Source organism: Neofelis nebulosa, chromosome 10 (assembly GCF_028018385.1).
Source record: "Neofelis nebulosa isolate mNeoNeb1 chromosome 10, mNeoNeb1.pri, whole genome shotgun sequence".
Lineage (NCBI taxonomy): Eukaryota > Metazoa > Chordata > Mammalia > Carnivora > Felidae > Neofelis > Neofelis nebulosa.
The window spans coordinates 61281424-61425602 of NC_080791.1; the positions used below are offsets into that span (position 1 = coordinate 61281424).

A 144179-nucleotide genomic window follows, 5' to 3' on the forward strand; every position below is an offset into this window, starting at 1 on the left:
GCATCAATCTAAATGATGTAAACATATACTTATTTGTCCACACTAGGTATGCTGGCATCACAGTTGTGAACAAAATAGAAAGAGGAGATACAGAATCCACAGAGTATCAGGAGAAGTGCTTAAAGGAGAAAGCTGGGGTACTTGGGACTATACAACTTAACATGTGCTTCATAAATTACCTTTAAATATCAGTATATGTAGGTGTTGAGTGTTTTAGAAATCATTTCCATCTATTGCCTTCCATTTCTAATCCCAACCCTCCATGAGCACTTACCCATTAAGTTTTCATTAAATATATTAAAACCAGGGGTGCCTGTGTGGCTCAGTCGGTTAAGCTTCTAACTGTTGTTTTAGGCTCAGGTCATGATCTTCAGTTTGTGAGATTGAGCCCCATGTTGCGCTCTGCGCTGGCAGCATGGAGCCTTCTATGTTTTCTCTCTCTCTCCCTCTATCTCTGCTCCTCCTCTGCTCTCTCTCCCTTTCTCTCACAGAAAATAAATGAATAAATAAATAAATAAATAAAACTCATGTTTCTTTGCTTCTTGATACTCTGTAGTTGTTTGGAAATCTTATATTGCCCTTCTTGTTATAACAATGTGTTTGTATATCTGCTATTCTTTCCTTCTTCAAGATGGAAAACATTTTATCTTGATATAAGAGCATATTAGGGTTCAAAGCAGAATTTATCAATCCTTATTGTGAATCAGCATCATATTTTAAAGTTTATACACATGTCTGCCCTACTAAGAAATTTAGTTTGCTCAGGAATAGAAAAGGCCAACTGCATATTTTTTTATTCTCTTAATTTTTAGAAATAATTTTAATGTTATAAAAATTTGAGACTCAGTAATTTTTGAAATACCTCAGCTACTGTGATATGATGTCAATGATTATAATCCATTGAGTAAAATGTATCTTAATAATAATTTAGGACATACTATTTCTTTAAGTGTAAAAATGTACTGGGGTGCCTGGGTGGCTCAGTCGGTTGAGTGTCTGACTTCAGCTCAGGTCATGATCTCAAGGTCTGTGGGTTCAAGCCCCATATCCAGCTCTGTGCTGACAGAGCCTGCTTCAAATTTTGTGTCTTTCTCTCTGCCCCTCCCCTGCTCACTCTCTCTCTCTCTTTCTCTCTCAAAAATAATGAATAAACATTAAATTTTTTTTTAAATAAATGTAAAAAAGTACTATCCTTGGTATTCCTGGCTACGAGGTATTTCACTTATGTAACAATATAACTCACTAGGTGTAGCTACTTATAAATTTGTGGTAGCAGGAAACAGCTACAGATTCAGGTCTCTTAATTTTATCTAGAACTCCTTTCAATATACAAAACTATCTTTCCTTATAATTCTGAAATTAGCTAACAAATGGCTGTGCATAGGGCTGTATAGAAAACTTGCAAAATTAATTGAATTTTCTAGTTTGTCTGGCTATACTTGTGGAAAGGCAAAAAGTAAGCAAAGGGTACAAATAAGATTTTAAAAAATGTGTTATAGTTCCCAGTATTCGTGTATTTGTGGAAGTCTTAATAATAATCTATTTTTACCTATCTTGTTCTACCTAGTATAGGAACTGTGCTTTGAAGAGTTTGTTACTTGTAAAAATGAATATATGCTTGGTATAAAAGTGACACCAAGTCTTTATTGAATGTAAATGATTAAATAAATGAATCAATCACTGAATAAAGGATACTTTGGATATTAAAGAAAATCGAGGAAAAGATTTGACATGTCATGAACCCCCATGTCATCTAATAAAAGAGATCTTACTAACTTAAAATTAGTGTTTCAAATTTCAGTCATATGGAGCACATCTACAATTTATTTCTGCTCCCTGGTTTTCACTCAACTATGTCTGTTTGCCCTTTTATCCTGTTTCTTGATTCTAATTGCCAACTGCCCCTGTCCTTTTAGCATATTCACCTTGAATAAAAAATGTCAACTAAAAATAAAGCTATGTAAACATCAAAATTAGATAATATTTGTTGTAATAAATAATTAAATCAAATTGATAGGAAAAATTAAAATTTTGAGAATGAGCATTACTATCAGCCACACATTGTATATGTAACATTTAACTTTTGCTAATCATCTTTAAAATTAGAACTTCAAATTCAAAATATATTTTGAGCTTTCCTAGTCTTTGTGCTCTAAAAAACGAAGTCTTACTAGTTTTTATTTGCTAACGGAAATATGTTTAAACTATTGCATACTAGATTTTGCATTTTACATGCCAATAAAATGTAAATATTTTATTTACATGCCATTATTTTAAATGAACACCTACATAGATAATCTAAATTTTGAGTTTACAAATTATTATTTACTATACTCACTTCTTAAATTTATTATTAGTATTACATTATATTCATAAAATATATTTTACTCTAAACATTTAGAAACCAGATATATTCAAAATTAAAATATTTATTCTCAGTAAAATACAGTTGGTAGGGAGATAAGTGAATATAACAATGAATGAATGAGTGAACAAGGTTGTATTAGGAGTTGAGAACAGAAGCATTATCCTATTTTGGAACCTTAATGAAGGCAGGAATTTAGTCTTCTGGCAAGCATTTGGTGCTACAAAAACAAGAAGTTCTTTTGTTCCTGCCTAGAATTGCAACAATACGACTAAAGCATCTTTCTCACTTGTACGTGGATTTATAAATTAGGATACACTATTACTCATATTATCTTGTTTGACAAAGTCTTGAGTGGTTATTTGCCTTTTGAAAGCATTCTCTGCCTTCTTGCAGAATCTGTAAGATAACCAGAAGCCAAAATAAAAATTCATTTGTGTATTTGAATCCCCTATCATCAGGCAAATATGCAATGCAATTATTTTCGTAATGTCAAATGTTATCTTATAAGTTATACATTAATCATCTTGATGCTGTAGAAGGCTCTTGGTGGCAAAACACAATGGCAAGAAAAAAATAGTAGAGAAGATCACTATCCCTTTTGTCATCTAAGTATCTGGCATTTTCTTCTATACAAAGCATTGCACTGCAAAATACTTCATTATCCCACTTAGCCATTCAGTTATTCAATCTGATATCTTAAATAATAAGAGCATAATTTCCTTAGAAAACGTATATTATCATAATTACCTGGTTACACATAGAATCTAGAAACAGCCATATACATTTGTAAAGAGAATGATAACAATATAAATATTTTCAAGACACTCCATTCAATTAATGCAACCACTAGACCATTTATTATGCTCATGATGCAATTTTTTATTCTCTTATGCCAGGGGTAGATTTTAGGTCTTTTATTAATTCACAGGTGAATATTCTCTAGAGGAGAAAAGGGATTACACGCAGGAATTATGACAGATAGATTTATAGATGATAGTTTGTCCCAGCTACTATAGAATGAAATTAGTAGGAATGTTCGGTGTGCAAAAACCAATAAACTAGAAAAATTGCAGGTGCTTATATAAAAGAGCCAAATGAATCCAGTGAACATAATCTTGACCATTTGCCACGATTTATCTTTTTTGAGAATTTCCCTGACACAATTTCAACCCTGTTAATCAGAATATTAAGTGCTGTAACAGATTGATGCAGTTTTAACAATATGACCCAATATGGGGCAATTAGCCTGGCTGTGTCCTTCCTGAGTCACAGATGTTTAAATTGCTTGAATGTATGCCATGCCTCATACTGTTTTTCTGTTTACTTAATCTAACCAAAGTAACTTTCATTTGTGTGTAACCAAAATAATCTTTATTACCAAGGTATTAAAGGAGATAGCAACATTTTCTGAAAGATAAGGGAAAGTTTTTTAAGAGGAAAGGAAAGAAGTATTTAAAGTATAGGTCTTATTTAATACATAAGGACATAGTAGGGAGTTTGTTACATAAAATTATTAGCATTTGGCTTTTGACTAGGTAATGCATTTACCTATTTAACAATATTTATTAAATTTTTTTATATTCTAGGTTCTGTGGATGTAATGATGAAGCTGGAATCTGAACTAAGCCATGACTCACAGAGTTTACATTTTGTCCTGTCCATAGCAAATTGACATAAAGGAGGAATTGTGTATTTAAAAAGGATATTTAAGTCCCCTGTGCTTACAGTGACATTCCACTGATTTTTACCTCATTATGTTGAGATATTCCTTGATGGTACTGAATCAGTTCCCTATTAGCTTCCTGTTTACCCTACGTGGGGAAGACAGCATTTAGAAATGTGACTATTTTAAGCTCTATTCAGAGGTTAAGTGTTTTGGGAATGGATCTGCCCAGTTTGATTCAGACTTGACATTTAAGCCTGATCCCCATCCTGGACTTACCTATTCCTTGTTGCTTCATAACCTTTGAGTCATTTTGGTTTGTTACAGAGCCCTAGTACATGCATCCTTATCTCCTTTGTCTTTACTCCATAAACAATGGGGTTCATAGTAGGTGGCACCAGTAAGTAGAGGTTTGCCAGGAGGATAAGGACATGCTTGGGTACATGATCTCCAAAGCGATGGGTAAAGAAGGAAAAGAAGGCCAGAGTATAAAATATCAAGATGACACATATATGAGCTCCACATGTTGCAAAGGCTTTTGTCCGGGCTTCCCTAGAAGGTAGTTGGAAGACTGTTCTCAGGATTAGCCAGTAGGACAGGGAGATGAGGACAAAGTCTAGCCCTGTGGTGAGGAGAGCAGCAGTGAGCCCATAAATGCTATTGAGGGCAATGCTATTACAGGCCAACTTGGCAATGCCCATGTTCTCACAGTAGGTATGGTGGATGATGTTTTCCCGGCAAAAGCGTAGCCGGAGAATGAGGAGGACACCAGGAGTGACCACAGCCACACTCCGAGTCACCAGAGCCAGACCCACCTTGCTAATGAGAGAACCTGTAAGAAAGGTTGCATAATGGAGTGGTGTACAGATAGCCACGTAACGATCAAAAGCCATGGCCAAGAGAACAGCAGATTCAGAGAGGAACAGAGCATGAACAAAAAACATCTGTGTGAGACATGCAGGGAATGTTAATGGGGAAGGACCCTGCCAGAAGATAAGAAGCATTTGGGGCACTGTCACAGTACAAAGGAGAACATCATTGAGTGCCAGCATGGCCAGGAAGAGATACATGGGTTCATGGAGGTTCCTGTCCCCAACCACCACTGCCATAACCAGGCCATTGCCTATCACAGCCAAAAGGTACATGAAGCTGAAGGGGATGGAGATCCAGATTTGAAAGTCTTCTAATCCTGGGACTCCAGTCAGCAGAAAGGCAGTGAGGTGAGTGGATGTAGAATTGGATATTCTTGTAGACAGGTGGCCCAAGTCTGTTACATGAAAATTAGAGAGAAAATAGCTGGAGTAAATATTAATAGAAAACACATTCCTTCATCCTAGTTAAGATCTAACCATTAATTCTGGGATAAGGAAGTAGAAACAGAATAAAATCATCTGAAAAAAATCATTAAAAATCTGAATGAGGGTGCCTGGCTGGCTCAGGCAGTAGAGCATGTGACTTTTGATCTTGAGGTCTTGAGCCTGAGTTCAAGTCCCACTTTGGGCTTACATCTTACTAAACACACACAAACACAACAAACAAACAAAAAACACATCCCCCCCAAACCTGAATGATTATGGGCAAGCCACTTCCCTTTTATGGGGCATCTTGTTCTCTCTGAAAAAAAAATATGAATCAGAACAATAAGTGGTAAACCTTTATTTTTGTAAACTTAATTGTTACAAACACATGATTTATGTATATGTCTTTTGAACTTTCAACTGTGCTATATATATAGTTTTTGCCTTTCTAACTTGATAATAATTTATTAAATACCAAAAAGTAATTTGTATTTATTTTTTCTATGTAACACTGAATAGAAGACTGGAGAGAGTTAATATTCCATCGTTTGACAAAGTTAACGGGAGGACGTGGATTGGATGGTCAACTGATACATAATGAGTCAGCATGAAGATTCCAATTCTTATTTTCCATCCTGATGGTGTGAGTGATGTTTCCTTGGCTTACTTTTTCTACAATAAAGAAAATGTTTTATTCTGCCTCTCATTTCAACTCTTGAAGACAACAGCTTAATTACCATGAAATTTAAACTGCTTTGCTAAAGTTGTAGTGTTATTCAGACCCTAACAAGCACAAACATTCAAGGATCATGAAATGGAGTCAAGGAAGACGAAGACAAATGAAACTCCAGAGTACAGAATGTTCTCATTCAGAACAAGACAGTCACTGAAGATGTCAAGGCCCATGATTATTCAATTCCTATTATTGAAAGACCCAACCGCAGAGTAGAGTGACTAAAATGTTCACATTCACAAACAAAAGAATAAGATCACATTTTAGCAACTTTAAAAAAAATTTAATGTTTACTTGTTTTTGAGACAGAGAGAGACAGAGCAAGCGAGAATGAGGGAGGGGCAGAGAGAGAGAGAGGGAAGCACAGAATCCAAGGCAGGCTCCAGGCTCTGAGCTGTCAGCACAGAGCCTGACGCAGGGGTTGAATCCACAGGAGATCACGACCTGAGCCGAAGTCAGATATTCAACTGACTGAGCCACTCAGGCGCCCCCACATTTTAGCAACTTTTTAAAGTAGCAGCAGTTCTTACTTTTCACATATCAAAAAAATTTTGAATAAAAATAGCTTTTGTAAAAAAAAAAAAAAAAAAAAAACCTCAAATATCTTTTCCCAGGGCTTATAAAACACAAATTCAATTAGTCAAGTTTGTAATCAAATGCAATACTTTTGGTAAAGGCACCAAGTATGTTTATAAACACTTTTTGACTGCAAATCATGAGAGGTTTCAAAAAGATGGATAATAAATGCTGTTTTCACTAAAAAGAACCACCAAAAACTAGAATCTGCAAAGGATCCACTTTTCATGTTACACCGCCACGAGGATGGAAAACTACACTGTAGTGCAAGATGTCTGTCATCCCTTTAATTGTTAATTGAAACCCTTTTCAGATTATCCCAACCCTTAACAAAGAAGTAGGACACATTATCACATGAATTAATACATATTTATCCTATTGTCCTTCACACTGTCCTCACTCTCTCTCTCTCTCTTCCTCTCTCTCTCTCTCTATTGAGATGATGAAGAAAAGACAAAATTTTTCATCAAAAGGCAAACACATAGAAGAGATGAAATGGTTTTTAATGCAAGTCCAAGAGAGAATTTTTGAATGGTTGTTTTGGAGGTATAACCACAATTTTAATTAGCCTGGTAAGATTGAGGCTTTGCTTCTTTTATCTGGTTGTTTCCCAGCAGTGCCTGGCTTTGCCATGTAGCAGTCACACAGAAAATGTCAGCATATTTAAATAGAAGACATATCACATTTCAGCACGGGGATGGGCAATATGGCAGTAATGGTAAAAATAATAATTATATAGATGTATTAATGCTTACCATGTGCTAAGCATTTTCTTAAAACTCATTCTAATCACTTTACATAGATTATCCATTTTTTAAAAAAAATTTTTTAACGTTTTATTTATTTTTGAGACAGGGAGAGACAGAGCATGAACAGGGGAGGGTCAGAGAGAGGGAGACACAGAATCTGAAACAGGCTCCAGGCTCTGAGCTGTCAGCACAGAGCCCAACGCGGGGCTCGAACTCACGGACCGCGAGATCGTGACCTGAGCCGAGGTCGGACGCTTAACCGACTGAGCCACCCAGGCGCCCCTAGATTATCCATTTTAATGGTAACAACTACTATATGAATAACTATTGTTAGTATCTAATTTTACACAGAAGGGAACTCAGGTACTCAAGGACTTTCCCAAGGTCACATCACTAAGGAGTATGTAAATCCTGTTTCAAAATCAGGGATCTAATTGCAGCACCCACAGTATTAACCACTAAACTATGCTAACTTACCTTTTAGATGCATGAGTTTTCTAAATCATTGGGAACATAAAAATGCTGATCTTGAATTTCCTCTTAGCACTGTCCACAGTGGTATTCTTAGGTCTTAAGTAAAAAAGTCATGTCTAGCTTATAGAGATTCAGAGAACATGTGTATACATATATATACCACCTGCATTTTACATACATATCTATAACAACAATTGAAATCACCTCGGGGCCAAGAAGTCTTTTGGGTATTTTACCTGATGCGTGATTGTTTTTGCACCTGAGACCCATAGTTTGTATATGGATTAGCTGATTAAACAAACCTTTCACACTTGTGAAGTTATATTTCCCAATTTTGAAATGCATTGTGTAATTTTCCATCTCAAACCAAGTACCTGAGCAACATCTCTGCACTTTTTTGCTAGTTCAGTATGTAGTCCTTGAGGGATACTATTGCCTGACTATTCTGGAACAAGGAAATCTTTTTTGGTAAAGACCAACTATTGAGGCTATTTTAATACATGTCCCTACATGGCTCGGTCTCCTTTAGTGAGATATTTTGAGGTTATTCCAAAGGAAAAGCACGTCAGAATATTTGAATGTTTGAAATATTCAAAATAATTGAAATATTTTAAACATTGAAGATTTAAATATATATATAATTACATATATATATATATATATATTACTTATAAAGCAGTTTTAAGTTTATAGAAAAATTAATCAGAAAGTACAGAGTCCACACATAATCCTTTCACTACAAACCACCCGGTTTCTCCCGTTATTAACACATCACAAAGGTGTGATCCAACAGTTATAACTTATTAGCCAATATTGCCACATTGTTGTTAAAAACAATAGTTACATGAGACCTCACTCCTTAAGGTGTACATTTTATGGTTTTGACCTTGTCAAATGATGACATGTATCCCCTGTTACGGCATCATACACCACAGTTTCACTGCTCTACAAATCCCTTCTATTCTACATGTTTACCCATCCTTCCTTCCAAGCCCTTTGACAACCACTAATCTGTCTCTATAGTTTTATTTTTTTCACACTGTCATATAGTTGGAAACATGCAGTATTGGTGCCCTTTCATATTGGGTTCTTTCCCTTAGCAATAAGCATTTAATTTCCTCTGTGCCTTTTCATGGCTTAATAACTCATTTATTTTTACTGGTGAATAATATTCCATTGTATGGAAGTGCTACAGTTTATGCATTAACCTATTGAAGGACATCTTGGTTGCCTTCAAGTTTTGATCATTATAAGTAAAGCTTCTATAAATATGTTGGTACCAGTTTTTGTGTGTAAAATAAGTTTTCACCTCATCTAGGCCAATACAAAGGAGTGTCATCACTGGCGTGTATGGTAAGATTATATTTACTTTTGTAAGAGCAGCCAAATTGCCTTCCAAAGCGATTTTAGTGATACAGTAACTATCAAAACAAATATTCCTCTGCCTGCATTTTAAGGGATGGAGGGCAGTCTGACAGGAAAATACTCAAGTGAAATCCACACTATGTCAGAAATAAGAGGCTTTGGGGATCAAAATTACCATAGTTTATTTGTTCCCAAGGATACATGATCTGGGACCCATTTTCTCCATCTTCTGGCTGGCCATCAACTTTTATGTCACAAACTGGCTCCATACATTGAGGGCAGGAAAAAAAGAAAGAGGGAGCCCACTCTAGACAGGTAAGTGGCAGGTTTAATAAGCAAGGGAACTTGCTTATGAGGCTTATCTTGGGTGGCCACAAGATGAGTAACTCCCTACACCAGCCCACCAGAATCTTAAAAGTTCATATAGAGGCCCTTGTGGAATTTGGTCATGTATAGCCTCCAGGCGGTCTCAGCAACATGTGACTCTCTCAAGGCTATGTTTGGAACCGGTCCTAATCTGAAATGGTGGGGAGAATGTATATTCCAAAAACAGTGGAGTGGGTGAGAAGCCAGCAATTGCTTGGGTCTAGCTTGTGGGTTAACCAGCCCTCAAGTTCTCTTGATGACCTCCTTCAAAAATATGAACACAACATTGATAATAAAACAACTATGTGTTTCATCTTCCTTGAACTACATCTTCCAGAATTTTTCTATATCATTTCATTATGTTTCAATAAATATTACGTGTGGTTTATCTATCAAAAAAAACCTCCCCTAGATTATTTACAAACATGCCTGAATCCTACATTCTTGTCTTGTGCATTTAGGCATATTTTTATGCAGCTTCCTGAGAAAGGGAAGACTAGAGGAAGAACAAGATTGTGGAGATTGGAGTTCAAGAATTCTGATTTAGAAGTATTAAGTTGAAATTCATATTAGATACTATATGGAGATGTCAAGTTGTATGAGTAAAGAAATATAGGGCAGGGATGGTGATATGCACTTGGAAATTATCCGCACATATTGTTTGTGGTCATAGGAATAAATGTGGTCATAGAAGGAAAGACTATAAATATGTAGAAGGTAAAGGCAGAACAAGAAATAGGGGCCCTACAGATCAGGAGAAAATGGGAAGATATGTAAGGAGGTAGATGATATGAATCCACTGATTCCCTTTTTCCTACCTTCTACATTCATTTCAACAGACAGCTTTATTTATTCTACCTTTAATTGATCTCAAATTTCATTTTTAAGTTTATTTTGAGAGAGAGTGAAAGAGTGTACATATGTGTGCGTGTGTGTGTGTGTGTGTACATAAGCTGAGGGGCAGAGAGAAAGGGAGAGAGAAAATCCCAGGCAGACTACCCCCTGTCAGTGCAGAGCTAGGTGCAGGGCTCGATCTCACAACTGTAAGATCATGACCTGAGTTGAAATCCAGAGTTGGCAGATAAGTGATTAAGCCACACAGGAACCCCCTGAAATATTATTTTGAATTTGTTTATTGTTGATTTCTTCCCCTTCAACAGATGTTTCTCACATCATGGGCTTTGTCTGCTTTGTTTATTACACTGCCGTTTGTTAGAATATTCCCCTATTACCTAGTGCTAAAAAATAGTTGATTTAATGAATGAAAGAGCTGATTTAATGAGTAAATGCAGGAATGTGAAAAAAGTCCATGTGCATGGTGGTGGAATAAGAGATCTTAAAACTTCTTTGCAGGGTAGTGTTCAGAGCAGTAGATATGTGTAGTTTTGTCTTTCTTTTTTCTATATTTCTGATATATTCCTATCATATTTTCATAAAGAATTGATCTTCTTCATATCTTTTCCTAATCAGTATAACAATAAAAATAAGACACATATCTAAGAACTGGAAAATGGTTAAATGAAGTATAAAACATGAAATTAATGAACTGTTTTGCGACCCTTAATATTGTAATTCCAAAAACTGTAGCATTAAAAGCAGTCTTTACTACATAATATTTTCTCATTGGAAATCAGGAATTATGTATGTGCAACCATGTAAAAAATTATTATGTAAAGCTGATGTGATTACAAATTTGAAAGAATTTAGTGTGAGAAACAGATCTGTAAAGTATTTTTGACCAACAAATACACCCCCACTGAAAATAGTTTTATTGGGAGACAAATTCTACTAAAGAAATCATCTGTTTTCTTTCCCTTTTCATGGGCCATTAATAAAAATAGTGGGAGAATAACTCTGAGGATTTGGTGCTATCTTCTGTTCAAGAGTCTCTGCTCCAGCATAGTTGGGTTCCACAGGGAATACATGCACAGCTGGGCCACTTTCTTGGCTTCCCTGAGGCAGTTCTAGAACTATTAATATAGTTGTGGTTAGCTTAAAAGGCAGTAGATTATAATAAAGTCAGGTCAGCAGCTTCTGATGATACAGGACAAGTAAGATCAAGGATAACACAACCACTTCAGTGTCTCACTTCATCATTAAAAGTATGGAACATGAGACACCGAACACTTCATCAATGTCAGCAGGGTCAGAGAACAAAATAGCGTTGAAGATTCAAATGTTCTCTAAGGCAATAGGAGGGAGGAAATAATGGGATGCTGATTAGTATCTTCTATGAAGGAAATTCCTCATAAAATTGACAAGATGCCATAAAATTGTGGGTTTTTTTGTTTTGTTTGTTTTGTTTGTTTGTTTTGTATCTTTCTCCTTATTCTATCAATTCAGGTCCCGAGTGCCACAACACCTTACCTTTCTTTAGAATTCTCCTTTTCTCCAGCAGCTTTACACTATTCCCATCTGATCTTGTCTCTAGGAAAGGCAGGCAACCCACCTGAGGTTTTCTGAGGGTAAATAATGGCAGTGAAAACAAAAGACATAAAAGTAGCAGCCCCTTGACCTCCTATTTAGTCAAATCCTAGGGCAAAGCACAGACATCAACATTGTTATGTACAACAGAATCAAGGATAACCCAAGTTATTTAAATATTTTTTAATCAAAGATCTGATAATGAAGAATTCTAGGCTGTGATACAGAAATACCTGGAAAGAGAGGGGTTGTATCAGTTTACTCTCTTTATCCAATTCTGTATCCTCAGGAAGGCTACCTGCATATGTCATATCTGCAGTGCATAATTATTGTTGAAGTGAGAAGCAGGGACTTTGTGATCTACTGAAAAAAAGTCAGTTCCTATAGTGCCACAGTGACACAGAGAAAACAATTCCAAGCAAGTATTGTACCATGTGGCTTCTGGGGAAATGGACTAGATGACAATGTCCCAAATAGAATCCAGGCTGCCTGCCTCCTTCATGTTCTTACACCTTACTACAAAAAACTCTAAGGGCATCTGAATTGCTCATTCAGGCCCTCATCACTAAGTCTCCAGAAGAAAAAGAAGACCAAAAAATGGTGAGACCAAGGGTTGATGAGAAAGGAAAGATAATCTACACAAAAGAATTACCTCTTGGTAGCAGAGCTAATGGGCCAAATAATTCTCTAATGCGAAATGTTATGTGGAATTTCATGCTAAATATTTTAATTGCTACTTTGCATTTGTAAATTTGCTTAATTATCCATTTAGTTTTTCTTAACTTTGATAGAATCTTATCAGATTTTGCCCTGTTTTAAATAGTATGCTCTTATTTTTTTTAACTGTCCTGCCAGATTCCACTTTTTAAAAACTTTCATTATTTTCTTATTCCTATTTTTCTAGAGATTATTGTTGGTGTTATTTTGAAATTCTCAATTTAATACTTCTTTATTTATTTCTCTTTTTTATCATTTATATAATAAAACCAAAGAAGTCTATGATTTTACTACAAACTAAGAATCAGAATTGGCCATCCAAATGACAATGTTCTCATATTTTACAATTTCATAGGACTGTATTTTGAACTTGATTTACTCTTTCATTGAAGAGCTGCTCTGAAAAGCAAATTTAATTGCACAATGATGGGTGTGCTTTACTTACCCTTTACATACTTCTGTCTCCTTTCTAAACTATTGTATTTGCTGAAGTAAAACTAATATTCAAAATACATATTGAACTGTATATATTCAGCCAATATCCAATTTCATTACCAAGTAATTTGAGATTTCCTTTTTTGTCTGTTGTCTTATGCATTCTCAGAGAGAAAGATCAGCCTATTCTCAGTAGTTGCTAACTCCAAAATTGAGTGATATGTTTATTGTCCCCCCACCCCTCTCTTTCTGCCATCCTTCAGACTACTAGGGTCTAATGACAAAACTATTTTGGACATTATTAGGAATAATATAGATCTTAGAGAAACCATAATCTTTATATTATATACCCACAGTGACTTATCCTACCTGATATTCCATACAAATGTGAATCATTGAACTTCTAAATTGTTTTTAATTCTGTGCTTTAACTTTTCAAGATCCTCATAAGTTAACACCAGGGGAACCTAATCACATGCAGGGAATTTTTTTTAAATGTCAGAATTATTTTCTGAAATTGCTACAGTCAATATCTCCATTTTACCACTAAGGAAACTGAGGCAGAGAAGCGCCATAACCTGAGGGGCAACACAGATTGTAAGTGGCTGTTTTAGGATTCAAAACTGAGCAGTACGACTTGAGAGTAGTTGTCTTAAACGGTACCATTTATTGCCTGTCTTAGAATTTTCCATATGCAAGGATATTCCATCTGCACCAAGACAGTGTGACATATAGGACAATAAAATACATTTAGACAATCGGAAATATGAGCAAACAGTTAACATGGTGCTTTCAAAGGAGAAGGTAAAAAATCACATGTCAGCCAACAAAGTGTGGTCATGTAGTTCCTGACACCTGACAACCCACTTGTTTGGAAAAAAGAAATAAAACAACCAAGGGAAAAACTCTCATGATCCTGAATAACTTCACATTGAGAGAGGTACTCTAGCTGCAGAAGAACTTGATAAAAGGCAGAGAGGGACGAAAAAGAAAAAGGACTCAGTTTTATAACAAGGCAGGTTTCCTGTAGCTGTCTTGGAAAGTAGCCCGGGGCTATAGCACAGGTTCACAATTGCTTTGTGCCATGAGTCAAACTGCAGGCCCCGTGAAGCTAGGCATTGGTGAAGTCCAAGTTGTCCTAGTGCAAGAAACACTCATGTTTAGGAGGAAAATAGTTCCTTTTATTCTTGAGCCACTCCTTTTCTGGCTCTGGCCTTGTCTGCGTTGTCACTCTCTTGTCCTTACCTGTTGCACTCACCGCACCTTTTCCTTTCACGTCTGTGCCAGCCTCCTGTCTCTCCAGAAACTCTTTCTGGCCACCATTCTTAGAGGTCTTTCTCCTGCCAGGAGCCTCCTGTTGTTCCCTTTCCCAACCTTACTTCATTGTCTATAATCCCCAGTAAAGGGAGGAGGAGTCCTGGGAGAGTTGACGGTGTTTGGACTCTCCTTTTAGTAGTGTATGAAAGGATTTCCCCCAAAGCAGTCCTTTGATGAGCTATTCCCCCCAGCTATGGCCCCTTTTATTTCCACAGGCCTTGGGCTGTTAGCTTGCTTTCCAAGACCTTCCTTACACTCTCTCAGCAAAGATACAATGTTACAGTATTTATGTTGAGGGTCAATAAGGAAACTTACTATGCTATGTTCATGCAAGGCATTGAACATCTCTAAAACAGGTGATAGAAAATGGGAGCCATGGAGGATAAGCAGTATGAGTTGCTAGTTCGCGTCCCCAAATGAGGTGTTAGTGTGCCAGCACACCCTCAGTCCTGGGCGTGGTGGGGATCTGCTCTGTGAAGCCAGCCTGAGGAGAAGTGGTTGAGCTTTGGGAGCTACATGCCTGAGGCCTGTGAACTCCCAACTCTGTTCGTGGTCTTTCCCTGTGGTTCACAGTCTAGCAAGGACCTAGCATGTGCAACAGCATTTACTGCAGGCAACATTCTCCAACCTGCAAGAGACCACCTGCCCTTCCTACTCATCCCATCCAACTGGGATCTTCCTCTAGCTTGCTGTACTTTAGATACCATTAGGATTTACCAGGTTTCAGTGAGTTCTACTACCGAGGCTGATGCATTTTTAGGAATCTTAGATGAGTTGGCAAAGGTTCATGTTTAAATATGTTAATTACTGGACAGTGTAGAGAGTGGGTTAGAAGGGTTTGTCAGATGGTCTGGGTTGCTGGGATCCTTGTTCACTTTTTCATGTATTTTTTTTTTAGTAGTAGAGAAACAAGGTTTCTAGCTTATGTTTTCCCTTACCCACTTATTGAAATATATATTTTTTATGTTTATCTCCTTTGAGAGAGGAGAGAGAGCTCACATGAGTGAGGGAGGGCCAGAGAGAGAAGAAGAGAGAGAGAATCTCAAACAGGTTCTGTACTGTCAGTGCAAAGCCCAGTGCAGGGCTGGAATCCATGAACCGTGAGATCATAACCAAGATTTCAACATTCAGCATGGCTTGACATGAACCATGAGATCATGTCAAGGTTTCAGTATTCAACCAACCGAGTCACCCAGGCACCCGTTAATGAAATAATGTACTGAATATGTTTCTTTGTCTTCCCTCCACAATAAGTCACTGAGAACCTTAAGAAGGTATTTCGCCCGTAATATCGAGGAAATTCTCTCTTCCCATGTACTTTATTTTGGAAACAGACACAATTTTCTTATTCATCTAAAGAAACTTCTGAGCTGATCTGGAAATGAATATAAATAGTAATTCTTAGGCAAATAAAAACAAACAAAATATTAACATTTTTTGTTGTTGTTATTTTACTTGACCCTGGTAGGGACAGAGATACAGAACACCAGCCCATGGAACAAAATGTGACTATTTGGCCAGACTGCCTATGATTCCCCAAATTCTGTGAGATCAAGAAAATTATGTGGTCCATCCCAGTTCATTATAAGATGGGAATCATTTACCTTGGATCAGGGACAAGTGGGACCAGAAGACACAAGCACAAGCCAGTGTTCCAGGTCGCCCTATCGACTATCACTCCTAATACCTCCACTTCTCCCTCAAGTCACATCTGTTGTCCCATAATAGTTACTTATGACCAGCTAAAGGAGAAAGAAATAAGTCTAGACTGATTGAGTAAAATAGACTGCCTCTACACTACAGTAGCACTCAGGAGTGTCCTTGGCAGATAAAAGTGAAGGGAAACGCACCTGAGATTTGGAGCTTCCAGCAAAGGCAAATGTGCCCAATAGTTACAGCTTCAGGAGGTATATCCGATCATCCTTTGGTGTTTAAAAAGAAGTGACCTGCAGTAAGAATATATGTAGACTCCCAGAAATTTATGAAAGACTAATTGGTCAGGAGGTTGGACAGAGAAGTAATGAAACACTGGACAAAAGCGTTCTGTAGAAGAGACATACAGCTGACCCAAAGCAGAGGACACCCGCGTAAAGTTGTTTGTGTTTACAGTTAATATCCACCAGAGAGCTTCAAGCATGGAAGGAGCTTGAAACAACCAGTTAGGCAGAATGGTGTGGCCAGAAGTCATCCTCTGTCATTGGTCACCCTCAGTGTTGGAACAAGTGTGAAACGTATGCAGTAGACATGAGGGTAGAGATGGAAGTTGTGCATGAATCCAACTGTGTGGGTCCCCACTGTCATCATTGCTGCTGAATGTGCAGCCTTCCAGAAACAGAGCTGATGTGGACACCAACCAGCCACTTAGTGTCAGGTTAATTACAATGGACCTCTTTTGCCCTGAAAGAATCAGCAATTCATCATGATTGGAGTTGATTGTATTCAGTCAGTTACTTTATGGAATTGCCTTCTCTGTTTTTAGGACCTCAGCAAACAAAAGTAACTGAAGGTTTACAAAGCAATTGATCCTCCCAGATAGGATCTCATCCAACTTTGTAGCCTGGAGGTGCAGCTCTGGGCTAGTGGTCATGGCACCTGTTAGTCTTCTTACATATCACATGACCCAGAAGCTGTAGGCCTACAAGCGATGGAACAGCCTTGGAAGGTGCTGCTGAATTGCTAGTTTGGAGGTGATACCAGCGGAGATTGGGTGGCTTCCTCCAGGAGACGGCAAATGCCCTAAATCAGCCGATGGAGGTCTGCAGTGCCCCCAGATCAGGTAGGATTTTTTTTTTTTTTTTTTTTTTTTTTTTGCTTTTGAATGAAACGTTCTTTTCTTGCCTCAAAATATCCTTTTCTTTGCTCTGAATATGCGGTCACATAAGAGGCAGAATCAGACACTTGTGAAGTTACATTTTATTAATTTCAAAAATGGTTTCATTCTTAGCCATATCTTTGATATGCTAAATATACTAATGATCTCAAAAGTCATACTTTTAGGTTTAATTATTAAATCCACCTTGTAAACCTTCTAAATAACTATTTCTAAAGTTATTTTTATTGTTTTGGTTTCATCTATTTTTATCAGCATTTGTTCCTTCTGTAACTTTTAACGTCTTGAAATCTGGTATTGTATTTTTATTTCTTCTTTTAAAAAAAGTTTAGGTACTTAAGACCATAATTCTGACGGGGAAAAATATATCTAATTGAAAGCCATATATATTCACATGTAAATTTCAGTTTCATGAAACACATTAATTGATCTTTGCTTTTCCAAATATATGAGGAAGCAGACTCCAAGCTCTGACCTGTCAACACAGAGCCCGATTCAGAGCTCAACCCATGAACTGGGCGATCATGACCTGAGCCAAAGTCAGATGCTTAACGGACTGAGCCACCCAGGCACCCCGGGAATTTTATTTTTTAATAGATATGTAGAAAAAAGAAAACATACCTGGTTTGGGCACTAATCTAAGAAAAATTTACTCATTAGTTTCAGCATGTTTCTGTGTAAAAATAATGAACTCTATAATGGAGAAACCGGTGTGATATTCATAACTCTTTGCTTAAGAACTAATAGTCCTTTGAGACTTAATTTCCTCTTATCTAAATTGGGAATGATAAACCATATCTATTTGGGGTCATATTTAAGCAAGATAATGAATCTAAAACACTTAGCAAAGTGAGCTACTGCATCTTAGGCACTTAGCACAATGCAACTTTGTGTTTTCTAACCCTCCCCTATATTCTAGCAAGCTGTGTTTCTTTGTCCTTGGGGCTTGGTAACCTCATAGCAGGCAGTTAAGTCAAGGCATGTGCTTCAGATTCTGTGTCTCCCCACTCTCTGTTCTTCTATTGCTTGCACTCTGTCTCTCTCTTTCAAAAAAATAAATAAAAACTTAAAAATTTCAGAAAAAAAGGGGTGCCTGGGTGGCCTGTAGGCCAAGCATCAGACTTCGGTTCAGGTCATGATCTTGCAGTTCATGAGTTCAAGTCCTGCATCGGGCTCTGTGCTGACAGCTCAGGGCCTGGAGCCTGCCTCGGATTCTGTGTGTGTGTCTCTCTCTGGCCCTCTTCTGCTCACACTTTGTCTCTCTCTCTCTCTCTCTCTCTCTCTCTCTCTCTGTCAAAAATAAATAAACATAAAAAAAAAGAAGGCAGGGCAGTAGTGGACTTTGTAAAAGGGCAAATGATGATCCTACTATGGAAAGAGATCTTTTCCAGGGTATTTGGAAGAACCTCAGATAGAAGCTTGCCTTTGCGAACTATGCACAATTTGTCCTTGACCACAAACCATCTCAGAGGCTTTTATTTGTTGGTTGAGGTGATGATCCCAGTTACTGTGTTCATTCAGAGCAGAGCAAAAGGAAAAGGTTCCTTTGCTATTACACTTAATTCCAAGGTATTTTCCAAATTCAATTTAATGTAACATTAATAATGTAGTGATTTTGCCCATTTTTGAAAAATATTGTTTAAGTTTATTTATTTATTGTTGAGGGAGATAGTGCAAGTGGGGGAGGGGCAGAGAGAGAGAGAGAGAGAGAGAGAGAGAGAGAATTCCAAGCCGGTCCTGCACTGTCAGTGTACAGCCTGATGCAGGGCTCGAACCCACAACTGTGAGATCATGACCTGAGCCAAAATCAGGAGTCCGATGCTTAACCTACTGAGACACCCAGGCGCCCCTGATTTTGCCCATTTTATTCACATTGCTCTATCCCAGTGTTTTTACTGTGTCTGGTAGTAAGAGGTGAATAAATATTGAATGAGAGTTATTAATTTGCATAGTATAAAATGAATTAGTTTCTCCTTTATTTGGAGATCTTGCAGTAAAGGTCATGTAGAACAATTTTACATCTGAAGAAAGACATAGCACAAGTTCAATTTTAATGAAATTCAGGATGAGTTCTTACCATTGCTATTGGAGAATTAATAGAATTTGTTCAGTGGTAGGTATCTTTATTTACAATCAGATTGTTAATCTTTTAGGACATTGGCTTTTTGAATTATTGATTCTATAGCACAGTATATATAGACATACTTCCTCTTCCAGATTTTCTTCTTATATTTTATTGTTTGGCCTTTTGGATTAAAATTGAAAATAAATCTGCAGTCTAATTTTTGTATATGATGTGATGTTGGCATTAAGATACACTTAGGAGTATTTTTCCTCCATACAAATATCCAGTTTACTCAACAACATACGTTAAAAATAGAGAGCATTATTCTCTATTGCACTGTGTGGCACTTTGACATATCTAGACAGTTGTCCATTCTAGATTTCGTGTTTATCACATTGACCATTTTCAGAATCTTTGCATCAATACCACTTTGACAAAATGGATACAGACTTTTGCATGAAGCACAGTGAAGCCTAGTAGGAGTACAGAGGTTGGCTTTAGTCATTTGAGGACCTGGAGGTATATTACAGAGTAAGGGAATAACTATGTACAAAACAAATGTCCTCATACTGAAAACACAGAACACTTGCTTCAGTTAAAAATCTCCTAAGGACATGACATAATTTATATTAGTGTGTCTGTTCTTCTTAGTTGCTACAACTCATCAGGGGTCTTTATTGGCATCCTCTGTGCAACCTCTGTTTGAGAAGTTCAGAGAAGATAGAATTTACACCTAGGACTAAGTGTTTCTTTATGGGGAGTCATGGAACATTCTGGCTAACATGATTGTCTTCAATTTGCTTATATTACTGTTGTAAAGTTAATTGCATTTCAAAGGGATTTTTGGAGATATGATAATGTTCTACAACCCTTTGAACACTGACCAGAGTTATAGGTTGACCTGGCAAAGTGGCTGGCTTAGAGGAAGAAATCAGATGAATAAATTTAGGGCAAGAACATTCCAGTTCTAGAAGGTTAAAGCATCATGGAACCTGCTTGGGATTCTCTATATCCCTCTCAAAAACAAATAAATAAACTTAACAAAAAACAAAACACTTTTCCATTTGGATTCATTGACATCATACTTCCTTAATCCTTTTATTGCTTCCTTTTCAGGCTATTTTTGGGGATTCAACTGCACCCTGTTTTAATGTTCAGGGTTTTTATTTAGCATACTTATATTATTTCCTTTACTTACTCAAGTTGTCTGCTCTCATAATCTCAAACACCATGTTTATGACCTTGATTTGCAAATTCAGTATCCAGCTCTACTCTTCTCATCTGATACCTGATACCTGTATCAAACCCCAGGCTGGATATCTTTCGTTAAATGTACCTTGGGCAGATCACATACGTAAAAAAGAATATTTCTAACACAAATGCCATTCTCCCACACCTTCCTTATAACAGGACATTGCTATAGGATCTCTGTAGTTTCTCATTCCAAAAACCTCAACATGATTGCCACTTCCATTTCTCTTATCCCTGACAATCACCAACCTTATGACCCCACCCATTAAACACATTATATATACACTCACTTCTTACAACTCCTGCAACTGACCCTTGCTCAGTCACTACTCTATCCTTTTATTGAGACTCTTTTATCTTGTCTTCTCCTGTCAAGTCTTGGCCTTCTCATTATTTGGTACAGGACTGATGTTCTTAACATAAATGATTAATGATTTTACCATTCTAATTGCAATACATTTGTAGTCACATGTTGCCTTAAGGATTAAAACTAAATTACAATCTCATCTTTTCTAACCTCGTATCTGTCTGCTATTCAGTTTTTACAGCTGAATCTCTTAGCCATTTATTCACCTGTTTTTCGTACAGTCCAGTGTATTCACAATTTTGTTTTTCTCTTTGTTTTGCCTGAAAATTCTTTTTCTTATATTCCTCAGGTTATTTATCATCAATCTTCAAGCCTCAATTACATATTACTTCCACAGGGGAGTCATTACTCAAGTCCTTGTATTAGATTACCATCCCCTGTCAGGCTGCCTGTGCACTCTTCATTTCTGAATAGCATTTCTCAGGATGTTAATGTCAAAGTTTGCTTAATAATTTTTGTCTGTGTCACCTGTTAAACTGAAGGCGAAGTACTGATTTTGCTCCCCACTGTTTTCCTGTACCTGAGCAGTGTCATGTCTAGCATTGTGTATGTGACATTTGGGAGTACTTACTAAACTCAGTATTTTCAATGGATATTTATCAAAGTTCCAGAGATATCTCAAATGCAGTGTGTTCAACATAGCTTCCACCATCTTCTCACATAAATAATATTCTTTCTTTGTCACCATCTCATTGAACAACACACCATTGACTTGACTTCACAAACCAGAAACTTGAGCATCAACTATGAAACCACTCTGGTCGCCAAGCCATAAACAATTAGGTATGCTCATAGATCCTAAATATTCTCATACCCCTTATCATATTTCAGTTCTCACAGGCACCATCAGTTCTTAGTTGTGCTTTTGCTATAGTTTCTAAACTGTTCTCTTACAGATTTATAAAGAATTTAAAATGCCATGAAGAAATGCTAATGATAGAATGGTACAAAACAATGTAAAATGAAAAGTTTATATGCACTAAGGTCATGTCTTCATGGCACGGACAGACTCTAAGAAATAAACATTTGGAATAGAGGGATTATATATCTTTTAATTCCAAAATTCTTTAATGGGCTTGCAGTAAGTCACTAATGGGGAAAAAATAATAAAAGTGGGGGAAGGCTCAGCATCATAGTTTTAGATATTCCTCAGGTCACCTTTAGGAATGAAGAAAGTCCAATTTCATTGTGTCCTGTAGTTTGATATAATGACCAATTGACAGAATAAACTAAACAATAGTCATGATTCCAAAATTTTAGGTAGACACGTGTCTAAATGGATGGACATGTGTCTAATGCATTAGAAAGCCTCTTGAGTTCTTTAATAATCAGGTATCATAAAAGACCATAAAGTTATGACATTATTATTCAACTTGTAAGTTGTTGCACACATGGGAAGTAGCATTACTCTTCTGATCTTAAAACATTCTTGCTGACCAAACCCAAGGGTTTTACTACATTTTCAGGGAACACCACTTCTTCATCCTGCTTCGGATCTGCTGGGTCTTTACACTGTAGATGATTGGATTCATCAGGGGTGGAAAGAGAATATAGATATTGCCCATGAGGACATGGACCGAAGGGGTGAGATGCTTTCCAAAGCGGTGCACCATGGTGAGGCCAATGATGGGGATGTAAAAGACCAGGACAGCACAGATGTGGGACACACAGGTCTGCAAGGACTTGAGCCTCTCCTCGCGGGATGCAATTGCCAGCACTGTGTGCAAGATGAAAACGTAGGAGATGAGAATAAGCACAGCGTCTAACAACAAGGTACAGATCACCAGAGCCAGGGCATAGAGGCTGTTAAAGCGGATGTCAGAGCAGGCGAGCCGGAGGAGGTCCTGGTGCAGGCAGAAAGAGTGGGAGAGGATGTGAGGGCGGCAGTAATGGAAGAACTTCAGGCGAATGATGACGGGGAGAATGGACAAAGCTGCCCTCATCAAAATGGCCACCATGAAGTGAATGACTCTACTGTTAGTCAGGAGGGATGTGTATCTCAGAGGATTGCAGATTGCAGTGAAGCGATCAAAGGCCATGGCAAGAAGGACCCCAGACTCCATGGAGGACAGACCGTGGATAAAGTAAGTTTGGGCAATGCAAGCATCTCGACTAACTTCTTGGTTGAGCCCCCACAGGACCCCCAGCACCGTGTGCACTGTGGACAGCCCCATGCACAGGTCAGTGAGGGCCAGCATGGCCAGGAAGTAGAACATGGGCTGGTGCAGGCTGGGCTCTGTCCGGATCACATGCAGCACCATGCAGTTTCCCAGGAAAACCAAGGCATAGATGGAGGAGAAGGGAATGGAAAACCAGGGATAGTACTGGTCCAGGCCAGGGAACCCCGTGAGAATGAATATTGAGGTATTGATAATGGAAGCAGAAGAAACAGGCATGATTATTTGAAGGTAATGTTCAAGATGAGATCAATATTTACTGACAGTTTTGTCAAAGTGTCTGGTGTGTGGGGGCAGTTGAGTCTAACACAGGTCCTCACACTGTAGCACAGGTCAAGCTAACGTAGACGCCAGGGAAGCCCCCTCTCCGGGAGGAGCTACAGCACAGGACGGTCTCACAGGGAAGCTCCTTGGTATCAGGTCTCAGGTTATGGGAGCAAATCAATGTCCTGACCTTTGTGGGCAAATCAGATCATGCCCTTCATTTGCTTTTAGTCCCTCTGAGCCGCTTGCAGGACACACAGCAGGTGACAGTGGCAAAGCTATTGAGAGCATAGGGCTGCTCCTGCTCTGCTGTCCCGAGGAAGCCTCTGCACGCTGTCCTGTGGCCAGTGCTTGTGGCACAAGGAGTCAGAAGGCTCCGGTTTATGAGGAAGGAATGAGAGGATTGTGTGGACCGGGTGGACCCAGGCTCCTGGGAGGCACTCTTCCCTCTTGGTGGCTGATGCAAGTGGAAGATTCCACCTGGTCACTGCAGGCTAGTGGCTCCCTGGGACTGAGAGGACTGGGTAAATGGCAGAATTTTCCAGATCTTTGTCAGGGAGAGATATTCACTGGGTCGACTGAAAATTCAGTACCTACTCTAAAGGAGATGGAACGAGGTAAACAGGGAGAAAGGGTGTATCAGTATACCAAATAATTTTGAGTCTCCATATCTATCTGAATCAATAAAAATGTTTATATAAGGCTTATTTATTTCTTCCCCAAATTTCACCTTTATTTTTCACTGAATCCTTAGTAAACATTTCTCCATTTTCTGAGCCCCTCAGAAAGGGTAACAATTGTGAAATATACCTAGAGGACTCTGTATAACATAGACCAATGATTTTGAGGAAAAAGACTGCCTCAACCTTATCCCAATTGAGGGAAAGGAATACTCTTTGGTCCAGCTGTCTCAGAATTCCTGTCTCATCTAAGGACAACAGGGACCACCATTCAAAGATTGTGCATTCTAAGCCAGAGAGGGAAAAAAACGGAGCCTGGTGGTGGTAGAGGGGGAGGAAGACCACTGTGGAAATCCTTGTGGAGGTCACTCCTCTGAGAAACAGACCCAGTAAAATCTCAGATGCACTAAGATGTAGTTAGAAGATTATTGTATGCTTGCCTTCTCCATCTAAGGTCCCTTATCAGCAACCCAACAGTGGCCCAATGAAATAACAACTGATCACAGCTAAAAGATCTGTAAAATACAGATTTTCTCTAAGGAGGAATACATTGGAAAAATTAACGTCACGAGGGGTATGAAGAATGGGGACAATAGCTTCTCTATAGCTACAATAAACACAGCTCAGCTTCTAGCTGCTACAAACCTTCAGTTTGTAAAACACACATTACCTGCAAAGTACAATCAAGAGAAGTACAATAAAAAGAGGTATGCCTGTATATTGGTCTATATTATCCTTTTCTTGTAATGTCTTTGTCTGACTTTGGTAGAAGGGTAATGCCGTTTCATAGAATGAGTAATAAAGTGTGCCCTCCTCTTCAGTGTTTGAAGAGTTTGAAAGGATTGGGCAATAGAATTTTTAAGAGTATCAAATTCAGTTTCAAACTCACTTCATTACAAATCCCAGTTGTGCCACTTTCTAACAATGTGATCAATTACTAAATATCTGTAAGCTTCAGTTTTCACCTAAGAATAAAAAGTATTAGATTTTCATCATTTGAAAAATATAAGAAATATTTATAAATTACTTAGTATATTTTTGCCATTTATTTAATTGCTCAATAATTGATTAGTTGTCAGAATTTTGTCATGCAATTCATGTGACAGGCAATTCAGAAATATACCACTCATTATTTAATTTATCACCTCAACAATTTGTTCCTAATTTTTTATATCCCAAGCACAGGGAATGGAGCAATGGCCATGTTCTTAATATATCTTCTCTAACCCTTCTGTTCCATCTAATTAAAATTAAAAAATATATATTTATGTTGAATGTTTTCTCTGTCCATTTAAGCACAATTTGGGTCATTTGTCAACTAAATATGCTTAATTAAGTTTTAAAATAATTGCTTTTTAAATAATTTTTAAAAAAATTTCCAACAAGCAAACATGTCTTCAGTCACCTTACATACTTGCTTTTCTGAGTTTAGTTATTATCCTCAGCTTTCTAATACTTTATGCCTAAGAATGCTTCATGGCTCTTACCATATGAAATTTCACACTTGTCCTGTGCCCATATGAAAGTGGAGGAAAGGAGAAGTATAAAAGTTTTGCAAAGCAACTATTATTTTTGGGGGAAGATAGCCAGTTTGTCTCAGACTAAAGAGAGATAAGTATTATCCTCTTGTCTGGTACTTCTGTAGAGCTCCTTTCTTCTCTCATTCTCTATCTGCTTTCTTACAAAGGGTGGCTCATGGCACACCTTCCTGAAGGAAAACTCAAAAAGTCTCAGCAATTTCCTCACTTGGTGAGTTTAGGTAGCTTTTATCAGTGTGCCTTGGGCTCCTTTTGGTACTTTTTTAATGTATTCAGAGACAAAGAGAATATATGCTAATTCTTAATCTACCTGGAGGGAATTATCTGAAAACTTTTTGCAATATACCTTTGAGGGAAATCTAAATATCTGCACCATATAGGTCTACTGTCCTTGTTATAGAGATTTGGGAAGGGAATTTTTATTTCCATACACTCTGACTTCAATTACAGAATGACTATTATTACACTGTGTTTTCTTATATCTGTCCATCTATCATCTATCTATCATCTATCTATCTATCTATCTATCTATCTATCAAACAGATCCTTCTGTTCCTCACATGAATCTCACTTCTCTGCCTCCCATTTTCAGTTTCAATAGTGACTAATCACCCCAGATCAGAGTCCATGACATGGAAGGGTGCTTTGCTATTGGGTGATTTCCAGTTATAATCAACTATTTGAGCCATGAATATTGTTCCAATGGTCTCCCCATTGTCCAGCTATTTGACTGTAGAAAATTAGTTTCTGAGACTTTTTCTGCATGGCTAAGCAGACACTTAGCTATTGGACCAACAATGAGGCCCTTACGGCAGCAAGGGACAATTCTATGGACAGGATTCTGTAATTCAGGGTGGTGTGCTGATAGGAACATATACCCGCATTAGCATGACTACTACTACTTTTTCATTTGAAGTACTAGGACTGAGCTTACCTTATTGAAACTATCTGTTATGAGCCTTGTGAAGGAACAATCTCTTCACTCCCTTATCCTTCTTGGAGTCCATTAAAAGCTAAATACTTTCTCATTGACTTAATCTTGATTTCTTCAGTGTTTTATTCTCTGGCCCCTGCTTATTCTTGCTTCCCTTGAAATGCTTGGGCAATAAAGTCTTTGTCATTGTTTTAGCTATCACCTGTATACTAATTATTAACACATACGTATTTGAAGTTCTGACCCTTTCCTGAGCTCTAGTTCAGAGCTATATATTTAGCTATTTTCTGTACATAATTGTTTAATTACCTGCAGAAAACTCACATTAAACAATGCAGAATAGAACTCTTCATCTTTTTTTTTTTTTAATTTATTCACTCTGTGCGTGGGGGGGAGTGCATTATTTACTTTGTGGGGAGGGGGTGAGACAGAGTACATGGGAGGGGCAGAGAGAGAGGGAGGGAGAGAATCTCAAGCAGGCTCCACTCAATACAGAGCAATGCGGGGCTAGAACTCACAAACCATGAGATCATGACCTGAATCAAAATCGAGTCCAATGCTTAACTGACTGAGCCACCCAGGTGCCCCTGAACTCTTCATCTTCTCATCCATCTTTATTTATAGTGCCAGTAAAATATGCTATCATCTATGGTGAGGAAGCATAAGGCAAGCTGACACCCTGCAATCCACTCCCCACCCCCAGGTGGGATAAGTGTGATATTCCTCAGGCACTCCTGGCTGCCCAAGAACAAAGGAAATGACAAAAACAAGTGGTTAAACTGATAAAGTCTCCATCAGTTTACAAATATTTTAGTAAATTACAAGAAAAAGGCGATCTTATCAATAGCCTAATCTCTGGAATCTCTCTACTGCTAGAGAGAAAAACAGCCTTAGCTTGACAATAGCTAGGCCTCCAGTAATCTGTGAGTCTTCTTTAATGGAAATTCCTTTAAGAAACATCCTCTTAAGGCACCTGGTGGCTCAGTCAACTAAGTGTCCCGCTTCACATCAGGTCGTGATCTCATGGCTGGGCTTGAGAGTTAGAGCCCTGCCTTGGACTCTGTGCTGACAGCTCAGAGCCTGGAGCCTACTTCAGATTCTGTTACCCCTCTCTCTATGCCCCCCTGCCCCACTCACGCACTGTCTCTCTCTCTCTCTCTCTCTCTGTCTGTGTCTCTCTCTCAAATAAAATAAACATTAAAAAAAGAAAAGAAACATCCTCTTGACTTCACTTCCTCCAACTCCAGGGCATATAAAGTCACTCTTCACAACCCCAGTGCAGCTCTTTCTGCCCAAAATTATAATTTTGTTGTTTTGTATTTTGTGTTGTAACATCCATCCACTTACTACTTCCATCCCCCACTGTATCTCTAAGTTGCCCTCTTAATCTATTGTCAGTTCAAAAGCTAAAAGGGAAGGTTTTACAAAGTATGCACAAAGAAGTAGCCACAGCATTCAGTGCACAGGCTATAGCAATGAAATTCACATGTTTTATTTTCAAATCATCCTTCATTTATAGTTACGTTCAAAACTGATGAGATTTTTAGAAAAAGCCTACAGAGAAGATAATTTTGCTTGAATTTTTTTCATTCTTGGTATTTAAAAATATGTGTTGAAAAAAATATGTGTTGGTAACTGTGACCAGTTTAAGAGTTGGATAACCTTACCATTCTTGAAATTTCTATTGAGATGAGAAAAACAGCAAAATCCTAAAATTCCCTAAAAGCAAAATTAAGAAGTCCTCATAGGTTTGATTCTCACATATCTGGCATTACATTCATTGCCTGTGAACATTTCACCCTTGCAAGTGATACAGGCTGGCTTTGTCGGAGGACTCAGAGAGTGGGTCCCACAGTACCAGCCAAAAGGGTCATTGGCTTTGCACAGGATAGAGATCAAATGTGAGCTGGTAGGAAGTGAGAGCAGTTTATTGAAGACAGAGAGAGTGCAGATACAGACAGAACTTCTGGGAGACTCAAAAAGGAAAGGAAAGTGAGTCTCGTTTTTGCTTCGGGTGTGGGTTTTTCTTGAGGGTTGTGCTTTGGTGCACGTGTCTTCTCAGGCATCTGGAGTGCTTAGGGGTTCTCCATAAATCATTTATGCCCTGGAGCCAGGCGTCTTGGTGAGTCAGTGTTCTTGGAAAATGTTCATGACAATCCACCTGGTCACCCCTTCGATGTCATCTATTGTGCTGGAAGCCTCCAAAGAAATCATTAACTCCTCCTTTACAAGGAGGATCTACATTATCTGTTTCATAAAGTGTGTGTAAAGTCGGGGTATAGGTCCTAGCAAGAACAGAAGCAGGAAAGGTAGCAAAAAAGCAATTTTTGTGGAGTCCTTTTGGTTTGCCTGTTTCATAAATGTAGCCCCCCCCCGCAATCATTCATTTATTCAGCAAATACTAACCAAGTACCTAATGTATAGGAAAGGGATACCTTCAGGAAAAGGGATGCAATCTTTAGCAAGAGAGAATGAATGCCTTTCTTCGTGGGGATTATTTTTAGTGGGGATTTTCCAGAATGCTTCTAATATAACTGAATTCCAAATATATCCATCACTCTATTTGTCAAAAATTCTTTCTCCTGAACTCTGAGGCAAAGCCCTCATGTGCATTTTTATGCATTTGTAAAGTTCCTAAGTGGTTCTTTCAAACGTTTTCTATTTAAATTGGTAGTCCCTTCGAGTCTTAGATATCATGAGGTTTTCCTCTAAAACAGTGGCTGTATCTTAAGTTTCATTTGTATTTCCAAGGTCAACAATAGTGTATTTTACAGAGTAGGTGCTCAGTGAATTTTTGTTTTATTGGAAATAAGTAAAGGAGAATGTGGTTATTTTCTTCCCATGCGTGAGAACTTCATAAAAAGACGATGCTGTCTCCTTGTTACATTCTTCTCCTCACAATGGTATTTTATATTAAATGGCTCATTACACAACAACGATGACTTTCCCTCTCTACCAAAGATTTAATGAGCCTGAGGGTGTCTGATGCCAGCCCCACCCAGCCAGAAGAGGCTTAGCATCCTCAGCCGGATCTGCTTGGTCTTAATGGTGTAAACCCCTGGATTGACACCGGAGGCGTGAGAAAATGAAGATAGGAGAGCAGCACTCGGCTGGAAGGGGAAGCCCCCTTCCCAAATCTGTGGATCACGGACAGGCCAGTCATAGGCGTGTAGAAGAGCAACACAGCACAGACGTGGGAGACACAAGCGTTGAGGGCTTTGAGGTGCTCAACATTGGAAGCAATGGATAGCATTGTTTGGAGATCAGCCCATACTAGAGCACAATGAGCATCACAAAGAGACCATAGGCACTGTTTTTTTTTTTTTCATATTTTATTAGTTTTATTGCATATATTTTTTTATTTTTTATTTATTTTTATTTTTTTTATTTTTTATTTTTTAATTTTTTTTAATTTTTTTTAATTTTTTAATATATGAAATTTACTGTCAAATTGGTTTCCATACAACACCCAGTGCTCATCCCAAAAGGTGCCCTCCTCAATACCCATCACCTACCGTACCCTCCCTCCCACCCCCATCAACCCTCAGTTTGTTCTCAGTTTTTAACAGTCTTTTATGCTTTGGCTCTCTCCCACTCTAACCTCTTTTTTTTTTTTCTTCCCCTCCCCCATGGGTTTCTGTTACGTTTCTCAGGATCCACATAAGAGTGAAACCATATGGTATCTGTCTTTCTCTGTATGGCTTATTTCACTTAGCATCACACTCTCCAGTTCCATCCACGTTGCTACAAAAGGCCATATTTCATTTTTTCTCATTGCCACGTAGTATTCCATTGTGTATATAAACCACAATTTCTTTATCCATTCATCAATTGATGGACATTTAGGCTCTTTCCATAATTTGGCTATTGTTGAGAGTGCTGCTATAAACATTGGGGTACAAGTGCCCCTATGCATCAGTACTCCTGTATCCCTTGGATAAATTCCTAGCAGTGCTATTGCTGGGTCATAGGGTAGGTCTATTTTTAATTTTCTGAGGAACCTCCACACTGCTTTCCAGAGCGGCTGCACCAATTTGCATTCCCACCAACAGTGCAAGAGGGTTCCTGTTTCTCCACATCCTCTCCAGCATCTATAGTCTCCTGATTTCTTCATTTTGGCCACTCTGACTGGCATGAGGTGGTATCTGAGTGTGGTTTTGATTTGTATTTCCCTGATAAGGAGCGACGTTCTTCACTGGGTTATTTGTTTTTCGGGTGTGGAGTTTGATGAGCTCTTTATAGATTTTGGATACTAGCCCTTTGTCTGATGTGTCATTTGCAAATATCTTTTCCCATTCCGTTGGTTGCCTTTTAGTTTTGTTGGTTGTTTCCTTTGCTGTGCAGAAGCTTTTTATCTTCATAAGGTCCCAGTAATTCACTTTTGCTTTTAATTCCCTTGCCTTTGGGGATGTGCCGAGTAAGAGATTGCTACGGCTGAGGTCAGAGAGGTCTTTTCCTGCTTTCTCCTCTAAGGTTTTGATGGTTTCCTGTCTCACATTCAGGTCCTTTATCCATTTTGAGTTTATTTTTGTGAATGGTGTGAGAAAGTGGTCTAGTTTCAACCTTCTGCATGTTGCTGTCCAGTTCTCCCAGCACCATTTGTTAAAGAGACTGTCTTTTTTCCATTGGATGTTCTTTCCTGCTTTGTCAAAGATGAGTTGGCCAGACGTTTGTGGGTCTAGTTCTGGGGTTTCTATTCTATTCCATTGGTCTATGTGTCTGTTTTTATGCCAATACCATGCTGTCTTGATGATGACAGCTTTGTAGTAGAGGCTAAAGTCTGGGATTGTGATGCCTCCTGCTTTGGTCTTCTTCTTCAAAATTACTTTGGCTATTCGGAGCCTTTTGTGGTTCCATATGAATTTTAGGATTGCTTGTTCTAGTTTCGAGAAGAATGCTGGTGCAATTTTGATTAGGATTGCATTGAATGTGTAGATAGCTTTGGGTAGTATTGACATTTTGACAATATTTATTCTTCCAATCCATGAGCAGGGAATGTCTTTCCATTTCTTTATATCTTCTTCAATTACCTGCATAAGCTTTCTATAGTTTTCAGCATACAGATCTTTTACATCTTTGGTGAGATTTATTCCTAGGTATTTTATGCTTCTTGGTGCAATTGTGAATGGGATCAGTTTCTTTATTTGTCTTTCTGTTGCTTCATTGTTAGTGTATAAGAATGCAACTGATTTCTGTACATTGATTTTGTATCCGGCAACTTTGCTGAATTCATGTATCAGTTCTAGCAGACTTTTGGTGGAGTCTATCAGATTTTCCATGTATAATATCATGTCATCTGCAAAAAGCGAAAGCTTGACTTCATCTTTGCCAATTTTGATGCCTTTGATTTCCTTTTGTTGTCTGATTGCTGATGCTAGAACTTCCAGCACTATATTAAACAACAGCGGTGAGAGTGGGCATCCCTGTCGTGTTCCTGATCTCAGGGAAAAAGCTCTCAGTTTTTCCCCATTGAGGATGATGTTAGCTGTGGGCTTTTCATAAATGGCTTTTATGACCTTTAAGTATGTTCCTTCTATCCCGACTTTCTCCAGGGTTTTTATTAAGAAAGGGTGCTGGATTTTGTCAAAGGCCTTTTCTGCATCGATTGACAGGATCATATGGTTCTTCTCTTTTTTTTTGTTAATGTGATGTATCACGTTGATCGATTTGCGAATGTTGAACCAGCCCTGCATCCCAGGAATGAATCCCACTTGATCACGGTGAATAATTCTTTTTATATGCTGTTGAATTCGATTTGCTAGTATCTTACTGAGAATTTTTGCATCCATATTCATCAGAGATATTGGCCTGTAGTTCTCTTTTTTTACTGGGTCTCTGTCTGGTTTAGGAATCAAAGTAATACTGGCTTCATAGAATGAGTCTGGAAGTTTTCCTTCCCTTTCTATTTCTTGGAATAGCTTGAGAAGGATAGGTATTATCTCTGCTTTAAACGTCTGGTAGAACTCCCCTGGGAAGCCATCTGGTCCTGGACTCTTATTTGTTGGGAGATTTTTGATAACCGGTTCAATTTCTTCGCTGGTTATGGGTCTGTTCAAGCTTTCTATTTCCTCCTGATTGAGTTTTGGAAGAGTGTGGGTGTTTAGGAATTTGTCCATTTCTTCCAGGTTGTCCAATTTGTTCGCATATAATTTTTCATAGTATTCCCTGATAATTGTTTGTATCTCTGAGGGATTGGTTGTAATAATTCCATTTTCATTCATGATTTTATCTATTTGGGTCATCTCCCTTTTCTTTTTGAGAAGCCTGGCTAGAGGTTTGTCAATTTTGTTTATTTTTTCAAAAAACCAACTCTTGGTTTCGTTGATCTGCTCTACCGTTTTTTTAGATTCTATATTGTTTATTTCTGCTCTGATCTTTATTATTTCTCTTCTTCTGCTGGGTTTAGGCTGCCTTTGCCGTTCTGCTTCTATTTCCTTTAGGTGTGCTGTTAGATTTTGTATTTGGGATTTTTCTTGTTTCTTGAGATAGGCCTGGATTGCAATGTATTTTCCTCTCAGGACTGCCTTCGCTGCGTCCCAAAGCGTTTGGATTGTTGTATTTTCATTTTCGTTTGTTTCCATATATTTTTAAATTTCTTCTCTAATTGCCTGGTGGACCCACTCATTCTTTAGTAGGGTGTTCTTTAACCTCCATGCTTTTGGAGATTTTCCAGACTTTTTCCTGTGGTTGATTTCAAGCTTCATAGCATTGTGGTCTGAAAGTATGCATGGTATAATTTCAATTCTTGTAAACTTATGAAGGGCTGTTTTGTGACCCAGTATATGATCTATCTTGGAGAATGTTCCATGTGTACTCGAGAAGAAAGTATATTCTGTTGCTTTGGGATGCAGAGTTCTAAATATATCTGTCAAGTCCATCTGATCCAATGTATCATTCAGGGCCCTTGTTTCTTTATTGACTGTGTGTCTAGCTGATCTATCCATTTCTGTAAGTGGGGTGTTAAAGTCCCCTGCAATGACCACATTCTTATCAATAAGGTTGCTTATGTTTATGAGTAATTGTTTTATATATCTGGGGGCTCCGGTATTCAGCGCATAGACATTTATAATTGTTAGCTCTTCCTGATGGATAGACCCTGTAATTATTATATAATGCCCTTCTTCATCTCTTGTTACAGCCTTTAATTTAAAGTCTAGTTTGTCTGATATAAGTATGGCTACTCCAGCTTTCTTTTGGCTTCCAGTAGCATGATAAATAGTTCTCCATCCCCTCACTCTCAATCTAAAGGTGTCCTCAGATCTAAAATGAGTCTCTTGTAGACAGCAAATAGATGGGTCTTGTTTTTTTATCCATTCTGATACCGTATGTCTTTTGGTTGGCGCATTTAATCCATTTACATTCAGTGTTATTATAGAAAGATACGGGTTTAGAGTCATTGTGATGTCTGTATGTTTTATGCTTGTAGTGATGTCTCTGGTACTTTGTCTCACACGATCCCCCTTAGGATCTCTTGTAGGGCTGGTTTAGTGGTGACAAATTCCTTCAGTTTTTGTTTGTTTGGGAAGACCTTTATCTCTCCTTCTATTCTAAATGACAGACTTGCTGGATAAAGGATTCTCGGCTGCATATTTTTTCTGTTTAGCACACTGAAGATATCGTGCCAAGCCTTTCTGGCCTGCCAAGTTTCAAAGGAGAGATCAGTCACGAGTCTTATAGGTCTCCCTTTATATGTGAGGGCACGTTTATCCCTTGCTGCTTTCAGAATTTTCTCTTTATCCTTGTATTTTGCCAGTTTCACTATGATATGTCGTGCAGAAGATCGATTCAAGTTACGTCTGAAGGGAGTTCTCTGTGCCTCTTGGATTTCAATGCCTTTTTCCTTCCCCAGTTCAGGGAAGTTCTCAACTATAATTTCTTCAAGTACCCCTTCAGCACCTTTCCCTCTCTCTTCCTCCTCTGGGATACCAATTATGCGTATATTATTTCTTTTTAGTGTATCACTTAGTTCTCTAATTTTCCCCTCATATTCCTGGATTTTTTTATCTCTCTTTCTTTCAGCTTCCTCTTTCTCCATAACTTTATCTTCTAGTTCACCTATTCTCTCCTCTGCCTCTTCAATCCGAGCCGTCGTGGTTTCCATTTTGTTTTGCATTTCGTTTAAAGCGTTTTTCAGCTCCTCGTGACTGTTCCTTAGTCCCTTGATCTCTGTGGGAAGAGATTCTCTGCTGTCCTGTATACTGTTTTCAAGCCCAGCGATTAATTTTATGACTATTATTCTAAATTCACTTTCTGTTATATTATTGAAATCCTTTTTGATCAGTTCATTAGCTGTTGTTATTTCCTGGAGATTCTTCTGAGGGGGAATTCTTCCGTTTGGTCATTTTGGATAGTCCCTGGAGTGGTGAGGACCCGCAAAGCACTTCCCCCATGCTGTGGTGTATAACTGGAGTTGGTGGGCGGGGCCGCAGTCCGACCTGATTTCTGCCCCCAGCCCACCGCTGGGGCCACAGTCAGACTGGTGTGTGCCTTCTCTTCCCCTCTCCTAGGGGTGGGATTCACTGTGGGGTGGCGTGGCCCGTCTGGTCTACTTGCACACTGCCAGGCTTGTGGTGCTGGGGATCTGGCGTATTAGCTGGGGTGGGTAGGCAAGGTGCACGGGGGCAGGAGGGGCAGGCTTAGCTCGCTTCTCCTTAGGTGATCCACTTCAGGAGGGGCCCTGTGGCAGCGGGAGGGAGTCAGATCTGCTGCCGGAGGTTTGGCTCTGCAGAAGCACAGAGTTGGGTGTTTGCGCAGAGTGAGCAAGTTCCCTGGCAGGAACTGGTTCCCTTTGGGATTTTGGCTGGGGGATGGGCGGGGGAGATGGCGCTGGCAAGCGCCTTTGTTCCCCGCCAAGCTGAGCTCTGCCATCCGGGGGCTCAGCAGCTCTCCCTCCCTTTGTCCTCCAGCCTTCCCACTTTCTGAGCAGAGCTGTTAACTTATGACCTCCCAGACGCTAAGTCGCGCTTGCTGTCGGAACACAGTCCATCTGACCCCTCCGCTTTTGCCAGCCAGACTCGGGGGCTCTGCTTGGCCGGCGAGCCGCCCCTCCGCCCCGGCTCCCTCCTGCCAGTCCGTGGAGCGTGCACCGCCTCGCTGCCCTTCCTACCCTCTTCCGTGGGCCTCTCGTCTGCGCTTGGCTCCGGAGACTCCTTTCTGCTAATCCTCTGGCGGTTTTCTGGGTTCTTTAGGCAGGTGTAGGTGAAATCTAAGTGATCAGCAGGACGCGCGGTGAGCCCAGCGTCCTCCTACACCGCCATCTTCCGGAACTGACCATAGGCACTGTTGATGTAGGTGTCCGCACAGGCCAGCTTCATGACATCTGGGTGTAGGCAGTAAGAGGGGGAAAGCAGGTGATTCTGGCAGTAAGGCAGCTCCTTCCGCATGATGGGGGCCGGGACGTGGAGCCCGATGCTGTGCACCACACTGGCCAGGCCCAAGCTGGCAATGTGGGAGCTGGCAAGCATGGTGCTGTAACGCAGGGGGTTGCTAATGGCCACAAAACGGTCAAAGGCCATCGTCAGCAGCACAGAGGACTCCATGATGGAGAAAGTGTGGATGAAGAAGAGCTGGGCCAGGCACATATCCACCACCACCTGTCTGAGACCCAGCATGTAGAAGGGGAGCATGGTGGAGGGGAGCGTGGAGGCAGACAGGCCCAGGTCAGTCGCTGCCAGCATCGACAGGAAGTAGTACATGGGCTGGTGCAGAGTGGGCTCTGACTTCACCACCCACAGGATCAGGCTGTTCCCTGCCAGAGAGGCCACATACATGGCACACAGAGGGATGGAGAGCCAGCTGTGCACAGCCTCAAGGCCTGGGAGCCCTGCTAGGAGGAAGGAACTACCAGTGTGGTTGGAGTCTGACATGGTGACCCAGCAGGCAGAGTTCCAGGCAGAAATGCCACCACAGGCCCTGAAATCAGAGGAGTTGCTGGGTCAGAACCACCACCATGAACCAAGACCTTGCAGTGACTCCCCAGAGTGTTTCCCTGACAACCCTGGCCTTGTGATTTCTGAGGTCTTTCCCCCAATTCCTAGATAAGGGCCCTTAAGCAAAGGTGAGTTTGAATTATAAAAGGAAATCTTATAATCATGGTGAGCCTGGCTTGGGAACCACACAGCGAAATTTACCACAAAAAACAGAGTTTGAAACATGGATCTAGAAAGGGTCTGAGACAATATTGGTCTCAACTCTTCACTATATACATCCTGGGATGTGAACTCTAGATCCCTAGTTAGTGTGTCTGATCTGGGAGCAGAGTACAGGTCCCTCACTTCCTGTCAAGTTCTCCTTCACACTGTCTTTAAATAGGTACTTCAGGGTGGTGAATATCCCAATCTTGCAGACTGACATCTTGTTTTAAAATTAAAACAATTCAAAATAATTCCCTTTCACATGTTAGCCCACCTGTGTGAGCACACAAATACAACTTTATCACCCACATGGTTTAAAGTGTCAAGCTATGGCAAAAATTCTAGATATTTTTCCAAATATGAGTCATTCTCCAATCGACCTGTGTCTGGGGAACATTAAATAGTATGATCTCTAACTCATAGAAAATTAAAACTACCTTGAAGCTTATCTGTAATTTTTTCAGCATTATATTGATGAGCATATAGAAATCAGAAAAAGATATTATGTGTGGAGGAATCAGAACTTAGATCCACTGATAAAGTGATTTCTGGAAAAATACAATAATGAGGGACTACATTTTCTGTCTTTGCTGTGTTCACTCCCATGTGCTTTAGCTCCTGTTTCATTCCCTGCCAGTTGGGCTCCCTCTTATTCCATCCATCATGATTTCCATTTTCTGAGAAAGCACTCAAAGGACTGTCTGAAAGCTTTTGCCTTTCCTCCTAATCATAAACAAAGGAGGGAGATTTCTGGAGTATCCCAGGAGTACAAAACTGAAGAATAATAGCCAACAAGGACAACTTAATTTTTAGGAATCTTAATCATACATTCAGAGATTTGTTATGTTTGGTCTTTTTCCAATGATACCGATTTTTCATTTTATTGCTTTTTCTCTCATGTATTTGAGAATAATCTAGTATTTGTTCCCCTTTCTAGGATTTCCACATAATAATGAATTATGTCACTTTTTCTTCAGCAGGTAAAAATGTGCAAGTGTAATTTATTGCTTCCATATTTCACCTAAAGTAATTTACAGAATGTTCTCTGATATTTGATTATAAAGCATCTCAACCCTTAGAAGTTAGATCAGTTTTTCCAGATTAAGAAACTTAATCCTTAAGAATTCAAGTGTATAACTTTACTCAAGTCCCATCAATTGTAAAGGAGAATCTAGGACTGGAAAAAATTCTCTCTGACTCAGTATCTTTTACTCTGGATATTATTGTTTGAATGTAAAGACAAATGCCAGCTATTAACAAACATATCAAGACATTCACAAACCTTATCCTTACATCTAAGGAAATAAAAAATTCCCATGAATTTCTGTGCTTAAAAATTTCCTATATGATGGCCATTTCTGGTTTTCTTCTTCTAGTTTACTTTATTTCCTCCAGATTAAAAGCCCTCATTTTCATTCAATAATTAAACCATCTAAGGAACTGTTCTAGACACAGATATTAATAAGATCCCAATAATAAGGAAGCATGAATCAATATTTCAAGTATGTGAAGAAAATAAAACAGTGTGGAAAGAGAAGGGCATATGATTTTCAATAGTGAGTTTAGGTGAAAGTTCTCTGAAGAAGGGAGAATTGTAGACAGGGCAAAACAGAAAGAGGGAGCAAGACTGTACCTGTCCAGGTGAGTGAGTTCTGATTGGCAGGGAATGTATGAAGGTACATCACTAGAAACCTGAAGTTGTTAGCGCACAAGGTAGCTATGAGATAGGTATTTGTTAAAGCTGGAATTGTGATAGAAATAGGAGAAGTTAAGATAATAGAGATAACCTTCCAGAACCAACACGATTACTTAAGAAAACTACATTTCACTTGACTGGGAGTGGGGAGGTATTTTCTTCCGTGCTTCAGCACATACACCTAGTGGCTCTGACAGTGTGGACTCTGGGCTGGTGGCATCAGCAGCACAGGACAGCTTGTAATAAATACAAATCATTAGGTTCCACCCCCAACCTACATGCCCATCAGGATATCTCCAGTTGAAGTCCAGCATTTGGTGTTTTAACAAACTCTCCAGGTGATTCTGATGCAAACCAAAGCCTGAGAATCACTGAGGCACATCGTTAGTTATAGTATTTTTTTTGTAAGCAGATGAGTGCTGTCGGAAAAGCAAGGAAGCAGGAGAGAAGCAGAGGTTATGAATTAACAGAAAAGGGACATTCTTAGACAAAGAAAGAAACCTTGTTCCCCAGTGCTAAGAAAATCTGCAATCTGCTAAATTCTGCTGCTGTTGGAAGCTGAACAGGCTGTTTTAGCTCTCTATATACAGATGTATGAATTCCTAGTCAGTTACTGACAGAGGAGCGAGCGTGAAATAAGACGGAGAGATTTTTGAGGACACTGGGAAGAATTGTGTGTTCAAATTAAGTGTTTGAATGCCACGTATGAATTCTTCATCCTGTGTTCATGCTGCACTGTTTCTTTAAAATTAGAAAACAATCTTTAAGATTTTTTTTTTAACAGACTGAGAGTTCTCTCCCTTAACCCATAGATTTCAAATGTGGAGATAGAAACAAAATGAATGTACATAGTTTAAGCATAGTCATAACTTCTAGACATTATTTCACTTAGCATTTGAGAAAATGGACTTATTAGAAAAGGCCCTGAGGTGCTCATATATGTGGAACATATTATTTTTGTATACTGCATTAAGCTGACTGTGCAGAAGAAGAAGAGTTTGGTGAATTCGTGTGTGTGTGTGTGTGTGTGTTGTGTGTGATAGTTTTTCTTAATTTTTAAGAAATACTTGTGGAATGAAAAGATTTTGTGGTAAGAAACAGAAAAATACAGGTGAAAAGGCAGGGCAACTGGTTTCTGGTCCTGGCTTCAGCACGAAACACTGGAAAACAAAAACCAAACAAACTTGAGCAAACTTAGACTTAAGCGACAGCTATTTATCCAAAAGTAAGAATGCACTATGAGAGGGGTGCTAGGGTGGCTTGTCCATTAAGCGTCTGACTCTTGATTTTCCCTCAAGTCATGATCTCACAGTTCATGAGATCAAGCCCTGTGTGGGGCTGTGTGATGACAGTACAGAGCCTGCTTGGGATTCTCTCTCTCCCTCTCTCTCTCTCTACCCCTCCCCTGCTCCTGCACACATGCTGTCTCTCAAAATAAGTAAATAAACTTGGGGGGAAAAAAGACTGTGCTGTGACCTCCTTTACAGAAACTGTTCCTTTTGGCTTGCCAGCAGATTTTCAATCAGGTATCAGCCTGCAGCATCATGGAATAAAGTGGGGAACTATGGAATAAAGTGGTGGTTCCTAACACCAATGTGTTTTCTTCTGGAGTCACATTTGGATTCAGATTAATATTAAGTGTTAACAGCCAATATTCTGCAATGCCATTAATAAGAAATAAGAGAATAGATGTACACAAAGGATTCTTCTCTCATACCATATATCTACACTTACATATACAATGCTGATTTCACTTTTCCTATTGTCTAAATAATGGAATAGGGTGAATTGTACCAATTCTCACAGCATACCAATCTCATAGGCTTCTCTGATGATAAACTAAGACTGGGTGGATGAGTTCCTAGTATTCTGTACAGCACTTAGAAAATAAATAATCATTGTTAATATGTGTGTGTTCTTTAGTTTTTCCTACCTTTACTTACTATGCTCAGAATTCAAGGAGCTTTTCCAAATAGGATTCTTCAAAGATTTAGAAGTAATGGCAATTAACCTTGATCACTCTGGATTTGTCTGTTCACATCATCATTCTGTTACCTTCCATCATACAAATAGAAACAGACTGCCTTTTCAAACTGTCTTCACAAACGAGGAAATTTCCATTCCTTTCTGCTCCTCAAACTTTTCCTCATCTCAGCATGTCTCCCTTAAGGGGCATAGAATCCATCTGCCTAAAGTCTTAGGAAAACAAAAATCAGGCTATATTTAAGGCATTGAAGATGTATGCTCGTTACCAGCTCATCTCCTAATTTTCAGCCGATCTCCTAATTTCCCATTTATTTGGTTTTATCTATTGTGACAGCACATTTGAGGAAACTTATCCAGTAGCTCCCAGATGGTACCCAAAGATAAAGAATATTTTTTCTCCATCTAAATCTTTAATACTGTACTTTTTCAGGGTCTTAAAACATATTAACTCTATTCTTAGATGAGCACTAATAAGGAACCTTGGCAAATGGTTATACCCCTTTCCTCCCAAGCCCCGTGTTCCTGGCTCACCCACAAGGAGGACATAAGAGCTGAAGACATTTCTCACCCTCCCCCAGGGTACATTCCTCCATATCATCCCTTGATAAACACAGTGGGCAGCATGGGCTTTGGGGCGCAAATACCTTTAACCATGTCACTGCCAAAGAAGTTTTGCATTGTCTGTAAAGAAACTCCATCGTGATTGGAAACTCTTTGGTTCTGTTCAAGTCTGTCTCAGTTTCTGACTCTACTTGTATTGTGATTAAAAGTAATTAGCTGCTCGAGAGTGCAGGCTTCAACATCAGAAAGACCTGAATTGAACCTCTCAGTTTCCTTACCTGTGAAATTGAAATAGTGAAAGAAACTAATGTACAATGTTGTTGTGAGGATTAAATCAGGTACTCCCTTAGAAAACTTACAACAATGTTTCTCAATACTCAAATAATTACCTATTATTTTATCATTATTTTTCCATAATAACATTGTGGGTATTTAATATGATAGTATATGCGAACCATCAGCTATCATTCCTAAAAAAACAAAACAAAAAACAAAACAAAAAACAAAAAAAAACGCACATTAAGCACTTGATAAATGTGGTGATGCTGATGTTGATGTACATACAAATACAACAAAGAAACTTTCTCTTGTTGCCACAGAAATAATAAGAGTTGAATGCAATGAAGGACTTTCTATCTTTGAGGAAAATAGAAATAGAAAATAGAAATAAACAGAACAGAAACAGGTTTAGCCACAGCATTGAAAACCAAGGCAGACAATTCATACTTGCCCCAAAAAATGTTTTGTAAAATTCTTTGTTTCACGATACAAGTGCAAAACAAAAAATTGCAGCGCGTTGTGAGCACATTTGTCAAACCTTTGAGTATGAATGAAAGAAAATCGTGAGGCTCCCAAAGCTTTCAAACTCAACGTTATAGGTCATAAAGAAGAACTGGATGTTGAACATATTCCAACAAATAAACAACTGTAACTCTGGGCAAGATATATAAAATATGTCAGGCATTGTAAAACAGACAGTGTAGAGCTGTGATTCCTTGTGATAAAGGAAACAGGAAGTGAGCTAGATATCCATGCAGGTTCTCTGCCAGATGGTGCTTTATAAGCTCAGCCAAGGAAGTTGAATGCAAATTGAGGGCAGCTCTCTACCTACTGGAGGGAGAAGACCAAAGTGATTTTAGAGAGTGTGAGGGGTCAAAATTTGGGGCACCTAGTGGATATAAAGAAGTTGAAGAAGGAAGGAGCCCTAGAAATCTACTTAGGTATCCGTTTGAGGTTTTCACCAAGTACTAAGCTGCAAATTCATGGGTCAAGATTCTAAAAAGCTTGGCAGAGAACATCTCTGAGACAGAGTAGGCTGTAAGTTGCATGGAAATTCTGGAGGTCATTCAGTATTGGGACAACTGGAGTTCCAAAAAGGGAGAGTGGACAGAGCTCTTTGAACACCTTGGACATTGACATGAAATCCTAGAAGGGCCATACCATAGGAATAGGAGTATAAGGTATGGTTTCTGATTTCATGAAATTGATTCAATATCATGTGCTCCTTTCACATCTGAAACTGGGAGTGCATCTAAAAGCCTAACAATAGCTGCCCTGCTCTTCCCAGATATGCCCCACATCCAGTGGACAAGGGTCCCCTCCCAGCTGGTTCCCCTAACAATCAAACATGTTGCACTCCAACTAATGGCTTTCACTTGCCTGTAAACCCATTAAATTATTCAAACAAACCACTCACATTCTCCTTTGGGAATGAGAGGAGTTACCCCATCTAGCTGTTACTACCGAGCCTGCCTCTCATGGCCATTTGTTTGTTTGCTTTGTCCCCAAGTGTAACCCAGGTGTGCCCCTTGCCTGGTGTGCAGTTTCCTCCTTCCCCCAGTCTATGAGTATCTATGTCTAATAAACTGCTATCAATCCTATCTTTCCAGCATCAGGTACCATGCTTTCATCTATTTCCATAACCCTACAGTAGAAATCCCTTTCTCACCAACAAGGCTAATAGCAGGAAATTAGGAGAGAATACTGTAACCAAAGAGTGAGGGCTAATTAGCATCTACCCTAATAAGGCATACAGTCAAGATGCAAAACCATTAACATGATCCTGCCTGCCAGCTCAAATCAGATTCTCTTTATATAGGATAATATGACCCATATTCTCAATAACATAGCATTTGCAATGCCTTTGGGCACATTAAAAAAAGGCAAACAAAAAGCAGAAAGATAATCAGAATAAAGTAAAACAGCTAATAAGAAGAGATTCAGGATGAAAAAAGATTCTAGAATTAGGAGAAAAGAGCCTTAATAATTTTGAAACTAAATTTATGTATATGAGGGATGAAATGATGAAAAAAATAAATTATAGATAATGGTATCCAGATTTCTCACTGCCAGAGAAAGAAATTAACAAATAAGAAATCATATTTTTAAAGTCATATAGGAAAAAAAATCCTTGAAATTTACAATTCTAATCTAGTAAAATTTTAGAGATAAATATTAAACATTTTCAGGCTGAAAGGAAATGATGACAGGTATAAATTTGCACATATGCTAAGGGATACAGAGTATTACATGTGGCAAATGCGAAAGGAAGTATATGCAAATTGTGGTATATCCACAGTGAAATATTATTCAGCAATAAAATGGAATAATATAAAAACTACTCAAATAGAACTCAATATACTTATGCGGAGAGAAAAAAACCAAACTGCTAGCAAAAAGCATATACTTTATGAATACATTGATGTAAAATTTTAGAAAGATGTACACTAATCTGTAATAACAAAATCATCTCAACCTTTGACGGGTTGAGTGGAAAAATGTACCGGGGAAGAAGAACAACAGGAAACTTGGGAGTAGTGTGTATGTTCATTATTTTGAGTTTGATGATGATTTCATGGGTGTGTATGTATATTAAATTTATCAAATTGTATACTGTAAATATGTGCAATTTCTTATATGTCCATTATTCCTCAATAAAGACATGCATGTGATATTAATAGATTTTGAGGAGGGTTACCCAACATAACAGAAAATGTGGTGGTATGCTAACAAAAGGCATCTTCAGGGGCACCTGGGTGGGTCAGTTTGTTGAGCATTAGACTCTTGAGTTCTGCTCAGGTCATGATCTCAGGGTCATGGGATTGAGCCCTGAGTTGGGCCCGCTGCTGTGCATGGGACCTACTTAATATTCTCTCTCTCTCTCTCTCTCTCTCTCTCTCTCTCTCTCTCTCTCCCCCCCCCCCCACCTCTGCCTCTGCCACCCCTCTCTACCATTCACTCTCTCTCAAATTAAGTAAAAAAAAGTGTCTTCAGTACCTTGACAATAGAGCTACATGTGTGGGGTGGGAGCAGTAGAGTGGTAGCAGAAGAGGAAGAGCATTGGATGTTGCGATTAGAGTTACAAAATGAAGTAACAGTCAGATGCCAGGAACTGCCAAGTGTTCATTAGGCGCTTCAACTTTTATTGTGTTTCTGGAATGCAGGATCTGTTGAGAGATGAAGTCAAATCACAAGGGCTTTGTATGTTGTGCTTATATATTTCATCTTTCCAGTCCCCACTTAAAATTCATAAGTTCAAAGAAGTATCCTGAAATTTCCATCATTCAAATGGACCCATCCTTCTTGTGTCCTTACCAGAAGCTGTGCTGTCTGTTGTCAGAGCACCTGTGACTCACTGGGGAATTATATGCTTACAATTCAATTTTCCCTGATAATCTAAACTTTTCACACTGAGCTAGAAATATTCTATTTTGTTTTCTTTATATTTTGAATAGGAAGTGGCCTAGTATAGATGAATAAATAATATTGAAATGAATGACTCTGTAGGAGAGAAATAAAATACTGGTAGTATGCTTCTTTTCTTTTCATCTCAACATTATAAATAACTTTACAAGGTGTTCTGATCCTAAATACTAGCACTTAGGTAAAAGTCTTAGTTGACTTAGCACTGGTTATGTTTTTAACAGGGCAATTCTATCAGAGAGGTTAGCTGAAGATTTAATCCAGAAAGAAAAAGACCATGATAGAGAGAACAAATCAGTTTCTCTAGCTTTGACTTGTTTGTGAAAGCCTAGTCAGTTCTTTTAAGAATCATCTTCCAGGAGGTCTACTTTGCTTATTTTTTCTAATATTCCCTGAAATATTGAGAAAAAAATTAAGTTCTACATGACACCTATCATTCAAAAATTATAGCATGCCATGGTAAGTTTATGAGAGCACAGAATATCTCTTGTATTTATTAGGAAGTGAGGAACAGCTTTCACTTCATTCAGAGAGCTGAAGAATATTGGAAGCTGTGTCCGCCTTTCATGTATCATGGAGCTTAAAAAAAACCTGAACTGCCAAATAGTCACATTGTAATACATTTTATTATGGTAATTCAGGTATTTGTTTCTTTAAATGTATTTAAAAGTTCTGTAGTTCATTTGGTGTGTATTTTCCAGTGTAACCCACATCTAAAGTTATTACATAATTCATTAAAAAACATATTTTGATTTTAATATTTGCCAAATTTTCAGAAAATATACAAAGTAAAGCCCTCTTGAGCTAAAGTTTATAAACCTCTAGATTTTTAGTTGGAGGATATTTTAGATGTCTTTGAATTTCACTCTTCTAATCTGCTTGCTTTTTCATGTAAATGATACTCTTTCAAGTGGCTGACAGTTTCCTCTGTAATAATCTGAGTCTTTCACAGGCTGATATTGATTTTTGCAGAATGAACAACATGTTTTTTCTCGTTAAATAGGTACTGTTTTAAATGGTATATATTTAAATACATAATATATTTCAGTCAGTTTTTTTAATAATTAATCAACATCAGATGGAAGCTGTATACTCTGTTTCCTCTCAGAGATGTGTTCAGTCAGCAGGCTGATTATCAAAACCAGTATTTTATCTCTGTGATTCAGAGTATTTTTAGGTGGACATCTTCAGAATGCATGCCCGAATCTCTTTGTTTTTAACACTGTAGACAATTGGGTTGAACATTAGAGGAACAAGAAAGTGTAGATAGGCGAGAAACATGTATATACCTGAGCTGGTAGCTTCTTTTTCCCAAAGTGATGGACCATAGACAGGCTGACCAGTGGGGTATAAAATAGTAATACAGCACAGCTGTGGGAAATGCAGGTGTTAAAGGCTTTGAGCCCCTCAGTGTTAGAAGAAATGCTCAATACTGTCCTTAAGATTAGCATGTAGGAGAGGAGAATGAGTACAGCATCCAAAGCCAGTGTGGAGAGCATGACAAAGAGCCCAAAGCCACTGTTCACAAGAGTGCTAGAACTGGCTAGCCTTAAAACATCAGGATGAACACAATATGAATGAGACAGAGCATTCATAGGCTGAAATTGCTGTCTTCCAAGGATCAAGGACAGGGGCAGATGGAGAGCAGCACTATGTATCACAATGGCCAGCCCAATGGCCCCAATGCGCTTGGTTGTGAGAATGGTGGCATAGCATAACAGCTCTCGAATACCCACATGGTGGTCAAAAGCCATGGCCAAGAGCACAGATGATTCAATAACTGAGAAAGTATGGATGAAGAAGAGTTGTGTAAAGCAGGTTGCAGCTCCCACCTCTCTCTGGCCCAGGAGAAAGACAGCTGTCATTGAAGGCAATGTAGAAGCTGAGAGGCCCAGGTCTGCCATTGAAAGCATGGACAGGAAGAGGTACCTAGGTGTGTGGAGGCTAGGGACAGGCTTGACAATGTACATTATGGTGATGTTGCCCAGCAAAGACACAACATAGATAGAGCAGATAGGAATAGCTGTCCAGCAATGAGAGGTCTCCAGTCCTGGGAGTTCCATCAGTATGAAGATGAAGTTCCTGGCATTATTGTTGTTAAGAACTGCCATAACTTTGGGAAGAGCTTGCCCTGGAAAAATTGTGGAGAAGGCAAAAAGTTATTCTTTCACAGCATTTTCCTAGCATCTCATCCCACAACGCCCATGACCCATGCTTGCAGAGTAATATCACTCTCCTCCTCTTTTTACAGCTCTGAATCCCATTCCTTTAGAAGTTCCTCTAGAGTACAATGCTGGCTCTTTTCTTTTTTTTTAAAATTTTTTTTTTCGACGTTTTTTATTTATTTTTGGACAGAGAGAGACAGAGCATGAACGGGGGAGGGGCAGAGAGAGAGGGAGACACAGAATCGGAAACAGGCTCCAGGCTCCGAGCCATCAGCCCAGAGCCTGACGCGGGGCTCGAACTCACGGACCGCGAGATCGTGACCTGGCTGAAGTCGGACGCTTAACCGACTGCGCCACCCAGGCGCCCCAATGCTGGCTCTTTTCTTGGCTGCCACGAAGCCTAGTTTTCAGAGGCTTTTTGTGCCTTTCATAGACAGAAAATTCCTTCCTCATTTGAAGATATGTCAAGTTTTGAAAAATGGAAAGGGAAACTCTGTGGTGAGAGTGCGTGGTACAGATGCATAAACTAGATTAGTTTTAATACCAGAAAATTGGGCTCTAAAGAAACCTAGGTAAGGATAATTGTATTTAATGGCTGCCTGGGAGTTAGAAAATAAAGTGTAAGAATGTTAATACTGACTCTGAACTCCTGATGTCACCAGAAATATCTTTTTCTCTGAAAGGGATTCAAAAGTAATATATGTGACAAGAAGACAAGCTCAAGGGTTTGGGCTTGATGTGTATGTCTACTGGGTTAAATCCCTTCTCAATTTTTGTTATCACTCTCTGAAAAAGTGTTTGGATAGCTGGTTCAGATGTATGAGACGAAGAAGATGAAGACTAGATAATCTTTGCAGCTAAAAATACATGTATTCTCAATGGCATCACACATTTACTGAGCTCCTACTACTTCATTTAAATAATATAATGACAGGCAATCTATAACATGCCTTTGAAGGTCTAGTAATCCACTGGTCAACACAGAACACATCCATGAGGGCAATGACCATGGGACAGATAAAACTTCCCTGCTGGGAATCTACATTACGCTCTCCACAACTCACCTTTTTCATTTTTTTTTAAAACTTTATTCAGTTTTGAGAGACAGAGAGAGACAGAGCATGAGCAGGAAAGGGGCAGAGAGAGGGAGACGCAGAATCTGAAGCAGGCTCCAGGCTCCGAGCTGTCAGCACAGAGCCGGACGCGGGGTTTGAACTCACGAACTGTGATATCATGACAAGAGCCAAAGTTGGACGCTCAACTGACTGAGCCATGCAGGCGCCCCAACCACAACTCACCTTTTTAAAGAATGATCCTGGTACTTTCAAAGACAATTAAAGAAAGGAATACAGTGTGAAAACTGAGTACATAGAGTTCAAAAGAAACCTTGGTCACATATATGAAGTTCACACTGAATGATGATTTTCTTTGCTAACACCTTAGGAAAATTCTCTTAACAAGGGAATTTTCAACATGCTCTGGCCAGTCATGACCAGTAGGGGGCAGCCGTGACCAGTAGAACAATCATTGTATTCCACTTTTTCATACGCTAATTATAATGTTGCCCATAAAGTCATGAAGAATACTTTCAACATACTAACCATTAGTCTAAGGAAAACCTAGAGAAGAAATTCTGTGAAGAGTGAACAACGTGTCAGAATCAAAGCAACATGGCATTTGAACAGTAAACAAATATTGGCAATTATCATAGGGCAAGTTGTGGAGGAGGAAGAAGAGTATAACCACGCATAAGAAAGGCAAAAAGCAGAGGCAGGCCTATCAGATTTGAGAAAGGATCTGCAATGGAAAGAGGAGGACTGAGTTTCTGTGTGTTTATGCCCATGGAGAAGTAAGGGTAGCTGAGTACTAGTAGTCATCTTTGTTCTAATAAAAACTCCCTCTGGTTCCAGAGGGCAAGGTGTGCAATGCATACACTTGGTATTCATTAACTTGCCTCAACAGTTTTTCTTATAAGCTGTTAATCTCAGTGTATTTTCTTTTTTTTTTTTTAATTTTTTTTTAACGTTTATTTATTTTTGAGACAGAGACAGAGCATGAATGGGGGAGGGGCAGAGAGAGAGGGAGACAGAATCGGAAGCAGGCTCCAGGCTCTGAGCCATCAGCCCAGAGCCCGACGCGGGGCTTGAACTCACCGACCGCGAGATCGTGACCTGAGCTGAAGTCGGACGCTTACCCGACTGAGCCACCCAGGCGCCCCTATCTCAGTGTATTTTCAAAAGAAAAGAAAAGCATCCCCCTCCCAAAGTCATATACTAAAATTCTCATGAATGCAGAGAAGTTATAATTATTAATCAAAATAAAACATCTGGGATTCAGCATTAATATTCCTGGGAGAATATTTAACAAGCGGCTATAAATAAAACAGCAAATCCATTACTGAACCATGACGAGTAGGAAAGAGGACAATTTTATATCCAGAAGACTAGATAGTATGTGACTAACCAGTGATCAATTCACAAGTAGGAAAAGTCTCAGGGGCTACTTGGAAGTCTTTGCCTTGACTCTACCTTCTAAGAATGTCGGGAAAGAAAGGCTGCTACTGTCAGACTCTAAAGCATGGTGTATGGATTCTATCTATGTGTCTCATTCTGCCCAGAATAGGTATTGAGCTGTGTAGGAACCAGTCATGTCAGGAATGCAAGCTTCCATCCTCCAAGGATTGTGGATCCTCGCCAAATATAAAGCTGAATGGGAAGAATCAAGGACACTAGGGATTTGGGGAATTGCCTGAGACAGGAAAGCAGAGAAAGAAAATAGTACCAGACACTATTCTGTGAATAGTATGAAGTAATTGTTTTCAGTATATTTCGATGTATATTATGTGTCAGGCACATTACTGGACTTTGCAGAGAGGTAGTGGTGTATATAAAACCTAATTCTGATAGAGAATAATTATCCAAAGAGCATCATTTCATCTGAAATAGTTGTGGCAATCAGTGAGGAGAAGAGGGAGAGGTGTTTCTGACAGGCCCAGTCATGATGCCAAATGTTTAAGGACCAAGGAGATATAATCAAGCAGAAGTTAGAAGCATGTATTTCTCTGCTTATTTCTCCTCGCTGTCCACTTCTGAGTATGAGCATATGGGAGAATTAACCCTCCCACATGAACATTTGACAGGATGTTTATGGTCACAAAGTGAGCAGCAAAAATGCTATCTTCTTTATTTGAGCTTTACCAGGAAAAAAAAAAAAAGAGAGAGAGAGAGAGAAACTTTGAAGATTTTTCAAAGTCATCTTGTCCAATTCCTGCTAAATTGTTACTGCAATATCCATAAAATAAATGTGAAACTCTGTCTCAGAAAGTAATCCATTCTATAGTGGTATTTAAGTAACTCATGAAAGACATCTTTCTGTGCTGCCTTTTGTGCGAATTGGAGACGTGTTCTAAGCCCTTACTTAGTAATTGACAGTCTAGATTGTACCCGATGAAATGAACCACCTGGATTTCCTTTACTCCCATAGTCTGAAAGGATTTCTGTATGTTTAATATTTAGTAAGGAGTAACTATAAAATGTTGTTATTCTTTTACTCATAGAGAAGGGGTGCATATACAACTCCCTGGATTTGGACTCACAAAGAAATGCTAAAATAACAGGAATTAACAAGGAGTGGAAGGCAGGACACCTCTGGATAAAGGCTATGACTTGCAGTGAAAGCCACTGTTATGCTTGTCTCTTTATTTATTTATTTTTGTTTTATTTTTTACAGTTTATTTATTTTGAAAGGGAGGAGGGGCAGAGAGAAAGAAAGAGAGAGAGAGAGAGAGAGAGAGAGAGAGAGAGAGAGAGAGAATCCCAAGCAGACTCCACACTGTCAACATGGAGCCTGACTTGGACTTGAACCCACAAACCATGAGATCATGCTTTGAGCCAAACTTGGACACTTAACCGACTGAGCCACCCAGGCTCCCCTGTTATGCGTCTCTCTGGACACAATTCACTCCTCAGTTTCTTCCCTAAGTGTCTCATCATTATAAACTGAGGGGTGTTGACATTTTGTTGAATAGTGCCTAATATTCATAGAAGATAGTGGAAATTTGAATTCCAAAAATCTTGTCTCAAAAATATACAACTTTCTGAGAAACACTGCTGTATTGCCCATACCCTATGGGGCTCTTTGGCTTTACAGACTTTCAAGTTGTTAATGCTGCTTCAAAGCACTAGATGGACAAAGATGGAGTCCTGGAACTGTTTGCACCTGCCCTGGGAAACACTACATGAACTAAGTCACATCAGTTCTTCAGGGAGGAAAACCAAGAAACAGACTCTTAACCACAGAGAACAAACTGATAGTTACCAGAGGGGAGGTGGGGGTGGGGATGGGTGAAACAGGTGTTAGGGATTAAGGAGGGCACTTTCGATGAGGACCTGGTGATGTATGGAAAGGTTGAAACTATATATATTGTACCCATGAAACTAATATTACACTGTGTGTTAAGTGGAATTTCAATAAAAACTTAAAACACCCCAGCATGAATGCAGAGTTATTATGCTTTTTAAAAAAATCTCATAGCCTACGTTCCATTTTATCAATCCTTTAAATCATTTCTTTTAAGACAAGAACTCTACATAGCTTTTCATCCTGGGAGATTTATTAGTAAATATTTGGTGTTGCCTCTGTTATAATATTGTGTGAGAATTATGAATCATATTTTCAGATTTCCAGTTTCCCTCCTTCCCTCCTTTGCTTACCTCTTCCCTCTTGTCTTTCTTACCTACATTATTTATCAATTATCTAATATGTGCCTTACATAAATGATGTTTGGGTTGGTAGTTGATCTTAAACTTTACGGGAAATAATTGAGTGGTTGTTGGGTAAGGAAAGGGGGCCAGGGATTATTCCCCAAAACTATAGAATATATCATATAAGAGGATTAGAGGCACTGTATACCTCCAGTAAATGTTTTTCTTGTCTCAGAGATCCTCACACCGAGTTTACAACCATATCTAGGATAGCCCATGACTTTTCTTGACTTCCATCCCAAGTATGCATACAACATGATTTAAGGTAAGCTAATGTGGTTCGAGGAGATTCTATCACTCACCAGACCCCAGGGCAGGGACACAAGCTCTGTGGATTGTCATGCAGCTGGGGGCTCATGAGGCCCCCTGCCTTGAGCATAGTGCCAAGTAAGCAAGTTTATAAAGCATTGGTTCTGGAGGCTCACAACCAATCCCAGTGAGACTCACACCCAATCCTTGTGGTATAGGATCTCAACAAGCATCAGATGTTCATGTGCTAATCTTAGTGTGTCTTTGCCAGGCCTCTAGGTGAGGTATGATTATACACTTAGAACATGGAGCCAGTCCTTCTTTGAACTTCCTTTCTTCTTTTCCCACTCTAAGACATCCTTAGCCCCTTATAAGATATTTTTTTAATGTTTATTTATTTTTGAGAGAGACAGAGAGAGACAGAGCATGAGATGGGGAGGAGCACAGAGAGAGAGAGAGGGAGGCACAGAATCAAAACAGGCTCCAAGCTCTGTGTTGTCAGAACAGAGCCCAATGTGGGGCTCGAACTCACCAACTGAACCATGAGATCATGACCTGAGCCAAAGTCGATCGCTCAACTGACTGAGCCACCCATGTGTCTTAGCCCCTAAGAAGTAGAAGTTATCACATTGATCCTAGCTTTTTTGGGTCCTGGAAACATCTTGCGTCATATTCTGATCTCCAGGACATACAATCTTTATATCCTCCCTGATCCCCCAATTCAGCAGGTTTTTTTCCCTTCAATTGTATATATCTTGGGTGGTGAGAGCTGAATATCTGCAGCACTATTTTCATGAATGATAACAAGACCAATATTATTTTGCACTGATCGGTCTTTGTTACAATAACATACAGCTAACTTTTCCCTAGTGCTGCCCCCTTTCCTCCTCCATACTTCCTCAAAGTGAGTTTTCAAACTTACTGAGGAATAGGTGAAGGAGATTAAAAAGGATTCACCAGGAACATATGAAAGGGTTCTGGATTTTGTTTTGAAGGTAAAAAGAAGAGTGATATAAGATGCAAAGTTTGGTCATAGTAGGCATGGAGCTGGGCAGGAGTGGCCTGGGAAATTGAAGTAGGGACCAAACTGGGCATGAGGCAGAGGAAACATCCAGGGGTACCACAACCACTTGCTAGTTCAGTGGTTCACCAAAGCACTCATACAATTCAACAGAAAGTTATACTCACGGCTAAGATTTGACACAGCAAAGGACACTGTGCAGGAACAACAGGAAAAAGGTGTCCATTGTGATGTCAAGAGAGGCCACATACAGGCTTCCAACTGTTTCTTCTCTTTCTGCAAGGGTCACCTGTAGCCACAAACCTCAGGGACACATGAGAGATGCCTCTGTCCAGAGAAGCCTGCTTGAGTTATGGAGTCAGTGTTATTAAAGCAAGCCAGTTACATAGGTATATATCTGTTGCATGACCAGTGTGTGTAGACCCCAAACCAGGCAACAGGTACACATAATAAATTCTATATTTGTCTAACATATGCTACGAACCTGGTTCATATTGAACTACTGCTTGGGCATACATAATAACACTACTACTCAGTAACTATGTGAACATTCCAGAGAATTATTTTTAGAGTTTGGTCAAGGACCATTCATCAACATGTCTACAGAGATATGCAAGAACTGAGTAAAATGGATCTGTTGCATTAACTCTTTTCTTGGAGGTATCTTCTGTGCATTTGCAGGAGTATGTCGTGACCATGACCACACTGAACATGGGTTGGAAATGTTTTCATTCAGCATGTGTGAAATATGAGTAACTTTTAATGTGACCTAAACATAATTCTAATCCTAGACAAAATACAAAAAAGACTAGAAATATTAAATCAAAACTAGGTGGATTCCCATTGTGGATCCTTAAGTGACAAGGAGAATATTTAAGGAAGAGAATGTAGCTGGAACAATTGTAATAATTTGCTAGAGAGACAGCAGGTGGTTAAGTAAGAAGGTCATTTATTTTAGGGCATGGAGCATATAATCAGCGACAAAAATTTTGAGCTAGAAAATCATCAAAAAATAATAGTGGTAGCTGTGAGTAAAGACTAACCTGCAAGTGAAGAGGAGCAATGGAAAAGTTTAAATGAGTGTGCAACATAATCTTTAGATTTTGAGAGCTATTTTCAGTTCTGCTTAGAGTTGTTTGAGAATGAAGACAGGGAAGCCAACTAGCAGGATGGCTAAATGATCTACTTAATCATTAAGGTCTAAACTGAGGCAGGAGGAGTGGAAATGTAAAAGTGGTGAAAAATATTAAGAGAGTGAAATCTACAATATTGATAAGGGATTGGAAATTACAAGTGAGGGAAAGTGAGAACCATGTGTGGCACTTGGTCTGCATTTTTGGCTAGAGTGAGGGAGTAAAGGGAAATGCCACCCACATACATGGAGAACACAAAAGTGGAAGCAGGAAGAAGTAGCAATCGAGGTTGGAGCAGAATGAGTAAGTTCTTCTTTGGCCTTGTTGAGTTTAAGATTTCCATGTAGCATACAAAGGGAATTATCCCAGAGTGACATGTGAACGTACCTGAAATTCAGGAGGGACGCTGAGTTTGAGATTGATAAGGCAACATTCATATTCAAGGGGTTAGCAAAATAAGTGAAAACAGAAAATGCAAGGAGTCAAATTATTCCAAGAGATCAGAGAATAATCAGAAATGAGGGGTGTTAGAGAAGTCAAAAAGTACAGATATTGAATAACAAGTGAATGGCCAACAGTGTCAATAATTGATGAGAGGTCCAGGGCTGAAAAGACAGATTTGAAATACGTTATTTGATTTGTTATTTAGATTTCTTGATGACTTTTGCCTAAGCAATTTCAATAGAATTGTAGAGGCAAAATTTTGTTATAATGGCGTTGAAGAGGAAATGATTTCTACTTCAGTTAAATTGTTGGCAACTATGTTGTTTGAGGATGCATACTAAATAACCCCACTATAAAGAAAAACAATGAAATGAACAGTACAAAAGTCAGCATACTGGTTTAATGCGCTGACAGTGGTGAGGTTATGTTCAGGAAAGGCTGCAGAGAAAATTTAGGTGTTAATAATTTATTATTTGATTCCTTAGGTGATATTTATACAGATGCTCATTTCATAAAAATTTATTGAATTGCACATTTATTTCAATGCAACTTTCTGTATGTACTTTATATTCCACCATAAAATATATTTAAATTTGACAAGGGGGAGAAAATTAAGACAATTAATGCATATTTTTTCAAGTAGCTTATTTATGCCAAAAAAATTTTATTGAAGTGAATTTTATTGAATGGAAGTCAAGGGATGAGATAAGAGTCTTATATAAATAAGGATAGCATGTATAATGAAATTACCCCAGAAGGTTTCTTACAGAGATTGGGGTTGAGTCTGACAATGTTATGGAGATGGGAAGTATTTGCAGAATTCTAGAAACCCCTGCAATACTATTAATGATAATATGTAGGTAAAGCAAGAGGCAGAATTACCTGGAGGAACTGAATCTCTGGAGCTCCCTTTTATCTCCTAAACAACACAGGAATCTTTACATCAGTGAAAATAAATGTATCCAAATAACATGTAACTATATGGGCAAATCTCAAAAGCATACATTTGTGACAAAGAATAGTGATTTTTTTTTTTTGGAGAACATTTAAAACAGTGCTATAAAGCACATACATGCTTATCACATACACTTTTGTGTATGCTCGTTATATACACACACATCCATTTAACATAATAAAACATGGAAAAGAAAGATAAGGAACAGAGTAAAATTGTATGATTACTTTTGGATATTGAGTTTAACATCTATGATTCAGAGAGATGGAAAGAAATTTTGCCTTTATTGTAATTTGTTTTACTTAAAAAATTCTGACTCAATTGAGGCAAAATATTATAATTCAATAGAACCATATATAAATTGTATGGCTTCTGTATGTTTTTTGTATTATTGTTTGAATCTTTTCATCCTTGAAGCATTTCATAATAATCATAATCATAATATAAACAAAAGGGGAAAAGAGAGTAAGGTGGATGGCAAAATGGAGTGTCTCAGATAACATTAAAAGAAACACATTTAGAGATGGACATGTTCGACCATCTTTGAATAAAAGAGATTACATTCTTTTTCTAATATTGGAAGGAAGAATTTTGATGGCATTTCTAGATATAGATTCTTTTATGTATGTGAAAGTGAAGAAAGGGTCTGGTGTGAAGCATAAGTGACTGGAAGAAAGTTGCAGGTATTTGAAATGGCAAGTGTGGATCATGAAAAATGTCACTGAGGGTTTCAAAAATATGCATCCAGACACTGAAAAACCAAATGAATTGAAGATCATTAATTTGTAGCCATTACAGTATGAAAACTCTAGTGTTATTCTTAGGGAGAACTCAAAAGCACAGATGTAAGACTAGAAAATACAAAATATTTAAATTGATTCCAAAGTTAAGTTTACAGTTGAAAAGTATTAAAAGAAAAAAAAAATGAGTGCTGATGGAGCTTTTCCTGGAATATGTGTGGTCCATAGTGAATAGGAAAGTCAATGATAAAATGATGGCTGTCCTGGACTTAGAGAAGGTGAGATATTTGGGACTAAAGATCTCAAGCCCAAAGTCCAAATGCAGTGAAGTCAAGGAGTGAACATTCTTGAAAGACAGAATATGATACTACAGATTGACATACTGGATTTAAACATTATACTTTTTCCAAATGATGATGATTTTTAGATTTATTTTAGAGTGTGGCAAGAGAAGTTTCATACGTCCAATATAGGTAGAGATTGTTGGTATTGTAAATTTCATGATTTTATAGTTTTTTTTAATAGCAATATTAGATATTCACTTGTTTGCTTCTTTCCTTTACTCCCTACTTCAACAACAATATCATCAATAAAACAAAGCACTATGCAAGCAAGAACTTTGCTTAATTCATATTATATCTTCAGCTCCTCAAAAAGTCAAGGATAAAGTAGGTATTCACTAAAAAGTTAACACCATGTCAAGGTATAAATACAGATGATAAGACGAAGTACTTTGTTCACTCTGTCCAAGATGAATTATAAGACTATAAACTTCTCTAAGATATATGAACCAGTGGACAAAGAAATAATGCAAATAGTTCATTATTTCAGATTTTTATTTCCTGAATAAATTATATTGTTCAATGTACATTTGTTCAAATCATAGAATAGAAACAGTTTTAAAAGTTACCCAAACCAATATACTGTATAATTCAGAAGAGTCAAACAGAATCTTTGTGGGCTTTTAGAATATCAGCAGCTCTTTGCTTTCATGAAGCATTCTTTCTCTTTTAGGATCGTGCTCATTTATGTTATAAATGTGACTTGGGATTCTCCTGGTCTTCTTTTGGTGAAGAGTTTCTGAATTTTATCTCGTATCTGCTTGGTTTTCGCTACATACACAACAGGGTTCATCACAGGGGGAATGAGAAAATGCATGTTGGCCATGGTCACGTAGATACATGAGGGAAGTTTGGGGCCAAAGCGGTGCAGTATGGACAGGCAGATCATGGGTGTGAAAAAGAGAATCACAGCACAGATGTGGGAAATGCAGGTGTTGAAAGCCTTGAGACGGCCACCATAGGATGCAATGCTCAGTACAGTTTTCAGTATCAGGACATATGAAAAGAGGATGAAGAGAAAATCAAGTCCCATAGTGGATAGCACCACAAACAGTCCAAAGATGCTATTGATCCTTGTGTTGGAACAAGAGAGCTTTATGATATCAGGATGCAGGCAGTAGGAATGAGATAGTACATTGGAATCACAGAAGCACAGCGTCCTCAAGAGGATGGGGAGAGGCACCTGCACAGTGAATGTTCGCACTATAATGGCCAAACCTATCCTGGAAATTACACCGTTGGTGAGAATGGAAGAATAGTGCAATGGACGAGAAATGGCCACATAGCGGTCAAAGGCCATTGCCAGTAAGATAGCTGACTCAAAATCCTGGAAGGTGTGAATAAAAAACATTTGGGTGAAGCAAGCAGAGAAGGTGAGCTCTCGAGCATCCAGCCAGAAGATCCCCAGCATTGTGGGGAAAGTGAAGAGGGACAGACCCAGATCAGAGACAGCTAGCATGGCCAGGAAGAGATACATAGGCACGTGGAGGGTCTGGTCCTTGCAGATAACTGTCATGATGGTCATGTTGCTCACCAAGGTAATGAAGAACATGGCACAGAAGGGTATGGAGATCCAGATGTGCACAGCCTCTAGCCCAGGTATGCCTGTCACCACAAAGGTGGAGACTATGGATGTGGTGCTATTGGTGGGCAATATAATGCCAGAGGTGCATGCCTTTCCTAGAACAAAATTTATTGACTCAGTCACAGATGTTAAAATTTGACTTGAACCTTTGACAACTCATAATACACCTTACTTTAAATTGACCCTGAGTTTTCTCTAATATGAGATTAAATGCTGTTTCCCGACACAGAGCATCTAAGCCTCTAGACTAACAAACAAGACCTGCTTTTTTTGATCAAATTCCCTAGATATTGTAGCTTTATGAAGGAAAAATGAGGAAAAAAAAGTATCATTGGTATTTAGTTTATCTAAGTACTTTAACTGATATAATGTTTGTTATAAATGAATAAATAATAAAAAATCCAAAGTATATGATATGTTCAAGTAAATTTCTTTTAAAAATCCATGCAAATTCATACTTGTTACTGTAATTACAGTGGTACATCATTCCTAGGTATTTCTTACTGCCTTAGACTACCTTGATCCATATTAGACAAAGCTACTTAAACTGTAGTTCTTGGCACATTTTGATATCCTATTATTTCTCCAGTGAGATGAGTGCAGAAATTTAAATAAACCTTTGATTTAAAGGTTTAATTTAAAGCCTGGGTGGCTCAGTCGGTTAAGCATCTGACTTTAACTCAGGTCATGATCTCTCAGTTTGTGAGTTCGAGCGCTGCAGTGGGCTCTGTGCTGACAGCTCAGAGCTTGGAGCCTGCTTTGGATTCTGTGTCTCCCTCTCTCTCTGCCTCTCCCTGCTCCCTATCTGTCTCAAAAATAAATAATAATTAAAAAAAATTAAAAGTAATAAAAAAGTAAAATAAATCTTTAGAAACTTTTGCATTAATTGACATAATGTATCTATGCTTTAATTTAAATAATTTAATTTAATAATATTAATTATTATTAGTATATAATAATAGGGTTATTATTGCATGTATTTTTCATTTCATTTCCATTAAACATAATTTTAGTTATATTTATGAAAGTATTTGGTGATTGAAAAATTTTAAGTATACCTTCACTCCATAGGTTATGAAGCACTGTTTCATGATAATTCATTGTTGAATATAAATGTGTTTTTTTTCAATTGAACATGAACAAAAACAGCAAGAATTTAGTTCTATATATTTAAAAACACTAAAATTTTGAACAAATTGTTTAATTTTTTTAATGTTTATTTATTTTTGAGAGAGAGACAGAGTGCAATCCAGGGTGGGGCAGAGAGAGAGAGGGAGAAACAGAATCTGAAGCAGGCTCCAGGCTCTGAGCTCTCGGCACAGAGCCTGATGAGGGGCTTGAACTCACGAACTGTGACATCATAACCTGAGCCGAAGTCGAAGTGATTGAGCCACCCTGGTGCCCTTAGATTGCTTAATTAAAAAAAAAAAATCATGTTCATGGTTATGTTTCACCATGTTTGACCAAAGTATTGTAAATACTTTGAATTTTAATTAAAAAGATCTAGAGATATTTTGCATAGTTACTATGTACTTGTGTAAGCAAACAGTTCATTTTTAACGATGATAACAAAATGTTATACAATGCCTATTTTATTGACTTAATTCAATATGGGTATGGTTATTTATTCATCCAAATATTCAATAAAAATCAATTATTTTTCTCCATATTCTTATTGGCTCTAAGCTTGAAGATTTTAACAAAGATCTGGGAAAGTAAAATTAGCAACTTCTTTGAAGAAGTGACAAGCTTATTTAATAATCAACAAAATGCACAGTATGTCAGAGATGAGACCGTTTTCATAGTCTTCATTACCAAAACTTTATTTAAATAAAACAATGAATCTTGTGATACACTGAATCTCTTTCCCACAGACAGCAAAGTACACATTTTTATGAGTTCACCTCTCACCAGATTCTGTTTTTATGGAACTACATACACATTGCATATATACTTATATACCCTTCCTATCGTAGCAGTCATCTCACAATGACAATAAGCCATACAAATATTTGCACGTATGCCTTTCCCAACCCCTCATCTACCCTCACTCACCAATGTCATCCTTGGTATCATTTGTGGGCCTTTGTAGAGATGTGCACTTCTAAATCATCATTCCCTGGGTGGAGCTGATGGGCCTTAGCTGTGGTGGCCTGAGTATTTCCCAGCTGCTCCTATTTGACTCCTCCCTTAAGTCTAATCTTTGGTCAGATTAAGAGTCTCAGATAATAATGGTTTTTTAAAAAGTTTTTCTATAAAGTCTGACTACCTAACTTGGTTGGCATTGTGGATAAGAAGCTGGAAGATCCAGCCCATTTGTCTCTGCTTCCATTTGACAGGTTAGTGAATTTTTCAAAATCTCAATTCAAGTCAATTTGGATCAGACTTTTAGAAATACTAACAAGGGATTCGCTAGATTTCAATGCATTGTGTTTAAAAATTACAAAAATTGGAATTATCTTCAAGAGGCTTTATTAGTATTTTTTTTAATCTGGAGTTTTGTTGTAAAAGATAGAGAATGGAGGTAGAATGGCTAGAAAACTCACTCTTTGTTGGATAAAACTCATTCTGCTTAGTCAAATCATTGCACCTTCCAACATTAAGGGTCTGGTGCCATGTTTATTCACAATGCCTTTTATTATGCATGGGTTTTGCAAAGCATTTTCAGAATCCAGAGTCTACACTTGTTGTTTTCAAAGGATGTCCGTGTTTAGATATGAGGCTGAATCTCATGGTCGGTGTAAACACAGGCATGGGTAGTTGTGCACTTCTCTAGTTCAAGAATACGTTAAACCCACTCACTTTTCTTTGGCTCAATAGCATTGTCCAACTGTTTCAGGTTCTTGAGGGAAAACAAAGTAGAGATACTTTCACAGAAAGAAACACCTCTAGATTCCTGTAGTTCTTCGTATTACGGGCTAGAGTGTCTGTACTCACTAATTTATCCATAGTCTCTTTGTTCTTAGTCTTTTCCAAATGCAAGTAAACAATATCTTCTCTCTTACCTGACATCTCAAGGTAGAGTGTTTGCTAAAGTCCTGCAGGGGCAGCTTTCTCTTCCATGTCCAAAATCAAGAGTCCTATGACCTGGTTTGAGCTTCTTTATTATTCATGCAGCTATCTCACGAGGATATAATCTCTTAGGAAGCCCCAGTCTCTTCTTGATTTATTTATTTTGAAAGTTTTAATTTAGTTATTTTAAGAGAGAGGGAGCACGCACACATGGGAAGTGCAGAGAGAGAGACGGAGAGAGAAAATCCAAAGCAGGCTCCACACTGTCAGCACAGAGCCCGATGCAGGGCTTGAACCCACGAAATGTGAGATCATGATCTGAGCCATAATCGAGAGTCTGACAGTCAGTTGACTGAGCCACCAGGTGCCACTTTTCTTGATTTAAAGTCCATTCTTCATTGTTTCCTAGGGAAGCTCCAGAAATAGCCCAAGTACCGGGTACTTTTTTTGCATCAGGTTAATTGAAAGCCTCTCATTAAGTCTTGGTGTCATCTCATTTCACTCTGAAGCGAATTGTTTTAATGTAGTATCTACATCTTGGGATTGTTCATGTCTTCTACAATATATTTTGAGATTTCTCAAAATTTAATTGCTTCACAGACATCTGTTTGAATTCTGCTATTGTTCCATTTATACTATATGTTTCAGAAACCCTATAGAATATATGTAGAAATTACCTTGGAATTCTGAAATTATAAACTATATAAACTTTCCCATCATCATTCCACACTGTACCCCTACACACACCATGCACCTTACACATAACTGCATGTCAAGGACCTTTTTTTGTCATGTAGTTTCACATAAACATATGGACTTTCAGGCTAGCAGAATGCACAGATTCAATGGTATTCAACAGGAGTAGTCAAATTTCCACAAATTCCACAAAATAGCATTAGACCCTCCTTGTGATGAATCATGTTAAGGAATTAAAAAAAACACTTTTATGTGTCTTTTATTATTTACTTTCTCACATAAAAAGCCATATATTCTCATCATTTCAATTAGCAAATCATGTTCAGTTTGAACAAGCTGAAATTCAAATATATTAATTTATCAAACCCCCCCGTCAGACAACTAATATGTAGCCAATCTAGGATTCAAAGGTAATTCATGGTCTCCAGCATGTTCTCCCTTTATCAAAATATACTTCAAAAATAACATCAAAGTTATAATTTTTATAAACCTGACTTGTATTGATAAAGTATCTTTTCTCTGATGAAAAATGTTTATTTCCCCTTCTATGGAGGAAAAGCAATCATGATGGAAATCACTTAGGTGCAAAATTGGTTGATCAGCTATTTCCACTGATTCTTCTTGTCCTGAGCTTTCTATATTCATAATAATGCTGTGAATTGAAGCCACTAATATATATAAATAAAATACCACTGAGAATGATATATTACCCAAAGTAGCTTCCTATTTCCCTGGGTGTTTTTGTCATTATTATTTTTTTAATTTAAAGATAGAAATATTGAAATATAGATCATAATTAATAATCCTTTACTCATTAAAATTTTTTGTGTGACTTAGATTAAAGTAAAATAGGTAGTTTCGTGTCTACTCAAAGTTGTGAAGACCTATGACCTTTGAGGAAAAGTATAAGTTAAATGTGGGACTGGGAACCAGAGAAAGAGGTCTTGCATAAATGATTCCTAACATGTGAGGACAGATTCTTAGATGAGGTGTTCAAACTGAAAGTTAAGTCACCTCCAGGAAAAAGAATATTTCTTTTTTTGCATTCTCCTGTTGATTTATCAGATATATCAAGGCCCAACACAGAGAAGGTGTTACATAAATGTTACATTAGTATTAACAGATCCAGCAATATGCTATTTATTGAAGATATGCATTGAACAACTTTGTGTGTTAATGTGTTAATGACGGTAGCTGTATTCTTGAGATATAGCTGTGAGAAATGACTATATAAAATGTCATTATGGAATTCATCAATTTAACCTCTCAGGAGCCTTTGAGAATAACTAAAGATAATACATAAAGATGTGTAGAATCTCAGAGTACTAGGTAGTATACACCATTTAACTCCAGCTTTACTAAATGTAAAAATTCCTACTATTCCTATCAGTGAAATGGCAAACAGAACCAAGAACACCTGAATAAACACAGAACATATCCAGACTGTGAACTGAGAATACTTATGTCAACTCTCTTACTTGTACAGGAACACTTTTGCACAAGGAATTAAAGATGTAAAACAGCAAATAAACCCATCCTTTGTTTTATTAAATTCCTGAAAATAAATTTATTCAAATAATCAATAGGCAATCTGGGCAAATGGAAATTATTTGAGAGAAATAGATTGCTCACATAGAAAAACAGCTTAGGTCCTTTATCGAACAACAATTTAGTTATCAAGATGGCTTTCACTTTCCATACCACATTATTTCTACCCTAAACTATTATGCCATAAGATTTATATATTGCCATTCAGTTCCAACCTTCAAAAAGATATCTCAGATCTTGGGTCCGGATCCCAAAACCCTAGAAATATCCCAACCTGACCACTTTCTTCTGAAGTACTACTAGAAATATGTCAAAGTAGTGTTCTCTATTAGTTCAATTAGTAAGTTATGGATCTAGTTTATACTTGGTGTCCTACCATGGCTTAAGACCCTATAACTCATGAATCTCCTGCTTGGAGATATCCAAGATGCAACATGAGGTAAACCTCATGTTGTGCCTGGTCTCCAACTTCTTAATACTGAGTTTCAAATTACTGAGATTATATTTCATCATTAATAAAGAGCACTTGCTTTTATGCAGTCCTTTCACATTTGCTTCCGTTGGTGCAAATTTGCCTTATTAATAGACATACTTTTGTTTGTCTTTCTGTTGTATTGCTAATTTGTGTGTTTAAGAAGTTTCACGTGGGTGAAGGCACATCCACAACTGATAAGTCTGTCCTTGAGATGGCTCCAAGGACTGATGAAGACAGAAGGCCTCCACAGTACAGCAGACTTAAAGGAGCAATTTTGCCTTGAGTGACCAAAAGGATTAGGAGAACTTGTCTCAGCTCTTTTCCTATTTACCATGGGAATCTGGTTGGGGGAGAGAGAGCTCTTCTTTTAATGTTCTATCTGCCAGGAATTGCATATTTATTAAATCTGCAGTTTAGATAGCCAGTAACTAAGGACCCAAGACACCAGGTGCATGAACAATTTAATTTCCCAAGTATTATCAGGCATGTATTGATTTGTCACATTCCAAGTGTTTTCCTCTCCATGACAGATTATGCATCTTAACTGTAGCTGTGCTAAAACTCTCATTAGTGCGCCTGTCTTTTCAAACGGCATATTTATACCAAATATAATTTATAATGACTTTGGCCTCTTTGGGAAAGTCTCAGTGTGAAGAATTGTCTATTTGAGAAGTGCCCTAAAATAAAAAAGAAGTGAAATGTGAACTTGTGACTTGTTTAAGGAAGCTTCCAAAAGGAATTCAGGCAGGATTGTTAGACTAGGTTACTAGCATAAATAAGTAGACAAAATTTTACAGAGAACTTTAGTTTATGAAAATATGATCTAGTACTCCCACATACATCAATCAGTTGACATATTGGTAGAAATTACAGTTGAAAAATTTGATTTTGAAAAATTTGAGTTTTACTATCTAATATTACCCAGAATAATCTTAGATGCAAATATTTTGACACAGTGAAGGCAGAATCACAGTGGAGGCAGGACAAGGATATAAAGACATGAAAAGGTTTTGAGGGTGACTCTGAATGGGGTCCTGGTTTAGAAATTTGGATTTAATGATGTTCCCCAATCAAGTGCCTACATGGACTCAAATTTTCTGAAAAATAGTTTGCCTTTATTTTAAATATAAAGATAGAACTGAGATAATCGGGACTCTAAAAGTATCTATTTGAATATTTTGAAATATGAATTTAAGTAATTTACCAAAGAATTTGCACACATGTCCAATAATACATAACAAAGATCATACCTTACTAATAATCAATATAACAATACAAATTAAGGGAATAACAATACACTTTTTTTTTCCCCATTTGGTCTAGTATCTTAGGAAATTTAAGAGATTGGCAAGTGTGAAGAAAAGAAGTCAAATCTTTATACTTCTCTGGATGTATATTTATTTAACATTTTTGAAAGGAAGCTGGACAGGAATTAAATATGTACTAAGATGGTATAATTATTCATATTTGTGAAACATAAGCAGTCTAAAAATCAGAGAGGTGCTTAATATATCACATCCTTATTGTGCAGTATTAAGTATCATTTATTTACTTATTTTTTAAGGAGGCTTCATGCCCAGCATGGAACCCAGGGTAGGGCTTAAACTCATGACCCTGAGATCAAGACTTGAGCTGAGATCAAGAGTGTGACATTTAACCTCCTGAGCCACCCAGGGTCCCCAATATGAACTATCTTTTAAAACTCAGAGGGACATTTTTTGTACTGTCATGGAAATATGCCTTTGATAAATCCTCGAGAAAAAAAACCCACAAGATATAGAAAGATACAGTCTGAAGTCATGTACTAAATAACTTTAATATATTTTCTTTTTTTAATGTTTCTTTTCTTTTTTTAATGTTTATTTATTTTTGAGAGAGAGAGAGAGAACTTGCCCATGTGAGCACACAAGTGGAGAAGGGGCAGAAAGAGATTGGGCAGAGGACCCGAAGCAGAAGCCTGAGGTGGAGCTCGTGAACTTAGAAATCATTACCTGAGTTTAACTTGGATGTTTAACTGACTGAGACACCCAGCCATCCCGAATTTTTTTTATTTTTTATGCAGAAAGATAAAGTTAGACAGTTTTGTTTTGTTAACTCTGGGGAAAATAGTTATTGCCATAAATTACATGGAAAAAAGTTTTGACAGCATGCAAGTATTTATTTGTATTAAATACTTTTTTAAAAAAAAATAAGGTTTATTTATTTTGAGAAAGAGATAAAGGTAGAGAGAGAGAAGGAGAGAGGGAAGGGAGAGAATCCCAAGCAGGCTCCGTGCTGTCAGTGCAGAGCCTGAGGTGGGGCTCAGGAACCCATGAACTGTGAGGTCATGACCTGAGTCAAAATCAAGAGTCAGATGCTGAACTGACTGAGCCACCCAGGAGCCTCTGTATTAAATACTTTTAAGTAGTTATTATTCTATTTGCTAAGAAGCTTAACATTTCCTAAACAGCCGATCTTGTTTAAACATAGTTCTGGTTTACATGTTCTCACTCCAGCTTGCTTTTCATATAACAAAGGAAGAAATTGCTCAGATCCACTGTGTTCAAATAAAAATGAAAGCTTTTGGTTTCTCCAGTACAAAAAGATGCTCTATGGTGTACAATATCTAAAAGATGCTTCCGCCTTTCTCAGATCCCTTGGGGTGAAAATAAATTTAAGCTTCTTAGCTAGGGGTTGGGAGCCCACAGTGCCTTTTAAATCTCAGCAGAGCTTTCTGGGTACTTGGGAGACCTTCTCTTGTTGGCCTGTAAGCTACCATTAAACGACCAAGCCTTTGAAGTAAAACTGCTTCCGCACACAGAGCTGTGGGGTTTTGTGTCTTCCAGGGAGGGACAGTCCTGCCAACAGACACATGGGAAAGTGAAAAGGCCATTCGCCGTGTAGTAAGTGAAGTATTTCAGAGATAAATAATAGCAACTACCATTGTAAATGTCCTTTCAAGTAAATTGGTTATAATGTTCTTTCAAGTAAACTTATATAATAATAACCAGTTTTCCAGGGTAAAGGGACCCATAGGAATGGCTAGTGTTGAGTTAGGGTATGTGAGATTTGGGGATTTAATTGTTCAGAGAATCCTGCGTTTGATAAACTATACATTTTAAAGTTAAATGTAAAGTTAAAGTTACATGCTTGTTTGAATTTCATCTGTATTTTCTTCTGAGTACTAATTGGTGTAGTCATGATCAATTTAAAGAGTATCTGTTAATGCTACCTGTGCATATTGTGGTTACACAGCTAGTATTAGATTCCCAAATTACATGGACTGCATTTCTTGATTTGATAGCTTTCCCTGGAATCCTGAAACCTGTGCCTCAGGAATATATTTTGCAACATGAGTTAGATTTGACTCAATCAGCATGTTCTGTTTTTAGGTGCTGTTTTTAGGTTCATGGAGAGATCAAATGCTTTTGCAAATTTTGGGACTTTTCTCCCCACCTTGTTTAGCAAAAGTGCTTTTCCCAATATAAATGTTGAGTTCATGCCTACTAGTAATAATAGTCATCTTCTTTACAAGTTTCAAGATGAAGATTTGTGTTTTGGGGAAATGACAATTTAAAACCAAACTTAGGTGTTCAGATAAAATATAAACTTGACCTGGGTGAAGAGCTGTTCTGCTAATATTCAGAGACTTGTCGGTCTGCAAAGTCAACGCTGTATTGATAATACTAAGCTGCCATAATATTCCTGATCTCAGTTCTCTGTAAAGCCACTGTAATTTTGCAGAATTACACAAGGAATGTTGTTCCTTTGCACAGGAAACATATTTGCTTTTACCCAACTGATGCTTCTTTAGAATCCTCCTTAAATTCAACTGATCATTGGAACCATCTGCAATATCCCTAAGTTAAAATTTATACAGAGTGAAGTAGATATGGGTATAAATTTGATATATACCTCTCAATCAGACCTCAACACAGTACTACACAGTGACTTTTGCAAGTTTTGTTTTTCAATTCTGTCAGCATTATAATAAGCTCTTTTACTGTTTTCTGTTTAATCTTTCTAAATACCCGTTAAGAGGTATGATTACCCATATCTTGACTGCAAGGAATATTAGTTCTTCGAAAGGTAAAATGACCATTGTGATTACATAAGAGGGAAAAGACAAAGCCAGTTTTTAAACCATAATAATTTAGTTTCTTTCATAATGCTGTTTTACTTTAATGCTTTACTTTAATGCTTTACTCCAATGCTTGGAATGATACCTGACAAACAACATTCTTGTTAAAATGTGCATAATTGATATAAGGTAGTATGACATGACATGACATCACATGACATGACATGACATGACATGACATGATGTGACATGACATAAAATGACATAGTGTAACTTCAAAGGGGAAGCAGGTAAAATAAAATTTTCCTTTCAGCAGCTGATATAAGAATGGATTTAGAGCTAGATCTTTTCTTATTTTAAGTTTGTTTATTTTTTGAGAGAGAGAGAAATCATGAGCTGAGGAGAGGCAGAGAGAGAGAGGGAGAGAGAATTCCAAGCAGCACAGAGCCCCATGCGGAGCTCGAACCCATGAACCATGCGATCATGACCAGAACTGAAATCAAGAGTCGGACTCGGTTTAACTGACCGAGACACCCAGGCACCCCAAGCCATATCATTTCTTTAACCAAAAAGATGTTTATTATATTCATATATAACATATTATAATATGTAATGTATAGTTACATTATAAATGCATTTATATTTAAGTATATATTTGAATAATTATTTATATTATATAATTACCTGTGTAAAATATTATAAATAATATTTACATATATGATATATTTATATGTAAAAATAATAATCAAAGAAACAGGGCTAATGGGATGGAATAGAATGAATTATATTCAATTTGTTGTTTGAAGCTGGAGTTATAGTAAAACAAGAAGCTTTTATGCTGGTAACTAAGATGTATTCATAACAGATACATGTATGTGAATGACTATGTTTATGTATGTGTAAGTGCAGGATATTTTTATAATCAGATGTGTTATGTGTTTTTAGCCCACTGCTACCAGGGGCATTTCTCATTTATACATGTTTAAGATAGAGCCTTTAGTAAATCAAAGTGAAACTTTTTTAGAAATTTGTTTAAGAACATAGCTTTTGGTTGGATTTTGAAGGAAAAATACCCACACACACACATACACACACACATATATATATATATATATATATATATATATATATATATATCACACTCAATATCCGTATATTATTTTGGTGAATTAATATTTATATTAATTAGTTTGTTTTCTTATAGAAATTCAAGTACTAGGATCCAGGAAATGTATATTGACTTCACCACTAGTATTTGAAGATGGGCCAGGTATCAGCTATTCTTTAATTAATTTTTTCTAGAATTCTCTTTCTTTTATTCTTTCCTCCCTCTCTTCCTCTTTTTCTCTTCCCTTCTTCTTTCCTTCTGTACCACTGTCTTTTTCTGCCTTTCCATCTCTGTTTCTCTTGCCTCTTTTCTTTCTCCAACACATATTTAAGTTCCTCATTCACCTGGAATATTGGTTTGATCAACTTGACCTTACTTTTTTTTATATAATGTATTCAAAAATATAAATAACACATGGGAGAGGTTTGATAGACACACTAGATAGATACTCTGACCTATATGTATATATAACAGTTTAGATATACATATCACTTCTCTCATATACTTTGATTTTTAATAAAATCCATTCATGGTTTTAATATGAAATCTCAGAGTAAAAGAATGTGAGAGTATATTATTTTGTATAAATATTTTAATATTTCCTAACAATCAGTGTGTGTCCTAGCAAAGTTAATAAGGATTTTTATAATGTTTGCAATTCACTTAGACATACATTTGTATTGAATTGAGTATGATAAAGGCCAAGAAACAAATGTTGATTGGTAAGGTTTTAGGCAGTGAGTGTGCAGTGTGGTTTTGCTCTGTCTCATACATTTAATCCTCACAGAATTACTTAATAAAGTATCATTAATACAAATTTACTGAAATAAACCCTGAAATTTAGTGAAATTAGTGAAATCAAGCAATTTACCTCAATCCTTATTAATCAAGTCAACCATTTACCTATACAAATTGTTTATCATAATATATAAGGTTTTTCAGGAAAAAAATCTCATTTAGAGAAATAACCTGTAATCTCAAGTACTTGCAGATTAGTCGACAGGGCAGAAAAATAATAAAAAATTCAAAAGTTTATGGGTGTAATGATAGGAGCATTAAAAGGTACCAAAGAAGGAAGTTTGTTCAATTATTTTGAAAGGGGTTAGGGAATACTTTTTGGACAAGATAAATTTGAGATTTATTTTTAAGACTGAAGAGAAGTTCATGAGGTATGTAAGAAAGAGGGATATTTCTGGAGAAAGCACAAGAAAAAGTTGTAAGCATCGATAAGGGTTAAATTAGCCCTTATGCTTAGGGTACACATTTGAATTTCCTTTGAAGCATATGGGTAGAGATATCTATGGGTCAGCTGAATATATATTCAGAATAGGTATATGGGTTGGATATGGAAATTTGGGAGTTAACTAAAGTCTTGAGAGTACTCGAGTTGCTCATAAATTTTATATAAATCAGAAGAGAAGAAGATAAGTAAATCAATTTGAACTAGAGAAGCCATGCCTTTTGTTCAAAGCCACCTTTAGATTTCTAAGGGATATGATGCATGTAGGGTGTTATAATTCTTTAAAATGGAGAAAAAATGAAAGACACTGTTGACAAAAATTTTAAAAGAGGACATAGGGATTTTTTTTTTCAGTGTGGATGTGCACCATTTAGATCAGAGTCAAATAGGTAAATGTGTAAAAAAATATAACTTGACACTCATCCTAGATACAATAAATTTCTAGTAGTGGGGTCAAGTAATTTCACAAACTACAGTGACATTTTCTTTATGAATGAGTTGAAAGGAAGGATTTGCAGAAGATATCCTGAAGAGATACATTTTGATGAACTACAGGTTTAGAATAATTAAAAAGCTATTTCTTAGACAAAAATCTTATATTTTTGATTAGCTTTATGGAGGTGAAAACTACCTAGAATAAAATTTACCCGTTTTAATAGTACAATATGAAGAATTAAATATATATATATATATTTATGTATATATTATGTATGTATATACATATGTGTATATATATATACGTATGTGTATATATATATATATATATATGTATACCATTCAATCAGTACATTAGCCATGGTATGGGCATTTTCTTTAAAAAAATATTTTTAAATGTTTATTCATTTTTGAGAGAGAGAGAGACAGACAGACAGAGCAGGGGAGGGGCAAAGAGAGGAGACACAGAATCTGAAGCAGGATCCAGGCTCTGAGCTGTCAGCACAGAGCCTGACATGGGGCTCAAACTCACGAACCGTGAGATTATGACCTGAGATGAAGTCGGACGCTCAACTGACTGAGCCACCCAGGCACCTCAGTATGGGACGTTTTCATCTCTCAGAAAGATAGTTCTGCCTGTTTGCAGCCAATCTCTTCATACTCCCTGTTCATCTCTCAAACCTCTGAGCAAATATCACTATGACATTGTGTTTTCTAGAATTTCATATAAACGAGGTCATACATCTTTGATCTTTTATTTTTGCCTTCTTTCACATAGCATTAGTGATCCATTCATTCTGTTGCATCTATCAGTAATCTCTTCCTTTTTTAAAAAAAGTTTATTATGTATTTATTTTGAGAGAGAGAGAAGGAGAGAGAGGGTGAGAGAGAATCCCAACTAGGCTCTGCACTGCCAGTGCAGAGCCTGACACAGGGCTCAGATTCACGAACCACGGGATCATGACCAAAATCAAGAGTCAGATACTCAACTGACTGAGCCACTCAGGCACCCCCCTCTTTGATTTGAATTGTGTGGATTTGTCACAGTTTGTTTACTCATTCAACAGTGGTTGTATATTTTTTTTTCTGGGTTTTTTTGCTAGTATGAATAAAAATATTATGGATAAATGTGTACAAGTCTTTGTGTGAACACGAGTTTTCATTTCTCTTGGCCCAAATTTTTTTTTAATTTTATTTTTTTAATTTAAACCCAAATTAGTTAGCATATAGTGCAACAATGATTTCAAGAGTAGATTCCCTAATGCCCCCTACCCATTTAGCCCATCCCCCCTCCCCACAACCATTCTAGTAACCCTCTGTTTGTTCTCCATATTTAAGAGTCTCTTATGTTTTGTCCCCCTCCCTGTTTTTATATTATTTTTGCTTCCCTTCCCTTATGTTCATCTATTTTGTGTCTTAAAGCCCTCATACGAGTGAAGTCATATGATATTTGTCTTCTCTAATTTCACTTAGCATAATACCCTCTGGTTCCATTCATTGTTGCAAATGGCAAGATTTCATTCATTTTGATTGCTGAATACTCCATTGTATATATGTACCACATCTTCTTTATCCATTCATCCATCGATGGACATTTGGGCTCTTTCCATACCTTGGCTATTGTTAATAGTGCTGCTATAAACATGGGGGTGCATGTGTCCCTTCGAAACAGCATACCTGTACCCCTTGGATAAATACCTAGTAGTGCAATTGCTGGGTCATAGGGTAGTTCCATTTTTAACTTTTTGAGGAACCTCCGTACTGTTTTCCAGAGTGGCTGCACCAGCTTGCATTCTCACCAGCAGTGCAAGAGATCCTCTTTCTCTGCATCCTCGCCAATATCTGTTGTAGCCTGAGTTGTTAATGTTAGCCATTCTGACAGGTGTAAGGTGGTATCTCATTGTGGTTTTGATTTATATTTCCCTGATGATGAATGACGTTGAGAATTTTTTCATATGTTGGTTGGCCATCTGGATGTCTTCTTTGGAGAAGCATCTATTCATGTCTTTTGACTCTTGGGCCAACTTTTAAGAGTGAAATTTCTGGGTAATGCTAACTGTATGATAAATGTATGTATAACTTTATAAGAAACTGCCAAACTGTGTTCCAAAGAAGTTGTACCACTTACATTCCAGGAGAGAGAGTTCCAGCTGTTCATATCCTCATCAACACATGGCATTTTCAGTCTTTTTAATTCTAGCCATTCTAATGGTATCCTATTGTATTTATTTACATTCACCTAATAAATAATGATGTTCTACGTCTTTTCATGTACTTAGTTGCCATCCACATATGAAAATAGTTATGAAGCTAAAAATAGAAACTCAATTTTTCAGTTCTCCATATTTTAATTTTATATTCTGTGCATCAATAACCTATTTACTTTAAATTTGGCTTTCACATTTCCTGACACATGATTTCTCTTTTATAGGTTTGCAAGTATCCTGAACTACAGTCCTATGTGCATCTTACTATGTTGGCTTTTAATAACACTTTCTTTAATTGGCCCACTTTCTCCTTCATTGGTATTCCTGGTCTGGAGGCTGCACATATATGGATCTCCATCCCCTTCTGTGTCCTGTACCTCATAGCCCTTGTGGGTAATGCCGTTCTTCTTATCCTAGTTAGAGCAGAGAAGAACCTTCATGAACCTCAGTTCTATTTTTTGGCTATGCTAGCCCTTACTGATCTAGGCCTTTCATTGTCAACAATGCCTAGTGTCTTGGCTATCTTCTGGTTTGATGTCCGCGACATTGGCCTTAATGCCTGCCTAACTCAGATGTTCTTCATCCACACCCTCTCCTCAGTAGAATCAGGTGTCCTGGTGGCCATGGCTTTTGATCGTTTGGTAGCTATCTGTGCTCCATTAAACTATACCAAGATCCTTACCCACTACACCGTTGCCTGCCTTAGTGGAGCTGCCCTCATACGAGGTGCCACTCTGCTGGCTCCTCTGCCTTTTTTCCTTAGGACTTTTCCTTTCTGTGGGGCCAATATCCTCTCACACTCCTATTGCTACTACCCAGATATGCTGAACTTAGCCTGTGGGGACATTACCTTCAGCAGTGCCTATGGATTGGTTTTTGTTCTCTGCACATTTGCAGTGGATGTTGTTTTCATCTTAGCTTCATACATGAAGATCTTGGACACTATTATGAAGCTGGAGACTCAAGACAGAAACTGGAGGTCACTGCACACCTGTGCCTGTCACCTATGCACGGTGCTTGTGTTCTACCTGCCCCTAATCAGCTTGGCAGTGCTGCATCGTTATACCCAGGACACTTCCCCAAATCTGTATACCACCATGAGTAATGCCTACCTCCTCATGACACCACTGCTCAACCCTCTCGTCTATAGTCTCAAATCCCGGCAGATCCAGGCTGCCCTGCGCAAGCGATTTTGGGTGCAACGTGTCATTGCTGGGGAATGATATTTTCTCTATATTAGAAGAGATAACCAATTTAAAAACTGTATTCAGGATCTACTGTGTGCCAAGTAGTATGTTAGGCACCATGAATTCAAAACAATAAAATACTTAGGTTTTCTCAAGAAATATTTAATCTAACTAATGAGGGAAAGAGAGGCAGAACGCTTAGATAAAAGATCATAACTGTGATCATGAATGATGACTTTGGTAGTGGTAAGGAGAAATGACAACAGAAAGCCAAGCTCAGTGTGTTTGGTGTGTGAGTTGGAGGAAAATCACATTGCCCCACGTGCTAATCTGAGGAGTCCAACTCTGGATTGTAAAAGATCAATGAGGGATTAATTTTATAGAGAAAACAAAATGTCTCCTAATTCTTGATTGGCAATGTTGTTTAAGCTGAAGCATGAAAATTCAAAATTGATGATAAATTTATGACTGTATGTTTATTATTTCTGACTACTTCTTATAGTTGGCTATTAACTAATGTCTGAACCTTCTGACTTTTAACAAAAAGTAAAGGAGCTTTCTGAAAAGAATAATATATAAGGACCTGATAAATAGTTATTCTTACTCATTTTGCTACTTCATTCAGAATTCATGCTTTATTTGGATATTGTTTTATTTCACATTCCATACTGAGGGTAGATAGGGTTATATTCTGACTGTTAAAGCAAGGCTACATCTTTTTTTTTTTTTTTGTCGCCTAAATTTCCAAGAGGAAAAACAAATTAGTTTATTCTCTTCTAGGGTCAACTCTTGAAGTTAGAGTAAGCAAAGGAAGAATTGTCCTGCTAGGATCAGCATAGGAAGCAAGTAAAGAGAGAGACTTAGTTGTCCATGGGAATGAATAAACATGCAGTTATCATTAGCAAGAATTTCAAACAACTTTAAGAGAGATTTGAATGAATTTCTAAAGGATAGCTCAAGCAATCAACTGGAAAATATTTTAATGTATGTTTGACATATTTGGTAGACACCAGAATCATATAAAAGACCTAGATTTAATATTCGTATAGCTTACATTCTACCCATGGAAATCAGGAAATAGCAGCAAAACCATGTTACAGAATGTAATTAGTAAGGCTGAGGCTTGCTTTGAATTGTTAATATGAATTCAGAGGAAAGTAAGCTAGTGAGGACTGAGGTTGCCAAGATCTTCTGCCTGCAAGACAGAGAAGATCAAGAGAATAAGTATTATGGAAGCTGGAAATCTATCTCAATTCCAAAAGCATTCAGTAAGCTCTATCTGTTAGGTATTAACAACATAAAGGGAGTTATTTTTTTTTTAAGTATGGTCTTTACCTTTATGGAGAGATTATTTGAGAAGTATAATTAAGACGCTGAAAAAATTAAATAAAATTCTAACTCTTAAACTGTTTCTTCATCTTTTAAGGCCTAATTTAATCATTTTCTTTATTGTGAGTCTGGCCAAAAGCCTCCTAACTCTGACTTCCCTGAGCATGAGTAGAAGGAACTGGGGATCATTTTTCAGCAACTGTTTCATTGTCTTAAAACACTGCACAATTTTCCTTTGAGGAAATCCTTACTTGTCTGTAGAGTTTGAATGAGACCAATAATAACAAAATTCTACCATATCCCTCCCCTGATCTTTCAGCTATAGATATTAAAAACTGAGGAAAGAAAATCTCCTTCATGTTTTATGCTAGAGTTAGTGTGAAACAGTCTCCTTTCTGGAAGGAGATCAAATCACACGTGGTCATCATGCTCCATAGCTTTGTGGAAGCAATACCTGTCTACATTAGGAGAGCATGAGTATGGAGGAGAAAATAAGCAGATATAAGAGGATGCCCCAGAGAGGAAAAGTGACATGACAGTGTTGAGTCCTTAAGCTTGAGTCCCTGAGATCCTTCCTTTAAATCTGTGACCTATCCTGATAATTTTGTTTTACATTTCTTCACTTATAAATTAAATGATGAGGTGACTTAATGGCATATTCTGTCTGTTATGAAGTGGATTGGATACTTTATTTGATTCTGTCTTAAAGTATGCCAATGTATTCCTGTCTTGTCTCACTTACTAAGTGGTACTTCCCTAAATGATGGCATTTTTGTCTGATTCATCTGTCCCATACAGTGTGGTATATAGTGAACCCCAGAATGGTTGTGTGAAGATGTAAAATAAGGAGTCACAAAGGACAAAAGGTGAAAATAAAAGAATTAAATATTATTGAATCAATAAATTAATGAACCATGAATTCATGTCCACATAACTTGATTAAAAAAGGATGAAGTAATAGGGCACCTGGATGGCTCAGTTGGTTAAGTGTCTGACTTGATTTTGGCTCAGGTCATGATCTCAAGGTTCATGAGATAGAGTCTCACATTGGGCTCTGTGCTGACAGCATGGAGCCTGCTTGGGATTCTCTCTCTCCCTCTCTCTTGGCCCCTCCCCCTGCTCTCTCTCTCTCTCTCTCTCTCAAAGTAAATAAATAAACATGAAAAAATTTTAAATGGATGAAGTAATAATGTCTAGCTCTGCTGTATTATAGTTATTTTAGAGGCATCACTAGTATATATAAAGAATTTGATGCCTGTCTCTGATCTGCAATGATAATATTGGGTATATAAATATGATATACACAAATATGAAATATATAAACCTGGTCTGAATCATTTTACATATTTGCAAACAAACATATTTTATAAAATATATATAAAAAGAGAACTCTAAATAAGTCTTTGAACAAACTGTATTATCCTCTGGTCACCTTTGATATCACCATCTGAATGACAGAAGCCTTTATTCATTTGTATTTATCTTTAAATCCTGGCTTGGCCTTTGTCCTCTACCATATTTTTAGTTTATAATAAAATTATTCATATTCATTGAACATTTGCAATATACTCTTCATTGTTATAGACATATTACATAATTTATCACATTTCTTCTTACAGTGTCCTTACAGAGTAGATACCATTATTAACTCATTTTCACTGATAGAGACACTGAAGCACAGAAATCAGGGTCATCATGTTCCCTGGATACATAACAGATAAGTTTCAGAGTCCTGATTTTAGCTTAAGCAGTATATATTTATATCTTCAACTAAATATGAAATCTAAATTAATACAACCTGAGAAAATCAAGAATACATTACACAAATGGAAGATTTTAGGTACACTGCTTTGTTATATTTTCATTTTAATCTCTCACTGAATTTTCATGTTATATGAGGCTTAGATTGAGATGGTTTCAGCAAAGGAATCATAAAACATAAACATATTTAAATAAAAATTATGAAAGTGAAAATAAGCCTTCTTTTCTCTCATTTGGAATATTCCCCTCTATAATATCTCAAACTCCCAAAAGATAGTATATGTCTGTATAACAATGTAAATATTTTATTTTAAATAATATTTCAGCCATATAGCTATACATGTGGGAGTCTCAGATAGAAGTATCTGTAGGACTCTTTAGATTGAAATAGGCTCATAGGTGAGTGCTGTAAACACCAGGAATGAGAAACATAACTGAAGGTGAAAGGGGTTTTGGGCATCTTTCTTGATCGAATATTTAAAACCAGAGAGGAATACAATATTTCTAGAAAAATTACAATAAAACCATACAGAGATGTACTAAAGGAAGTACCTGAGCACACAGGAAAATAATGTCTGTTGGTTCTTCTTTTTTCAATATCCCTGGTAACTTTCAGTCAGTCCCTCAAAGGGATCTTACTCTGTTCCATCAACCTACTTAAGTGCAAACAGTCTACATTTTGCACTTCTAATTTGTTTTCTTTTCACACTAGAAACAAAAGAGTTGAGGACTCTTTTGTTTCTAGGTGTGAGGAAAAGGATAATGTTGGACATAGTGATGTGGGGTAAAGGGGAGTTGTATCTGCCTGTCCTGTGGATCAGAACTAAGGCAATAAGTGGGACCTAGACAATGAGGACCATGACAATGTGGTAGACACGTGTGTTGAGTTTCTTAAGTCATCCTTCCCCAGAAGCAATGCCAAGAACTGTCTTCAAGATCAAAGCATAAGACAGAAACAATAAAGACAGAGTCAACACCAAAGGTGCAGAGAACCAATGCCAACCCATGGGTGATGTTCACATGAATGGACACACAAGCTAGCTTCATCACTTCAGGGTGGAAGCAGAATGAGTGGGATAGGATGATGTTCTTACAGAAGGGAAGCCATTTGAGCTGGATGAGCAAGAAGGCCATCAGCGCCACTCCTCGAGCCATAGCAGCCAATCCCACCTGAGTAATGCGGGAATGGGTCAGGACCACAGTGTAGCACAGTGGGTTGCGTATGGCAACAAAGCAATCAAAAGCCATGGCTTACAGGAGGGCTGACTCCACAGAAGAGAAGTGTGGATGAAGAACATCGGAGCTAGGCAACCATGGAACTCAATCTTGTGGTTAAGGAGAAACATATTAGGTACAGTAGGCAGTGTAGATGCTGACATGCCTGTGTCGGTGGCTGCCAACATGGATAAGAATACATACTGAGGCTCATGAAGGCTGGGATTCTTGTGTATTATGGTAATTATGATGCTGTTCTCCAGGATGGCAATTATATACGTGATGTTCAGTTGGATGGAGACTCAGATATGAGTCTTCCTGAAATAAGGAAGAAGGGTGGCTGGTAGTAGGTGCCATTGAACATAAGCATGATGCTAAACCTAAAAAAGAGAACACGTGTAGGAAAATCAAGTGGTAAATTAATTCAAGTTCATTCAGTGGTTGAAGAGAGAGTCTAGAGGCAGAAGCAAACTAAATATCTGTTGCATGCCAAGCAAACTGAATAGGGTCGAATGTAGTTTAATTCAGAAAGCCTATATGAGTAATTCTTAGGTGATTTGTAACTGCTATCCTGTGGGCAATTTTGTGGATGCAATGGTAGCCTTCAAAAACACTACCAGATAAACTAAGGAAGTTTTGAACAGAAACATTCACAGAACAAAGTAATATTCACAAATCACATGATTAACTTAGTTAATTTAAAACACACAGTGAGAAGCAGGAGGACAGAGATGGGGTTGTGTTAATACACATAGAATTGCATCCAAGTAGGAAGGAAGGCCCACAGTATCTGAATGCTAGATTATGAAATATTTCTCTGTTCTGTCTCTCTGCTGATCATGTTAGAAAGATCACCAGAGTTGAGGTTTGAGCAAAGGGAATCCTACAGATGAAAGGTACCTGGGGTCAACTCACACTTTATCAGGCACACAGCATCATGCATGCATGACCACAGCTGTAGCTCATCAATAAGACTGCGGAATATCTATGAATTTTACCTGTATTTCTTATGCTGAGAGCATGTGGGACCAGGACAAAACCACAACGGATGTCATTAATAGGTGACTGATTTAGGTATCACACAGCCGCCATTCTAGACATGGCATTATCATGCCTTATGACTTTTTTTCTATTCTTCTTATCTATAAATAAAATTTTTGTTTATCATAGATTCCATATGTTTTATCTTTAACATGTTGTTTAATAACTCCTATAACTTACCTACTATCCATATTTACCATAATTGATGAATGATGCCTATATCTTAGTCATATGATATCTTCTAAGCTACTTATAAATTTACTCCCTATCTATGTTTAACGTATCTCATGAGTTTAATCTATACTCCATTTAACATCTTGTTTTTTGGACTCAAGTTAAATATTCTTAAGTAATACAAAAAATACACATTACTACTTCTGGGGATACAAAATTTACTAAGATATGATTTCTGCCTACATATAGGCTACTGTTTGGTGGTGTGATATACAGATACAAACAAATAAGCAAATACATATGTAACACAGTAAGAGTGATATAAAATATATCTATAAATAAAACAAGAACTTAATACATGAATTATAATTATAATGAATTGATTGTGTGGGACAGACCACAATCAACACAGGACACGCTAGGCTAAAATAAACCACACAGGGGCGCCTGGGTGACTCAGTCGCTTGAGCATCCGACTTAGGCTCAGTTTATGATCTCATGGTTCATGAGTTCGAGCCCTGCATTGGGCTCTGTGCTGACAGCTCAGAGCCCAGAGCCTGCTTCAGATCCTGTGTCTCCCTCTCTCTCTGCCCCTCCCCCACTCTCACTTTGTCTCACTCTGTCTCTCAAAAATAAATAAATGTAAAAAAAAAAAAAAATTTAAATAAACCACACAAACTTGGCACCCAGGACACCAGGCTACCTTAACACATTTCTGTTGTAAGCACAGCCATGAGAATGCTTTCATAGCCTTTTGGGGAAAAGTGTGTCTGTATAAAACCAACAGTTGCTGTGCAACGAGTTGCTGGGCAGGATTATCTGACATAAATTTATTGCCTTAATGGCTATGGCCACTGGCTATTTATAGCTCCCAAACAAGCATTTATCTCCAGTACCTTAGAAGCAAAACAGAGTTCTCTGTCACTTTAGAGGCATAGGAAGTAGAAGTCACTTATTTAAGAATCAATTGCTAGTGGCTAAGAATCATTTTCAAACCATGTGTCCTACATCAATATATATTACATCAAACTTCCTGCTTAAAAAACAGAAGTAGAATGTTAAATAAAGGAAACAATAATAGAAGATTAATGTAATTAATAAAAGGAGTTAAAAAAGAGGACATTAATTTTTTTCAATATATGAAATTTATTGTCCAATTGGTTTCCATACAACACCCAGTGCTCATCCCAAAAGGTGCCCTCCTCAATACCCATCACCCACCCTCCCCTCCTTCCCACCCCCCATCAACCCTCAGTTTGTTCTCAGTTTTTAACAGTCTCTTATGCTTTGGCTCTCTCCCACTCTAACCTCTTTTTTTTTTTTTTTCCTTCCCCTCCCCCATGGGTTTCTGTTAAGTTTCTCAGGATCCACATAAGAGTGAAAACATATGGTATCTGTCTTTCACTGTATGACTTATTTCACTTAGCATCACACTCTCCAGTTCCATCCACGTTGCTACAAAGGGCCATATTTCGTTCTTTCTCATTGCCACGTAGTACTCCATTGTGTATATAAACCACAATTTCTTTATCCATTCATCAGTTGATGGACATTTAGGCTCTTTCCATAATTTGGCTATTGTTGAGAGTGCTGCTATAAACATTGGGGTACAAGTGCCCGTATGCATCGGTACTAAAAAAGAGGAAATTTATAAAGGACAACTGAAGAATGGCAATTATCGTGACCCAGACTCTTGTACAAGTGCAATGGGAGACAGAACAATAGAAAACTGTGAGACACAGTTGCCAAATATTATTGAACCCTTAATATGTACCACATATTGTTCCATGATTTGCAGTTGATAACAGATGCTATGCAACTTATGATCCCTGTTCTAAAGTTCCTGATGGAGTACAATATATTTGGTGGAAAGCACATCAGTTCAAAACTATGAACAAGGAAAGGCATTGTATAACGAACTCTCACAATGAATAGAACTTCACTATTTTTTTCTCAAACATTATTTTATTTGGTTATAATTTCACCCCAGCAAGGAGGAAGCCAGCCTTACTATACCCAAACCAAAATTGGGGCACCTGAGTGGCTCAGTTAGTTAGGTGTCTGACTTTAGCTCTGGTCATGACCTGCGGTTCATGAGTTTGACCCCCGCATCAGGCTCTGTGCTGACAGCTCAGAGCCTGGAGCCTGCTTCACATTCTGTGTCTCCCTCTCTCTCTGCCCCTCCCCCACTCTTTCTCTCTCTCTTTCTCTCTCTCTCTCTCTCTCTCAAAAATAAATAAACATTAAAAAAATTAAAAAAAAACACAATCAAAATAAACAAAACAAAGAAAACAAAGAGAAACAAAAACCAAAAGCACACTAAACCTTAAATTAGGCTTGGAAGGGTAAATAATTCTTAAGGTCACATGACTTTCAGTCAGCCCTTAGAAAAGCCTAATTTTTATGTCCTATTGTGCTCTTTCAACAACACTCCTCTGTTAAATTATATAAAACAAATATGCAAATAGCAGGCATACATTGAAAGAGAAGTAAATGAGGACTTGAAAAGCCATAGAAGGATTCAAGGAGAGAATGAAATGTAACTTGTCATTGGCTGATGAAGAACTTTAATTGGAAGAGGCAAAATCAGAAATAATTGCAGGCTGATTGACTTCAAGAGCAAAGGTGTGGAAATCAGAATAAGGCTTATAAGGGAAGAGCACTGAGAATATCCTCCTGAATAGAATGAAGAGTTGTAAAAAGAGGGAAAGTTAAATAAGATAGAATAGGTAGAATGGAGTCTTGTTGGAAACCATAAGGTCGGGGTAAAGAGGATGCGGTATGCATAATGAGACTTCTACCAAGTATCAGAACCCAAAACACGTTAGTAGGTAAGGCTGTGTGGTCTCAGGACAAACCCCTCAGCAATTCTTATAATCATTAAAAGGTCAAGTGGTAAAAACCTAAATAAGAATATTTGATTCACTAGGGAGAAATGGAGGCAAGGGTGTTTTGGGGGGGAAAAACAACCAAACAAACAGGATTTAGTTAACTAGATGTGTAGCAAGAAGTCCCCCACTCTCATTTTATGCTAAGGTTTTGAGTCTGAGTTCTTGGCTTAGAGATTGACAGGAAAAGGTATTTCAGTTCGTTTATAGCTATACTTTGGAATAGATGATGTCTGTAATGGGAAGGATGGCCAAAAGGTGTAGAGCTAATGAGGTTTATTTGATGTCCATACTCAGGAACTTGGAGGAGGGAAACAAGCAAGAAAGCACAGGATACACAAGAGTAGATTAAGAAAAAAAGAGAGCGGAAGAGTGGACTGTCCTGGAAATAAAATGAGAAGGTTTCAACAAATAGATAGTCAAAGGAAGTAAATAAATGTTCTCTAACGGAAACACGAGAACTGAAAAATCCCCTATGGTGTTCTTGGTGATTAGAGAGGTTGTTGTTAAAAGTGGTTCTAGAACAGAACACCAGAGGTGTGTGGGTGGCTTAGGTGGTCAAACATCTGACTTCGGCTCAGGTCATGATCTCACAGTTTGTGAGTTCGAGCCCCACATCTGGCTCACTGCTGTCAGCACAGAGCCCACTTCAGATTCTCTGGCCCTCTCTCTCTGGTCCTCCCCCTCTCCCCCTATCTCTCTCAAAATCAATCAAACAATCAATCAATCACCAGAAAGCAAGACTGACAGGAAGCATCTAGGAGTGAATGGGTAATGAGAAACTGGTTGTGGAAAAATATAAACTATATGTTTATATTTATAAAATCTATAAAAATATAAGTTACACAAACATAGCATAAGATTTTTCACAAAATAACAGAGATAAGAAAGACGATTTAAAATGGGGTTTAAGACCTTACGCTCTGGAGTCAGAGAGACTCAAATCAGAATCCTGCTACCACCTCCCCTCCAATTTACTAGATTTGTGATCTTGGACCAATTGCTTAACCTTTCTGTTCCTCAATATTCTGTTCTGTAGAATGGATTAACTACAATCTATCACATTGCCTTTGATAGAGAAACTTCAAAATAAAAGGACAACAGAGTGTGCACTGGTGGAAGTAGGGAACTCTAAGAAAGGAGTGAGGTGGATAGGTCTTAAGAAAATCAGGTGGGGGGTAGGGGATTTGGAAAGAGAGCACCTACCTTTCAAAGATCAAAGTCTGCACATTCTTTCAACTGTAGAACAGCATTATCTTTTAAATGTTTATTTATTTATTTATTTATTTGGGGGAGGGGTGGACAGAGAGAGAGAGAGAGAGTGAAAGACGGAGAGAGACAGAATCCCCAGCAGTCTCCTCACTGTCAGCATAGAGCCCGAGGTAGGGCTGGATCCTGTTGAACCCTGAGATCCTGACCTGGGCCTAAATCAAGAGTTGGTCACTGGACTGACTGAAGCACCCAGGTGCCCTTGTAGAATTGCATTATTAAAGTTACACACTGTTTTTCATCACTCTGCATGATACATATACAAAGAACTTTCAGCAACTGCCAGGTGGATCATATGCTCACTGTGAGAGAGTCTGGCAAGGAAGGAGCTGTTCAGGTACAGAATCTTCTTTTTTTGCAAGTCAGTTGAGGGCTGTGGAACAATAGTCTCTCTTAATTACTCCTGGGTTGAGGTGGGAGGATGCTTTGCTGGTTGTTCAAAGACTCCACAGATCAGGTGTGAGGAGCAATAAGAAAAAATTATCTAGTAACTCTCATCCCATATGTTCTCTTCAAATATTCCAACAAAATAAAGTAGGTTAGTTTCTGTTCTAGTTTCTCAAAAGAGGATAAACCATACTGTTGTAAACTATGTATGACATTGACCATTTAGATCATTTAGTAAAATGATTTAACTCACTAAGGACTTAACTATCAGAAAAAATTGAGAAAGAGAAAATGGATAATGAGTATATGGAAAGGAATGAAAAGTAAAGGCTAACACTGATAAACAAAAGAGAGAATTAGCAATCTTAATGGTTTGGTTGCCTTAAATTCAGCCACTATTAGAGTATTTTCATTTCCAGTGTTAATCAACCTGTACCCATCTTGAGCTGTAGTAACTTGCTGCTTTCAGGTCTCCATACATAAAGTCTAGTCAGAAAAGTCCTTGGTCACATTTGGGACCAAGGCACCTAGGAAAGACAGTAGCATCTGTTGGACCATGCATAATACTTGGGGCATTTTTCCCTCTTTCAGGTGGAATAGCTAAAAGGCAGTAAAAGGTCTTCTGTCTCTTCCACTTCCTTTGAGGATTGACCAGGCCTGTGATGTCCTAGATCACAGAATCCCTAAGGGAATAAGGTCAGGAAGTAAGTAGTGAAAAAACAAAACAAAACAGCTCAGCAAAATGTCCCTTCATTGTCCTTGTACAGGGTCATTTGTAGCAAAAACCACTTTTGTGAATAAATAATGGAAGTAGCTAGATCCATAGTGAGATTTTTGTGAAAGGTGAGATAAAATGGGGCAACTTATGTCAGGGGGTTTGAAAATTGAGGCAGGAGGCCATTGAGGAGGTAGGTGGACCTTATGCACGTTCTCACCCACTGGAACCTCGAACTTTTGAACTGGGCCAAACCAAAATATTCCAGTGCCACAGTAATGGACTTTTGCTTTCTGATAGCCTTAGCACCCAATTGTTTAGCAGAGATTAGTTTTCTCCTCCCAACAACAACAAAAATTCTTTAACAATGTATAAGGGCATTGCCTTTTGTCTTTAAAAAAAAAAAACCCTGGACTTTGGTTCCCTGAATTGGAATTCTGAGACCCCCCAAATAAATGCTTTCATTTTATTTCAGTTCTGTGTCTTTTCTCTATTGAAAATTTAGTGTCATGTCTGAGTGTGTGTGTGTGTGTGTGTGTGTGTGTGTGTGTATGTGAATTATTAGAAGAATATAAGGACAAGGGATTGGAATTTATTATTTTTAGTTAAAAAATTGTTTTTTAACTTTCAAAATGTCAATCTGAATCATACTCATCATGGTTGCCTTAAATTCAACCACTATAAGAGTGCTTTTATTTCCAGTGTTAACCAACCTGTACCCATCTTGAGCTGTAGTAACTTACTGTTTTCAGGTCTCCATACATAAAGTCCTTGTTCACATTTGGGGCCAAGGCACCTAGGAAAGACAGAAAAATGTTGTCACCTATTTGAGAGAACACAAGTACACAGATGTTAGCCCAGCCAGACCAATTCTGAGACGAAATTTAAAGCATATTGTTATAGTTTTGGATAAATGAAAAGACTGCAAGATTATTGAAAGAACACTTCCCCACAAAAACAAATAAATAATATGTCAATTCAGTTGTTGATGAGTCCCTTCCTCACAGATGCTGGAATGAAAAAGGATTATAAAGACCATCCTGATACATTATTTTATAGATGGGAGACACTGAGCAGGGGTGTGAATTGTCCACGTTCATCCAACATGTTTATACAGAAATTAAAAATGTAATTTCAGGGCGCCTGGGTGCCTTAGTCAGTTAGGCATCCAACTTCAGCTCAGGTCATGATCTCACAGTCCGTGAGTTTGAGCCCCAAGACGGGCTCTGTGCTGACAGTTTGGAGCCTGGAGCCTGCAGCCTGCTTCAGATTCTGTGTCTGTCTCTCTTTCTGCCCCTCCTCTGCTCATGCTCTCTCTCTCTTCCTCTCTCCCTGTCAAAAATAAATAAAACATCAAAAAAATTAAAAAATGTAATTCCAAGTTTTTTTGACTGTATTTAAGCTTAAGGGTCACTGAATGTGAAGACTAAAAGGTTCTGCAGTCAGAATGCCTGGAGACAAAGCTCCACTGGACTTGGCCACTCAATTTGGTGTCCTTTAACAAATGGCTGAAGCTCACTGTGCCTTTATTTGCATGCCTATGAAATGGGTATTTGTATTAATGCATCAAACATATAAAGAAAATAATACAATTGACAATGTTGAGCTGTACCTGAGCCCCTGTCATCCTGGAAAACAAATGATCAAGCTACCCCACACCCTTTGTATTTGGGAAAACTGCTTTCTGCAAACAACCTCCCTTCCCCATATGACAGAGATGAGACTCATGGATGCCCCCCTTTTTATCCATAACAAGACCAAAGACCACTCATATTCCCCTTGTCAATTTTTTTTTGCTTCGTATATATTTAGCTAAACTGCTTTGTCCCCACCGAACAATCAGAACATATTAATGCTTGTTCAACAAATGGTGGTTAAGCTGATCTCCTCCCCCAGGCCTCTGAGTTTTGATAGCCCCCCTGGGAATACGTGGGCCTCAGGATAAAACACTTTCTGATTCCCTATCCAATCACACCACATTTTCATCTGCACTTCCCCACACTTCGGTCTTCCTAGTCTAGCTCACTCCTGTCTATAAAAGAAAATGTATTGGGGCATCTGGGTGGCTCAGTCAGTTAAGCATCTGATGTGGGCTCAGGTCATGACGTTATGGGTTCATGAGTTCCAGCCCAGCATCAGGCTCTGTGCTGACACCTCAGAGCCTGGAGCCTGCTTCGGATTCTGTGTCTCCTCTCTCTCTAGCCCACCCCCAACTCGTGCTCTCTCTCTCCCCCTCTCTCTCTTTCTCAAATAAATAAACATTAAAAAAAAAAAGAAAAGTAAATGTATTCTTGGGGCATTTGGGTGGCTCAGTCTGTTAAGTGAAGGACTCTTGATTTATGCTCAGGTCATGATCTCATGGTTCCTGAGATGGAGCCCAATGTCTGGCTCTGCTGTAACAGCATGGAGCCTGCTTGGGATTCTGTGTCCCCCTCTCTCTCTGCCCCTCCCTGACTCCTTCTCTCTTTTTCTCTCAAAATAAATAAATATTCTTTTTTTAAAAAAGAGAATATATTGCCTAATCCTTGAGATGCTTGCAGGTTTTAGTCACAGCCCTCTCCCTCTTGCAACAGTCTGCTCCTCCCTTTGCAATAATCCTTTAAAATAAATTCCTTACTAAGCTCGAATTTGTTTTGTATCTGAAAATTTCATTGCAGGTATTAAGCACTATAAAGTCATTACTTATTACAATTTTTACTATGTGATATTTTATTAGAAAAAATGAAACTTTGTAAACTAGTTTCATGGACTTTTAACCTAAGCTATTTAATGTAAAATAAGAAATTTTATGGAATATTTAAATTATTTAAAATAGCATAAGATAAAATTTTAGATAGAAAATAATGAAAAAATACACGGGCATATCTTGGAGATACTGTAGATTTGGTTCCAGACCACTGCAATAAATTGAATATTGAAATAAGTTGAGTCAAGAGAATTTTTGGTTTCCCAGTGCACATACAGGTTATGTTTACACTGTACCTTAGTCTTTGTAGTATGCAATAGCATTGTGTCTAAAAAAATGTACACACATTATTTTAGAATATTTTATTATTAAAAAGTGCTGACCATTATCTGAGTGTCAGCAGGTCGTCATCTTTTTGCTGATGGAGGATCTTGCAAATATTGATGACCTTTGTTGTAATTTTAGGTGTAGAATGTGGATATAGAATGAAATGGTATAAATTATAGCTTTTATAAATAAAGATATAAATTAGATAGTCATAATATACTATGCGTTCCCACTTCTTCCTTCACATGCGGTTTCAAACATCTTGAGAAGAAAACGGGGACAGATGAAGGATCCTTGGACAGTGTTCATGACAACCCCACTGTCACAGGCAAGTCTAGTATTCTTCCACGTCCAAATGCAGTTTCTAACTCAGCAAGTTTGTGAGAAGTCCAAAGAATTTGACAAATCCCCCACCCTATTATCTAACTTTCTAGTTTATCTCTCTTCTTTCCACTATGTTTTATTAATTTTATTTTATTTTTTTGTCTTCCTTGTCTCCTGCACTGAAATCTCCTTGAGAATATTTATATCTGCTACACTACTTTAACTGTGTCAAATTGCCAAGTTCCTGAATCATAGCAGTAAGTTCATAGATAATTTTTTTTTTATTGCTCATTTACCCAAGCATTGGCTCAATTCAAGAAAACTCTTCCCATTCCCCCTAATATGTGAAAATCGGGGCTCTGCAGAGAAGGACGTTTGCCCTGGTTTTCAATAGATTCTACTTTTTTTAGTTTATATATTGCTTTTAACATAATTACTGAATACATTTTATTAATCATTTCGAGAAGTTTTCCACTTCTTTTTGATCTCCAGATAAGCGTATGTACGTCGATATGTTCATCATGACAGCAGTCTTCAAATTCATGAACTTCTGCTCCAAATATTTCTTTCTTTTAAATTCCCTTTGTACATAAATTGGAAGTTTTATTTTGTTATAGAGAAGATAATGATCCTATTATCTCTCTATAGTCCTCTTACATTTACCCACATTTAATTTTCATTAATTTCATTCACTCTACCGCCTAAATATATGTTAAATGGGTTTATATATCTATTATCTCTGTGGTTTTCACTAATTCAAGCTTTTTTTATCTCTTTATTTATCTATTGCAATAGCTGAGTTTTCTTCATGTAATGTTACTCCATGCCTCAACTATTTACACTGCTGTATAAACTTTGTAAAGCAAATACTGTCATGCTGTTTACTTAGAATTTTTGCAATACAATCCAGCTTTGATATGATAAACTTAATCTAATGTATATGATATGCTAGGCTTCCCTTGACTTGTCTACCTTTTCTGATACCCTAGTATCATGAAACAAGTTTCAATATTCTGAATACTATATGTTAGTTCAAAAATGCTTTTGACTTGCCAATACCTATACTTGATGTAAGCTTTTCATCCTTAACTGAGAAAATCCTTGCTTATCTTTTAATAACTAGATAATGATTTCCTATATTATACCTTCTATAACATCAAAAAATTCAATGAATCCAGTTTTTCTATTGGCTTATTGACTCCTAAGCTTAGCTCTACTATGACATCCTCTCAGTCATCCAAGTGGGTCAATTTTGGTTCACGTTTCTTCCTTATTATATAAGCTGCATCTCCCTTCTTTGTATGTCTGATATTTATTTAATTAAATGCTAAACATTGTAAATCTGGTTACTGTATATTTTTGCATTCCTAGGAATGTTTTTAGGGTTTGCTCTGGGATATAGTTTAGTTACTTGGTAAAGATCAACTCTAAGTTAGAGATTAAAAAGCCTTGCTCTGTTGCAATAGCAGAAGCAATAAAAAGAGATGTTATCATGAATGGGATGTGCAAGGTGAAAAATGGTGGAGTTTAATGATGACTTTAGGAATGTGCAATCTTCTTTACTCCAACTATTTTATTGTGTATGCATTTACCAGTAGTACAAGAGGGATCTGGAGTCTAAAACAGAGATATGTGCATGCAGTACTGATACACAAGCACGCACACAGGCAGCAACAAGAAATCATCATGTTTTGGCCTCTGAATTGTATGGATGGAACTGAGGGCTATCTCATTAGAAGAAACTACGGAAAAATGAAATAGAGAAAACCTAAGGCAGGAATCAACTGATAGACTTCATACAAAAAAGCTCTATGTTGATGAAAGGAAATGCAATTGAAGAAATCACCTGTATAATACAAAGGAAAATTATCAGTTAAGTGCAGTGTGTACATGAAATTAAGACACAGCTTCTCTCTCAAACTGTCTGAAATCACCTAGTCCTATTTTGCCAAAAAAAGAGGTGTTTTACATTTATTACTCACCACCTAACACTGTCTAAAACAAAGGGGGTGCAGAATATTGATATAAACATTTACAGTGTTCACCCACCTACCATTTTGCATACATTTATTTTTCCAAATACAATGCATAGAAATAAGCAGTAATAGGTCGTGGAATGCAGTGGCCATACTGAAACTAAAGAATTCCTATTTGGGAGCATGGCGTCATGGTGTGTGTGTGTGTGTGTGTGTGTGTGTGTGTATGTATGTGGAGGTGGGGGTTTATGAAAGATAACAGGAAAAAATAACTACATGAAATACTACCCATTTCAAGGCAAGGGGCCTAACAGTGGGAACTCTAATAATTGTTAAATAATTACAAAAAGATGTATGAGAAATTATTTCCTAACAGATCACCAGTGTGACCTTGGTTAGGATGAAAATAGTCTAAGGGCATCAGTCTATCCCAAGCAGAGCATTTCAATGCCCTGGAAAAATATAGAATCAGCTAATAAAAGATAGATAATCTTAATTGATTATTAGAATTAATATGTTAATATATCAGTTACCATTACATTGCCATATTGCCCTTTGTCACCCTTACTCCAGAGTATCTCCTTTGGTTACACTGTATTACTTGCATTTCCTCTAAGCAAAATGTTTTGTCTTACTACCATGTGTTTGCACATTCTGTGAACTTTCCCCAATATACCTGATCTACTTTCCTCTGACTGAATGTCGTTTGTTGTCATTTATACCCGTTTTCTCATCTCAACCTCTGCAGTAGCCTTCTCTTGACCCTTAAATCCTAGGCTAGTTGCTTTTTTTATATAATCCACAGGACTCTGAGCTTACCCCTATCATGATATACACTATATCAATTTACATTTCTGTTTCTTCCCAATAGACTCTCTCCAAATCATAAGTAATTGGCTGGATTATCGTTATTCTCTTAAATCCCTGCAAATGTGAAATATATTGATTAGAAGAACAAATAATACATGACTCCACTTATATCAGGAATCTAAAATACACTCAGAGAAGCAGAAAGTAGAATGGTAGTTTGTCAAGGGCTAGGGGAATAGCCTGCTTGGGATTTTATCTCTCTCTCTCTCTCTCTCTCTCTCTCTCTCAGAATGAATACATAAACTCTAAAAAAAGAAAAAAAAAAGAAAAGAGAGCCAGGTGTTTGAAGGATATGTATTGACACATGATAATCACCCAAAACTCTCCGCCTCTCAGAACTATCTTCTTGTTTAGTCTATTCCAGTGAGCAAAATTCCATTATTGTTCCATTCCTAAAATGATGGGTTTTTTTTTCAATATAAACACTTTTTTTTTAAGGACACTGACCCCGACTCTCTTTGGACATTAACATATCAATCGAATTTGGTCTAGGGAATAATTTTTTCCTTTTTTCTTTTTATTGAAATGAAATTCATATACATAAAGTCAACTATTTAAAAGTGTACAACTCAATAGTATTTAGTACGTTCATAATCTTGTACAATCATCACTTCTACCTGGTGCCAGAATATACTCATCACTCCAAAATAAAACCTCATATCCACTAAGCAGTTAATCAACATTCTCATCTTCCTCCAGCCCCTCACAAACAGCAATCTACTTTATGTCTTTATGCTTTTACCTGTTCTGAATATGTCATGTAAATGAAATAATATAATATGTGACACTTTGTGTTTGGTTTCTTTCACCTAGAATAATGTTTCTGAGGAGCATCTGTGCTACAGTGTGTCAATACTTCATTTTTATAGCTGAATAATATTCCATTGTATGCATATACTACAATGCGTTTCATCCATTGATCAACTCTCAACAGAATGATCAACTTCTATAGAAGAGGCAACTTTCAAGTTCTGATGTCTAATGAACACTAAAAGAAGCCCTTCCTTAATTATCAGATGTTTCACTTGTGTTCGTGAATGATTCTTTTCATAGATAAGTAGAAATTCGTAAGAACAAGATAATTTTTCCATTGTGTTAGCTAATTGTAGTTAATTTATGTTTTACAGAAGATGATTGTTAATTGCCTCATCCATCTGTCTTTCAAATAGAATATCCCAATGTTTCTTTAAAAAGAGAGCAAATAAAAATATACACACATTGACCTCCACATGCACTCACATTTCACAAAGTGGTAAGGCTATACATTTTGGCAATTTTCTTCTTGGACTTCAGTATGTGGTGAAGTTGAGAGCATAATGTTTGAAGGAACACGGATGTGAGTTTAAGTCCTACTTCTACAGTGGGCAGCTTTCTTGGGCACTGTATGCTTTATGCAGACATAGTGTGACAAGAAAAATAGTGTATTTTTTAACAAGACAGGGTTTGCTGGAATCAGGAAATTTGTAGTGTCTAATGTAAGTGAACATTAATACAGATAAAATTAGGTTAACATACTGCAATTAAATACATGGGTCTCAATGACACCTATGTGTCTACATATCTTTAAATCTTATATAGGGCAAAAAACACTAGGATATGGCAGGATTTATGTGTTATTTTACATAATATGTGGTGGTTTTTAATTCTGACTCCAATAATTTTTGATTGGGGCGATACTGAAATATTATTTAGTATCTTTTAACTGTCTCCTTTCCTTTAAAATGGAGCTAATAAAATTTACTTCCTTTGGTTTAAACGAGGCTAATTTTTGTAATGCAATTAAAAGTTTGGAGTTTGAAGTAGACATCCAATAACTCAATTTCCTGTCTTCTTTCAATAATACATCATTTTAAAGATTTCCCTCACTTGTTTTATAGTTACATTTTAATGTGGAAATGTCATACCTTTATAAGTACAACAAAATACCAATGACATCGCTAATTGACATATTTATTAGTTGATGTATTAGTATGCATTCATTGTATACAATATTACATATATTCCACTATGTACTGAAGATGCAATGACAGAAACAACAGACATGGCCCCTGACTGTTTAGAAGGGGAGGGTAATTAAACAGTAGTTATGTTAGCAGGTAAGAGTCATGATTGCCAAATGCAATTACTTACGCTCACAGACATTCATTCATTTATTAAAGAAAACAATTGAGATTTACTGGTATATACACTTGGTATATACACTGGTATATACACTAAATAGGTATATACCAGAGATTTAGAATAAAGCAACACAATGCCTTCCCACAACAATTCTTAATTAATTGGGGATGATAGACATGAAGATTTAAGTTAAATTGTACTGTATTATAATAAAATCATTAGTGGGTTATATTGAGAGGAAAAGAGAAATGACAATTCTACTAAAATGTTAGAAAAACTCATCACAGAAAAAAATTTAAGTTTATTTATTTATTTTGAGAGAGAGATCATGAACAGGGCAGCAGAGAGAGAGAGAGAGAGGAAGAGAGAGAATCCCAAGCAGACCCCATGCTGCCAGCATGGAGTCCAATGTGGGGCTTGTGAGGTCATGACCCAAGCCAAAACCAAGAGTCAGATGTTCAACTGACTGGGCCACCCAGGTGCCCCAGAAAAATTTTTGTTTAATATTGGTGTTAGAATTTCAAGCCAAGCAATTGGTAAATGCTTAGAGTCTTGGGAAGGTTGGTGTATATGTATAAAAATACATTGAATCATCCAGTTTGAAAAAAAGTGGCAATGTGTAGTCAGAGGCTGGAGAGAAAAGTGGGGATAAGAAAATGGAAAACTTTCTAAAATATGTTAATAACTTGACCTTTATTTTATACCTAATTGTAAATCACTTAATTATTTAAACTCAAATATTTAAGTAGAAGAGAGATATAAAAATTATTTCAGTAAGATCTTTCACACAATACTTTTATGGATGATAAATTAGATAAAAAGTAGTAAATAATAAATTGCATCAAGACAATAACCAAAATAATACCATCCACTTGGCAGACAAAAAGAAAATACTTCCACTCTCACAAAACCATCCTTGAAATGATGATGTATTTCTCAGAGGGAAACAGACAGATGAAAGGTAAAGAGAGAGTCAGGATGTCACTTTCACTAAGCCAAACTTGACTACTTCAGCAAGTTTCTCCTGGACCTGAGTACCTTGTGTACTGCAGACCTTCTCTGTTTGGTTTTTAGGCTATAAACCAAGGGATTAAGGACTGGGGTCAAGAAGAGAAAGAGATTGGCCATGGTGACATGGAGAAGAGGAGATGTGAATGTACCAAACCTATGAATTAGAGCCAGGACAATGAGTGGCACATAAAAGATGCAGACAGTGAAAATGTGGGAAATGCAAGTATTAAGCGCTCTGAGCTGACCATCTTCTGAAACAATACCCAGCACTGTTTTCAAAATAAGGATGTATGAAATGACAATCAACACAGAGTCAACTCCAAAGGAGCAGAGCACAAGAGACAGTCCATAGATGATGTTGACTCTGACAGGGCCACAGGCCAGCTTCATAACATCAGGGTGGTAGCAGTAACAATGTGATAGAATAACATCCCTGCAGAAGGACAATCGCTTGAGCAGGATTGGCAAGGGTACCATCAACACCACAGCCCTAACCATGGCTGCAATTCCCATCCCCATGATCCGAGGAGAGGTTAAGACCACAGTGTAGTGCAATGGGTTACGAATAGCTACAAATCGGTCAAAGGCCATGGCCAACAGGATGGCTGACTCCATGGAGGAGAAGGTATGGATGAAGAACATTTGTGTCAGACAAGAATGGAACTCAATTTCTCTGTGATTCAAGAGGAAGACACTGAGTACCGTAGGTAGAGTTGATAAAGACAGACCCACATCTGTGGTTGCCAGCATCGATAGGAAGATGTATTGAGGGTCATGAAGGCAGGAGGTGGTTTTGATAACAAAGAGGATGATGCAGTTCCCCAGGAGAGCAATTAGATACATGACACACAGTGGGATAGAGATCCATATTTGTACAGCCTCCAGTCCAGGAATGCCTGTTAGGAGAAGAGTGGGTGGCTGGAACCAGCTACTGTTTATAGGACCCATAAGGATATTTCTTGGGATCCAGCCCAAATGAGCTTCTAGGCATTTCTTTTAGGAGAAAAACACAGATTTTTTTTCTCAGTTAGTGCACCTAACTCCCCTGGGGCAGCACTAATCCTAGAAATCCTTATCTACCAAAGAATTGATCCTTAAAATGTTTCCAAATTTATCTGAATAACTACCTGGAGTTAGGGCAATGGATAACTACTAGTAAAAGGTAAGAGCTACTAGAGTTCCTTTGGCCCAGAAGACTCCAACATGGATCAAGTGATAAAGAAAATTTCTTGAAATTTCTTTAAAGAAAATAATTTTCTTCTTTATCTCAGTGCTTAGAAAAAATTATTATGAGGACTCTATTTCTTAATTTATTTAATTATGCTTGCTTCCATTTTTATTTTCAATCACCTTAATTGAAACTCTGAAAGAAATTCCTGCACTTTCTCCACATCAACATCATACCTATTCAGGCATCTGGAAATCTGGTCATTTTTCCTGTTCGTTTTACCTATAGAGATAAAGCATAGGATATTTCAATAACCCACATAAACCTCAAACCATTAAAAAAAATTCATGTGACATCCTGACATCCTTCATTTTTACAATTAATTCATATGTTGATTTTTCGAAATATGAGTTATAAAATCATTAAAGTGGATACTGTTATTATATCTTAGCTGGTGCTAGAATAGTTTCAAATATTAACAAATAATTTATTGAATAAAATTTGAAATAAATCTATTTAAAAACATAGATATCGTTTACTAGGAAGTAAATAACAATACTTCAGTAAATATCTTAAAAAGGGCGTAATTGATGTGGAATTTATAAAAGAAAGTAATAAACAAAAAAGCAGAATGAGACCTATAAATACAGAGAACAAACTAATGGCAGAGGGAGTTGGAGGTTTGGGAAACGTGGGTGAAGGGGAGGGGGAGATATAAGCTTCCAGTCATGGAATGAATAAGTCATGGGAATAAAAGGCATAACATAGGGAATCCAGTCAATGGTATTGTAATAGTGTTGTATGGTGACAGAGAGTAGCTACGCTTGTGGTGAGTGTAGAATAACGCATAGAATTGTTGAACCACTGTGTAGTATGCCTGAAACTAATGTAACACTGTCAACTATGCTCAAACAAAGAATAGCATAATTGGAGGAAATGAGGTTAGCACTTATGTATTTATCTTACAAAGAAGGGTAGGAAGAGATTACAAATAATTGGTTGAATACACTTAGATTTAAGTTTTTTGTTTACGATTGCAAGCGGAAACAAAACAGTGATGTAACTGCATTCGGATATGTGAGATTGGGGAAGAAGGGAGGTAATATAACTGACCTGGAAGAGTATGAAATCAAAACACAATGTCTTTTGTGAAATTATATCATTTAAAAGTATGCCCCAAAATTGAAAAACCGGAAGAAAAATTAAACAGAGATTGATGAGGATTCCTTTTCAGGAAAAAAGCTAGAGATGGGGAATATTAGCATAAGAGACATTCTTTTTTTTTTTTTTCCCTCAGCCAAAACTGTGCTGTTTTAAAAGCATGTCAATGTAAGCAAAGTTATCTTTTTATAGATATAAACATATTCTCGAGGAGCAGATCCCAAATGAATCACAATATATACATTTCCATGCATTGATGTATAGATCTATGCTTGTTCAGTCCCCTACTCTTATATTCTTGGTAGTGAATGTATACTATCTCCTACTATATTCTTTCATAGAATGTCTATTAAAAAGAGTTTCACGAAGCATGTCGTTTTAGCTGAGGGAGTGAATCAGCACCTCATAAGGAGGGCCCCTAATAAGAAGACTGACTTTAAGCAATTAGAATACTGAGCTTTATATATTATAAATTATATATAAATATTATATTATACAGAAAAGATTAATATTAAAATATTATTTTTATTTATTTATATTTTTTAATTTTATTTTTATTTATTTTATTTATTATTATTTTTGTTATATATATGTATATATATATATAAGCTGTATACATGAAATATCTCAGTCTTCCTTGTCATGAGTCAAGAAGCAGAAGGAAGAGAAGGAGGAGGAACAGGAGAAGGGGGTGAAGAAAGTCATAGTTCAGAATAGAGAGGGCATCTGAACATACCACACACCCACAGTTACTCAACACACTGCATCCCACCACACTAAGAGCTGGAACAGACATAAAATTCTGACCCACCACAATACACAATGTACCTCATTTAAACACACAGAAATACATATACTACAGGTTCATATATACACATAACCATCTTTCCTCCCTTTGCTTTATTTCCCAATATACCTTGGAATTCATTTTTCTCTCTTTTATACTCATTTCCCCCTTCTGTTTTGGTCACTGAGCCATGAAGCACTACCAGCACACGCATCCATACACCAGGGACATCACTGCACCAGCAATGTGAAACTCAAGTATATATTCAGTCATATTGTTAGTGTTTCAATTTTTTTTAGCCGTTACAAGTTTAATACTTTTTGTGGTGTGCCTAGCCCTGTTCCATGAGAATGTCTTTTATTTCAACTAATTTTATTTTTTTTCTTGTCACTCTCCACTCTAGTCCGATTGGTTGCTTAATTCCACCACATACGACTTTCTCATTCCAACATCAGAATATTTGTACACTTTCTGATGGGATCCCAAATGTGATCATGCTCTATCTCCACTGATGGTGATTAAATTAATTGATTGAAAGCCATGGGGCACCTGGGTGGCTCAGTCAGTTAAGTGTCCGACTTCGGCTCAGGTCATGATCTCATGATTTGTGGGTTCCTGCTCCGTGTTGGGCTCTGTGCTGACAGCTCAGACCTTGGAGCCTGCTTCAGATTCTGTGTCTCCCTCTCTCTCAACCCCTCCCCCATTCACACTCTGTCTCTTTCTCAAACATAAACATTTTTAAAAAAATAAAATAAATAAAATAAAAAAATAAAAGCCAGTCTATATCCAGCATTCTATAAAATCTTCTCATGCTATTTCATATTATAAGAATTCCTCAAGCCATTAAATCCATACAGAATGTACTTTTCCCCCCAGTAGATGGCATTTATGACATATAATTTCATATTGTCTTCCAGCTGAAACCTAAAGGAGTTTTCCTTACGCAGTTTGATTTTAAATACCTTTAAGATTGGGATTGTACCCTTCACATGTTGCAGTCCAATACTGTTTGGACACAGAAATCTCATAGTAAATTTTGTTTAAACAAATAAATTACTTGTTTAGAGGTTCCTACTGTAGTATAAATTTGCTAACCCCTAGCGAAGATTTAAAACTCACAAGAAATCCATGCTCCTTTTTACTTGTTATTATTTTTTAAGTGTTTATTTATTTATTTTGAGAGAAAGACAGCACGTGTGGAGGAGGGGAGGAGGGGCAGAGAGAGAGGGAGAGAGAAAATCCCAAGCAGAGTCCATGCCTAGGATGGAGCCCAATGCAGGACTCCATTCCACAACCATGAGACCTTGACCTGAACTGCAATCAAGAGTCTGATGCTCATCTGACTGAGCCACCCAGGTGTCCTGAGCTCCCTTTTAAAAACCGATGTAGGAAAAGGTTTTGGGGTCATCCTCCTCACTGAGGCTCGTTTAGAACTGAAGAGTAGATGCCACTAAATTAGAAGCAGAGAAGGAGGTGACAATCAGATGAAGAATATTCATTCTGGTATTTATCAACCTGCTCGATTTCCAGTTATCCTTGTGCTAGAGTTCCATTTAACTCTGGTAGATTGCTCATCCTAGCCAGAGAGATATCTTGCTGGCTGTTCCTGGAGAGCCAAAGACATTTAAATACCATCTCCATAAGCCCTCCTTCCAAGCTCCTAAAAAATTCCTTTTAAGATGTATGTATCACTCCTGGAGTCTTCCTCCAGAACCCACAACAAAACCCTGCTCTCTCACTTATGTACTATGAATCCCCATCTGTTAACCTTGAACTACAGAACACACTTCTTGGCTCCTCAATTAGATGTCTTTATTCTCATCATTTCCCAACTCCCTTTTGGTTTCTTTTTTAAAGGCACTGATCTTCCATGACTTTCATTTTGAATCTATGGAAAACTTCAATGAAGCAGCTCCTAAAGAGGGTTCGCCATCTTTTTTCTTTTGTTTTTTTAAGATTTATTTTTTTAGGTAACTCTATATCCCAGCTGGGGCTTGAACTCATGACCTGAGATCAAGAGTCACATACTCCTCTGACCGAGCAAGTCAGGTGCCCCTCATCTTTGTTCTTTTAAAGAATATATTTTCAACAGTTCTTTTTATGTGCCAGGCAACCTCCTTACTTTGCAACCTGCATCCTCAGCATTGGTTGGCAGGTGAGCTCAGCAGCACAGTTCTCTTGGACTCACCTTCCTTGGCATAGATGGAGAATGGATGGGCTCTTAGAAGATGCTAGAAACCACTGATAGAGATATTTGCCCAGCAGCCAGAGTTATTTATTGCCACAAGTAGAAAATCTTAGACACAAGGTGCCAGAGGGAGATTATCAAAATATTCTCCTGAGATAGTGGTTTCAACGTGCTACATATGAGATGTCACAGAAAACAAAGTCTTTGGAAGCAAGGACATGCCAAGCCTGCTTTTCTCAATACTCCAGAGTTCCTGTAATTAATCACACATTCCAGCATGAAACCAGTTGTATCTCTACTGTTCACCACAAACATGTGATACACCTTTTTTTCAAGAAGTGATTTTTTCCTGATAAGTGACCTTTAAGTATCCATACTTAGCTTGGATCATTTTCTGAGGTGAATAATTTTGAACTGTAATCTAATGTTTTTGAGAAGCAGAGGTTTGGACACTTTCTTTCACTATCATTGTTATAAATATCCATTATTATATTATTTCTCAACATTGTACTGCTGTAGTTTTTTTCTGAGAGGTATAGGACCACTTATATTAGTATGAGTTAGCAGGATTTTATTTAAACTTCTGGGTTTTCCTTCCTTTTCTTACTGCAAAGCTGTTAGTTGTTAGACAATTTCTCTCTTTTTAAAGTTTTATTATGTCTTTCCTGTGATTGTAACATTTTCCTCTCCTTTTAAAGTTCTAATCTTTATTTCCTACTTCATTCGCAATGCCTAGAAGGATACCTATCATATAGAGGCATTCAATATATTCTTGATCAATGAAAAATAAATGATGAGGAGGACTACTTTTGGCAAAAATGGAGTAAGAGCAATTGAATTCATCTTCTACTCTCAACCAAAATAATTAGAAAAATTGTATGAAGTAACAGTTTTTAAGACAATGAAACATACAAAATGAATCCCACAGGGATGCCTGGGTGGCCCAGTCTGTTAAACATCTGACTCTTGATTTTGGCTCTGGTCATGGCCTCATGTTTATGAGATCAAGTCCCGTGTCTTGCTCCCTGCTGTGCAGCTCAGACTCTGCTTGGGATTCTTTCTCTCCTCTCTTTCTGCCTTCCCCTCTCAAAATAAATAAATAAACATTTAAAAATAAATAAATAAATCCTACAATGGCCCTAGCTCACTGCTTTGAGTTTCCAGGCAGAAACCTAGACAGAGCTTATGAACTTCCTGAGTTGAGGAACCATTGCTGAGAATCCAAGAAGACAAAATTGTTTATAGAGTTCAGGAGACAGAGTAACAAAGAAGAGACAACTACCAAAGGTAGAGCCTTGAAGATCTGCAGAGGGTTCCCTCAAATACTTATCAGAGTCCTGATTGGTGCATATGTGTAAAGAAGTGGCCTTTACCTGAGGCAAAGAAACAACTCTCTAAGAGGAAAATGAAATAGGTTTAATAACCCACACATGGCCTGAGTAAGTGCCTGTTCCCAGCCACACTGGAAAAACTCATAGTCCACAGGTCATTGGGCAAAATACTTACAAAAATAATGTCCAATCAGTGGGGGTAATGAACAATTCATTCTAGGTTAAAAGCTCACTTGTCATGCTTGATAAATCTTAAGCATAAGAACTTAAGGATCAAACTTAAATTCCAGATAATTTAAAAATCATACCTTGGGGCGCCTGGGTGGCTCAGTCGGTTAGACGTCCGACTTCGGCCCAGGTCACGATCTCACGGTCCGTGAGTTCGAGCCCCGTGTCGGGCTCTGGGCTGATGGCTCAGAGCCTGGAGCCTGCTTCTGATTCTGTGTCTCCCTCTCTCTCTGCCCCTCCCCCGTTCATGCTCTGTCTCACTCTGTCTCAAAAATAAATAAAAACGTTAAACAAAAAAATTAAAAAAAATCATACCAAAGCAAAGGTTAAGAATATTTCTAGGTATATAAATAAATTTTAGGAATATAAACTTTAAAATAAAATTTATATATAATTTTTAGTAAATATAAATTCTGCTTACACCCAACAAGGTAAAATTCATAGTATCTGAAATCCAATTAAAACATGCTTGCAGGGGTGCCTGGGTGGCTCAGTTGGTTAAGTGTATGACTCTTGATTTTGGCTCAGGTCATGATCTCAGGGTTGTCAGATCCAGCCCTGCATTGGACTCTGCACTGAATGTGGAGCCCACTTAAGATTCTCTCTTCCCCCCCCGCCTCTGCCCCTTCCCCACGTGCATGTACACACATCCTCTCTCTAAAAAAGTAAAAAAATAAAAAATTTAAAAAAACATACATACAAAGAAGCAAGAAAATATGACTCACTAAGAAAGAGAAAAAAATTAGTCTAAAGAAACTGATCCGGAATTGACAGATTTTGGAAATAGACAAGGGCATTAAAACAGTTGTTATAACTCTATTCCACATATCAAAAAATAAAATAGAGACATGGAATTAATGCTCAGTCTGAAATACATACATACATATATATATGAAGACAGATGGAGAAGTACATTTGGTAACTATATTTGTATTTAGCTTAGGAAAGATTTTGGTTGGAGGTATAGATATGAGTCATCAGATGGGAAATACATACAGAATGAGAATAATGTATCACACACAGAAAAAATCAATAAGAATTATCTTGAGTGAATATGTGTGTTGTGGATGTGGATGTGTATCTGTATATGTATATGTGCATACAGTAGGGGAGTCCGTAAAGGAGGAACAGATTCAGAGCAGACAGAGTAGCACACTGAGTTGAGGTGACAAGGCACATTTACTCAAAGACATTGAAGACTTAATTCCATCAGAGATATAACGGCTGGGAATGAAACTTATCTACCATTAACACAGAAATCGTAGCTTGCAAAGGGTTGAAATTGCATTAGAGAGCGAGCAGATCCCTCAAAGACATAGTATGGTGTAGGAAGTAAAGGAGCTGATGTTAGAACAAAGAGAAACACTTCTGTGTAAGAGACATGACAAAGAAGAAAATGCTTTAGAAATTGTTTGAAAGAAAAGATTCCTGACTGTTGGGAACAATATTGCTGAAAGCCCAATAATATATAGTCATTGAAAGAAATTTTTAAGGGTTAGATTAAGTGAGCAAATAAAATAAGGAAACAATACAAGACATCTGATTTTCTAATGCAGAAAGCAATTTTATGAAGATCATGACACAATATTTCTGGGGATTAAGACAGGCTTGTGAAGAGAAATGAATGTTTTATAAGGTTAAAAAGTTTTTTGCATTTATGAAAAGATCTATATTAGTATCTGTATTTGCTAACCAAAAGAAATATGAAAAGGGTTTTCACTTTTATGGAAAAAGGTGAAGAGTGAAGTAATGTTCAGTGTTTGTGTTGCAGCGAGTCATTGTAGAGGGAGCTCACACCCTGAGCAGCGAGAGTGGCCTGGCCAGGCTCCTTCCTCAGGAAGCACACTCAGCCTCTCAGCATCAAGACATTGTGGCTTCAAATTGTGCCTCTGAGTATCTGTGCAACCTAAGGTATCAGAATAGTCTAAGAGGGGTTATTTTTTGGATGTGGGAATATTAAAATTTTTTTCACATGAAATTAATAGTAATTGCTTTTTTGCTTTATACCATTTGGCTTCCAAAAGTTTTCATAAGAATGCTCTAATTTTAATTTTTTTATGTTTATTTATTTTTGAGAAAGAGAGACAGAGTGTGAGCAGGTGAGGGGCAGAGAGAGAGGGAGACACAGAATCTGAAGCAGGCTTCAGGCTTTGAGCTATCAGCACAGTGCCCGATGTGGGGGCTCAACCCCACAAGCCATGAGATCATGACCTGAGCCAAAGTCAGACACTTAAACAACTGAGCCACCCAGGTGGCCCTCTAACTTTCAGATGGGAAGACACTTGTGTTTGTCAAGAATGTAAGACAGAGCTTCAGAGCTTTCTCTATCCCTAACTAGACCTTAATCTGACTTCTCAACAGCCTTATCTCATTTCTGCAGGGCATGAACTAAGCATATTACATCATTGTATCTGACCTTACTGTATGGAAGAAGTATACTGTCCAGAGAATTTATGGTTCTCACTAGAGGCTGGTATGAACCCCGTAACTGTGGGTTCCCTAAGGGTCACTATCAAGATATGAAAGACCACTGAAAGTATATTTTATTGGTGTGGGGCCCTGTCCACATAAACAATTTGATTCTACAATGCAATACAAATTCCATGGATCCATATGACGTACAGTGAAGATTTAGAATAATGGGTAGAGAAAAAGCACTTATATATTATTTATCCTCCAAATCAGTGAATGTGGACATTCTCCATAGTGTTTAAGCTCTGTCTTTTTCTGTTCAGATCCAAGAACTATCTCTTTACTGGCACATGAACTCTTCCTTGATAATTTCCTATCTTTCACTGTGACAGAAAGGAAAGGTAACAACAAAATTAACTTGACATGTCATGACTCTTACAGAGTCTCTTTGTATTGATGTACTCTAGCTCTTGTTGCCTTTTCCGCTCCCTAAAACCACTAGCAAATGTTGGTTGAATCATCGCTCATGACTGAATGATCCACTGTGTTGCCGGAGTGTATTGGATTCCTGGACAAACAGCATGTGGGCATCAGAAAGAACGAGGGGTAAGGTTATGGTATGGGGCAGGGACAATCTCTGTCCAATAATCCCTGAGTGATGCTACACAGTGTCACATAGCTATATGGGTGTACAGATAGATCCATTTTCACACTGATTTGTCCCATTCTTTTCTTTTTTAAACTGATTTTTAAAAAGTTTTTATGTATTTATTTTGAGAGAGAGAGAGAGAGAGCACAGACAGGAGAGGGCAGAGAGAAGAAGAGAGAGAAAATCCCAAGCAGGCCCCACATTGTCAGCACAGAGCCCTGTGTGGGGCTCAAACTCATGAACCATGAGATGATGACCCGAGCCAAAATCAAGAGTTGGACACAACCAACTGAGTCATCCAGGTGCCCCTATCCCACTCTTTTCAATCTGGGGTGATTTTTAATCTTATAATTATGTATTAGGTGGGTGTATAATCTTTTCCATATAGTGTAAATATAATCCATACAGGACTATACTATTCACATAGTATTTCACATACAAAAAATAAATTACACTGAACACTTTGTAGCTTCTAATGAATAGTTTTAATTCTGTTGGAGAAGTACTTCTTTTACTTGATCACTCTAAATTTGTATTAATAACAGAGTGTTATCTAAGAAGAGCATGAGATTTGGCAAGGAGAGCCTGACTTAATTTTCAGTTTTATTTCTTACTATATGTGTAGGTAAACCAAGTGACTAAACTTTTTGGACTTCAATATCCTCATCTTGCCAACAGTAAAATAATACCAGATATTTTTGTGGTTTTAAAAGAATTGTTATAGGGGTGCCTGGGTGGTTCAGTCAGTCAGTTGAGCATCTTCCTCTTGATTTTGGCTCAGGTCATGATCCCAAGGTTGTGGGATCGAGCCCCACATCAGGCTCTGCACTGAAGCAGAGCCTGCTTAAGATTCTCTCTCACTCTGCCCCTTACCCCTGTTTGTGCACCCTCTCTCTCTTTCTAAAATTAATTTTAAAAATTAAAAACAAAAAAAACTACAAAACAAAAGAATTGTTATATCAGAAATTTGTGTTAAACTTGGCAAGTTTTATGGCAATGGTAGTGATATTAAAGACCATTTTTCCCCACATACATATCTCCCTTCCTACACTAGACAGCAGGGGTTGCAGGTTTTATATTAATTTATATACTTGTGTTTGATACAGATGTAATACAGGACAAAAATGGTTTTCAAAATATTTCATGATAAATTGCTCAATCCCCCCCCCATATGGATCTTATGCCATTTTTCAGGAGGTGGAAGATTCCTAAGGAACACATTCTCATGACACTAAAAAATAGACCTTCTGCTCTGACAATCACACTCTCACAGAAATTCATGCATTTGACAAGTTGAAACCTCAACAACTTCTGTATTTCCATAACTTGTCTATGAAGGCAATCTCACTGTGGACTACTGCCCCTGATAGAGCCATCATTAACTCCCCAAGATTGTCTAAGAAGGATGCTCTTCCTATAAGCCTACTTATTCCATCTTTGGTTCTTTCTTAGCCTTACTAAAGGATAAAGAGCTCAGAAAACTACAGATGCTTTATTAGATTCCCCATGTCTCCTGGGTTTTAGGTCTCCCAGGATAGAGAAAGCTATAGAACCAGGTTCCGAACCTCAGAGTGTTCGGAGGTTGGGACCTCGACCAAGAACATCCAGCCTATCTTGCAGGGCCTTGGAAGTCTGCAATTGCTGAACAAAGGAGGTAGTAAGCTTCTGATATCCCATACTGGACAGTAAGCGACTGCTGTGTTCTGAAGGCATGTCCTGTGAATCTCAGGTTTTAGATTAGGGATACTCCTGGTAGAGAAAAGGATATGTGACTTTTTTCTTGCCATATATGCTCATGTACAGCACCTGCCCCAGGGTCATGGCCTAAGAAGATCTATGGTAGCGATGGAGGCATGTCCAATACCTGTGAAATGATACTTGTCATTGATATGAATATCTGACTACCTGGCTGGACCATGCTCTTTCAAGCTAATGAAGAGTTCATTGAAGGGTGGTTTATGGCTCCTGAAACAGACAATCTCTGTGAGGAAGAATTATTTCAGAATATGAAAGTTGGGTTAATTCCAAAACCCATTCCAAAATGGGTTTCTTCCAACAGAAGAAAAAGGCTTGGGGCTTTGTTGCCCCAGCTGTAGTCAGTCACAGATAAGATTCCTTTATAAGAGAGATCCCTAGATGTTTTTAGGTTCTATACCAAAGGCTTCTGTTTTGGTTCTTTATTTACTTTCAGCTTTCTGGTTAAAACTCTTTTGGAACAATTTAGTGCAGAAGGAGTTTGTCTCATTTCATCTAAAACAGAAAAGGAGTTGAGACACAAGTCTAGCTGTAGTGGGTGTGGAAGCCAGTTTCACAGGACAGTAAGAGCTCTAGCTCAGAAGGGTCTCTGATAGCAGCTTTTGCTTACTGGGTTTTATTGATATTTTTTTTTGGAAGGGGAGAGGCTTATCTATATATTTGGGGTAAATAAGAATTAAGGTGGTAAATAAAATGGAAATGCTAAAATATGACATAAATCAGAAGTCAAGGGTATGAGAAAGACATAGATGGTTTGGAAGAAGGAATGGAAAAAAAAGGAGAACATTTAAGAGAACCATCCTTCTTGGTAAATAACAAACCATGAGCCCCATTGGACTGCATGTGTCTGATAAAGTTCTGGCTAGCTCTGAGAAAAGGGTTACAGGTTTCTCAGATCAGTTGGCTCACTGTGGCCTCTCCTGCCATCGTCTGTGGGTATGTTCCTTCAGCGACAGCAGTATGTTAGCTTTGAGTGAGGTAAGCAGTGAGTATTAGAAAGGGAAATTATGTGAGTTATAATAGAAGATACTGGGTTTCTGGATGATTCTTGGAACAGAACTGAATGGCTGAAAGTGATAAAGGAGGCCTCAGCCAAAGACTATGAGGGCCATGCCATCTCTGCTTATCTTATGAACTGTGGTTGAGTTGGTATCTCAGCTGGTTTTCAAAATCAGCACATTTCTGTGTATTTATGGGATTGATTTTAATCTATTAGTACACATTCATTTAAAATGTGGTATCCTAGGGGCGCCTGGGTGGCGCAGTCGGTTGAGCGTCCGACTTCAGCCAGGTCACGATCTCGCGGTCCGTGAGTTCGAGCCCCGCGTCAGGCTCTGGGCTGATGGCTCGGAGCCTGGAGCCTGTTTCCGATTCTGTGTCTCCCTCTCTCTCTGCCCCTCCCCCGTTCATGCTCTGTCTCTCTCTGTCCCAAAAATAAATTAAAAAAAAAATAAATAAAATAAAATAAAATAAAATAAAATGTGGTATCCTAGAGGTGCCTGGGTGACTCAGTTAGTTAAGGACCTGACTCTTGGTTTCAGCTCAGGTCATGATCTAAGGCCTGAATCAGGCTCCACGCTGACATTGCAGAGCCTGCTTGGGATTCTCTCTCTCATCTCTCTCTTCACCTCTCCCCTGCTTGCATGCTGTATCTCTCTATCTCTAAGATAAATAAATAAACTTTAAAAAATGTTGTATCCTCAGTACTTCTGAAAGAAAAGTGATAGAATGGGAACAAGAGAAGAAGATATGAATGGGGAAGGTCACTGCAGACCTGGGTTCAGAGAGGAAAGAGTTGGAAGGTTGACTAGCATCAGATGAAGCAGGCAACAATTCCCTCTGACGAAACCTGATCTTTCTTTCTTGGTTCCTTGGCATGTCACCAGTCTTTGTGAACAACCTGTTCTTTCAGTCATCATTTCCTTCAACTGCTGGACAACTTTGCCCTTCCTGTCATTTGATCCCATGCCTCTGTTTGAGTATTCTTGATCATGAAATTTGAACTTTCCTGGTGAAAAATCAGTTGAGCCTCTGTTCCTGTATGGCTTCTTCTGTCAGGAGACCCTTAAATCTACTATAAAATCTTTCTTTATTCTCACCTTGCTAGCCTTCACCACTGTTGGGCAATTGTTTTTTCATTCTTATTTTCTGTTCTCCATATCTTTTTTAAGTAGTATCTCTTCCAGATTTCTCCTTTTTTTTCCCACATGAGCTTTGGCATTAACTCGAATAATTATTGCTTTTTATTTTATTGCAAAGATCTGGATCAAATGTGAGTCTTTTGAAAATCTTCCATATATCCCTTAATATTTTTCTGACTACTTTTTGCCTCAGTGGAAGAAGCAGAACACCTATATAATAACTGATTGAATTATCTTTTGTAATCATGGGGACTTAATCCCCAGAATTGTTCACTTTCTTGCTTCAAATTCTTCTTTACTACCAAACTCCTCTGACATAAACTGCCATTTTCATCTCTTATGTTCCAAAGAACATTTCCCAATACCTTTTGCTCCTTCCAGTTACTGTTTTCCTTTCCTTTAGTGCCTACCTTCTGAACAGTTGTTCATAACTGGTATTCTCAGCTATTTTATACCCAGTGCCTTTCAATCTGGAATCAGACTTCACCCTCATCAATTCCTTGAAATTGTACTGGACACTAATGAAAGTCTAATATTTTCACTAGATGCTAGTGAAGGTCTAACATTTTTTAATGTTTATTTTTATTATTTTTAAGAGAAAGTAAGTGAGGTAGGGGCAGAGAGAAGGGACAGAGGATCCGAAGCAGGCTGTACACTGACAGGCTGAAAGCAGTGAGCCTGATGTGGGGCTCAAACTCACGAACCATGAGATCATGACCTGAGCCGAAGTTGGACACTCAACCAACTGAGCCACCTAGGTGTCCCAAAGTCTAATAATTTTATTCTACATCCTACTCTCAACATAACAACTTGGAAGTGGCAATAAATCATGATCATGATCATCATCACCACCACCACCACCAAACTGGAAATAATAAAAAAAAAATAACATTGAAAAAATGACTCAGAACTGTGAAAATTGTAGTAGGTGGACAGGACTGTAATGAAATCAAGGCAAATTAATGAGAAGAAAGCTTGAAGAAGGGATTGCTCACTAGTGGCAAATGAAACAGTGTGTTAAAAACATGGGTTTTTTAAGCAAGAGAATTTGAGTTTGAATCTCTAATTGGTTGGATACTAGCTTAGACAAATTATTCAAACCACTCATGCCATAGTGTCCTAAAGTGTGAAGTGGACCATACTAGCTGTCATTCTGTTGGGTTCTTATTGCAATTGAATGGTATTTTGTGACCATTAAATTATAGATAAGTGGCTAACACAGGATATAACTCATGGTAAATACTCAAAATTAGTTGAACAGTATAAATAATGTGGGGACTAAAATGTGTTATTTGAGGGCTGTCACTGTGATTAAATAAACTACATGTTGGAGATACAGTTAGGGAAGAGATTTAATACCAGAACTTCTTTTCTTAGGTCTTTCTTTTTTAAAACTAATAGAATAACTTATAGTAAACTAAACTGAAATATACAGCTTGATATGTATGTATTTTTGCTTTGAGGTCCAGGTCCGTGATTGGATGTTAGTCTTTTGTATCTAGAAGAGAAGTAGCTATGAGCTAGTTCCATTCCAACCTATATGGACAGAGAATTTGGAGTGATGAAATGCTTCTACCAAGGTCCCAGTTGGTTCATGGCATAGCTGAGACTACAGTTCAGTTCAGGCTGGAACCTCATGCTTCGTCCACTTTTCTTTCCCTTGCACTATACAGGTTTGAGATAGTCTGCCAGATTTATTTCCTTAGTGGTTCCATAGACATGCCATGAACTAATATAGTTTAAAACAATTGTTTTAACTTTCTCTGAAAAAGAAATCTCCTCCTCTATTCCTTATGTTGATTAGTGGCATCTCATTTTTCTAGACAGTGTGTCTCAAAATGTCCTATTGCCTTTCATTTTGCCTCATATAACCTATCACCTGGAATTCTCTGTTTTATTTATTTATTTTTAAACACATTTTTTCAAGGTGCCTGGGTCACTCAGTTGTTTGAGAGTCTGACTCTTGATTTCGGCTCAGGTCATGATCTCACAGTTCATGGAATGGAACCCTAAGTTGGACTCTGTGCTAACGGCATGAAGCCTGCTTGGGATTCTCTCTCTCTCTCTCTCTCTCTCTCTCTCTCTCTCTGCCTCTCTCCTGCTCTTAATCACTTTATCTTTCTCAAAATAAACAAATAAGCATTTAAAAGCCCCACACTTCTTCTCTATCCCCTTTTTTCACTGTTGAAACTATGTTCCTAGTTCTACTTTGGTTTGTTGGAAAAGTTTCCTACAGTAAATCAGGTAAATCCTCCACCTCATCAATCTATCTTTCTGCCTTTCAAACCATATTTACTCAACAAAAATATATTATGTTAGATGTTGAATATATACTCATAGCCATCATGAAACTTAAGAAAGATTGGTGAAAAATATTACAAACTATTCATTAGGAATTGTATCGGTGTGCTATTGGGAAGTAGAGAATAAAAAATAAGCATATTGTCCATCAGCAAAGACCTCTCTGAAAGGGTAAATCTTAAATTTTGATCCCATTATGTTCTCCTTAAAACTGTGGTAAAATATTAGAGATTCAGTAAGTATTGTTGAATAAGAAATCAATTCTCAGTATAAGAGACCTAAACCTAAAGTCTTTAGCTTCACTTTTAAAACTTTGAATCTTCAAGACACAATTTATTTGTCCGGTCATATTTCTCATGTCTCTAAGCCTTTGATACACTACATAACTTGATTTTTATAGTGGCTTACAGTCCTTGTTTTAGATTTTTACTTGTCTCGGTTCTTTTTTTCCAATGACAGTCTCTTGAAAGCCAAAGGCTTTCTGATAAACACATCTACTGACAACACTTCAATGAATCTTTGTATCATCCCCTAGTTAAAGTAATGTCTCTTTCACATTATACACACGTGACTGCATGTCTCCCATCATTCTTATCTTGATCTGCTTTGAAAGGATGCTTACTTGTGTCTATGTCCCATGATCCTCACAAGGGTAGGAGATCCTTGAAATAGAGGATATGTATAGTTTATATTTAATTCCTTCTTTAGCATAGTATTAATCACAGAATGAACTTAAAGAAATATTGATTAACTTATTTAAATCTTGCATGTGTCTGCAACTCATTTTTTATTATTGTGGTTATTTCATTACCTATGAGATGTCTTTCTCTTTTCTCCAGTAATGGTATGCAAGTTTGAGCAGAAAAAGAAAAAAAAAAGAAAGGAATGAAAAGACAAATATTTGAACACAAACTGGAAGGAATAAATTGGAGAAAAAGGCAGTGGAGACTAGAAAGAATGAAAGGAGGAATGTAACATATGTGGAAGATAGGACACATGGTCTGCTGAGTTAGAATGATGTTATATGAGTCCTTGCTTTGCACAGTGCTGTATTAATACTGTGCATGTTGGAAGAACATGTTTTCAATATGTACAGTATTAAGTTAATACAGCACTACGCAAAGCAAGGACTCCCTAGACTTCTATTTCTCTTTCTCTCCAAGTTATTTTCACTTGGTGATGAAAAGCTAAAGTCTTTAAATTACAGAAACAATGGTTGTTACAGATTTGAATTCTCAAAAGGTCATACCAATATTCTGGACACTTTGTTACTGGAGTGTGCAATTAATCACCAGAAAGAAACTGTGATTAACACTGGAAATGACCAGTCATATAAGAAGGAAAACCATGATGTGCAAGAGCATATAAGAGACTTTCATGTATGATGCTAAGTCAATAAGTACAATGTATCTGCCATAGTGTCTAGACAAAATTATAAAACTATAAAATATTTGTTATCATTACTGTTGTTGTTGTTCTTATAGTTATAGTTAAAACCATTAGAATTACCAGTAGCATCAGTTCTATAAGATCATGGTAACTTTCATGTCAATGAAGCCTATCTGGCTTGTCATCTTTGAACCATTACTTACTACCAATCCTTTCTTAAAGCAATAACTGTATTGCAATGCCAAGATTCATACTCAAACCAGATGAAATAACTATGATTTTTCACTCTGTCTCTCTCTTTTTCCATTCCAGTCCAGTGTCAGAGGACAGAGTAAAAGATGACAGTCTCTTCAAACCACACCAACCTTAGAGATATTTGGTATACCATGACTGGGATCCCAGGACTGGAATATGCACACATATGGATCTCCATTCCCATCTGTTTCATGTACATAGTTTCTGTTTTAGGCAACACCTTCTTATTATTCCTGATCTTCACTGAACGCAGTCTTCATGAACCCATGTACCTTTTCTTGTCCATGTTAGCCCTGGCAGATATCTTTCTCTCCACAGTCACCACACCAAAGATGCTAGCAATCTTCTGGTTCCAAGATGGGGGTATTTCTTTTGGTTGTTGTGTGTCCCAAATGTATTTTCTCCACTTCATCTTTGTGGCAGAGTCTGCCATATTGCTGGCCATGGCATTTGACCGCTATGTAGCCATCTGCCATCCACTAAGATATACCACAATTCTAACCCCCTCAGTCATTGGAAAAATGGGCATTGCATCTGTGATCAGGAGTTTCTTCATCTGCTTCCCCTTGGTTTTTCTGGTTTATCGGCTTGCTTACTGTGGGAGGAATATTATTCATCACTCATATTGTGAACATATGGGCATTGCCAGGCTAGCCTGTGATAACATCAAAATCAACATCTACTATGGGGTGATTGTGGCCCTATTTTCTACATGCCTGGATGTGGTGCTTATCATTGTCTCCTATGCCCTTATACTCTGTACTGTTTTTAGAATTCCTTCCCAAGATGCCCGACTCAAGACTCTGGGTACTTGTGGCTCCCATGTCTGTGTTATCCTGCTGTTCTATACTCCAGCCTTTTTTTCATTCTTTGCTCACCGATTTGGGGGTCACCATATACCACTCCATGTACATATCCTCCTTGCCAATCTTTATGTGGTGGTACCACCCACTCTCAATCCTATCATTTATGGAGTTAAGACCAAGAAAGTTCAGGAGAAGTTTGTCCATGTCTTTTCTGTGAGCAATAAATTCTGCTGATGTAGACTATCCAGCTCAATTTTTCATTTTTCTATGTAACTAATTGAAGAGTACTTAAAATTATATCAGACATCTTATATCATGCCAGCATTAGGGTAGAATGATAACAGTAAATTTTTGAGATAATTTTACATCATAATTAATTAATTAATTAATTGCTGCTTTTGTTCAGGACAGTATCAGACCAAGGGCATTTGAGATTCTGTGTAAATGTGAGTTCAGTTACAACAGACTTAAAACACAATAACTCAATAGTTATCTTCAATTTCATATTGATACAGAAAAACAGGAAAAGTAAAAACACAACCCACCCACTAAAAAAATAGAAAAAACAAATTGATAAATCAACTTAACAGGTTTTCAGCCTATTTTCCCATATTATCTTTGTATTTCAGAGAAAATAATACTTATATATTTAGCATTGTGATCTATCAGTTGAGTAGTTGGGCTCTAGGTTCAAGATTTGAATTTTAGATGTCTCATCTTTATAAAGAGTATTTACCCTTTCTGGGCTTCTTTAGCTTTATATTGAGCTTAAAATATTTCATATTTTATAAGGTTGTTGAAAGTATTAAATAAGATGATTTACACAAAGCTTCTAAACTGTGCATAACACACATTGAAATATATCCCATATGTATGTATATATATATATATATGTATATATATATATATATATATATATATGAAATACCACAAAACTTCCTTTTGAAAACTATACATTTTTATTTTCTTCCACTAGAGCCTACTGTCATTAAATGCTTCTGTTAAAAAGTACCAGTAGAACATGGTAAGGAAGAAGGAGGTTTGACTGCAGAGGAAGTTCCTTTTAGAAACAAAAAAGGAGTAACAGAACCCCTTCCAGCATGAGATGGGGGAGAGACACAGGTAGGAATGGAGAAAAAGGAAGATAAAGTCCAAGTTTCAGCTGCACATTCTCAGTATTCATTCAAAGTATCAGGGCATACAAAATAAAAAGATAGAAACCCAATGAATTTAGAGACGAAAGTGAAAAGCAGTGGAAGAGGAATACCTTATTTCCTACTTAAGTATCTGACGGAGATTTCTTAACAAATTGTCTCATGCCACATGGGAGAACAGCATTAGAGTGAAAATGACCATGTGGCATGTTCAGTTAGTGAACTGGTTTCCTCTCGTTCCACAGGAGCAACAGATGAATGTAGGAGTTCTTTACGGCACTGTGGGGAACACAAAGATCATGGTGAATGCTGACTCATGAAGTTGAAAAGGGAGAGGCTTTGGCTAAGGGAAAAGTGGCTCCATAGCCAAGAGCCATAGACACAAATGTTAGAGTCAGCAAAGTAAGAGAAAATGGGTCAGGTTTCAAGGCTTATTGATTAGATCCAACATTTCAGATGCCTCGCTAAGTGGGATCCAAGAGACAATAATCAAATTTCAGCAAAGGCTGCGGAAAGGATAGAGGCCTACACAGAGTGAGGAGGTAGGATAAGGTTCATTTAACAAGGCTCAGCTAAGTACACAGACATAGACCAGGGGCCCATCCAGTTCTCACATCCAGTCCCTCAGTGTTGTCTAGATTGTTGAGTTCCCCTTGAAAACAGATGATAAGGGAATTGTGTGGGAGAATATCAATTTCAAATTGACAGAAAAGTTACTGACAGATTACATGATGCCACAAAAAGCATATTTCTTAAACTCAAAAACTTTAATTGACCTGTAAGTGGGAATTTGGAGTTTCAGATAACCATTGGACTTTTTGAGTATAAAGTACAAAGCCTATTGCATAAGATTTTGTGTATCAAAACTGGCTGAGAAAAGAACAGCCTATTAAATAATTGTTTCAACTGGTAAATTGTTTGAAAACCTAAATTTACATTGATGTACTATTTAAAATTGTTAACCCATGTCATGAACATGACCACCAACAAAAACAAGTTGAACAATGGAGATATAAGTGTGATGTCAAGAGGAGCCAAGATGGTGGAACAGCATAGAAGTTTTTTGTGTGTCTTGCATCCATGAAATAAAGCCAGACCAACACTAAACCATCCTACACACCTAGAAAACTGATTGGAAGATTAACACAACAATCAGCACAACCTGAACCACAGAATTCAGCAGGTATGTGGCAGGGAGAGGTGAACTTTGGGAGTGAGACACTGGCGGCGGGCAGGGAGCCGCTTTTGCAGGCAGAGAGAGGACAGAGACTGGGGGAAGGGGGCAGAAGATGGGAAAAGCACCCCTCCCAAAAGAAGCTGGAGAGAAAGCAGAAAATTGGAAACAGCCACAAGGACTAAACTAAAAAGGGAGAAAGGAGAAAGGAGAGGGTTTAAATTCCATTCAGACTGTAAACAGGGGGCAGGCAGAGTCTGAAACCCTGCAGCTCGATATCTGGTGGTGCTCTGGTGAGAAGGGTGGAACCCCAGGAGCAGAGTGGGGTCCAGGAGGTTCTCGGGCCACACGGGGAAAAGCAGTTCCACTGCTGGAAGGACATTTGGTGGAGACTGTTGAAGCCACTTGGTCCCAGCAGACCACAGAAAATGGCCACATTCACTGGTGCTGGAACAAGGTGGTTAAAGGTGAAGACTGGTGCCAGATGTGTGTTGTGATTTTTCCATAATCCCTGAAAATCTGCTAGTATGCTATCTTGTGAACTTTTTCTGGGGTGGGCTGCCACCTGGCTGCAGTCTTGGGCACCGGCAGCAGTAGGGTCCAGCAAGCATTCCCGGGTGTAGCCGACATTCAGCCATTGTTCATTCAGCCATTGCTCAGTGAGACCCTGCAGAATGGGTCAAAGCCACAGTCCCTCAGAAGTAAGGGGCCAGGGAAAGCAGCCACATCTGAGACAAAACTGGGGAAAGAGGTGCTGCCTGGGGCTTGGTCATGGACAGTGAAGAAGTGGAGTGGACGAAAGGTGAAGACAGAGGACAGTGCGCGAATGCTGAACTGGGAGAACTGAGTTCCGATACTAGAGACAGGATAGCTGGGTGACACCATTTTCAACACTCCCGGGCATGCGCATATGCACCTACAAGCACCGCAACAATCCACCCCAGTAGGCTAGCAGCACCATCTACTGGAGAACAGCTGTTACACTGAGCCCCGCCCAAATGAGCCAACCTTGCTCTTGAAGACCACAAGTCTCACCGCCTACTTCGTTTATGAACTATAAAGCGCTACATAGTCTGACTTCTAGGAGAAAACAGTAATTTCAGTTGTATTTCAATCTCTTAGCAGGTCCATCTGTTCAATTTTCTATCTTTTTTTCCCCCTTTTACACAACTTTTCTCTTTCTTGAATACAGAATGAGAAAAGTACATTTTTATTTTTAATTTTTATTAAAAATATTTTTCTTTAATTTTTTCTACTGTATTCTTTACTTTTGTGTAATTTTTTTTCAAATTCTATTTTACTCCCATCATCTCATTTCAGTCTAATTCAGTGTATTCATTTTTTCAAATTCTCAAATGATTTCATCCCCCCCCCTTTTTTTCCTCTACTTTGTCAAACCATTCTCAACATGCAGACCAAAACACACCTAGGATCTAGCATCATTTATTAGATTTGTGTGTGTGTGTGTGTGTGTGTGTGTGTGTGATTTTAATTTTTTAATTTTAATATTTTTTTAATTTTAATTTTTTAACTTTAATTTTTCTACCTCATTAATTCCTTTTCTCCCTTCAAAATGACAAAACGAAGGAATTCACCCCAAAAGGAAGAGCACGAAGAAATGAGAGCCAGGGATTTAACCAACACAGGTACATGCAAGATGTCTGAACCAGAATTTAGAATAACAAAAATAAGAATACAAGCTGGAGTTGAAAATAGATTAGAATCCCTTTCTGCAGAGATAAAAGAAGTAAAAAATAGCCAGAATGAAATTAAAAATGCTGTACCTGAGCTGCAATTATGGATGGATGCAGCAGCAGCAAGGATGGATGAGGCAGAACAGAGAATCAGAGATATAGAGGACAACCTTATAGAGAATAATGAAGGAGAAAAAAAGAGGGAGATTGAGGCAAAAGAGCACGATTTAAGAATTAGAGAAATCAGTGACTCATTCAAAAGGAACAACATCAGAATCATAGGGGTCCCAGAAGAGGAAGAGAGAGAAATAGGGGTAGAAGGGTTATGTGAGCAAATCATAGCAGAAAACTTTCCTAACCTGGGGAAAGACACAGACATCAAAATCCAGGAAGCACAGAGGACCCCCACCCCCATGAGACTCAACAAAAACCGATCATCAACAAGGCATATCATAGTCAAATTCACAAAATACTCAGGCAAGGAGAGAATCATAAAAGCAACAAGGGGGGAAAAAAGTCCTTAACCTACAAGGGAAGACAAATCAGGTTTACAGCCGACCTATCCACAGAAACTTGGCAGGCCAGGAAGGAGTGGCAGGATATATTCAATGTGCTGAATCAGAAAAATATGCAGCCAAGAATTCTTTATCCAGCAAGGCTGTCATTCAAAAGAGGAAGAGAGATAAAATGTTTCCCAGACAAACAAAAATTAAAGGAGTTTGTGACCACTAAACCAGCCCTGCAAGAAAATTTAAGGGGGACTCTCTGAGGGGAGAAAGATGAAAATATTTTAAAAAATGAATAAATAAAGACCAAGAGCAGCAAAGATTAGGAAGGACGAGAGAAAACCACCAGAAACTACAACCCCACAAGCATCATAAAGGCAATAAATCCATATCTTTCAGTACTTACTCTAAATGTCAATGGTCTCAATGCTCCAATCAAAAGACATAGGGTGACAGAATAGATAAGAAAACAAGACCCATCTATATGCTGTTTACAAGAGACCCACTTTAGACCTAAAGACAGCTACAGATTGAAAATAAGGGGATGTAGAACCATCTATCAGGATAATTGTCAACAAAAGAAAGATGTAGTAGCCATACTTCTATTAGACAATCTAGAATTTAAAATAAAGACTGTATCAAGAGATGCAAAAGCGCATTATATCACAATCAAGGGGTCTATCCACCAAGAAGACCTAACAATTGTAAACATTTATGTGCCCAATGTGAAGCACCCAAATATACAAATCAATTAATCACAAACATAAAAAAACTCATTGATAATAATACCATAATAGTAGGAGTCTTCAACACCCCACTCATAGCAATGGACAGATCATCTAACCAAAAAAAACAACAAGAAAACAATGGCTTTGAATGACACACTGGACCAGATGGACTTAACAGGTATATTCAGAACATTTCATCCTAAAGCAGCAGAATATACATTCTTCTCCAGTGCACATGGAACATTCTCCAGAATAGAACATATACTGGGACACAAATCAACCCTAAGTAAGTACAAAAAGATCGAGATCATACCATGCATATTTTCAGACTACAGCACTATGAAACTCAAAATCAACCACAAGAAAAATTTGGAAAGGTAACAAATACTTGGAGACTAAAGAACATCTTACTAAAGAATGAATGGGCTAACCAAGCAGTGAAAGAGGAAATCAAAAAGTATATGGAAGTCACTGAAAATGATAACGCCACAACCCAAAACCTCTGGGACGCAGCAAAGGCAGTCATAACTGGAAAGTATATAGCAATCCAGGCCTTCCTAAAGAAGAAAGAAAGATCTCAGATATACCACCTAAACTTATGCCTTAAGGAGCTGGAAAAAAAATGGCAAATAAAACCCAAAACCAGCAGAAGACAGGAAATAATAAAGATTAGAGCAGAAATTAATGCTATTGAAACCAAAAAAACAGTAGAACAGATTAATGAAACCAGAATCTGGTTCTTTGAAAGAATTAACAGAATTGATAAACCACTAGCCAGTTTGATCAAGAAGAAAAAGGAAAGGACCCAAATAAATAATATCAGGAATGAAAGACAAGAGATCACAACCAACACAGCAGAAATAAAAACAATAATAAGAGAATATTATGAGCAATCATATGCCATCAAAATGGGAAATCTGGAAGAAATGGAGAAATTCCTAGAAACATATACATTACCAAAATGGAAACAGGAAGAAATAGAAAATTTGAACAGACGCATAACCAGTAAGGAAATCAAATTAGTAATCAAAAATCTGCCAAAAAAATAAGAGTCCAGGGCCAGATGGCTTTCCAGGGGAATTCTACCAAACATTCAATGAAAAGTTAACACCTATTCTCTTGAAGCTGTTCCAAAAAATAGAAACGGAAGGAAGACTTCCAAACTCTTTCTATGAGGCCAGCATTACCTGGATTCCAAAACCAGACAGAGACCCCACTAAAAAGGAGAACAATAGACCAATTTCCCTGATGAACATGGATGCAAAAATCCTTAACAAGATATTAGCCAACTGGCTCCAACAATACATTAAAAAAATTATTCACCACGACCAAGTGGGATTTATACCTGGGATGCAGGGCTGGTTCAATATCTGCAAAACAATTAACGTGATTCATCACATCAATAAAAGAAAGGACAAGAACCATATGATCCTCTAAATAGACGCAGAGAAAGCATTTGACAAAATACAGCATCCTTTCTTCCTAAAAACCCTCAAGAAAGTAGGGATAGAAGGAACATACCTCGAGATGATAAAAGCCATAAACGACTGACCCAATGATAATATCATCCTCAATGGAGAAAAACTGAGAGCTTTCCCCCTAAAGTCAGGAACAAGACAGGGATGTCCACTCTCACCACTGTTATTCAACATAGTATTGGAAATCTTAGCCTCTGCAATCAGACAACACAAAGAAATAAAGGCATCCAAATCAGCCAGGAGGAGGTCAAACTTTCACTCTTTGCAGATGACATGACACTCTATATGGAAAACCCAAAAGATTCTACAAAAAAACTTCTAGAATTGATTCACGAATTCAGCAAAGTTGAAGGCTATAAAATCAATGCACAGAAATCAGTTGCATTCCTATACACCAACAATGAAATGAAAGAAAGAGAAATCAAGGAACTGATCCCATTTACAGTTGCACACAAAAACATAAAATACCTAGGAATAAATCTAACCAAAGAGGTGAAAAATCTATACACTGAAAACTATAGAAAACTTATGAAAGAGATTGAAGAAGACACAAAAAAAATGGAAAAAGATTCCATGCTCCTGGATAGGAAGAACAAATATTGTTAAAATGTCGATACTACCCAAAGCAATCTACATATTCAATGCTATCCCTATCTAAATAACACCAGAATTTTTCACAGAGCTAGAACAAATAATCCTAAAATTTGTATGGAAACATAAAAGACTTTGAATAGCCAAAGCGATCTTGAAAAAGAAAACCAAAGCAGGAGACACCACAATTGCAGACTTCAAGCTATACTACCAAGTTGTAATCATCAAGACAGTATGGTACTGGCACAAGAGCAGACACTCAGATCAATGGAACAAAAGAGAGAACCCAGAAATGGACCTACAAATGTTTGGCCATCTAATCTTTGACAAAGCAGGAAAGAATATCCAGTGGAGTAAAGACACTCTCTTTAGCAAGTGGTGCTGGGGAAACTGAACAGCAATATGCAGATGAATGAACCTGGACCACTTTCTTACCCCATTCACAAAAATAAACTCAAAATGGATGAAAGACCTAAATGTGAGACAGGAAGCCATCAAAATCCTCGAGGAGAAAGCAGGCAAAAACCTCTTTGGTTTTGGCCACAGAAACTTCTTACTCAACATGTCTCCAGAGGCAAGGGAAACAAAAGCAAAAATGAACTAGTGAGACCTCATCAAAATAAAAAGCTTCTGCACAGTGAAGGAAACAATCAGAAAAACTAAAAGGCAACTGACAGAATGGGAGAAGATATTTTCAAGTGACATATCAGATAAAGGGTTAGTATCCAAATTCTACAAATAACTTATCAAACTCAACATCCAAAAACCAAATAATCCAGTGAAGAAATGGGCAAAAGACATGAATAGACATTTCTCTAAGGAAGACATCCAGATGGCCAACTGACACATGAAAAAATGCTCAACATCACTCATCATCAGGGAAATACAAATCAAAACCACAATGAGATACCACCTTACGTCTGTCAGAATGGCCACATTAACAACTCAGGCAACAACAGATGTTTGCGAGCATGCAGAGAAAGAGGATCTTTTTTGCATTGTTGGTGGGAATGAAATCTGGTGCAGCCTCTCTGGAAAACAGTATGAAGGTTCCTCAAAACCTTCAAGGTTTTGAAGATTCCTCAAAAACCTAAAAATAGAACTACCCTATGACCCAGCAATTGCACTACTAGGCATTTATCCACGGGATACAAGTGGGCTGTTTGGAAGGGACACATTCACCCCCATGTTTATAGCAGCACTATTAACAATAGCCAAAGTATGGAAAGGGCCCAAATGTCCATTGATGGATGGATGAATGGAGATACACACACACACACACACACACACACACACACACGCAATGGAGTATTACTCGGCAGTCAAAAAGAATGAAATCTTGCCATTTGCAACTATGTGGATGGAACTGGAGAGTATTATGCTAAGTGAAATTAGTCGGAGAAAGACAAAAATCTTATGATTTCACTCATATGAGTACTTTAAGAGACAAAATAGATGAACATAAGGGAAGGGAAACAAAAATACTAAAAACAGGGAGGGGGACAAAACAGAAGAGACTGCTTTTATATGGAGAATAAACTGAGGGCTACAGGAGGGGTTGGGGGAGGGAGGATGGGCTAAATGGGTAAGGGTCACTAAGGAATCTACTCCTGAAATCATTGTTGCACTATATGCTAACTAATTTGGATGTAAATTTAAAAAAAATAAAAAATAAAACAAGTTAAAAAAATAAGTGTGATGTCAAATGAAATCGAAATAATAGAGGTAAAAGTGGTGTGAAACTATATCTCCCCACTGTTATCTTCTAGTAAGTTAAAATGCCTTTATTTAAGTTGCTTATCTGCAAAATTGAATAATTATAGTCTACCCTGTAGATTGACTCTAAAGATCAATAATGAGAATGACTATGAAGGTAGTGTGTCCATGATGCCTAGCATAAAATAGGCATCTGGTAAATATAAACTAAATATTATTTTTATGGTGATGATTATGATAATGATTATTACTGTGATGAGTGTTGTATTATTCAACGTAAATATGCAAGCATCAAAAATAAAGTCTAACTTGGGGAAAATACATGTTCATAGTAGCTTTATTCAAAATCAAATCTGTAAAACACTAAAATGTCCATCTGCAAATAAATGAATAAACAGCTTATTATCTGTGATAAAATGGAATAAGAATCAACAATAAAAGTAAACTGTGCATACAGATAACAAGAGGGAATCTCAAGAGGATTTTTGCAAGTGAAAGAATCCAGACATAAAGATTACATTCTTTATCATTTAATTTACACGATCTTCTCTTAAAGACAAACTGAATGACAGATCAACTTAGTGATTTCCAGAACCTGGGGTTGTGGGTAAAGAGTCAACACAAAGAGATAAAAGGGAATTTTTGTGAGTGACAGTAATATTCCACATCTTGATTGTGGTGGTTACATGACTAGAAGTATTTTTCAGAACTCATCAAACTGCACATGCGCATCAAAACAGTGAATTACTGTTTGTAAGTATACCTCAAAAAAACTTACCTTATATATATTAAGTAGATTGTATAAACACAATGGTAGCAACAATATTTTGGGGAAATGTACACATATCAACAGTCCAAATATGTACACTTTATTTGCCATCCATGATTTGCTTTGGTGATCTTTCTACTTTTATTATGAGATAAATATTTTTATGTTGGCTGGATAACCATTTAGTAAACTTCATATTAAAAAGTACAGAAAGAAGATAAGAATAAAAATGTCATGTGATTTGAACTAAAACAAGAGAATATATCCAAATTCCATCACCTACTACTTCCATATCATTTAACTTTTATATGTTTTAAACTATTCATATATGTAACAAAAATAGTGTCTACCACAGGTTCTTGATGGTGAGATACCTTAGAAATATATTTATATCAGTTGGCCATAGTGACACTGTATGCTTTCCTTCTCTTTTTTTTTTTAATTTTTTTTTAACGTTTATTTATTTTTGAGACAGAGACAGACAGAGCATGAACGGGGGAGGGTCAGAGAGAGAGGGAGACACAGAATCTGAAACAGGCTCCAGGCTTTGAGCTGTCAGCACAGAGCCCGATGCGGGGCTCGAACCCACGGACCGCGAGATCATGACCTGAGCCGAAGTCGGACGCCCAACCGACTGAGCCACCCAGGCGCCCCTCTTTTTTTTTTTTTTTAACTAGAACAGGAAATTTAAATGAGATATGGACTCATAGGAATCATTTTCAAATGATTTTCAAATGGTACTTGTTTTATATTATATGATTAAAGAAACTAATCACAAAAGTCTATTTCTACCCTGGTATTTACTATTTGTCAGTATCCCTAGTTCAGTTACTGATTGTAGGAAGGGAGTAGGGAAAGACTGTTTGGCTGGCAGATAACCTGGCACCAAGGTTAGTTTTTTGCTCTTTGTCTCACTACTTTTTTACATGATCCAATTACATGACCATATATTTTACAGTGGCTAAACTGTATAGCAGGTAGAATGTCTAAATAATAAACAAGAATGTTGCCTAGAGTAGTGGAAGTGGACTAAGATCATTGTTGATCCTTTAGTAATTACTTAAACTACTTAATAAGTAAAATTTATGTTTTCTGTAATGAGTGGATGCCAAACCATCTTCACTCAATTGGATATAGTGAGATATACATTTTAATAGTGAATCTGCCTTATTCATTAATATGATTCTCAGCCCATTTTATATATACTTTCCAATTTATAAAACTGATCACAATATAACCTATATCAGTTTCACTGACTTATGACGGTTGTGGGGAAAATGGAGAGGGAGTAACATAGAAAACATACAAATAGAAGTCATGAAATATATTTATAATTATTTACTCACCCTTCCCCTTTTGAGCTCCACTTGTGGACTTTTAAATAAATTTGCATTTGATCTCAAGACTTAAAATTTTTTGAAATTAAACAATCTCTGGACTCTTCTTCGTATTTGTTGGGTCTTGATACTGTAAATAATGGGGTTCATCAAGGGTGGGAAAAGGATATAGATGTTGCCCAGGAGGACATGTACCCATGGTGAGAGGTGTTTCCCAAAGCGATGCACCATAGTCAGACCAATGATTGGGATGTAGAAAACAGAAACAGCACAGATGTGAGATACACAGGTCTGCAAGGACTTGATTCTCTCTTCCCGTGATGCAATAGCTAAGACTGCATGCAAGATCATAATATAGGAGATAAGTATGAGCACTGCATCCAACAACAGGTTGCTAATTACCAGGGCAAGACCATAAATGCTGTTGAAACGGATGTCTGAACAGGCCATTCTAATTAAGTCTTGGTGCAGGCAGAAAGAGTGAGAAAGGATGTGGGCGCGGCAATAATTTAAGAACTTTAGGCGAATGATGACTGGAGGTATGAGTAAAGAACTCCTACATAAGATTGTCACCCCAATTTTCATGATTTTGTCATTAGTTAGGATGGAAGAATAGCGTAGTGGGTTGCAAATGGCAATGTAACGGTCAAAAGCCATAGCAAGGAGGACAGAGGATTCCATGAAGGACAAACCATGGATGAAGTAGGACTGGGCAATGCAGGAATCTAGGCTGATCTCACGAACGAATCCCCACAGGATCCCCAGCACCGTGTACATGGTAGACAGCCCCATGCACAGGTCAGTGAGGGCCAGCATGGCCAGGAAGTAGAACATGGGCTGGTGCAGGCTGGGCTCTGTCCGGATCACATGCAGCACCATGCAGTTTCCCAGAAAAACTGTGGCATAGATGGAGGAGAAAGGGATGGAGATCCAGAGATAGTGAACTTCTAGGCCAGGAAAACCAGTGAGAATAAATCTGGAACTATTAACATTAAAGATAGAGATAGGAGACATTAGTAGACGATTGAAAATATTTCTACAGAGATGTTACAATTAGATTAGTTTATGATCTCCTAACTTCTAGCAATGTTTGTCTGCCTTTGAGAAGAAAATAAAATACAATATAATACAATTTCCTTAAGTGTCGTAAACTCAGAAAAATAGAGACCTATTTCTGTATTCTATAAGGCAAAAATCCATTGTCTAGTCATAGCTTTTCCAGGACTAGTGACTAGGTGTGTCAAGAGACCAGGGGGTTTTATGCAGAAGCAATGATGTTTCTGGGTCCATGGGGTTTGGATTTGGGCTGGACTTGTGGGACTCTCTGTTTATTCCTGAAGGAAGATAACATGTGACCTGTGTGTACTGTTGCCATGGTTGTCATTATCCTCAGTAAAATGTGAAATGCATTGGTAAATTTTTCTCTTGGTTACCACAACTATTTCTTTCTCTACCCCCAAGGGGCCATAAGATCCCAGAGGAAGTAGACTGAGTAAAGTAATCTGACTTTGCAGGAACATTACAATTTAGCCAAGAGAAACCTAACAAACTAAGGGGAATCAGAACTTTTTTTTGCACATTCTAAATTGTTTAACCCCTCTCTAAATCATTTACCCTATTTAGTCATACTTCATTATATTTTTCTTTATTTTTAGGCATCTCATTATTCTGTATGAGATTTCTCCTTTTTCTGACCTTCACAATGTTTTTATCTCTTATTTTTTATATAACATAAATGATATTTTAAACTGTAAAGTACCAAACCAATACTTTCTGTCAGGTAATAACTTGGAAGAGAATAGTTAAATCATATGGTACATATTTGTTTAACTTTTGACAATATTTGTCAGTGTGTCTTCCAGGCAACTGTACCATTTGACTTTCGGACCAGGAGTGTATGAGAATTATAGTGCCTCTATATCTAGGCCAATACTTTGTACGGTCAGATTTTTATTTGTTTTCTTTTGTTTTGCTATATTAGTAGATGTGTAGTGATATATCATTTTGGTTTATCATTTGGTTTATCCTTTATCATATTTTTTTGCATCTTTTCTCATGATTATTTGTTATATATACTTCTTGGTGAAGTGCTTCTTCAAATAATTTTCCCTTTGTGATCAAGTTCTGCTCTTATTGAGTTTGGAGAGTTCTTTACACATTTAAATTACAAAATCCTTCACAGATACATGATTTGCAACTAGTTATTTTCAGGTTGTTAATTGTCCTTTATTTCTCTTAACAGTGACTTTTACAAAACAAAGTTTTGCAAGAGTAGCAGAATTTTTTTTTTTTTTTTTAGTGTTGACAGACTCCAATTTATATGTGTTTTTTTCCTTTAAGGAATATGCTCTTGTTATTATATCTACAAACCGTCAAATCCAGGTCATGAGATTTTCTCATGTTTTCTCCTAGAAGTTTTACATTTAACTTTTGGTTCTAGAATCCATTTTAAGTTAATTTTTATACATGGTGTCGAGTTTATTTTTATCTTTCAGCACTTCCACTTTGGAAAAGATTATCCTTTCTTGATTGGTTTATCTTTGAACTTTTGCCAAAAGTCACTTGAATATGTGGTTTATCTGACCTCTCTATTCTGGTATTAATCTATGTGTTTATCCTTTTAAACACCACACTACTGTGATTATTATGGCTTTATAAAAGTCTTAAATCCAGCAAAGTCCTCCAAATTTGTTCTGGCTACTATATAATTCCTTTACCTATACATGTAAATATTGCAATACACTTGTAAATATGTGCATAAAACTTTCCAAGATATTGATTGAGATTATGTTGAACCAAATATAAAACTGGGGATATTTGTCATGTCTTCCAATCCATGAAAATGAAATATATTTAAATTTGTGTATTTTTTTTTTATTTTTCCCATTACTATTATGAAGTTTTAATTCTATCATTTTGAGTGATTTTTTTTTCAGATTTAATGCCAAATATTTGATTTGGGTGATGCAGTTATAATGGCATTATTTTATTTTTTTTTATTTCAAAGTTAGATTGTTAGACTTCTGCTTTCTGTTCTGACATGTAAAGGCTTTGGAAGTTATCACTCCCATTTTTATAGCAACAACAATAAAAACAAAACAAACTGAAAACTGAAGGGTATGCTTCCTTTTTGTTTCAGATTTTATATTGTAAAAAACTGTCCTTTTCCTGGGGTATTTAGTGCCATATTTTAAACATTTTTGTTGCTTTGGGTGCCAATTTCACTTTTTGAAATGGCCTCCAAGCATAGTACTGAAGTAAGGTCTTGTGTTCCTAAGTGCAAGGCTGTGATGTCCCTATCTTGCAGAGAAAATACATGTGCGACATAAGCTTCCTTCAGACATGATTTGCAATGCTGTTGTACGTGAGTTCAATGTTGATGAATCAACAATATGGTACTTCCAGAAAAAAAAGAAATTCCCTGATGTGTCTGTATTATTGAGAAAGGGCTAAAGTAATGTGTGTAATGCATGGTGAAACAGGGGAAACAATGAAAAAGCAGCCACATTTGTGGATTCAGGAGATGACAGCCGACAAAAACTGCATAGCGGCGATCGTTGTGAGATTTAGAAATTTAGGTTTAGGAAAATGTTAACCCCACTCAGCTAGCACTGGCTGGCTTGTGTGCTTAAATGGCAACATGGCATGAAGAATGTGCAACTTCAGGCAGCACAGAGACAACAGTTCAGGAAACTGTAGAAGAAAGTTAAAACATCTCATAAATGTTCTGCAGGTAAAGGGTTTTGTGCCTGAACAGGTTTTCAACACTGATGAGACTGGCTTGTTTCACAGAGACACTGATAAGGGAACAATTTTTAAGAGAGAACAGAATAAGTGAACCTATATAATACCACAGTGTTTCTGTTAAATCTATTAAATGCAAAACGCTGTTATACTCAAAAAACGTTGTGACTAAGGGTTACTTTTTTCTTTACCTTTTATTTTTCTTGGCAGCAATAGTTCAGTACTCATTAATTCAGTGTTTGTGGCAACTTTATAACCATGAAAAAAGAATTAACTTGTAAGTGTGCATTAAGGATTTCAATATATATAGAGAAATACACATAGATGCAAAACCCAGCTCAATTCTCTGAGAGAGCCTGGAAACAGTGATTCCTCAATAGATATCACCCATTTAGGGAGCCTGGGTGGCTCAGTTGGGTAAATGTCTGACTTCAGCTCAGGTCATGATCTCACAGTTTGTGAGTTCGAGCCCCACGTCAGGCTCTGTGCCGACAGCTTAGAGCCTGGAGCCTGCTTCGGATTCTGTCTCTCTCTCTATCTGCTCCTCCCCCATTCATGCTCTATCTTTCTCTGTCTCTCAAAAATAAATAAACATTAAAAAAAAAGAAAATAGATATGACCCATCTAGCATGCAATTCTTAAACTTCTAGGTACTAATCTGTATGAAAAGGGGATCTGGGGGTGCCTGGATGATTCAGTCAGTTAAGCATCCGTCTCTTAATTTTGACTCCAGTCATGATCTCATGGTTGGTGAGATCAAGGCCCACATTGGGCTCTGTGCTGACAGTGCAGAGCCTACCTGGGATTTTCTTTCTCTTACTTTCTCTCTTCCACTCCCCTGCTTGCTCTCTCTCTCTCTCTCTCTCTCTCTCAAATACACGTTAAAAAAAAAAAGAAAGAAAAAAAGTGGGCACCTGGGTAGCTCAGTTGGTTAAGCTTCTGACTTTGGCTCAGATTACAATCTTGCCATCCGTGGGTTTGAGCCCTGCATCGGGCTCTGTGCTGACAGCTAGGAGCCTAGAGCCTGCTTTGGATTCTGTCTCTCTCTCTCTCTCTCTGCCTGTCCCCCACTTGCACTCTATCTCTCAAAAATAATCATTAAAAACAAAAAAGAAAGAAAAGGGGATTTAGCTTTCTGTGAAAATGGATGTTTATAGGGCCATGGTAGTGAAAGTACACTGAATATACCAATTGTACCAAACATAATTGTACCAAAAATTAAGAAGTGCTAAAACATGTGTAAAAAAGATACAAAAGCCAAATTATGGTGCTTTCACTGACTAAATCTGGAATATAAATTGAATATTAAAAATGATAGTGACTGATAATTACCTATTGAATAAAATATAAAACAATGACTATAAGACATTTATATAGTCTCAAATACTCTCCTACAAAATACTTATTAAAAGTGAATGGAATGGATCACCTGGGTGGCTCAGTCAGTTACGTGCCTAGCTCTTCATTTCAGCTCAGGTCATGATCTCAGGGTTTGTGAGTTCAAGCCCTGGGTCAGGCTCCACACTGACAGTGCAGAGCCTGCTTGAGGTTCTCTCTGGCCCTTTCTCTGGCCCTCCTCTGCTTGTGCTCTCACTTGCTCTCTTTCTCTCTCTCTCTCTCTCTCTCTCTCTCTCTCTCTCCCTCTTTCTCTTTCAAAATAAATAAATAAACTTAAAAAATAAAGGGGAAAGGAAATATATATTAATTTATAGTAATGAATCCTGGAAGACCTTACTTTAAAAAATAATTGATCATCATCAGTGTTTGGACAAATTCAAACCACACACAGCCTGAACATATGCATGGAAAGAATAAAACCTCATCTTCATTACATTCCTATATAATTTGAATCTAACCATGAGTATGAATCAAACACACTCAGATGAGAAGCATTCTATAATGACTTGTAACTTTCAAAAGTTTAAGAGTTATGCAAATCAAGGAAAATCTAAAGAAATTTCACAGGGAATAAAAGTAAAAATATAAGAATACTAATACACACATGATTCTGAACTGCATTTTATTTTACTATCAACTACATTGATGGTACAATTTGAGAAAGTTTATCTGGGGTCTGATAATTTGATGACAGCAATATGGCAGCATTGCCATAATTTCATGATGATGATTATATTATGGTTATGTAGAAGAATGACCTTCATTGTAGAAAACAATGGACTTTGGGTAGAAAATCTATCATTAAATCATTTTCAAAAATGCTCTTTATGCTCTACTCAAAACTTTTCCCCAAGGAAAAAAATTGAAAATATCTCAAAAGAAAAAATTAAATCTGAATGAAGTAGCTACCTATAATTTAACATACAGCACCAGTGAATGATACAAATATGAGGAGGAGAAAATATTTCAAGTATTTCACACATGAGTGCAGAATTAACCTTATATTACTGACACATAAGTAAATATTTTAGCAATATGTTTTGTGTCATTTTTGAAGCACTTTTCCCTAACATTTTTATATATGGTTCTTTATATTATACCTGTCAAAAAGTAGCTCAGGGGCTCAGAAAGGGAGACATGTTTACCGAGGAATTCAGTGAACAGTGAAAGTGACATTTAGGGAAAAACAATGAATAAGTCAAATGTAAGCCTTATGGAAATATTTTAGTTGATTTCAGACTGAAACTGAGACTAAAAATTCCTCAGAATTCTGATATGATCTTTTCCCCTTGGGTGTTTACTTCTTGCCTCCTTCTGAGTGGGTATTAGATTTTCAGTTGACACAGTGAGTCCCCTTCCCTCCAAGATAGAAAAGATCTGTGGACTCCGGGAAACACTACCAGTTGTCCTTTCCTCTCAATTCCAAGGAACTGCTAACCTGCAGTGACCAGGTGGAATCTTCCACTTGCATCAGCCACCAAGAGGGAAGAGTGCCTCCCAGGAGCCTGGGTCCACCCGGTCCACACAATCCTCTCATTCCTTCCTCATAAACTGGAGCCTTCTGACTCCTTGTGCCACAAGCACTGGCCACAGGACAGCGTGCAGAGGCTTCCTCGGGACAGCAGAGCAGGAGCAGCCTTATCCTCTCAATGGTTTTGCCACTGTCACCTGCTGTGTGTCCTGCAAGCGGCTCAGAGGGACTAAAAGCAAATGAAGGGCATGATCTGATTTGCCCACAAAGGTCAGGACACTGATTTGCTCCCATAACCTGAGACCTGATACCAAGGAGCTTCCCTGTGAGACCGTCCTGTGCTGTAGCTCCTCCCGGAGAGGGGGCTTCCCTGGCGTCTACGTTAGCTTGACCTGTGCTACAGTGTGAGGACCTGTGTTAGACTCAACTGCCCCCACACAGCAGACACTTTGACAAAACTGTCAGTAAATATTGATCTCATCTTGAACATTACCTTCAAATAATCATGCCTGCTTCTTTTGTTTCCATTATCAATACCTCAATATTCATTCTCACAGGGTTCCCTGGCCTGGACCAGTACTATCCCTGGTTTTCCATTCCCTTCTCCTCCATCTATGCCTTGGTTTTCCTGGGAAACTGCATGGTGCTGCATGTGATCCGGACAGAGCCCAGCCTGCACCAGCCCATGTTCTACTTCCTGGCCATGCTGGCCCTCACTGACCTGTGCATGGGGCTGTCCACAGTGCACACAGTGCTGGGGGTCCTGTGGGGGCTCAACCAAGAAGTTAGTCGAGATGCTTGCATTGCCCAAACTTACTTTATCCACGGTCTGTCCTTCATAGAGTCTGGGGTCCTTCTTGCCATGGCCTTTGATCGCTTCACTGCAATCTGCAATCCTCTGAGATACACATCCCTCCTGACTAACAGTAGAGTCATTCACTTCATGGTGGCCATTTTGATGAGGGCAGCTTTGTCCATTCTCCCTGTCATCATTCGCCTGAAGTTCTTCCATTACTGCCGCCCTCACATCCTCTCCCACTCTTTCTGCCTGCACCAGGACCTCCTCCGGCTCGCCTGCTCTGACATCCGCTTTAACAGCCTCTATGCCCTGGCTCTGGTGATCTGTACCTTGTTGTTAGACGCTGTGCTTATTCTCATCTCCTACGTTTTCATCTTGCACACAGTGCTGGCAATTGCATCCCGCGAGGAGAGGCTCAAGTCCTTGCAGACCTGTGTGTCCCACATCTGTGCTGTCCTGGTCTTTTACATCCCCATCATTGGCCTCACCATGGTGCACCGCTTTGGAAAGCATCTCACCCCTTCGGTCCATGTCCTCATGGGCAATATCTATATTCTCTTTCCACCCCTGATGAATCCAATCATCTACAGTGTAAAGACCCAGCAGATCCGAAGCAGGATGAAGAAGTGGTGTTCCCTGAAAATGTAGTAAAACCCTTGGGTTTGATCAGCAAGAATATTTTAAGGTCAGAAGAGTAATGCTACTTCCCATGTGTGCAACAACTTACAATTTGAATAACTTATTGGAGGGTTTGTTCTTTTATGAGGTCTTGGATATTAAGGTACTTAAGAGATGTTCTAATTCAAGAGAGAAAATAGAACTAACTTTTTCCAATACACATTCCAGAAAAGATTTCTGAATGTCTGCTATAGGATAGTCATGGCCATCATAGATGTAATAATAAGTGTCTTTGCATTTTGTTGACATGTTCTTGAAGCATGTTTGCCATATGAAAATTGTGACCCTCAGTTCAACAATATTTTCATTCCACTTAGACACACCACTGTCTAAAATTTTGGAAACATGCCTATTTAGATTATTTAATTACTTGGGACTTCTATCAAAATATATAATATTGTGTAATTGGACTTGTTTTAATCCTAAAGGTGAAGTGCGGAACATGTGAATCTACTATGCTAAGCCTTCCCCCACTTTTATTACTTTTTCCCCATTAGTGGTAATGCAAGTCTATTACAGGAATTTTGAAATAAAGAGATATCCCATCCCTCTATTCCAAAGACTTTATTCTTACTTCTTTCCATGCTATAAAGATGTGACTTTATTCCACATTAAATGTTCATTCTTCATTTTTTCACTAAATATAATGTCAAGAGACTCTGGCTGAGAGCACCTGGCAGTACCCTCCTTGTGATGAAGACTGGGATAAAGATCTGTGGGAACAGACCAGCAAGCACCCCATTTGTCTGGGGTACAACCAACTACCATGGCAACAACGGCCCTGCAAGCAACATAGTTACGGAACATAAGAATAACCTGTCTTCAGGCATGCGTGTTCCCAAGTCTCTGCCATATGTTCTGCCATGGAAAAACAATGGGGAATGCACAGTAACTGAATATCTATCTCATCAAATGCCAGATCCTAGAAGACTCTTGCTTCTTCCTGCTACCAGTGGGTTCTTCATTTTTTTCCCCTCCTAGTCTAATTATAGAAAGATAAACTGACTTTCAAACTGACAAGTACCTTTTGCGTTTTTCCTCCCTGCTTTGAGTCTCATTTCATTTGATGCAGGAAAGAACCTTCAAACTCAGAAGAACTGCTTCAAATAAAGCATCAACATAGATTTAAAAAAAAGTGGACAGAGGTAGAATGAAACCCATTGCTGGAGGTTGACCTAACACATTTCAGGGTTTCGAGACACCTGAGTGGCTCACTCAGTTAAGCGTTTGACTCTTGATATCAGCTCAGGTCACAATCTCACATCTCACGGATGTCGAGCCCCACATCAGGCTCCACACCAAGCACAGAGCCTGCTTGGCATTCTCTCTCTCTATCTCTCTCTGCCACTCTCTTGCTCTCTCTCAAAATAAATAAAGAAACATTTTAAAAGAACACTTCAAAGCATAAGAGACTGTTAAAAACTGAGAACAAACTGAGGGTTGATGGGGGGTGGGAGGGAGGGGAGGGTGGGTGATGGGTATTGAGGAGGGCACCTTTTGGGATGAGCACTGAGTGTTGTATGGAAACCAGTTTGACAAAAAATTTCATATATTAAAAAAAATAAAAAATAAAAAAAGTAAAAGAACACTTCAGGTTTTCAATATTTGTTACTGGACCCCTAAAACCTGGTTCTTGAGTCTCAGTGTCATAGAAATGAACACTGAAAGGGAGAGAAAAAAATAGGTAGAGTTTATCAGAGAAAGCTTGTATACAAGGGAACCAACAAGAAAGAGGAATGTCGCTCTCAAAAGGGTAGTATGTACAGCTTATAAAGGTTTACAAGGTTTAAAAGGTTACGCTTTTCCAAGGTTTGAAAGCCTTGGAGTAGGGAAGTGTCCTTCAGTCCCACGATCATTAGCTTATACACATTACTCTAATGGCCACAAGGCAATCAGGATGCCCTTCTTCACAGTCCAGATTTTTTGTGGGTGTCCGAAAAACAGAAAAACTTATGCAGGCAGGCTTAAAATAGTCATTTCTGTTTAAACTTTTTCTTCTGTTTTTGTTTAAACAACTGTTACTCCCTAATGCTCTTATCTCTTATTTGTTCTCTTTCCTGGAAGGAGGTATCTGTCTCTAAGCCTATGGAAACTTTTAACACTTGCCACAGGTCAGAGGCTTTACAGGAAGTATGTTCCTCTTGTTTTCCCTGTACTGCCTCGTGTTGATAGAGAAGTAGATACAGACACAATGTATGTAATGAGTGTGATCTAAGTGGATAGGTGTGGATGTGTGGATGTGGGTGTATATCCCCTCATTCCTTGTTCTCTGAGTGGTGCTTTGAGTAGTGATTCCCCAGTAGCAATGTGCCTAAATGATGCCTTCACTGTCTCTCTGCCCAGTGAACCCTAATCAACACAAAGTAGGAAAGACTTTGGCTTAATCAAAATCTAATTCTACAAGCCTCTACGGTTTTGAAATTCCATTCTGGTGATATGAGTTTATGTGAACTACTTTTATTAGATTTAGGGCCCTGATGTCATGTACCTTCTTTGTGTTTATATCACTCTTCTCCAAGTCAATAGAAACCACCTTAAAAATAGAGACGGAAAAAAAAAGATGGAGGTTTTGCAGAAAAGCCCCCCAGCCTCAGCTACAATGCTCTCTAATGAATGCTGCTGCACACCATCAATAGTCACTGCAAAGTCTTAAGGTCTTAAGGGCACTAGACCATCTAAAGTCGACAGTGTCTTTGCTGATAGCACAAATCCTACCAGGAAAATCTTGCCAGCCTTGCAAATGTGCCTACTGCATCATCTAGGTTTTCATATGTATTGTGAGGGATTTTAAGATAATATCAATTAGAAAATTATGGATTAAATTGTCATTTGGTGTTCTTAGTTTTACTCAACCATCTTTAAATATGATCTCACTTAAGTATTATTACTTATTATATTTTATTTTTCACTCACACAAAATCTGCTTAACTGTAATGATCTACCCAAAACATAGGCTAAGTTTCCATCTTCTCATATGTCCAATTAGGTATCTCCTTGGCATTCTAAGAGAGTACGGATTATTCAGTGGTGCCTGGGTATCTTAGTCGGTTAAGCGTCAACTCTTGATTTCAGCTCAGGTCATGATCTCATGGTTTGTGAGTTCAAGCCCTGCATTCCACATTGCACATTGGCAATGTGGAACCTGCTTGGGATCCTCTCTCTCTCTCCCTCTCTCTGTCCCTCCCCTGCTCGCTCTTTCCCTAAAACAAATAAACTTAAAAAAAAAAAGAGTATGGATTATTCAGTTAAATAATATGCAAATTGTTAAAATATGCTAAAAATGGGCTGCATAAAATTAAGTTGAATATTCTAGAAGAACTCTAATATAGCATAACATTAATTTGGTTTAAACTTTGCAGTTGAATTTACTTCAAATACATTACTCAGATGGATTGAGAAAATCGTGAGTAAACTCTGAGAATACACTTCACTCTGCTTCACAATGCTTTTTATTTTTATGACATTATAAAATATTGGAGACAGATAATTTGAACAGAGTCTTTTAGCATATATTGGAAAGAAAGGTCATACTTGAAAATATGTACATATTTCAAGAATTAGTGGTCACTGACCTTAAGTGAAAAAAATGGATGTAATTTTTGTGTCTAGGGACAATAAAATTCATGTGTTACATGTAAGTTTTCAAATAACTCACTATATTAATTAAAACTTAAAAAAATTACAAATTGTTGATTTTGTAGTTGACATTTCTAGAAAACCAGGATCAGAGGATAATATTTGAAAGACAGGAAGTGCACACAAAATGAAAGATTTTGAATTCAATACACATATTTGCTACCATTTGTTTGATCTTATATTTCCTGCACCTTTCTACAGTATTCCTCATAGCTTAAATAATTTTAAGAATTATTTTCGTAAAGGAGAGAAATGTTGTTACAGAACAAAATAACATATTTTGGTATCACACAAAAACAGAAGAGACCTCTTATAAACCAGTTTCAACTGATTAAAACTCTGTAATATTCTTTTATTTTACCACATTTTCTCCTTTAAAAATCAAATACTATTATAGTTTAGAGTTTTCTTTTGCATTTTCCTTTAATTCCAAAGCTGTTTAGTTCAGCCAGTCCTGCCTTCAACAATGAAAATAAGGAACTTTGCCTGAAGACTTCCACCCATTTGCTGATAGAAGGCTCTTACTCAGGTTCTGTGTGTATGTGTGCATGTGTGTGTGTGTGTGTGTGTGTGTGTGTGCATGTGTGTGTGTGTGTGTGTGTGCGCAGGAAGCATTCATGAGCAACCCACATAGTTGTGGAAAGTTATGCCAAAGCAGGTGATGAGTTTCATGATCAAGAAGTCCAAATCCTACACTCTATAGATAAGGGAAGTAAGCCCCAAAGATGTCATAAATAATGGCCATGAATAATGAGAAGTATATTTATCCAGGATTTTACTAGAAACTGTTCTGAATCCACAGACTAGATTAGTGCCCCTCAACCAACCAAGAAGCAAGAAACATAAGTAAAAATTAATTATATATTCATTAGGAATGTTCCTATAGAGTAAGAATTATGGTAGAATCAGAGTTCCCAACTTCATGCTGTGATTGATTTCGTAATGGTAGTAATAACAACAATAATGATAATACACTTATGAGGAAGTTTTCCTTCCTTCAGAAACCAGAAGGGGCCTTCCTGAGGTCAACAACTCTTTGTTATGTAAAACAACAAAAGCTATATTAACCACTCATTAATGTTTCGGGATATCATAGGTAAAATAGTTCTACTGAGGCAGTATTAGGATTATGAATCAGTGTAACTCATTTTGTGTAAATGTGCACTTTTTTTGTGTAACCAAGGTGAAAATGCCTCTATGATCCAGCTTATTATGAAAGACCAGGTAGTTGATCCTATATTTGGTCATTTGGTTAGCACCAATCGGTTAAAATTAACCACCAAGGTGATTTCTAGAAGTAAGAGATTAATCTAAGTGAAAAAAAAAGTCCCTAAGGTTTTGTCTCACAAGTGTAAAAGCATCTTCCATGTGTTTAGATTAGCTCTTCCTGGGAAGGCCCCTCAGTTTCCACTTCTCCCTTTCATCTTCATGAAGTTAAATTATGAGTCCCTGAGTATACTTGCAATGGAGTCCTGGTTTCAGTGCTTACTTCTTTCTGATATTCATAGAGGCTATTTGAAAGCTGGAAAAAATATTCTATAGTATATGAAGGCAATATGTCACTAACTACATTCCTCAAGAGTATTGCATCACATAGCCTTTCCCACCTCTGATATTGTATTTGTCCTGTATTAGTCTCATTGGGAACAATTTTTTTTTTTATAACTGTGTGTTTGGCTACATTAGCACGCCAGTGTGTGCACATGAGAAGATTGGAGAACTGGGATTGTGAGTACACAGAGAAATGTCAGAAAGGGTCTAAGAGGACAGTGGGAAAGTGCCACTTGTAATTATGTATGAGGAATTACGAAATTCTAAAAGGAGCAGAACAATTGTCAGAATTTCATGTGGGACATGAGGAGCATAAGGAAGGGATACTGAGTTCATCCTGGTCTTGTTAGCATTTTTGACTAGTATTTCCCCCTCTCTTCCATGGTAAATCGCTTCATATCTTTACCCAAAGCAAATATACATCCTGACTTCTGTGAGTGTTTGAAGAGAATACTGAAATAAAAACAGTGGAAACTTATATTCTTTCTAGATAAGATTCTTAACACTTTTCGTACACTGATTCTTCACTTTTCCTAATCTCTACCCTCTCTTCTCCATGAAGATATACATCTGGAAATAGTGTCAGTGAATTTGCATCTCCATTAAGTTTCATGCATTTCTGATGTTAAATAGATTGGGGGAGGGGGAAGTAAAATACGAATTAGTTCCTACTGTGATGTATTTAATAAATAGTCATATGTTGGGGGCATAAAAGAAGAATTTTGAATTTTGTTTATAACATCACACAATTCTTCACAGAGGAGGTGATGTTTGAGTTGAGAGTTTAATAATAAGTATTTGGCAGACAAGAAAGACCAGAAAGGGTAGGAGGAAACCTGAAGGAAACGATAGAAGCACAGGAATGAATTACTTTGCAGAATTCTAGCATACGTTTCAACGTGACTGATAAGTTTGCAAGGGTGATTCAGTGAGAGTTAGCAATCATATTAATAGCACATATGGAAATAGTGAAATTAGGAAATTAGGAAATTGCTTATTCCTAAGCATTTCATCACTGAATATACCGCTGGATTTGAAAGATGGCTAGTTATTCTATTTTCTTCTACAGGAATTTAGGATTTCCCCCCACCATCTCCAGCTATGTGCAATAAAAACTCTAGTCACAAGAGTCCTGAACCTAGTGAGGTATTTTGGCTAGGTGACTGGCAAGTCTGGATTAAATAAAGATACATAAATCTAAAACCCAAATCAGATTTTTCACTAATTCTCCCTGCTCCCTGAAACAGAGGACCTTCACCACAGCTGGGACTGTTACACAAGGGATTTAATGAGTATGTCTTGTCTTTAGGTTAGATTTATGGAGAGGTGATAGTTATGTACTCTTAATCCGTGGTTATTGAAACTATGGATTCGGTAATATTTCTGGACAAGAGGGATATATAGAATGAGTAGAAAGAGATCCATGGAGAGGAATACAGTTATTAATGGAAGTTGTGGCATCAACAATATAAAGGGAGTCAAACAAAGCAACAAGGAGAGGGTATTTTGAGACAGGAAGAAAAATAGGTTAGAATGTGACACAGAAATGAAAAACACATTTCAAAGAGAAAATATAATGACTACTGAACAAATATCAACAGTGTCTTCTGGAAATTTATCATAATTTCATTGAAGTGCCATTTAAATTTTTTCTAGAAAAAAATGGACTTTAAAGAGTTATGGATACAAAGGTTTATGAGAATGGTGTGGAAAATCACTTATTGATTTAAGAAATACAGCTCGTCATAGTGATTGATGGAAGGATTACAGCGGCAATTAGAATAAGATAGAGAAGGTTCGCAGGAGGAAACCATGACACATAATATAACAAAATGTGTTTAAACCCGTAACATAAAAAAAACCCTTGGGGCGCCTGGGTGGCGCAGTCGGTTAAAGCGTCCGACTTCAGCCAGGTCACGATCTCGCGGTCTGTGAGTTCGAGCCCCGCATCAGGCTCTGGGCTGATGGCTCGGAGCCTGGAGCCTGTTTCCGATTCTGTGTCTCCCTCTCTCTCTGCCCCTCCCCCGTTCATGCTCTGTCTCTCTCTGTCCCAAAAATAAATAAAAAACGTTGAAAAAAAAAATTAAAAAAAAAAAAACCCATATGTCGGAAGGAAAAGAAAATACAGGGTTTGGGGAGAAAGCTAATGAACAAACAAAAAAGCTAATTTTTTAGAAGAGAACATAATTAGGAATAGTAGCTGCCAGAGAAGAGCTTCCCTTTCTGCTGGAGTAAAGGATGCCAGAGGGAAAGAAGTGAGAGTTTGTAACATTGTAACCAACATCTTACCATCAAGAGAAAGGAGCTATTTATAGAGTTGAGGGGGGGGGGGTGAAATTTATGAATAGAAATGGCTGGAAATCAGCCAGGGAATTAAAAGCTACAGGATTTTCATGGGAATCCTTCCAGAATTGTGATTTTTCTCCAATATCATTAAGCTTCTCTGTTGGAAAAACAGAATATATAGATTATAATGTGAGATATTCAGGCACAGGGGCGTAGACAGTGAAAGGAGCAAGGATGTGGTGTCAGGTGGCAAAGGAGCAGCTAATGCATTATAGCATGAGTAAAACGTGAGAGAAATGTGAATCAGAAAGAGGTGGTAATGGCAGCAACGGTAACCAGTGAGAATATGGGTTTCACATTAAGGATTTCTGTGAGGTTCTGGGGCTTGAAAATGAGAATTAATGAAGCAGAGCTATATGGTCAGAGAGATTGGTGTATTCCTTAGTCAGTAAAGAGGAGTGGTGATTTTAAGCAAACAAATACACAAAGCTTTTGAATTTATAGCCCTTAAAGGACTGAGGGAGTACTGTGGTGGATGGAATTTTGGTTTCATTTACAATGGGGTTTCCATGATGCCCCCAAAATAATTTTGCACAAGCCTGTTGAAGGAAGAAAATCTCTGTTCACCCAAATTGAGTAAAAAGTAAACATCACACTGGGTGGGATTGCAGGCTTCAAGAAGATAGTAGGAGAAATAGTCATTTAATATATCTATCTCTCTAAGTAATTTTATAAAAATATAAACTAACTCCTTAGACATTCACCTTTTGGTAGAACTAATAGTGCACTAAGAGGCCAAGTGGTCAAAAACAAATGTTCCATGAGGAATCATATAATCAATTGTGAAGCTTTATAGAGTACTTCCCAAACATAAGATTCTAGGATGCTGGGGTGCAATAAATCCCCATCAGAGGAGAAATCAGCTTTCCCTTTGGCATTAAGTCATCCTCAGAGCAAAGCCTCCTTCAGGTACTGTTGACTCTTGTATGTTGTGGTCATAGCCCAACTGTGCTGTGTCACAGCTGACGGAGACACCAAAAGGCTCAGTAAGTGTGAAAAAGTAAAGATGGACTGGTGAGAAGACAGTTTCCTTGGAAACTAAGTTCTTCTTCTCACTTCAGAGAGAAAAAAAAATCAGTACATCATATACTTATAATTAAAATGTGCCTGATTGAACAAATATTCTAGATAATGGGGTGTGTGTGTGTGTGATGAGGTGGGAATTGAATAGTCAGGATTAGGAAAGTAAGGGTGAGTAAGAGGAATACCAAATGTCAGGAACAGAATAATTAGATCAGTCCAGAGAGTTTACAAGTGGTTCCTGTCTGTAGATTCTGGACATATCTGAGATCTAAACTGATTGAATGACCACATATCAGTGACTAAGGAGTTCTCTCAATCCTGGATTACCTAGTAATCACCTAAGCAAATGCTTAGAGCAGCACACAAGTGGGGTTTTCAATTAAATTGATTTTTTCAATACAGAGATAATCTTGAAGGAGACCACCTAGCTTTTGCATATATATACACATTTTTTGTACCTTCCAAAGGAATATAAGTTAAGACTTAGCATTGTATTTTCATTGAAATTCAGCAAATGAGAGAATAAATTTTGTCAAAATGTCCATATATCTACATCTTGCCTCGGTGGACCCCTTGGAGTAGAGGCTCTTAGAGAAGAATTAAATTATTTAGAGGAATGGCCAGGAATAGCTATTGCAAATATCTATAAAGTGATTTTTTATCATTAAGCAAGAGGTTAGAAACCCAGGAACTGGATGCAGGGTATAGTTGAACCATAGGGCCAAATATCCCAGTGTGAAAACAGAACCCCAAGATAGTCAAACAAGTTCAGTCTCATGTTCTGATACAAGTGAGTTCTGTACCTTTGTTGTTTGGCCGTCCTGATCTTGGCACAGAACTTCATCTTCGTAAAAGGCATTCAATAAAAAGATGTTGAAATTAACTTAATTCCATATTAATATTGTGCCTACTTTCAGTATGTGAGAGGCAAATAAACTTTAAAAAAATTACACTAACGCTTAAATAGGGGAATTGCCTGCACACGTCAAATTTAAAACATGTTCTGCCACTTTTAGAGCAGAATGATGGCAGAGTACAGGGAGTCTAGCTGGGTAATAGTTCCCAAAGGTGGCTCATTAGAAATATGCTAAAACTGGTTATTTAAAAAATTTTTTTTGATGTTTATTTTTGAGACACAGAGAGACAGAGCGTGAGGGGGGGGGGCACAGAGAGTGGGAGACACAGAATCTGAAGCAGGTTCCAGGCTCTGAGCTGTCAGCACAGAGCCTGACACGAACTAGAACCCATGAACCGTGAGATCGTGACCTGAGCCAAGTCAGACACTTAACTGACTGAGCCACCCAGGTGCCAAAATTCGTTATTTTTTATTAGAAATAATATCATAACCTGAATCCCACTGAAAAAATATAATTACTTATTTACTATTGCATAGTACATTTGAAGTATAGATGTTCAATGGTTTTGATACTTTCTGATTTATTTTAATAAACTAATATTAAGATCAGTTTTCCTATATACATATGAAAATGGAAATGTTATTTTAATAATAGAAAAACTTCTTGATGAAATAATCAGAGAAATATTTGATTTGGGGCTCTTATTCAATCAGAAAAAAATATCCCTAGTTCAATTTTCAAATGAGAAATAAATTTTCCAATGAGCAAATCTTGTAAAACACTTTAGTCTAACTTAAGTTTGTCTTATTTATTCTTTGTCATGGTAAATTTTATTTTTATTTGAATTATTTATCTCTAAAATATCAAATTTTATCTACATTTTTTCAGAAAATTTCCTTAGATTCCAACTTCGGGATAAAGGCAGATTGTAAATACACCGTTATAATCTCTTCTACATGCTCCATATGCATAATTTTACACTACAGCTTGTCATGTGGCATTGCCACAGGCAGATCCTTGCTTCCTGAGGTCAAAGTCCCCACTTCATGACTTCTTGTTTGCATAAGAGAGAGAATAGCTCCTCAAGAGTGTTTCATTATTGTTATTGTTGTTATTTTACTTTTTTTTTTTTTATTAAATTTTTTTTTTTAACGTTTATTTATTTTTGAGACAGAGAGAGAGAGACAGAGCATGAACGGGGGAGGAGCAGAGAGAGAGGGAGACACAGAATCAGAAGCAGGCTCCAGGCTCTGGGCCATCAGCCCAGAGCCCGACGCGGGGCTCGAACTCACGGACCGCGAGATCGTGACCTGGCTGAAGTCGGACGCTTAACCGACTGCGCCACCCAGGCGCCCCATGTTGTTATTTTACTTCTAACTGCCTGACTGAAAGATTTTAAACTTCTTTGGTAAAAAAAAAAACAAGAAAGAAGTTTAACATAGAGCATCAGTTAAATTCCCCAATCCTATCCAAGATAATTCATCTAGGGAGCCTGTGTCTGCATTCCTGGATGCATTTAATTGTCCCATCAAAAAATGACTATGTCTGACAAACTGCCATTGAAACCACACTCAGCCTCTGATTGTATGAATGCAAGTGAGAAGAGAAAACAGCAGACAGACACTCAATGCCTACTGGCACTTTGAATCAGAAGCTCTAAACCAAGAGTCTCTAAAACCAACATGCTCAAGCTCAATGGCACAGTCTTCATGCCTTCAGTGCTGACACTGGTCGGGATCCCTGGCTTGGAATCTGTGCAGCTCTGGATTGGAATTCCTTTCTGTGCCATGTACATCACTGCTCTGTTTGGGAATTCCCTGCTCCTGGTCATCATCAAATCGGAACGCAGCCTCCATGAGCCCATGTACCTCTTCCTGGCAATGCTTGGAGCAACAGACATTGCTCTCAGTACCTGCATCCTACCCAAAATGCTAGGAATATTCTGGTTCCATTTACCAGACATATATTTCGATGCCTGTCTCTTTCAGATGTGGCTCATCCACACCTTCCAGTGTATCGAATCAGGAATTCTGCTGGCCATGGCCCTGGACCGCTATGTGGCCATCTGTGATCCCCTGAGACATGCAATCATCTTTACCCACCAACTCCTCACTCAGATTGGGGTTGCAGTGACACTCAGAGCAGTCATCTTTTCAGCTCCATGTCTCATCCTCATCAAATGTCGGCTGAAACACTTCCGGACCACTGTGGTCTCCCATTCATACTGTGAGCACATGGCCGTCGTGAAGTTGGCAGCAGAAGATATTCAAATCAACAAGATCTATGGTCTGTTTGTGGCTTTCATTATACTTGGATTTGACATAATCGTTATCATACTCTCCTACATCCGAATATTTATAACTGTCTTCAATCTGCCTCAGAGAGAATCTAGGCTCAAAGCCTTTAACACCTGCATTGCCCATATTTGTGTCTTCCTTGAGTTTTATCTCCTAGGTTTTTTCTCCTTCTTTACACACAGGTTCGGGTTCCACATTCCACCCTACATTCATATTCTTCTGTCCAACCTTTATCTGCTTGTCCCTCCTTTGCTCAATCCTATTGTGTATGGGGTGAAAACCAAACAGATTAGAGATCGGTTGTCCAAGATTTTTTCACTCTAAGGATCCATTTTGATTTCTCACTATGTTACTTGATTTCAAACAAAAACAACCACAAAACAGTGAAAAAAAACATTGTTGATTAAAGTCTATGTTTTCTCAAGTTCATTGTGCACAGGAATATAAAATTACAGTTTTGCATTCAAGAAAGTAAGGCTCTGACTCCTATTTTAAAATTTTCACTTGTTTTTTTGGGGCGCCTGGGTGGCTCAG

At 37.7% G+C, this 144179-nt stretch overlaps 10 protein-coding genes and 2 pseudogenes across 10 annotated transcripts; 4 read left to right on the forward strand and 8 right to left on the reverse strand.

The window, feature by feature from the left end:
- Positions 1-3967: 3967 nt before the first annotated feature.
- LOC131488624 (olfactory receptor 52B2-like) lies at positions 3968-5191 on the reverse strand. Its single transcript, XM_058690483.1, has one exon. The coding sequence runs from the start codon at positions 5174-5176 to the stop codon at positions 4340-4342; it is 837 nt and encodes a 278-aa protein (XP_058546466.1). The 5' UTR covers positions 5177-5191; the 3' UTR covers positions 3968-4339.
- Positions 5192-22452: 17261 nt separating this feature from the next.
- LOC131488625 (olfactory receptor 51V1-like) lies at positions 22453-23397 on the reverse strand. The gene has a single exon (XM_058690485.1). It carries the CDS (start codon positions 23392-23394, stop codon positions 22453-22455), a length of 942 nt encoding a protein of 313 aa, XP_058546468.1. The 5' UTR covers positions 23395-23397.
- A 6157-nt stretch (positions 23398-29554) lies between these two features.
- Positions 29555-36457, reverse strand: LOC131486585 (olfactory receptor 51G2-like; annotated as a pseudogene).
- A 9456-nt stretch (positions 36458-45913) lies between these two features.
- Positions 45914-46794, reverse strand: LOC131488626 (olfactory receptor 51G2-like). The gene has a single exon (XM_058690486.1). It carries the CDS (start codon positions 46778-46780, stop codon positions 45914-45916), a length of 867 nt encoding a protein of 288 aa, XP_058546469.1. The 5' UTR covers positions 46781-46794.
- Positions 46795-57109: 10315 nt separating this feature from the next.
- LOC131486586 (olfactory receptor 51G2-like) lies at positions 57110-61077 on the reverse strand. The gene is made up of 2 exons (XM_058686494.1): positions 61071-61077; positions 57110-58160 (listed from the first exon to the last, which is right to left on the reverse strand). Exons 1-2 carry the CDS (start codon positions 61075-61077, stop codon positions 57166-57168), a joined length of 1002 nt encoding a protein of 333 aa, XP_058542477.1. The 3' UTR covers positions 57110-57165.
- Positions 61078-73022: 11945 nt separating this feature from the next.
- LOC131488627 (olfactory receptor 51I1-like) lies at positions 73023-74069 on the forward strand. Its single transcript, XM_058690487.1, has one exon. It carries the CDS (start codon positions 73113-73115, stop codon positions 74067-74069), a length of 957 nt encoding a protein of 318 aa, XP_058546470.1. The 5' UTR covers positions 73023-73112.
- Positions 74070-77776: 3707 nt separating this feature from the next.
- Positions 77777-78708, reverse strand: LOC131486587 (olfactory receptor 51I1-like; annotated as a pseudogene).
- Positions 78709-94121: 15413 nt separating this feature from the next.
- LOC131488628 (olfactory receptor 51A4-like) lies at positions 94122-95075 on the reverse strand. The gene has a single exon (XM_058690488.1). It carries the CDS (start codon positions 95073-95075, stop codon positions 94122-94124), a length of 954 nt encoding a protein of 317 aa, XP_058546471.1.
- A 16863-nt stretch (positions 95076-111938) lies between these two features.
- LOC131487345 (olfactory receptor 52Z1P-like) lies at positions 111939-112941 on the forward strand. The gene has a single exon (XM_058687978.1). The coding sequence runs from the start codon at positions 111976-111978 to the stop codon at positions 112930-112932; it is 957 nt and encodes a 318-aa protein (XP_058543961.1). The 5' UTR covers positions 111939-111975; the 3' UTR covers positions 112933-112941.
- Positions 112942-123914: 10973 nt separating this feature from the next.
- On the reverse strand, positions 123915-124859 carry LOC131488629 (olfactory receptor 51V1-like). Its single transcript, XM_058690489.1, has one exon. It carries the CDS (start codon positions 124857-124859, stop codon positions 123915-123917), a length of 945 nt encoding a protein of 314 aa, XP_058546472.1.
- Positions 124860-130963: 6104 nt separating this feature from the next.
- LOC131488630 (olfactory receptor 51V1-like) lies at positions 130964-131905 on the forward strand. The gene has a single exon (XM_058690490.1). The coding sequence runs from the start codon at positions 130964-130966 to the stop codon at positions 131903-131905; it is 942 nt and encodes a 313-aa protein (XP_058546473.1).
- An 11125-nt stretch (positions 131906-143030) lies between these two features.
- LOC131488631 (olfactory receptor 52A5-like) lies at positions 143031-143969 on the forward strand. Its single transcript, XM_058690492.1, has one exon. The coding sequence runs from the start codon at positions 143031-143033 to the stop codon at positions 143967-143969; it is 939 nt and encodes a 312-aa protein (XP_058546475.1).
- Positions 143970-144179: the final 210 nt, after the last annotated feature.

Coding starts and splice junctions, on each gene's coding strand:
- LOC131488627 (XM_058690487.1), top strand. CDS start 73,113: ATGTTGGCTTTTAATAACACTTTCTTTAATTGGCCCACTTTCTCCTTC.
- LOC131488631 (XM_058690492.1), top strand. CDS start 143,031: ATGCTCAAGCTCAATGGCACAGTCTTCATGCCTTCAGTGCTGACACTG.
- LOC131487345 (XM_058687978.1), top strand. CDS start 111,976: ATGACAGTCTCTTCAAACCACACCAACCTTAGAGATATTTGGTATACC.
- LOC131488626 (XM_058690486.1), bottom strand. CDS start 46,780: ATGGCAGTTCTTAACAACAATAATGCCAGGAACTTCATCTTCATACTG.
- LOC131488630 (XM_058690490.1), top strand. CDS start 130,964: ATGCCTGCTTCTTTTGTTTCCATTATCAATACCTCAATATTCATTCTC.
- LOC131488628 (XM_058690488.1), bottom strand. CDS start 95,075: ATGGGTCCTATAAACAGTAGCTGGTTCCAGCCACCCACTCTTCTCCTA.
- LOC131488624 (XM_058690483.1), bottom strand. CDS start 5,176: ATGTACCTTTTGGCTGTGATAGGCAATGGCCTGGTTATGGCAGTGGTG.
- LOC131488625 (XM_058690485.1), bottom strand. CDS start 23,394: ATGCCTGTTTCTTCTGCTTCCATTATCAATACCTCAATATTCATTCTC.
- LOC131488629 (XM_058690489.1), bottom strand. CDS start 124,859: ATGTCTCCTATCTCTATCTTTAATGTTAATAGTTCCAGATTTATTCTC.